Source organism: Columba livia, chromosome 4, assembly GCF_036013475.1.
Source record: "Columba livia isolate bColLiv1 breed racing homer chromosome 4, bColLiv1.pat.W.v2, whole genome shotgun sequence".
NCBI classification, from domain to species: Eukaryota; Metazoa; Chordata; class Aves; order Columbiformes; family Columbidae; genus Columba; species Columba livia.
In genome coordinates, this window is record NC_088605.1 from 61,150,014 (window position 1) to 61,294,192 (window position 144,179).

Consider the following 144,179-nt stretch of genomic DNA (forward strand, 5'->3'; position numbering starts at 1 on the left):
AGGCGTGTGGACAAGACTTTGCAATATCAGAACATATCAAATATTAAGTAATGACTCAGAAACAGTAACATTGAAATTAAAATGTTGAAGGAAGGAAATTAAATTGATACACATTTACTCACTAGAAAACTGACATGCAAAATCTTCCTTGGATTGTTTGTATTTTTTTGTTCTGATGATCTTCTGAATGGAAAAGACCAAAGGAAGCTGATAAAAATTTTTAGTGAAACTTAATTAGTATGTGGATTACAAGTTGTAGGTGAGATGAAAGCAGCAAATCCATTACCAAATTGGCATTAAAATAATGAAACAGAAAATGGTACGTTGGAAAACTGTATGAGTTATTCTAGTTTTCATAATTTCAAAAATTGGAGCTGACACTATGAAAAATTCAGAATTTCTAATTTAAAAAAATGTTACTCTGCTTCATCTTTACCAAACCCTAATTTCAGTAAAATTGCACTATAGCATGAAATCTTCATATCAGCTTCAACATTAATGCAGAAGAACTTTTCCAAAATGTATAATATATGGAAAACGTATGCATTGACCACATAATGGGATAGATACTGAGATAATTTTTAAGGTGTTTAGCAGTCATTAACTTTAATAAGCCTAGGAAAAGAAAGGATGGCCACATTAAAATGCAGTTTGAGTAAGTTTTCTCTCTGAATTAGGATGAAACACAATTAGTAGATTTTTAATTTTTTTAATATTCAGTCAATACCCAAGACATCATTGAACATGGTACAGGAGATCAGGAAAAGATGAAGATCAGTTTAGTGCTGTGTTCAAAGATTGCTCTAATGGACTAGAAGGATGCTGAAATTATTTTTCCAAAATCCATAAATTAATTTAAGATCAGAGGCTGTAAATATTTAAACATATACCTTCACACACACAGAAAAAATGGTGTTGAAATGACAGGGGAATCCATTATATGAGCTTTTTTCTTATGCTTATGATAGCATTAAGGTCAGAATATTAAAGAGAGAATGCTTAAACACACTGTCTTTTTGATTAAAATAGATCAAGAAGAATGGCAGACATAAGAATGGAATTACAAGAAAGAAATTGGTGTGTCCAAACCCATAGGCAAGCCTTTAGAAAAACGTAAACTGACTTTACCAAAAAAAGTGATTAGAAAAAAAGATGTGAAGGGGTTTATGCAGTGATGGCATATATTATGAAGAAATAAGCATTGTTTCTTTGGATATCAGTGTCAAAAATATGTCATGTGGACTCATATCCTAAGGATATCTCAAATGAATTATATTAAGAAAATAATGTGGTATAACTTCTGAATGAGGTTGAAGGAAACAATGTAAATGATGTTCTTATATACAAAATGCAAAGAAGAGCATCTATGAAGAGTGACATAAATAATTATCCCCTCAATTATGAAGCATGTAAGTTCAGCTCTGGCCTACTGTTACATGTGTGTTCTAAGACTTTCTGAGCTTAGTCATCGGATGACTCTGAGATATAAATTCTTGAAAGCTTTAACATCAGGAAAATGTGCTTCATTTAAAAAGTACACAGTAGATAAGAAGTGCTTGTCACATGGACAAAAGACAACAAAACAAAAATGAAATACATTGTTCTCAGAATTAGACAGGAGAAGTTTGAAAATGAAAAAAGAACTTAGAAACTCAAGAACTAATGATTTTTCCTGGTAAAAGCAGCTTTTGTTTGAAAAATTACTCTCTTACCAAAGGAAATTACTCTCTGTTTAGTACAAATTAGCAGGGATGGAGTAAGCTTTGTATTCTTCCACAATCTCACTTTTACAACACAACATTCTCACAATAGCATTGCTTTCAATTGGTGTTGGCTGATGTCTCACTGAGCCTATTGTATTTCTGTGTCCCAACGAGCTTGAGTACCCAGTGGGAGTGACAAAATATTTTTGACTAAGTGTGCTAGAAAACATTCAGTTTAAATCTCAGTTATACTTACATTTTAATGTATTGTTTGTTCTCTTTCTGTGCTGATAAACTTCAGTTTACAACAAAAAAAAAAAAAAAAAAAAAAAGAAAAGAAAACGAAAAAATATTAATTAGAATGGGAATACCAGTTTTTCTTCACTTGGATTCTCAGAGTACCTCAACCAGTTTCAGGACTTTATGTCTAATGAGGTGGATTTTCCAAAAGATTTATCTCAAGGAAAGCCTTATAGGTAGGTAGTTTCCTGTGATTCTAAATCAAACTCTTTGTTTTGTCTTTCCAAACCTATTTAAAGAATAACTGGAAATCACTGAAACCACATGATGCAAATAGGCTGTTTAATTTGAAATCCTAAACTAGATATTCTTCTAACAGTTGAAACAATATTGAAGTATTCCTTCTATAAATCTGCAAAACATTTTCAGTTGTGTGAAATATTACATTTACATTTTTTCCTGATTGTTTATCCATCTGTTTTGTGTGGTTTTACTGGATTTCAGTGAAAAGTGAATAAAACTCTGAAAGCCTGTAAAATATTATTTTTCCACAGTTGACGTTCGGAGAATTTCAAACAGTAATGTAATTATCCAATAATTTCCATGTTACTATTGTCATACATGATTTCTCAGCACCCTTTTCTGTTTGCAGACGTCTTATTCCTGCTACCTGTAGAGTTTTGCAGAAAGTAATCTTGTGGCAGAACATCCAACACCTCATTTGAATGTCTAACTTAAAATGGCAGACACCTGGGAAAATGGAATATATGAAACTTGATGGACACAGTATTTATGGCATACCTGAGTATTTATCAAGCTTAATTTTTGAGAAACACTGGTTTTAATGTTTTTGAAGGCAAATAATGAAAGTTCATGTGGGCAGCACAGTGAGAATATAAGTCAATGGTCTCTGAGCAGGTAATACAATTCAGCACTTACTGTACCAAATCTGCTCTCAAATTGAAAAAAACGGGAATTTTTTCATTTCAAAATGATGATCTTTCTTTCAAAGTACACTTGCTGTTTGTTGTTTGGTTTTGGTGGTGTTTGTTTTGGTGGTTGGTTTGGGTTGGTTTGCTTGTTTGGTTTTGGGTTTTTTCTGTGACACCGTCATTAATTGAAAATGAAGAAATTGCACACAAAAACTGAAAAGTATCCAACTGCTTAAGTCTCGAGAGTTTTACTTCTATAAATTATTATTTGTACTGGCATAGCTTTATCAAATTGATTATTTTTACTACAAAATTTTTCCTAGGATTAAAAAAAGAGAGAAGGCCTGGGTCCTTTATAGTAATTTTGTGCACTGTATAACACTGAAATTGAATTTTGTCTTGCAGCTTGAGAGATCTCCATCAAGAAATATTTGATGAGCCTGTTATTGCACTAATACAAACAAAATGTAGTGTCTACTATCCTACTGCACAAATTAAATCACATGAACCTGTTGAAAAAAATACCAATTTGAATACTAAACTTCTGTGCTTTGCGAAAGAGTTTGTCTGAAAAGCCGAGTAAGGTAAGCTGGTTTTATTATTTGTTTTGCTCACATTCCTAAACTTCTCTTAGCCCTGTATATTTTATCTAGTAAATTATGTTGGATCATTCTCTATTGCAGAAATTATAAGTTTGTACTGTGTTTAGTGTAATGTAGTCCTGCTCTTAATGGGGTCATGGTATTTGTTGTTGTCGGAAGGGAAAGGTAACAATGTCGTTTTATGTCTTCACAAATACAGTAAGAATTTGCATTGTCTCTCAATTAACAGCAACAAGTGCTAGAAATCGAAAGGATGTACCATAGACTAAGCTGGTTTATACTTTTACCTCTCACACTTCTCAGTGTCTGTTACTTAATAGTTGCTCTCAGAGCAGACTGTGCAAAATGAACCTTTGACTCAGCTGAGTACAGTGATCTTCAATGAGTTTTGTAACACCCTTTTGGGGTACTTTTGCACTATTTGTCTGTATTTGCTACAGCAGTGATTTAAGTTTAGCTACCAAGAAAAAAAAAAAAAAAAAAAAAGGAAAAATCCCAGCCTGTCCAAACACATTCTTAGAATCTTCTCTGTGAAATTAAAATGGGTTTAAATGAGGACTGAACTACAAAGAAAAATCTTAAGGCTGCAAAAGTGTAATTAAACTTAGGCTGTTGAGGGTAATATATTTTTCAGTGTAAGGAGCTCAGGCAAAGAAAAACAACCTATCTGGATATACCAAATAAGTGGTGCCAATCAGTGCAAATTGAATTTCAGTCCTTACTAATTTTAAATTATCTCTGTTAGCTACGTTCGTGGCTAATAAAAAGGAGAAGGAGGAGGGATGCCCTGTCTCAGCACCTTATGGAAATCTGTTACTTGGCCATTATATCTGAGTTAGTCAAGACCAATTAACTAATGTAGAATATACTGCATATTTCTTGATAAGATTATCTCAAATCTTTATGTTAAAATTTCACTATGTGCATTCGTGTTTCTACCACTTCTATTGATTATTTTATATTTACTTAATACTCTGTTTAAAATGAGGGTGAGCAGTGTGCCTCAGGAAGGAAAACCTGGCATATAAAATGCACAGTCAGTGAAGAGGTAGATAGAAATCTTGCTCTTTGTTATATATTTCCAAAAAAGGGGAAATTCTCTTGCCTCCACAGAAATGTGAAATATGGATGAGTGATACAATGGTTTGACCTTATCACTGGAGTGCTCTTAGATTTTATTATCTCAATTAAAGAATTATACAGATGTATTTCAGGAGCCACATTAAAAAGTCAGAGTTTATTTAATCAGAATATGTCTTTGTAAGTATCTTGGGGGTGGGAGAGAATATTTTTTGAGTGAAATTGAATTTTGAACCTTTTTAAATGGTGTCTGTAAATGGATGCATGCAACCCTGTCAAAAAATGGTGTTACCTGCCAGCTACTTAAGCATTTCTTCTACTCTTTGTCAATGTTGTTGTAAAAGAAATTCAGAAATTAATTTTTCAATAAAACACAGATTTAGCCACTGTGATTTTAGTTAAGTGACATAGACTACGAATACCAGATCTAGCTATCAGAAACCAGAAAGGCAATTTTAATTTCTGTCTTCTCTCACACCTAAGGATTTCTGTATGGTCATCATCCTTCAGATAACACATTTGAAACACCGCTTTGTTTAAAGTTTTTATTGAAAACATTGGTAAAAACTAATTGAGCACCAACATATTCATATAATGTTATATTGTCACGGGTACCAGTTTAAAAAAACTGCTTTGTTGACAGGTCACATATTATGTCATAGTTACAAAGTAAAGAAGTACCTCACTGCATTTTTTTTTCCTGGATTAAAATGTTTTATGTTCTGCCATCTGAACTCAAACAAGTTCTGAGAAATCTTTAAATGGCACGAGTGTGTCTTGAGTAGGTAGGGCAGCTTGGGGTAAGCAGTAAAGATTTAAGGAGTGTTCTTTTCACCATGTTTTTGTCATTTACTTCCAGATACAGGAAGGAGGATGAAATAATTGTGAGAGAATTTGTCTCTTCCTACTGAAGCTACTGTCATCTACCAGCTGTGAGTGTCAGAGGTTTTCTTTGTAACGCCATGCACTGTTTGAAGGCAATGTGCTGCACAGTATTAATGCACTAACAATCTTGATTACAGGCAAAAGAAAGCACATCTTAAACATAAATTTGTATATTTATGTATATAGAAGTTAAAAGTTAAAATTGCTACATACACACTCCTTAGTCCATGCTTCTTAGATCTTATCCCTTTTCTTGGGTGTTATGTTCACATTTCTGCTCTTCTCGGTCCTATTACAAAAAATACTAGTCAACAGAAATGTTACTGTCACAGCAAAACTTAGTAAGGCAATGCCACAGGCAGTTCAAGAAAAGTTGAGACAGGGCAGATCTGAGAAACCTGAGCCCTGAGGAGTTGCAAACTCACTACATAGCTTAGAGCTAGTTACTAGCAGTAACAGTACTGCATTACACAGCACCGTGGCTACAGCACAAATATAAGGGCTCTACATGGACTCTGCTTTCATTTCTTCAGTAATTCAGTGTAGGTGCAGCCAGTTCTTAATACTTTTTGGTAATGCTAATTCTTATACGCAACTCTGTTACATGTTGTGTGATGGTGGTTGCAGGTATCTCATAAAGAAAGGTGAACTTTGATAATTTTGGTGGAACAGCTGTATTGTTTACCAGAGATGTGAAGATACAGCATGGTGGCATTTACAATTCCAAAGCTTACAACTGTTTAGTGATGCAGGTTTAAATAAGTATTTTTCTGTGGCATAAGTCTATTTCATCTATTATACAGACACATTTTGAAAAGCAGGTTCCTGAACCTTACCATCAGGATTATGATTTTGGTCATTTTTTGAGATAAATCAGAAGTAGATAGCAAGTGAATGTTAGAAGAAATTCTACCCTTTTGTTTGTTGGCCACAGCAATGTATTTTTATCATCTCTTGATACGTACTTCTGAGGTTGAATATCTCATGGTATAAATGTAGAGGCTTTTGCTGCCTCTGTGCCTATGTCTTGATGTTGGTTTAAACACATACACTAGCTTTGCATTTATGCTCTGTATATGAAGGTCAGTGGAGCTTATGTGTGGATGCAAAGATAAAAGTTTTAGGTTCTATAGAAATGTCTATATGAAAAGACCACCAACCTGATGAATACAATAGATAGATCTTGAGTAGCAAATATTTGTTGACCACAGTGTATATATTTTTTTAAGATCTCATTACATTATCTGTATATTATGTAAATATGTACTCCCCCATAAATTTATATTATTTTTAAGTCAAAGTCTAGCATCCAGTTTCTTTTAAAAACCTAATTTAATGACCCAGTCATTCAAGAGCTTTATGTCTTACAAACAAACAAGCAAACAAAAGGAGCAAAAGTGAATATCAAGAAGGTTTGTGTGTGTTCTTTAATGAAGGCACGAGGAAACATAGTTATGAATTAGCAACTGATTGAAATAAAAGCACTGCAAATGAAATAGCACTTAAAACTTACAAGAGACAAGTTGAGTAACAATATATTTTTAAATCCATATTTTTAAGAGATATGAATCAGTACAGTCCTGTACTTTGATCCTGGTTATAAATGACGCCTTCTGGAAACAATAACACATATTTGCTCTAAGAAAGCAGACTCTGGCCTTAACTGTTAGTCAAGAAAGTAGGTAGGTCACTTTGACTAGAGGAACCAATCTGTCAATAAAATGGTTAGTAGTAGCTCTGAAGTTACCAGACATAATTCTGCAGCTTAGTATTCTGAAATTTAATTTGGCAACTTAAACAGTGTCCATGTATATTTTTTGTTAAAAACTGACTTTGAAAAAATGAGGCCAGTGGACATGTAGAATTTCTGGTTGATTCTAATTTTTGCTAGTGTGGTACATTTGTTAATACACCAATAATATAAAATCATTTCACAAATATATAGCCTAGAAAAAACTCTAGTTAATTCTTGATTTCCTTATTTATTAATTGTTTAAAACTTCTTAGAAACACATTCCATAGTCAAAACCTGTCTTCACAAATGATTTACATTGTCTTAATTTATAGAAAAAGTTTCCAAAGAACAGGCATATATTAGGTGTGCAAACACATCTAAGAACTTTCAATGAAAGTCAGTAGAGCAAAAAATGCAGAAAATTCTGGCTTCAGCAAAAAAACCCTGATGAGAAACCAAAGGAACAAGTTAAGTCATCATCATCACTTGCATAACTGCGCTTCTTTTAGAGTCAATAGTGATTTAACAACACTTTGAAAATTGGGTACATAGAAACTCAGAAAACTTAAAATTCAGCAAATGTTAGTGTAGAAGCTCTTTTGCAGTCTTAGCTCCCACAAAAAGCACCCTGTCCAGAAATTATTCTTATTCTTTTTTTTTTTTTCCTTTTTTTAGGACTTATAAATCTAAGAACTGTTAAAAACAAAACAAAACAAAAAAAAAACAACAACAAAAAGGCAGCACAAAATTAAAACAAAACTAAAAAACTATGTATAGGGGATGTAACAATACAAGGACTCCTGTAATTTATTTCTGCTAAGAATAGAAATAATAACTGTCTCCTACAACATCTGGTCTGGATAAGGTGTTCATCTGATGAGAATGTAATTTCAATATTGCTGAAAGAGCAGTCCCTTTATCCAGAAGTGTCCAGAGAACAACTCAGCTTTACTGCAATCTTTTTTCTGTTCTGTGTTGGAATGCAAACAACCTATTTCTCTATTCAATGTGGATTGAATTGTTTTGTAGTTCTTCCACCTTAATGGATCACCCTGTACTGGAGGGGACTTGCAGAGCGACACTGAAGTCTGCTCTCCTTTGTCTCTCTTGGTGCTAGGAGGTGGCTCTGGTCTCCTCTTCCACATGACGCTGTGAATTTCCCCACCGCATTGTGCTTCTGTTTCTGTGATTTCATTTCCTGTAGTTAGATCCTAGTCACTCACACAGAAAGTCAGTGGTCTGGTCCAGTGGCTTGTTGGTGGTGTTAGCTGTTTACTCTTAAAGTTGATCTGAGTCAGCCAGTATAATGATGGGTCATCTACTGCTTAAACCTGGGCCAAATGCCAGTCTGTAGTGTAACACATATCGGTTTATGAAATCTTCTTGGACTGTACCTAGAATTTCTCTTTTGCTGAGGTCTAATTTTGTTGAAAATATTATGACCCTCTATATCCTCAAAGTTATGTTATCCTCCTGTAGCAAAAGAAACTTTAAAGATGGTGTTTTAAGTAACCTGGATAGAATGTGTATGAAGTGGTTGAAGATAAAAGATTAATGAACTTTTAAGTTCTCTTGTATTTCTGTAACCAAGATAAAACAAAGTTTGAGGAATCAGAAGATGGAAAAATAAAAATTCAGAAGCCTCTCGAGACAAACTCATGCTCATAGCTTCTTTTATTACCTGCTCTTTGAAGAATTCCTTCTAGATAGAATTTCAATCAATTCAGTATTTAAACACTAATATTTAGACCTTTCAAATTACAAGAAAGTTGGATGGAATAATTTAATTTTTATGACATTATTTATAAATCCACAAAATTCCAATGCTGTAGATATAGAAAAAAGTGGATGTAACTATGTATGGTCATGGAAAGATAAATATTTATCAGCTTTTTACTGTATAATGTGGTTTTTATCTGTCTGATACTACTGGAACTAGTCCTGAGCGACAGTTCCATTGCTACTGCATATAATGTGCTTGACATTTAGGCAGAAATTCCACCCCTATTCTATGTGCAAATATAATGAAGAACCCCTGCTTCACAGAATCACAGAATGTTAGGGATTGGAGGGGACCTTGAAAGATCATCTAGTCCAATCCCTCTGCTGGAGCAGGAACACCTAGATGAGGTTACACAGGAAGGCATCCAGGCGGGTTTTGAATGTCTCCAGAGAAGGAGACTACACAACCTCCCTGGGCAGCCTGTTCCAGTGTTCTGTCACCCTCACTGAGAAGTTTCTTCTCATATTTAAGTGGAACCTTTTGTGTTCCAGTTTGAACCCATTACCCCTTGTCCTATCATTGGTTGTCACCGAGAAGAGCCTGGCTCCATCCTCATGACACTCACCCTTTATATATCTGTAAACATTAGTGAGGTCACCCCTCAGTCTCCAAGCTAAAGAGACCCAGCACCCTCAGCCTTTCCTCATAAGGGAGATGCTCCACTCCCTTAATCATCTTTGTTGCCCTGCGCTGGACTCTTTCCAGTAGTTCCCTGTCCTTCTTGAACTGAGAGGCCCAGAACTGAACACAATATTCCAGATGTGGTCTCACCAGGGCAGAGTAGAGGGGAAAGAGAACCTCTCTTGATCTACTAACCACCCCCCTTCTAATACACCCCATTGGCCTTCCTGGCCACAAGGGCACAGTGCTGGCTCATGGTCATCCTGCTGTCCACCAGGACCCCCAGGTCCCTTTCCCCTACTCTGCTCTCTAATAGGTCATTCCCCAGCTTATACTGGAACGTGGGGTTGTTCCTACCCAGATGCAAGACTCTTCACTTTCCCTTGTTATACTTCATTACATCTTTCCCCACCCAACTCTCCAGCCTGTCCAGGTCTCGCTGGCTGGTGGTCCAGCCTTCTGGCATGTCAGCCACTCCTCCCAGCTTGGTATCATCAGCAAACTTGCTGATTCCCTCAATTCCCTCACTCTATTCCCTCGTCCAAATCATTGATGAATATATTGAATAATACAGGCCCCAGTACTGACCCTTGAGGCACTCCACTATATACAGGCCTCCAACTAGACTCTGCCCCATTGACCATGACTCTCTGGCTTCTTCCCTTCAGCCAGTTTGCAGTCCAACTCACTACCCGATCATCCAGACCACACGCCCTCAGTTTAGCTGTGAGGATGCTTTAGGGACTGTGTCAAATGCCTTACTCAAGTCAAGGTAGACCACGTCCACTGGTCTGCCATCATCCATCCATCTTGTTATGTCCTCATAAAAGTCAATGAGGTTGGTCAAGCATGACTTCCCCTTGGTGAAGCCATGTTGACTGCCCCTAATGACCTTCTTATCCCTGATATGCCTTGAGATGGCACCAAGGATAAGTCATTCCACCAGTTTCCCAGGGATGGAGGTGAGGCTGACCAGTCTATCATTACCCGGGTCCTCCTTCTTTCCCTTTTTGAAGACTGGAGTGACATTTGCTTTCCTCCAGTCCTCAGGCACCTCTCCCATTTCCCAAGATTTGGTAAAGATGATGGAGATCAGTCCAGCAATGACCTCAGCCAGCTCCCTCAGCACCCACGGGTACATCCCATCCAGACCCATGGGTTTATGGATGTCCACATTGCCTAATTGCTCCCTAACCCAGTCCCCATCAACCGAGGCAAACTCCTCCATTGTTCTGCCTTCTTCTGGGGCCTCAGAGGTACGGGGCTCCTCCAGACAGTCTCCAGCAGAGCAGACAGAGACAAAGAAGGCATTCAGTAACTCTGTCTTCTCTGTATCTTCTGTCAGGAGGGCACCCACCCCATTCATCAGTGTGCCTAGATTGCCGCTGGTGTTAGTTTTATCTGCCACGTATTGGAAAAAGCTCTTCCTGTTGTCCTTGACCCCTCTCCCCTGGTTTAACTCTAAGGAGGCCTTGGCTTTCCTAGTTGCCTCCCTACACCCTCTGACACCGTCCTTATATTCTCCCCAAAGTGGCCAGCCCTTCCTTCCATGATCTATAAACTCTCCTCTTCCACTTGAGCATACCCAGCAGTTTCCTGTTTAACCACACAGGTCTCCTGGCTCCCTTCCTTGACTTCCTACGCGTCGGGATGCTCTGATCTTGTGCCCAGTAGAAACAGTACCTGAACACTAACCAACTATCTTGGGCCCCTTTACCTTCAAGCAGCCTTGCCCATGGGATTTCCCCTAGAAATTGCCTGAAAAGGCCAAAGTTTGCCATGCTGAAGTCCAGGGTTGCAGTTCTGCTTGCTATCCTGCTCCTGCCATCTGAAATCCTGAACTCCATCATCTCATGGCCTCTGCAACCAAGGCAGCCCTCAACCTTTACTGCTTCAACCAGACCCTCCTTGTTAGTGAGGATGAGGTCCAGCAGTGCACCTCTCGTAGTCAGCTCCTCCACTCTTTGCCTCAGAAAGTTATCATCAAGGCACTGGAGGAACCTTCTAGACTGTGGCTGGCCGGCCGAGTAGACCTTCCAACAAACATCAGGAAAGTTAAAATCCCCCACCACAACCAGGGCCTGTGATTGTGAGGCTGTTCTCAGCTGTCTGTAGAAGGCCTCATCAACTTCCTCACCCTGATCAGGTGGCCTATAATGGACACCTACAATAGTATCACCCTTGCCAGCCTGCCCATTAACTTTCACCCCTAGACTCTCAACCTGCTCCTCATCCGTGCCTGCACAATACTCAATACATTGTAGTTGCTCTCTCACATAAAGAGCAACTCCACCACCACGCCTAGCTGGCCTGTCTTTCCTGAAAAGGACATAGCCATTCATGACCACATTCCAGTCATGTGAGCTGTCCCACCATGTCTCCGTAAATGCCACTAGGTCATAATCTCCTGCCCTAACACAGGTTTCTAACTCCTCCTGCTTATTCCTCATGCTGCACACATTGGTGTACAGGCATTTCAGAGAGTGAGCTGAACACACTGATTTCACCCTAGGGGTATGAGAGGCCTCCCAGGCTTCATGAACTCTAGAGTGATGCCCTACTGACGCAAGCCCAGCTACAACCCCATCCCCCTTTGAGTCTAGTTTAAAGCTCTCCAAATGAGCCCTACTGATTCCTGTCCCAGCATCCTTTTGCCCCTGCAAGATAGACCTTTCCCACGTATCACTGTTTGGACTGGTGTCTTGTAAAACCAGCCGTTATCAAAGAATCCAAAGGCCTGCCTGTAGTACCAGTCCTGTAGCCAGTTGTTTACAGACTGAATTTTTCTATTCCATTCCATATCATCACCCAAAACTGGAAGGAGTGAAGAGAAAATCACTTGAACCCCAGACTCTTTTACCATGCATCCCAAGGCCTTGAAATCTTTCTTCATTCCTGTCACACTGTGGGATTCATCTTCCTCCCCATCTGTCTGGAAGATCAGCAGTGGGTAGTAGTCCATTGGGTGCACCAGGTTGGGGAGTGTCCTGGTGATGTCCCTGATCCGGGCTCCAGGTAGACTGCACACTTCCCTATGATAAGGGTCAGCTCTGCATATTGGGCCCTTCGTCCCTTTCAGAAGGGAATTGCCTACTACAATTACCCTTCTTTCTTTCTTATTTGAGGCAGTCGGGTGAGAGCTGCTTTGTATTCAGCTGGTGTGTAATTAGGCATATCTGTGCATGCATTATTTATGGAGAAACTTGTTTCCAATTTGCTTTTTTTTTTAATGGATATATGTATATATTCCATATATGTGCATAAAGGTGTATAAATTATGCATATATAAAGTCTATAAAATTCTGAATACGGAAGGGAAGGATGTCTGTAATACATTTACATAGAAGTGAGCAAAGAGGGAAGAAAGTGTTTATACGAGTAACTTGTTTGTATAACACATTCCTCACCATTGTTATAGGGGTGCCTCGGAGATCCTTCTTCTGGATCCCGAGATCTATAAGAGCTTTATTGCATTGTGGTGAAGGCATAGAAAAATAGTGACAGCTATTTCGTTTAGTAAGTTCGAATAACAGCCAATAAATAACAGATTTTACTCTGACTTCCATTAGCCAAATTAAAGTGGAGCAATTTATGTCTTGCTCCCTTGTTGAGTTCTTTCTGCTACACTTTGTCCATCTGAAATCAAACTTTACTCCTACAAAAACAGAGTGTAGTTTTATGTGACAAAAAATGGTACCCACATCAAGCTAATTGTATGTTAATCCTCGTTTAATTTCTTGTTTCATATTTATAAGAGGGTGAAAAAAAGCTCAGTAAATGTTTACTGTTTAGCAGAAGTTCTTTTTTCTCCCCTAAGAACTAAATATAATTCTGATGAACCCCATATCCTGAGGAACTTGACATTCTAAGGGTCTTGTGTTTGAAGATATGGAAGGTGGAGGATTGTTTAAAGGGAAAAAAAGCTGTATCAAACAGTAACACATTAATCAGGATGAACAGTTAGAGTGTGTTCTGAAGAGATACATTTGATTTTGCTGAAAGTGAGATCTTATTGTTTGCATCACTGTCCTTACAGAGTGAATTCAACTAGTTCTGTACTATGTCCTTTTTTCAGGGGAGAGGAGGGAAGGGAAGGGAAGGGAAGGGAAGGGAAGGGAAGGGAAGGGAAGGGAAGGGAAGGGAAGGGAAGGGAAGGGAAGGGAAGGGAAGGGAAGGGAAGGGAAGGGAAGGGAAGGGAAGGGAAGGGAAGGGAAGGGAAGGGAAGGGAAGGGAAGGGAAGGGAAGGGAAGGGAAGGGAAGGGAAAGAGTTTTACTCCCTCGTCAGCTGCTGAGTTTGGTGGGTTAATTAATACGTAAGAAGGCAGAACAGAAGAATAAATTACATTGCTACTTAGTTTCTGTTCTTACTCTTGTATTCCTCCTTTTTAGGCAAGTTATTAAATAAAGTAGTACCTTGAACGTTGAAGGGGTTTTGTGGGTTTTTTGTTGTTTGTTGTTGTTTTGTTGTTGTTGTTTTTTAAGGAAGCTATGATTTTCTATTGTTTTTTTACTAAGGAAAAGGTCTTTTTCTAAGACTCATCTTTTTTTTTTTTTTTTTTTTTCCCACTTTCTGAATAGTTCATTGGCGTTGTTTTGTCCTTTGTGGGAATCTCCTGCCATTATGCAATACTTAATGAATGGATGAAAATAATCCAAAAATGGAAGTTTCAAAAAACAGTGAAATGAGGAAAAGGGAAAGAAATAATTGTTCTCCCTAATTTCTAATTATCCAAAGTGTTTGAAACAAGGAAAATTATGTTTTATTTAATTCTTTTCTAGTCTTTACAATACATCCTTATTAAAAAATAAGGGTACATTTAGCTGCTATCAAGTAGTCTTTCAAGTCTGTTCCATCCAATAAGATACAAAGATAACTTTGAAGAAAAAGAACAGGCCTCCAAACCAAGCACAGAAGAAAATTCTTGTAATCTTGTGTTTGTGAGCCTCTTTCTCTGACAGCTGGTCTACTGTGAAACTCATTGGAAAAGCAAAATGTATGTGAAAGGACAGTGAATTGCCCAGAACAGCTGTCAAAAGAAAAGTCTAGCAAGATGTATGGAGCAGGATATATTCCAGAGATACTTCTTTTAGTACTAGGAAAACAAAGAAAAAAATCAAGCCACACATCTGCATATATATATATATATATATTTATTTACTCTTCGAAACATGACATGAACATGTGAGAACGTGGCTTTTTTTTTTCTTATTCCCCTTTTCCTCACATACATTTTTGAACTTTAACAATATTACAGATTTTAAGCTAATATATTTTTTAGATAGCTTTATGTCTTGCCTAAGGAAATATTTTGGAAGCTTGCATAGAAAGTACAACTATTGAGTCATGTTTGAAGGTCAGCTCTCAATTTACCATGCACACTTGCTTGCTGCTGTAATTATAGTTGCATAAACAGACAGATGTAATAAAAACCACACTTATAGGGAGGGAGACTTTCTCTTCTCTTGCATACTGATTTGGAAAATGTCTTAGCTGTCCTGATTACAGATATTGCTATTGCAATACTGTTTTGAGAATGTAAAGTCAACCTTGAAACTATAGAGAAGGAAATACTAAGTCAAATTAGGTGAATAGTCTATTCTGCCAAGATGGATAGACAAGTCTGTAAGACATTTGCTGGAACATAGTACCTGCAATACAGAAAGGAAGTTCACATCCATATAGGTTGCTACACACATAACTTGAAAAAAAAAATAGTAGCACCCCAGGGACTTATTAGAACTGGATAACATTTGTAGTACTGTGAGAAAACAGATTTAAGTGGGATCTTTGAACTAATGCTGAACCTTGGGACTTGGGGACACAAGCAAACGATGAAAGCAGGCAGAAGAGAGATTTGGAAAAGAAAAATTTAACAAAAAGATGATAATTTTCAGAAAACTGTCCAGCCTTTAGAATACATGACAGGAGTAGGAGAAATCAGCATGTTGTTTATTTGCTTGTTTTCCAAATAGGAAGCTGACAGTGGTTGTATTACCCACAAATTAATTTTTTGTTTTCTCATCTCCCTCCTTCCCTTTCCAACTCTTTAACATAAATATTTAGGCTATGGAAACAAAAAATGTATAAAGAAAACAAAGCAGCCAAATTATTTCCAACTCCTACAGTTATCTATTAAAAATAATTCTCAACCTGGTACTCATCAGTCTTCTCATATGAAGCTGTTCAGTCATTAAAGGGATTAAAATTATTTCCCAGTTTAAATATTGTTGAATAAATACAATTTTATTTCAATAAATATAAACATAGATTTTAAGAACAGTCTAAATAATTAATTTTTGTTATTATTTACTTCAAAGTGATTTCTGATATTATAGAAGTCAGTGCACACAGAAGACATCACACACTGTTCATGTGCTAAACCAAGATCTCACTAGATGGAAGTCAAAGAGAATAATTCTGTTCCGTAAAATTTCTACTGATTTTACTATTTCTTCTTTGATTCAGATGGACTGGGATAACATGAATAATTTTTAATGAGTTCTCTACATAAAAGAATAAAAATGTGACAGTCTTGTAGTGGATAAGGTGTTCCTTTTCAATGTCTTCTCCTGGATCCGTGGTAAGGTATATAGGCAAATTCTTAAAAGAAGACATATGTCCACAGGTGGCCAAATGTTTAGGAGCTTCCATAGATGAGTATTACGATTTGTAATGCATAGATAAACTCAGAAATCAATAGAACAAATACATAGTGTCCCTCTGGTCTGTACATTTGAATAGTGAAATACATTAGCATTTTAATGTATCTTTTTAAAAATAGTCTTCTGTTCACTTATGAATGCTGAGGAATATTAATATACACAACTTATTTTTTTTTTAACAATGACATCATATAATGACTGTGCCATCACATGCTGATAGTGATAGTTTCTACTTGAAAAGAGATGTTTCTTGAATTATAGATTACATCAATCTTTTACAATCAAGGGATTTCATGGATCAAGTGTTGTTTAGAGAAGTAGAAAAAAAAATTCCACTGTTTGTGGAAAATAGCGATCCTAAAATAAAAACCTTTTATCTTCTTTGTGTTAAAGGTCAAGGAAGGAATTTTGGCCAGAATAAAATCTCAATTTCTACTGAACCTTTTAGTCTTCTTATTTGTCACTGCTAACTCTTTCATCACAAATTAATTCCTTGCATCTATAATCTTAGGATTAGTTTTTGGTTTAATTTTCTCCCTTGTCCAAAATACCTAGGGGATTTCTGATCATTACTTTCCCCACACACATACACAAGAAATACTTGTTGCTTGGCTTCTGTCTCTTATGATTGTTTAAGATGATAGATTCAACACACTGGATTCAGTTGAGCAATTTGGTGAAACTTCTGAAAATATGAAACAGGTTCGTAATAACTTTCACAAGCTCTCAGGATGAAGGTGATGTCAGTACATTATACTACAGATTTATGTAATGTTTATTAGCTTGGAGACAAGAAATCTATGAACTCATTCAAGATGACATGATGAGAGTTCTCAAGCAACAAATTACAAGTGGGTTCTGCTCAGTGTGATGACTTCTGTAGCCTGATGCACTTCGTATGAACTTTGTAAATCTTGAAATAATGCTTTCCGGAATGTTGGTCTTGGACTTCTTATTCCTGTATATACCTGTTTCTTTATAAACATGAGAAAAGCTGGAAAAGGTGGAGGACATATCTTTAGAGATTATAGTGTATTTCAGACAGGAAAGGTATAGTCAAAGCAATGAGAATGCAGGATTGTGATGCTTCTTAGCTACTGGGTTTATTCTTTCTGTAGAACGCCCATATACCTTGTGTTTCAACAAAATAGATTAAATCACTACAGTTTGGGTTTTTCCCCACTAGAGAAAAGTCTAGAGTCATCATTCAACATTTAGCACTTGTAATGTTTCAAAATACTTTACAAAATAAGTACCATCCTGTCCATTCAACAAATGGAAAGATTGCAGTAATTAGCTGGAATACAGGGAAGAGAAGGAAATAACTGGGAAAATAACTACATGTACTAATCTCTAAATCTCCCAAAGATGACCAGTTCTTGCTCCTGGACACACATTATCATCATACTGCATATCATCAGCAATCTTACCTTTGGCAAGGTTAGCTACTCATGACCTTCTTTGCACATTTTGTAATGTGATGCACTGAATGGTTTAGCACTGAAAGAACTGAACTGTGTCTTGCAACATCTGGGAAACTGCCACTTGTTTTTAACATATCTACATAACGAAGCAGATTTCCTTTCTAAAATGTTTATTTTCTTTTAAAAAATTATGTGAGAAGCAATACTAAATTGGAAATTAAATTTTTGCTTTATACAGAGTTAATTTTTCATGCTAAAATTATTTATTTTTGTATTCATAAAGATAAATAATGTTAAGATCATTATATTCTAAAAATCAAGACTGATCTGGTAAAGAAAACTACTTGAGATTGGAATTTAGAATAAGGAAATTAGGCAATTCAATTTCTTTCCACTCACAAGCAAAATCTTTTCACGTACTAAGGAAATTGCATATCTTTGAAAGGATTGATTGAATGCTATGCCACATTCCTAGCTTTGAACAGAAAATTTTTGTAAAATCCTAGAGGTCTAGAGGGAAATACTTCCATGCTCTTTATACACATATTCTGTTGCAAGCAAGAAGAAAAGAAATGACAGGAGGCTGAGATCAGTCATAATAAAGCTACATCAGAGAAGTCTGGTGAGAAACGGAGTTAGCTATTTTGCTCTAGATATTGTGCTACCAATTGTGTAATGAAAGAGTTTGTGGAACTGTAGAAAATACTTCTGTTGTTTCACAGCAGAACTATTTGACAGAATTAAATGTCCAATGGTGAGTTAAAGAAGTCTGTTAGCGCTAAGGACTGATTTATTCTTTCGTTAAGCAAACTATGTTATAATTGTACTGAAACTATTTATTTTCTTCATGTTTTGGAAACATCCACCCCCTCTCAGGAGAAAATATAGATAGATAGATAGATAGATAGATAGATAGATAGATAGATAGATATAGCCAAATATATTCAAGAGATTATACAATAGGAAAATACTTAGAAAAAATAACATCTGAATCCTATCTCTGCTCAAGGATGATTGGAAGAGTAGTTATATGTAAAAAGATAACACAAAGATTAAAGATGCTGTATAGATACTATGCATAAAAGTTTCTGGGTGCAGTGAGGTACCCCAGTGTGTACAGCAAATGGATTGAAATATTTAATCCATTTTATCTTTTCACATCTGCTTTCCATCCACCAAAACAGAAATAAAGTCCATTGTACTTCAGGAGACACTGTGGTATAAACAAATGCTGGGATCAACCCGCAGCATAAACATAACATATCCAGGAGGATCCAGCACTAGTTTATCCTCTCAATAAAAGGAATTTTACTTCAATGTGAATGTGTTAATTTTGACAACGTAATCTTGGTGTAACTGGAAGGTGAGAGAGGCAGTAGGAGAATGGCAACCCTTTGGAATAACTACCTCTTAATTACAATTTCTTCACAAAAATATATTAAGTACAATATCAAGGTAATTCTACCTGAATTGAACAGGAATTAACATTGGCTCTATTTCATCTTTCAGAGGGATAGTTTTTTAATGGAATACTTTGGAGAACGGGACTCTAATTCCAGCTGAGGATTAGTCAGCCATATTTTAACTTCAAGAATTTTTAGGAGATAGAGCTTTGAGGTTATATTCTTATTTTTACAGTTGGGGAACAATGCTGATTCTTTAAAGATGAAAGGAGAGTGTGAGGACATTGGGTAAAAAAAACAAAACCACAAAAGCTTAGAAAATTATTTTTTCTCTTTAAGACTCATAAGTTAGAGGAGAGAGACATCAGGCACACCAGCACATGATTTATTTGTACATGTGTCTGTTTTGGTTTTGTTTGTTTGTTTGTTTGTCTGTTTTTAAGTAATTTCTTTTATCACTGCTTCTATATCTGTCCTTTCTGACTAAACCAGCTGATTAAAAAAATATTTTGGGAAGGGGATTCACGTTCAAATCTGGAACAGTAGCTAGGTTTATGTCATATATTAACTCTTCATTATTCTTCTGTTACTCTTCATTGCAAGTGTTCTGAACAAGAAAGAAATGACTGACATGTCAGAATTATTCTACTTGTTTGAGAAACTGGAGGATGATAACGCTGAGGAAGCCATGGTGATTATAGAAGAGCTCTTGCAGATACACCTGGAAGATAATAGATGCTGGAGGACTGTATGCCCTGTCTGCTGCATCACTGGGCATTTTGCAGGACTACTGGTGGTCCAGGTACAGTTATCTGCTGCTGTCAAGACAAGAAGATATTTTCATTTTAGAGTGAGTACCGTGATGTTTTGTTGGCTATTCTGGGATTTCTTTTGTTCACTCTAGGAATTTAACAAGGAATTTGACTGAGTTACAGAGGAAGCTTGTTTTGAAATCAACGTCTTCCAAAGAACTGCTTCAGAAATGAGTGGCATTTTTTGAATCAGAATGGAGAAATACTAGAAAACGTTTAGTCACAAAGTTCACCTTTAGTGAAAAGTTAATTTAAATAATCAGAGACACCTCGTTCTCTTTAAAAATCACATGTAGTAAGCAACTTCCATTTTTCATCTGGAGGTGTCTCTTCTGATTTTTCTCTAAGTAGCAGCAAAAAATGTTTAGTCGCCTCTCGACTAAGAGGAAAGTGTGAGGAGGAGGTCTTTCTCATTTAAAATTAAAATATGTTTGTGATTTATTCTTTAGCACTCAAATGCAAGATTTTTTCTTTCTAATATTTGTATCCATACACAGAGAGTACATTTATATATATATATATATATATATATATATAAAAAATACTGCTACGCTAGCGATAAACTATCTGTGTGAAAACAAATGCTGATTATGCATGTGTGTGAACTTAGAATTACAGTTACTTGGAATAAACTGATTGGGTCTTTATCCTAAGGTTTTAGAGAACCATCAAGTTCAATGAAAGTTTCTTAAAAAGGAAGACCATTGTGAAGTTCTCTCTTACTGTTCTGTTTAAAATGAGTTTGTTTCTTATATGGATTTGTTAGTTTACATATCACAAAGTTTTTTTGTGCTATGCTAATTTTCTTTAAGGGAAGCAATTGATGATTAGAACAGGGTTTTACTTAGCAAAATGCCAAATTATGTCAGCAGTATTAAGCAGAGTTCTTAAAATATTTAAAATACACTTCACTTAACTTTGAAGATCTATAAAAAGCCCATTTATACTCAAGAAGGAAAGATAAACAGATTCATTTCTATTCTCAGAAATGTAAATGTAAATCAATTTTGAAATTATGTCTGTCTCCTTGTGAATTTAGAAACCATAAAACTAAAGTCAAGCATTAAACTTTTATGAAGAGAACAAATTAGAAATCCCCTAGTAATAACAGAGCTATCACTACTGTTCTCAGTCATTTTGGTTGTCAAATAGACATCTTTCTTTGTCTGCCAAGGAACACATTTAAAATTCAGAACAACAAACTTTTTTGTTTTTCCTTTTCTATGGATATAAAGTGTGTATCAACGTATGTTTGACATCTGTAATATATGTACAATTGGCTAAAACAAAGTATTAGATGGGAGTTGTAGTCCAGAAATGGTTACTTTAAAAGAAATTTGCTCTGATTTATGGTGTTCTCATTAACATAATCTTGTATTAAGTACTAGTAAATCTGAGGGGTTTTTATACTGTTTCATCACAACAAGAAAAATGGAAGATCAAACCAAAAGCCTTTCTGATACTCGATATCGTTTCCTACTTTTTGGTATACTTTACTAGTTGACTGAGTGTTTCCATTAAAATTAGCACTCAAACTGTACAGACTGGAAGGACTCCTCCATGCCAGTCATTAGTACGTTCTAGAGAACTCAGAGCAGGAGAAAAGAAAATGCTTAAAGACAATAATATTTCTTTTAACTTCTCCAGTGTGGTTGACAGTGTTTTCTCTTTAAGGCTGTATCTGAGTGATGGTTCATAGCATGTGAAGGTTTGGGTCCTTTTCATTTAATGAATATTAAAGAGCTTATATATATGCTATTTTATTTATTTATTTTTTTAATTCTAAGATAGTGCAGCCTCACTTTTGCTTGTAAGAATGTATCCTGATTGTAACTTAGCAGCCATAGAATACTAGATTTTGTGGAGGGATATCTACTTCATGTGGTAGATATCAAACCATCTGTTGACCACAGTTTAAGATAAGTAACTTTGTCTAATTAGCATTAATGTGCATTCATAGCAATAACTGGAAACACTGTGGAGGGTTTTTTTTTATGAAATTGAATAGTAAGACTTTAATAAGGTCCCTGTCCGTTGATGACCAAAAACATTTCAGGTGAAATTGCTGGAAAAGTAGTTGAATGAGACAGGAAGTGACTCATTACACAAACTACTGGGAACTTTGCAGCTTTTAGAGCTTTCTGAAATGAATATATTTCAGACAAGGAAACAAAACTGTGCTATAATGGAAGTCATCACATGGGAATGCTAACTACTCCTACTGGCCTGTTAGTCACCCTTTAATCATCTATTTCTATTTCTTATTTACACCAATATAATTTGCTGTGTTGAATAATTCAAAGAAGTTTATCTTAAAGCCTTTTAAAAACTAATTCTAAGCTAAGTTCTTCCTGATTTTTAAGTAAAATATTCCTCAATATCAGTTGTAGGGACCACATAGCATGAAGGGTTCATTCTTCTTGGTATAATAAAAAATCCTAATATACAGAAAGATTATACAACAATCACCAAACAAACAAACAAACAAAAAAGCTTAAAAAGGCACTTATGTCTTAGTTTCAAAATATCTATCATGATCAGAAAATTGTTCACTTTCCATTGGGGAAGTGACTCTTCAAAGCCTATTGAAATCTGCAGCTCTCTGATACTTTAATACCTTGCACTAGAAAATTTATTACTTACTTACTGCCAAAATTTTCTGCTGAAATGATCCACCTTGTCTGCATTTTATGTTGAACCCGTTATTACAGATTCACTGGTGGTGTTCTTTCAAGTTTGTGGTGTTGTTGTTGGTTTTTATTAAGAAGCATCTAGAATCAGGATTGTTCATGTTCTGATAAAAATACGAGTGGAACTTGATGGTACTATCTCATTGTTTTTCAAAAGAGTAGGCCCTGTTTCTCTTCGTAGATTTTTATCATTGAAATTTCAATAGCTGTCATGGTTTCTCTTATCTCTTTCCCCATATGGTTTCTCGATCCCCATATGGGCCACCAATTAAATCTGTCAAGGTTTAATTGCAAGGCGACAATAAACCGTGGCAGATGCTCTCTGTTAATCCCCGTCACCCTTTATCCTCTCCGCATAGGAAAAAGTCCTCGTTAAGGGAAGGTGATACGAAGTAAGAAGGGAGAGAGACTTCAAGTTGAAAGGCTTTAAAATGCTTTACTAATGCTACTAATAAACAGAGAAAGTAATACAAAAAGAGAAAGTAATACAAAACCCAATCTTGAGTCTCCCAGGTAGCAGCATTTAACCTCTCCTATGGTGGGTGGAGCTGGTGTGGCTCCAGCGGCTGCAGAGCAGGCACCCGGAAATCCTGGGTGAGACTTCACAGCAAATCAGAACTGGATTCAGGGATTCAGGGTCTCAGGTCTTGGACTGCAGGCATGGCAAGCAGGGTCCTCTTCCGATGCTGACCATAGTCAAAGAGAGCGAGACCCTCGTGATCTCCCTCTTTTATAGGGTGTATGGCATGTACGGGATGGAATACTCAGTTGGTCAGTTTTAGTCAACTGTTCTGTCCACCCTTCCTTGAAAATACACCCCTCTCATGATGGAACATGTGGAATTTTATCAGAATTCTTGGTTGCTATAGCAATAAATCTAAACATGAGGCTTCTTCTGCATTCCATTGGTCGCCCTTATCAGCTTCAGAGCACAGTGTCTGAAAAACATGCAGCTAAATTCAGAAAAGTGAAGTTACTTAGAAGAACTTAGCTGAAAGGAAAAATCACTGAAAGAGAACTGGTCTTGTTTTCAACAAAACCAGGACACTAGTCCAGTGCTATTTTGGAAACTCGCAGAATCAAAAGGCTATTGAGTGTTTCTCTACCTTAAGGTCAAAGTTGTTGTTTTATTTTATTTCATTTTGGTTTAGAGTTTTTCTAGCTCAATACAAACTTCTTTCTAAAATGCAACAATCTAAATGCAAATTCATCTCTTGATGATGAAGGATGAACAAACACATTCTTAATTTTTTTTAATCATCCATATTAATAGTACTCATTTAACATGCAGATAATGGCATTTATCAGAGCATGTAAAAATACTTGACAGACCTTTTATTGAGCCTCTTACCATTTGGTAGGATTAAATCTGTCTTCCAGATAAACATAGTGCTACTCATAACACGAGAAATACTTTTAACTTCTTTCTAAGCTACAATCAGGATTCTGAACTCAGCCTGAAAAAATAAAATGCTTCCGGTGATCCTTGCTTAAAGTCATCTGAAGTGAAATGCAGTGATACAGTTAGTAGATGAGATCTGAATAGATGACACTTTTTGTATGACAAATGAAAATTAATTCACTGTGTGACCTATTTAGAGAGCTCGCTGTGTGGAAGGATCGAAGGGAAGGGAGAGGGGTTTGTAAACAGTAGGGAAGGGAATGGGAGTGAATCAGATTGCCAGCTCATACAGAGAATTCTTTTGTATTGAAAAATCGAATATTCCAACTGAATAGTTAAATATGTTGTGAAATAACTAAACTGAGGTGAAAGCTGAACTTGTTAATTATTAAAAAATTGTTTATGTTGGTGAGATTTAGAGAAATTTTATTGCCTTTTGGTTTGGGGTTCCTTGGCATCTAACCTTGCTCATTCCTAGGCCTTGTAGTCTACTTGTTGTTTTATTCCACAAAAATAAGCTTCTTGGAGGCTGGAACAGTTTAGTCCTTCTTCAATTAGTCACTGAGCTGGGGTGACTGGTGAATGGGTTTGAATCACTCTTCTGGATTATAATCTTTATGAATATACTGTGTAATAGTCTTTAAACCCATTCTTTAATGCTGGCTAGAAAACTAAAACAAGTTTCAGAGAAGTGAGATGGTCTGCTTACCTAAATATGAGGAAGAATAGAGTCAGGGTTAAGATAACAGAAGGAAAGGACCAGGGCTGCTTCACTGGCTTCAATTCACTGAATTAGAGTGGTGAATGAGGGTTTGGAGAAACTGCAGGAAGCATCCAAAGAACATGTCCTGTTCTAATGAAGGAGGGGCACCTTATTGCCTGGATATTTACTGGTAGACATGAAGAAATTCATTAAATTGTGGAGGCCAGTTTCTTATCTCAGTGGAGGTGACTTAGATGTAATATGCATTGCAAAGATAAGGGAGATCAGATGAAGCATGTGAAGGCTAAAAGGCAATTGAAGAGAAATAATTGTTGCAGAATGCTTTCTAAGAAATGTAATAAAATCGAGAATAGTAGGCTTGGGACAATTCACTCAAAAGTTGTTTGATATTTTCTTGAGAATTTAAACTGGGACAGCACGTTTTTACTTGGAACTACTGCACAAAAGTGTTCTCTTCCAAGTACCTATTAGTATAATATTCATTTGCTAAAACTGTGACCTCTGAGAGCACTTGGCATGGAAAATGCTAGAGAAATGGTGGTTACAGGAGAAGGCACAGCAGAAGAAAAGGGAAGCATTAAGGCCTCATTTAGAATCTGAAAATTAAATCAAAGGAATCATGTTAAAGTAGACACAAAGAAAATACAATTGAGCATAAAAATTAAGGCTAGCATAACTATGAGGATAACTAGAAAGTCTAAAAGAAAATACAAAAGAAAACTAGCAAAAGACATAAATTAAAAATGCTCACATGTATACATAAGAAATTAGAGGAGGGCAAAAGAAAATACAGTTCTGCTGCTTAATACCAACCAGTATAGCTAACAAGAGAAACAGAAGAAAAACTGAAAGAGTGAAAGGCAGGTGAGGGAACATTTATGTGAGTTGGATTAATTGATTGATTAATTGAATAAATTCAGTAAGGTCAGTTCCTTACTTGACCACAGACTATTTAAGGAAGTAGCCTGAGAAGTCTCTGAACATTAGCAATTGTCCTCTTGAACTAAGGGAAGGTGGGAGAAGTCCTAGGGGATTGGCAAAGTGCAAACATAGGGACTTTTAAAAAGAAAAGGATGTTACTTGTGAAATAAAGATGAATCAACCTGACTGGGATACAGAGAAAGTCACCTGAAGAAATCATGAATAAATTTATAAGCATCTGGGTGATAAAAAGACGCTAAAGACAGCCATCATGGATTTGTCAAGATCAAATCAAATTGAACCAATCTGATTTTCTTCTTGGACCAGAACACTGGCAGGGTGGATATGGTAGAAACAGTGGATATTACATATTCTGACTTCTGTAGGACTTTCTGCATAGTTTCGTGTCACATTTTGGTAGCTAACTAGGAAATTGTGGTACAACTAGCTGATTTTCACCAGTTGCAGGCAGTCAAAGCAGGAAGGATTTTCAAGTGAATTACTATAGGTATCTTTTCTCAACATGATTCTGTTCAGGGGTTTTGTCAGTTACTTGTATGTTGGCCTCCCTTCAATTACCTTCTTTTTAACAATTACAAGAAGGTGCAGATAAAGGTGCAAGCACTTCAAAGTGCAGATTTCAAATTGATGGTTATCTTTGTGTATCGGAGTAGTGTTTTAAAGGCTGAGGCAAAGTACTCTATTGAAAAGAGAAAAGTCAAATGTGCATGCAGAATGTGAAACAGCTGGACTAATCTAAAAAATCATACTGAAAAGTATGGTTCTAGTGTATCAAAAAGTTAATTTTATTATGAGATGCAGATCTCATAGTTATATTTAGCAAGAGTGTTAGATTAGTTCACTGGCAGTATTACCGCAAACTTTTTCATGCTTTTAACAACGTGGGTGAAATATTGTTTGTATCTTGGGCACTTTGCTTTTAAGAAAGAGATGGACAAATAAGATGAATGTACTGCTTATGTTTAGGTGTTCTTACTCTTCTTCTGAAAGTGTTTCACACTTTCCACATCACATTGCATCTGGGCATTGGTGAGACTTGTTAGCAGTATAAATATTTTCCTTTGGTACTCGAAGTGGACGTGATAGTGGTGTTGCAGGCAGCTGTTTAGCACACATCAAAACTGCCTGCAGGCTCAGAAAACTTGAGCTGCTCAGAACACTTTAAAAGAGAAAGAAGGGGCAGACAAGTCTTCTCATATGCAAATGTTTACTTCTGGCTCCACAAGGCTTAGGATAAGACAAAATTGGTTTGATGTGTAGGGAAGATGATTTACATTACAGTACCAGGGAAAACTTTTTTGCAAAAAAAGGATAATTAAGCAGGAGGAAATAACTTCCCTAGGGAAATTGTGAAACCTCTCCTTTAATAGAAGCTTTTAAAAGCAAACATCTGTCAGGGATAGTCTATCTAACCATGCTTCAGTGCAGAAGGATCAAGTGTGTCAGTCTCCAGATCAGTTCCAGCCTTACTTCTGTGATTCTGTGGCAGTGTGGGGGATTTTTCTCCCTGACTGCACAAAAACATCTGCCTGCCCTGAGCTTGTAATTAAAGCATCTGCTGAGCAAAGCAGAGTTGTGAATTTCTACTCATGAGACACACAATTAATGTCGTCAATGTGCCAATCGCCTTCCACTGCAAACTTTTCCAGAGTAGAGTTTCTTTTTACAACAGTTTCGATTTTAAGTCATTAATTTCTAATAATGCATTAATTGGTTTAATATTTGCCTACTAATTTAATAATCACATCTTGCCCTTTGGTAAATATTTCATATGAAAAACAGTTTTCCTCAAGTAGATTTTCTGTCGTTCTGACCCAGTTATTTTGATTCCTGTCTTTACTTAGTAGTTATACAAACAGGACTTTTCATACAAATATAATCAATTTCTATTGTAATGCAAAAACAATTTGTTTGACATTCAGTGTTAGTTGACTGGCTTTATGTCTAATGGTTATATGCCCTCCATACTCTGAAATTGTTGTTATTTGATTGCTATTGGTTTTCATTCTGCTCTGTCTACAAAAGTAGAATAGGTGATACTTCCTGAATTAGACACTGCAGGATTCATCTTGCCTCACAGACTGCTCATGTTTTCTTTGATCAAAAGAACAATTAAATGGTTTGTACTTTTATAAAACATACAGAAGCGACATTTTTAAATGGTACAGACTCAGTTACACAATTTACATGAGTTATTTTTCAATAAAATATTACTATGAAAGTAATAAGTAATGTGATCATATATCATTAATACTTGCTGTAGAGAGTGATGTTTCTGTGAAAACACAATTTTAGAAAATATGTTTCAGCCTTTGCATGTCTCAGGAAGATGTTCATTCCTAAGAGGAAAGCTACATGTTTTTCACTATGTTTGATCATTCAGATCCTTTACTTGGCAAAGTGTTCTGCCTTGACAGTGGAGTAGTTAAGCATGCTGAGAAAAAGTAGGAGAGAAAGAGGAAAAAAAGAAAATGAAGAAAACAGGAAGGAAGGGAAGCTTGTTCCTAATCCTGATGAAGTACTGGGCTGTTATACACAAGATTCTTATCTCAGCAGAGTCAAGATTCATGTCTTGAAGTCTTGCTACAGAATAATAATAACATATTAATTAATGGTAGGCTTTTGAATTATTGCTGTTGATTTAACAATGGTGAGGTTTATATGACTTCCATGGGATCAGAACCAAGACAACCATGAGCTCCTGTGTAAATATATTTCTAATTGAGAAAAATTAAGAGCAGTGTTACTGTACGTGTCTAGTACAATATTTGTAATATTTCTGATAGAGTATTTGATAGTATTTGGGAAAAAAAATCAAAACAATTGAAATGGATACTTCTTCTCAAATATTGAATAAGTTCTAGGGAAACACTCTATTTTTCTATTGCCAAGTTTAGCAAATGTCTTACTTTAATATTTGCCCTTGCCCATCCTCACTTAACGCATTGCACATTGTGGTAATTTTTTCCCCACAAAGGAGGTGGCTTTTAGAAACTTTTCATGGAAGATAGGTATAATGGGAGAGCTAATTCCTTGCAAATCTTGAATGCGGACTGTAGTAACTTAGTTACCACTCCTACAGTTGCTTTGTTAGCTGTTTCTCCAGAACACAGCACTTCTCTCCTGGTAAAATAAATCAAGTCAGGCCTTCTCCTGCAGCTCAGTGCATTTGTCTATCGGTTCTGATCCCTATGAATGACATGGTAAAGTATTCCAGAAATTGTTCTGTAGTCAAACATAGCTATGTTTTCTAATCCCATTATCTTAATTTAATGTCGTCAGTTATATCTTTCAGCTTCCTGCAAAGTAATGTCCACAACAACTGAGTATATGGAAATGGGAATCACGTTTTTCTGTTGGCACCAGCAGTGTTTCAATAAAAGTATTTTTTTATACCCGGGCAGCCTTTTGGCCAAATGTGTTCTTTTGCATTATGCAAGGCAGTGCAACTTTCAGCATTTGATGCTTACAAAATGTTTAATGAGCTGGTTAAAGACTTTTCACTCCTTTTTTTTTGGAGGAGAAGAAAGGCCTCAGTATCCTACAATTAGCGAAATACGAATGAGATGGTCTGCTTATGAAAATATTTGCATTATTTCCCTGAATAGTCTTTGTATCAAAGTATCTGAGAATGCACAGAGAATATACACTTTTGCAAGGAAGAAACTGTCTTGGAGATCGTCTTTTTCTGCTTTTAAATAGAAGGCTATGAAAATAATATAAATTGAAAAGTATTTTGTCTACAGTTAGAATTATTTACCAAAATCCCACTGTGTCTTTCATGTAGCATAATAGAACACAATTTGCTGCAAGATGAAGTGTATCTTATAAAAATATAGGATAGGGCTTTTTTTCTTACTATTATCTTGCAATGGTGATGGACACCTAACCTAGAACTCACCAAGCATATCACATATGGACTGTATGGAACAGTTGGAGAATGTCACAGATATTTTTAAACTAAACTGCTTTTGGTTGAGCTACTTTCAAAGGCTAAATAACGAGATTAATTCTACCAAAAGTATTTTGGTGCTACAAACTTCAGTGCCTGTCTTGACCTTAGTAAAGTTGTTCACTACATTTGCCTAAAGGGTGATATATTCAGTGATGAGCAGAGTCTTAACTACCACTTTTGACAAAACCACTACAATTTATTCTTATTTACATTATTAAAAGTGAGACATCCAGTTAAACAAAATGATAAAACCCATGAAAGGTTTTAGAAATGTAGTAAAAATAATCTGTTATCATTGTATGTATTTATAGCTTTTTTCCAAAAAGGAATTATGGGCAACAAATGAGAATGTTTAGTTGTGCAATTGTATCAGCATACTTTCCTCAAAATTAAATTATTTAACGTTAAACTTCATAACCTACTAACAGAAAATGGTATCTTAAATTAGTATGCTGAATCTTTGTCATAAGCAGATGAAGTGGTTAATTTTGTTTGCTTTACTAAAATTCCCGTTATCAATTTTATGTGTCAAGGCATAAAATACAGAAATAATAGTTATATTTTAAAAGTATATTCTGTTATACAATTATCCCAGAGAGCACAGACATCACTGTTTAGAAACATGTAAGTTTGGTATTTATTACACTTTCCTCCTTAAAAATGTCTTTGAATGTCATTTTCAGTTCAAAGAAAAGAATTTCTAAGCTTTTCCATCTGGAAACAGCTTGCTTCGTATGATCAAAAAGGCATATTTATATCCTTTATTAAATGGTCCTTTCAAAATAGCAACATGAGTGATCATTCAAGAACTGGAAGCAAGTTAAGTTTTGCATATGAAAATATTCTTCAGTAAGGAATTGAGGTTTAAAAAAACCAACCTTAATCATTTAGAAGACATATGGAAGTTTTTTAATTGCACTTTTATTTTCACTATTGTTCCTAAATAAAAGCTGTTAATTGTAGATCTTTTGATAAAACTGATAAGAATATAATTTTAGGGGATCCCAATAAACTATGAATGATTAATGTTAGAAAAAAAACGGCATCTTCAAAAGGAAATTAAAAAGTCTGTTTTCAAGAAAGTGAAGTAAATACGAGTAAAATCATATATTAAGAAGTTCTCAAAAGTAGTATAGGACAGATTTTGCCCTTGGAAGCATAAGGAGGTCTCCTGTTGAGCTCAGTGATGCATGTAAGGCCGAAATTTGACTTAATGCACCTGAAATGTGAAAAAGAAAGTTTAAGAAAGAACTTTGCTAACCTACAAGGCTGTCACACTGCTCACCTTTTTTACTAATGATGAGCAAGCTCCCAGAACAAAAAACTTTCCTGCTCCATCCTACTTATTTAATTGAGATTTTTCATCCTTATTTTGTTCAGGAATTGCATTATACTCGATTAAGTATATATTTGGGATTATTTATTTGGAGCTACCTCCTTAAGTAGCAGAAACTTGTTCATCCCTAGTTTTCTGAGTTTAGGCAGTGTTTTTATGAAAGATGTGTTAATTTTTGTTTAGATCTGATGAGTGTACAATAATAAGAAGTCTAAAAACTGAAAGAAAATATGATAATCTGTATTCTACATTGACAATTTTAATTATTGTGTGACTTGGAAAAAAGGTGTAGTTAATTGGAAAGGAGTAAATGTAGAGCAGATAAGACACCTATCTCATCCTTCTAGTGTTTTATCATTTTTTTCTCCTTTTTTCTTAGCAGAATATCTTTCAGAATTTCCATTTATTTAAGAAAACCACTGAAATCCTGGAAGCAGAAGAACAAGAATAAATGCCTGATCTTTGCTGTACAGTAGTAGTCAGAATACATCTGTGATGTGAGGCTTAATTCAATTTGAAATCTAGGGATTCTGCTTCTCCCAGTTCTGAAGGAGCCTATAGTCACAGGCATCTCAATGATGTGGCTGCATAGCCTGTTCAAGGGCGAGGAACATTCTTTTGTTGTTCTTTTAAAGGGAGTTTCACTTTTGTAGGAGAAATTATATATATTAGGCCAGAGAGACACTGAGAGATGGTGAGTAGGACTGTATCTGAGTACTTAGATAATTTAAAGTTAATGGATATTCTGCCATCACTTGGTTTCTGTTACCTTATTTATAAACACCTAGCACAAGGCATGTGTATATCTGCCTCTTGAATCCACAGCAATGTGGATGGGAGGAGAAAAGAAGGGAATAAGGCTTGAATAAAAATGCTAACATGGTATTTTAAAAAATAGAGAAATGTTGGAGACTTCCACATCAGTGCAACACTACATCTGAGATGTGGAACCAGTAAGAATCCATAGATGCTAAATTTGTCACCTTTTATGCATGTACAATATTATATGGAATTTAGTTATCTTCCTCCTTTTGTTATCTGAGTTACATGAACACCTCAGGAAAGTGGTGAGACCTCATCAGACAGGGGCATCTCTGAGTAGTTTGGAGATATCCAAATCTGCTGAAATCAGGAAAGCATTTCACACACCAGTGAGATCCATGTCTATTCATCTATATTTTTTTCAGTAGCACAGTTAAATTCAAAAGAATTGGAATGCAGGAAAAATAATCAGTTATTTGAATCTGAATCAGCATTTCAAAATCTACCATGCCTGTTATTTATGCATATACAACAAAAGAATGGCACAGAAGGGAAGGAGAAGGAGGCTGAATACATTGGTGGTCTCATTTATAGTCTTTGAAGAGCTTGGTAAAGGAGAAGGAGGAGATAGAAAAGGAGGAGGCAGAAAGATACATGAAGAGAATGACGACTTCAAATGCAAATCATAGATGAAATGCCTTATAGATACTTACAAGCAGAGTTGCCTGCAACCTGAATTTTACTTATTTGGGGGTTTTTTAAGCTTTCAGATAGTCAAGAGGTAGCAGAGAACTTGTATTTTAAAGATTATCTGTGAGAGGAGTACTATGGAAAGAGTACTCTAACTATTCTGAAGCCAATGTTCTCACTACTAACACACTGCTTTCCCAAACTTATTCTTGTTTTAAACTAATGTACAATGCTATAACACTAACTTGTAGAGAAAAAAAAAAAAAAAAAAAAAAAAGGTGAAACAACAAAAAAAGTTCACTCTTTGAAAATAAAAAAAAGAAGAACATGAGAAGAGAGGGAATTTTACCATGCATTTAATGAATTGCTAAATAGATTATTTACAAATGGATTTGTCATTACTTATCTTGTATCCCAAGTAACAACTCTTACATTATTACTCTAACAAAATACTGTCCCACTATGTGTGTTACTAAAGACATTTTTAATGGTCATAAAATATCCTATATTAGTTACTTAGTTGCTTTACTACTGTAGTAATGTTGTATTATACCTTATAATCATGGGATTTTATACTGAAGGCAAGTTAAACAAATTAACTTAATGTTGAGTTGGCTATAAATGTTACCTATGTAGACTGAGTGTTGTAGCTCATCATCAAGAATTTTTATAGAGTATTTAGTGTAGTGCTGCATGTTTAAGATGATGATATGTTATTACTTGGACATCTCCCTCACCTCCTGTCTGAAATCGATCTATTTTATGAAAAGGTAAATCATAACACACACTTACTTTCCTATTACAATATACTGATAATTGCTATTCTTAGAAGTATACCTTTGCTCCATATTAATTTTTAAGCTAACAAGGTTTTCACATAGTCCTTATATTTTTTCTCTCTCCTTGCTTAAATTCTGTATAAGTGACATGCAAGCAGATAAAGTTTGCAATTATATTAGCAGTGTGGATGATTGGTTGGGACTTATTGAAGTTGAATTTCATTTTTAAACACCTGAAATATGTATGACCATTTCAATGATTCAACAGAGCTTTAGGTCATAGATATAGATTTAATAAAGTAAAATGATGGCCATATATAAAGACATTCTATTTTATTGATGAAGCTGATGCAATAACTTGTGCTACACTGCACAAAACATAATTTTTATTTTTATTGATTTAATCTCTTCTTATTAAAGATGTGAAATGTATGTTACTACTTTATTTTTGTTTAAACCTGACAAACTTAAAGAAGGCTTTATTGTAGATACAGTAAATGCAAACATTAAAATTATAAAGAAATGAAAACATTTTAATTTAAAATAAATATTTTTTTAGGTTATAGTTACAAACCAGTAATAGTGTTTCTTATTCTCCTTTAAAAATCTCATAGTATCTTTCATTCTTTTGATTGACCACTTTTAAATAATAACAGCTGCTTGCACCATCATAATACACATTATAAATTTTGTGTTCTCATGACAAAATAATATGCTTCCAGTATAATCCACTCCAAAACCAAAAATGATGAAATATAAGTTTCCTAAAGTATAATTGAATGTGATTATGCAAATCCAAAATATCAATACTGGTACACTATAAAGGCAAACAGTGTTTCATAATAAATATTAAAGCCTATATATATAGTTGATAGTCTTATTGCTGGAAAACATCTAGGCATTATTTTTTCCATACATAGGGAAATGCATATTCCACTGTCTTAGATGATACATTTTCACTATTGAGGCAGCAAAGAATCTTTTCCCCGAAGGATAGTTTTAGAGTTTCAGTGAATGATAATGGACTAAAAGACAATTTCTTGGTTAAAAACACAAATTGACATGACTAAAACTCTCCACCACCTGTTAATTTTTCTTTATTAAACTGTTATAGTGGACTCAATTCTACTCCCAAAGCAAAAGCATTCATATAAGAAATATCATCATAACTGGCATTAATTGACATAGGTTTTGACAGTTCTAAGAAGTTAACCGGCATGAAGACTGAACTACCCCTGCCAACATGGAAAAGTTACCTTAAAAATGGAGTTTGGTAGTATTGGCAGAAAGTCCCCTGACCATCTATTGGTCTACTAACTCTACCATTGTCAAAAGAAAGAAGACAAGCCTTCTCTCTCCAGGCATCTGAATCTGAATCATTCAGTAGCACTATACATGCACATGAAGGGAAACAAATAATTTTCATTCTTTTCCATCTAAGCAGTAGCTGGTATCACCAGTTGAAGAATTCTTCAGACTCTCCTAAATCGTTCCATATACATCTGTGGTTATGTGATTGTAACTAATGTTTTTCCAAGGACCATGACTGGAGACTGGATGGATGAAATCATGTGTTTGAACTACACTATTTTATATAAATATAGTATCTTAGATATGATTTATGTTGCCTTTGTTATGAAATACCAGGGAGAACAGCAAAGTGCTCTCCATAAAAACAGCAAATAGACGCTTGTTTAAAATTGAATATATAGAGAGTAAACTGAAGCCATAAAAATACAATGTAAAAATAAGATAGTTTGGCAGCTACCATTCTGACACATAAATTAAAATAAATAAAAATGATGGGATCAACATCAAACTTTTAATAAGTATATGAGAAAAGTAAAATAACAAGCAACAGAGAAGTCTCGGGGTTGTTTTTCCTAATGGTTTCATTTCTTTTCTCATGATAATATTTATTCATTCTACTCAGAAGTAGAAGCATCTGTTCAGATGTAGGAGGTAATATGAAACTGTCAGCTTTTATAGATTTTCTTGTTGAGCAATAGTGGACAATGCAATTAAGGCACAATGTATAAATCAGAATGTCATAAATTATGAGACTGAAGCAGTCACAATCAAGAAATTAGAGTTGCCAAATATTGTGGACCATAGGATTCCTCCTTATGTTTGTGTTTCAAGCACATCTATTAGAAGAAAAATGTAAAGTTTTCATTATTAATTTAAAAAAATAAATCCAGCAACAGAAATCATAGCTTCACACTAGAAAACCTGTTTGAATGAGTGATTATTAGAGTTTTTATGATTAATTAAGTTTTGGATTGGTGATGAAAAAAAAAATATTAATCCAAAACAAAAATATTCAGTTCAGTCTCGGAACAAAACATGTGGTGTTCTCTAGCTGTATTAAAGCAATGGAGGCTGAAAGCTCACAGGTGTGTATAATCTGTATTTTAGTCCTTGGCTAAAGAACAACCCTGGGGGCTGATTTCAGCCTTTTTATTTCTGATCATCTAGCAGCCTTGTCATAGCAGCAGGTAAGAGGGGAAGATAAAGATTTTCTCTCTATCATTCCTTGCATTTTGTCTTGATTTTCCTTTCTGTCTTTAGGCTTGTTTCAACTTTTTTGTTTGTTTGTTTGTTTCTGATGATTGTGCATTGTTGGGATTCTCTCTTAAGTCTTGGTTACTTTCTTATGAGTACCATAACAACTCTCATGTGGCAGATGCACATCCTAACCAAAAGGAAGAAAATATCCCAGCCCAACATTCAGAAGGGACAGGGACCAATTCCACTATGGCATAGCATATTTTTTTCTTCAGGTACAAACTCCAAGGTATTCCAGCTGAACATCTCAGAAACATCTTGTCTTATCTGGTGTCATAGGTTTTAGTTCTCTGTAGTTTTGATTTTTCCAAATAGAATGTACCTATCTTCTAGAGATCCAAATGAAATTAACTAGCCTACAATAGGTGTGTACTCATAGAGTTGCTATCAGTTTCTTTTGCATTACTGATTTTTTAAACAATGCTAAATAGTCATTCTGATAAATTTCAAATGCATTCTAAGATAAAAAGAAAATTCGGTTTAAGGATTTTCTAGGAGACACTGCAGACAATTGAAATGAAGGGGGAAAGAAAGCCAAAATGTATTTCATGAGAATGACCAGATAAAATGCAGAAGGTAAATCAAATGTAGAGCCAAAATTCAAAGTCTGAAGGGATGATGAAACACAAAACAGCCCTACACTCGTGCTGCATCCTGGGATCAGGATTGCAGGGAGCACTGCAAAACATTCCAGCTTCAGCTATAGAACCTGACTGTTCTGGAAGTTTATGTAGTCCTGGGAGCCGTATGTCATGTCTAGCCCTGAACTAAATAAATCAAATTACTGTAAAGAGAGCTGATCTTTTGACTCTTTTTGCTCTTTATAGTTTCCCCTTTATTTTTTTTTCTTCTTTAATTTCAGAAGACCTGAGTTTGGAAATGCTGAATTAAACTAAGTTTCATTTAAACATCTTTTGGACACTACATGTTGCTGTATTAGGAAAATTTTCTTCTCAGATTAAAAAAAAAAAAAAAAAAGGTCTGTATTCTTACCAATTTATAAATATTTTTGTGCAAAAGTTTCCTATTGTAACAGTCTTTCTGGACTGGCTGGTTAAAGCATTTTGGAGGGGTTTTATATTTGAGAAAAAGGAAGCTGAGAGAGGATGTTGGGAAGATTTACAAAACCAAGAATGTGGTAAATGCCTGTTTTTCACCGAATTTCACAGAACTAAAACTAGAGGGCTATCACTAAAACTACTGGGAGACATGTTTAAATTAGTCAAAAGACAGTATTTTTTCTTAGTGGGCAAAAAGCTTCTGGAATTTGTGGACATAGCAGGTTGCAGAGTCAACACTCAGCATATTCAAAGCAGGATTAGACGTGGATAGCAGGTCAATAAACAGGTAATATCAGAAACAGACAATCATGTATCTGCTATGTCCCTTGTTGAATATGAATTCTAAGGAATACACACAGTGGCCATGTTGTGTGTCATCCCTACATGGCTTCTCTTTTCTCTCTTCAAAGCAGACTGATGTCATTAATATATTTTCAAAAAACTGTAGAAAATATAAACAGTTGATTTTCCTGTACTTCTCAACACACACAGACAAAACTCAAATGCAAAAATTTGGGGTTTTGTGGATTAAAACTGTAGCCAGAAACCAAAATAAAACAAAGCAAAAAATACTGAAAAGTTTTTTCTACATTTTTGCAGACATTACTGGAAATTACAGGAATGAGAAACAGGACTTGCAAATAACCGTCTTAAGCTTTCAACTAACATAATAAAATATGTAGCTAATTCAGTTTTCTTTTATTTTAGATTGCATGCAGTCTAGATTCTGCTATTTGCTTCTGTCATCATCCAAAAACTTGGAGGTAATTCATAACTCGATTTGCTTTGTTTTGTTAGTTATTTTAACACTGAAGTTAGCATTAAAGAAAGATCTGCTACAGACACATGAAATTCTCTGCTAACTGAGAAGAGAATTACAGGGTCAGTAGTGCTGTAAACTTTCCAAATCTCTGTCAGTGTCTACTTGTAGGAATAAAAAAATAATTCATTTGCTTTACCTTTTTTTGGCCTATTAGCAGTATATATCAAAAACTAGACAGGTCACATATCCTCTTGTTAAGTCAAGTTTTGAACATTATATTCCTCTTCAGTGATTTCCATGAAAAATAATCACAAAGCATAAAGCTAGTTGGTGCTACCTGGTTTTCTCAGACCAAGTCTCTCACAGTGCAAAGTTAACTTCCTGAGAATTTATTGAGAATGTAAAGAAAGGATATACCTCTAGCAGTATGTATAAATGGCTTCATTGTGTTTGTCACTAAAAATACTTTTACAAATTGCTTTAATGTGAAAGAACATGTTTAGACCATTTTAATTCTTCATATCTAGAAACAAATGTCGAATTTAGGTTTTTATGTTTTTTACAAGGGGGAAGTATTTGCAATCTGATTAATACTTTGCCCAGACTAGTGTCATATAATATAAAAAATGTGACTTGTATATTCTTTTTTAATATAACTTTGTTTATTGTACCACTATTAGTGTTATTTGGCAAAATATTTTTTCATAGACAAGGCTTAATCATTCTTATAGACAGAAGAACAAAAATACCACATGTGTAAACTTTATCTTGGATTGAATGTTTCTGTCTTATTAGGCAAGTTGTCCAGAAAGGGTTTCAGATTGTTGCTTCCTCACGTGTTTTATCTTCTGGCTATCTCATAGATTTATTGCTGTTTGTGTTACTTCAGCTGTAACCTGGACAATGTTGTCAGTTGTGACTCAATAAATCAGTACAGCAAACGGACCTGGAAAGAAGAGTTCAGATGTAAAAGAAAGTGGAACAAATGGGATGGAAAATAGTGATTTCATGTTTGACCACCATCAAAACGTCTTTACAGATTTAAATAGAGTGTATTACTGAGGGTGAGAATACAGGAATATTTCGAAGCTTATTCTTGAGATAATTCTTTTCCAGAAATGAAAATTTTCAGTTAGCGCCATCATAGCAGAAGCTGAGATACTGTGTTTTACCCAACATATTTTCAGAATTTTCTAAATCTGTATAAAGCCTTCTTGTTCATGTGCTTATTAAATTATTTGTTATTCCAACAAAGTCTCTGGCAGAGATTAAATTTCAGAAGATTGCTATAATCTCAAAAAGCTGGAAATAAACTCAGTATATTGTTGCTTAATTTGACATTATATCGTTGTGTTTACATTAGCACGAATAATAGTAAAGAGCATCTGAGACAAAGCATAAAGACCATGGTTCTTATAAGTGAAGTCTTGTTATACGGACAATGGCAATATGGCATGCATTTTGAAGGTATAAGTGTTGTAAGTTATGCTATCAAACTTTTCCAAGAAGGGAGAAGGAAGATTTTTGTGGATTCTTCACTGTTTCTTTTACAATATCAGGTTTTGGCATTTGCTGTATAAAAATCTCCGTGTTAGGTGATTTCTTCTCCTAAAGTGAGTTGGTTAGATTAAATATTTTACCTTTCAGTACCATACAAAACTCTAAGTTTGAATACAGTTTACCCAAGGGAATAGCAGGAAGATATGCTCGGGGAAGTTTAGGTTGGATATTAGGAAAAGGTTCTTCACCCAGAGGGTGGTGAAGCACTGGAACAGACTCTCCAGGAAGGTGTCACGGCCCCAAGCCTGACAGTGTTCAAGATGAGACTGGACAACACACTCAGACACATGGTGTGAACTGTGGGATTGTCAAATGCAGGGACAGGAGTTGGACTCGATGATCCTTGTGGGTCCCTTCCAACTCAGGACCTTGTATAATTCTATGATTCGTTCTACAGGGACAAAATTAGAACAAGATATTTTTGCAGAAGAGCAAATGCTGCTTCAAGGTCTGATGCAAGTTTGTGATCTACACTCAGTTACCTTGTAATTATTATTGATGGTACTTCATTTAGAATCTTTGATTATTTTTTCTGTTCATAATTAAGAACAAATATACCATTATTTCTCAGATTGCATACCAGTAAAACAATGTCAGGACATTATGAAAACGCTGCACTTTCCTGTGACACCTCTGGAAGCATACACAATTCTTTAAGATAACATCTTGAAACACAGACTTCCCAAGATGTACTTTCATATTTATGTTCCTAAACTATTGTGAAAAAAAATCTATTTTTAGTGATTTTAAAGGAAAACACAAAATAAATATAGCCTTGAGCCTGCATAATTGTTTCCAAAACTTTTTTATCTCTGATGTAAATCTAGCAGAGATAATGTTCAAACTGAATTAACATCTCTTTTGTTCATTGTGTTTTGTTTGTTTTTCTTGTTCTTAATTAACTAGTTCACATCAGCCCTATTAAGTAGAAAGTAAATTATTTTAGTAGTATTATAATTATGAGATTAGTAAAGTCCAGTTGATATTTTATCTCCTACCCTGGTTTACCATCACATTGGAACTCATAACATTAAATTTTATCTCCTTTGTAAATGCTAGAAATACTTTTCTGCTGTGAGATGGTGTTAAAAATTTAGCAGTTGTAAACCACACGGGACACCTTTCCTATGTCCTTACCCATCCTGGAAGTTTTCTCAGGAATGCCTGAAAAATGATTCTAAAATATTTAGATTAACTTTTTTTATTTGCCTTCTTTGTAGTAGAGGGTGCAGAAATGGAAATGCTTAGGCCTATATATGTCTCTTCTCCCAAGTAGTAAGTGATAGGATAAGAGGAAATGGCCTCAAGTTTCACCAGGGGAGATTTAGATTGGATGTTAGGAAAAATTTCTTCACAGAAAGGGTTGTTGGGCACTGAAACAGGCTGCCCAAGAAGCAGTTGAATTGCCATGCGTGGAGGTGTTTAAAAGACAAGCAAATGTGGTGCTTAAGGACATGGTTTAATGCCAGTGTTAGGTTAGGGGTCTTGTTAGGTTAAAGGATTTTGAGGGTCTCTTCCAACCCAAATTATTTTATGAATCTGTGTCATGTACCTCCAGATATAAATCGAGCATCTATCTGATGATGTGTCTCAAGAAACTTTCTCCTATTCATAGTAATCATTGGAACAGTCAATAGGAGTGTAAGTAGAAGAATAATTAGATCTAAGGTATGAAGTACTGTTAGACAAGGTGATTTAGTTCTGCTGTCTTTAACTAGACAGAATTTGAAAAGTTTTTTTAGTCTACTGACTACAATGAGAGTAGCATAATACTAAAATAATTAAAATGGTGAATTTAATACAAGAAAGAATAATATTGTAAAATTATAATGGAATGCAAAATATATTAAACACATCTTAAAGGTCTTTTTCCAACCAAATGATTCTATCATTCTATGATCTATATAAGGTAGCATTACAATCATCAAGCTGATTTGAAGATGATAGACTATTATCTGGTAATTTCTGCACAAATCTCATACTCTTTTTCAGCTGTAGCATCTCTCTTCAGACTGAATGAGGAACTATTGGAGAAGTTACTGTGAAGTCTAATTCATATAATTAAAAATGGAAATGCTTTATTTCTCCTGTGGTTTTCTTTATCTTCAAAGGTGAAACAGTGAATTTTGCTTTGTCTTTGCTGATCTCGCTTTGTCTGCTAGACAGAAGAAACCTGTCATACCTCTTTTAATGCAGACATGTGTAGACTACCGTAAAACTACCTCCTAAATTTGTCTTGAATAAGCAAACCAGATACATTTTCCAGGACTCAGCTTTTTATTAATCTGTTTCAAAACTTTTGTCTATCGTAAATGAAGAACACCATAACTACTCCTTTTCCTGACCCTTGTTCCATAAAAGAGTCAGTCTATTATGTAAAGAGGAAACAGCACTTTCCTGCTTGCTCTTCTCTTTATACATTAGAGAATTGTGTTTTCTCAGTTACATGTTTCTGCTAGAAACTCACATTCAGTCAACCATCTCCCATGAATCTTGAAAGCCTTAATCCTGCACTCCGTGCCCTGTGAAGTGACTTAGATTCCTTGTTCCCGACAAAGAACTTGTTTCTAGATGTGGAATGTAACCCTGGATCTTGCCATTGGAGGTACCTGCCCCAGTAACTGAGCTATGAATTCTTCACTGGTGGGTTTTCATTCCCTTTTGACATTATATCTTTGTTTAATTTCTTTTGAAGGCAAATAAACTTCAGTTTCAGTTATTAAGGGTTAGGGGGTGGTGGTTTGGTTTTTTACCATCAAAAACATTCATAAGCCAATCAGTCAGTGGTGATATATCTTAAAAACTTTACTATTTTCTGTCTGACTCAATGGTCATGGAAAAATGATTGCATGGTCTCATTGAACAACTCACATCACTGTATCTTGAGGTACATCGACAACAGGTGATCTGTAAAAGAATCCAAATGTTTGTTTTCTCACTTTTTTGCTGATTTAAGTGGGTTTTTTTTATTATCTGAAACTATTATTTCAGTGTTCATTGAGTGAGTGGCATTTATTGCTAGCGTTTATAGCCAGACTAATAATTCAGGTAATAAGCTGTTTGTAGACTAGCAACTACTAAAATTTTTTGTTTCTAGGTTGCTGACAAGTCTCTCTCCTAGGTGTAACAGCAAAATATTTAAAACTGAAGAGAAATGTAAGTCATAAGCTAGTTGCAGAAGAAAATACAAACACGGTGTCAAGCCCTTCAAAACCTGATCCAGTAATCAATTTGTTCTGAAGTAAATTCAAAAGCTATATGAATTTTTGGAGGTAGGAGGGAAACAGTAAGTTTTCTATTTCATTTAAAATTGTCAGAAGTAGAAAACAATTAAATATTTTATTTATGAGAGTGTGTAGATTATAGTAGAGTATTTCCAACAGACACACATTGTGTTATATGCACGCACAGTTAAATAAGTGTGCAGTGCCTTTCTGATAGGCAGAGAAAGCCAGTCTTGGAGGCTTTTAATTTTTTTTCTCTGTTTTTCTGTAAACTGTTGGTAGTAAAGGCCATGATTGAAACCCTTATTAACTCACCTACAAGAAACGTCTGATTTATTTTATCTGTTCTGACCAGAACTTTTACATGAACATTAACAGGTTGCTCCTTAAGTCTGTGACCAATAGATGGTTTAATACTGACCTCAAGTAACAGGAGTACCTGGTAGTCAATGTAGTCAACACAAGGGACTAACATCAGTTTGGATAGTAAGTGAGCAACACTAGAGAGTTTAGCTTTCAAACATTAAATGTAGTGAAGCCTTCCTACCTAGCAGTGGAACAATGAGAAACTAAAAGTTAGTTTAAAATGTTCCTCAGGGGAAGCAAATCAACCCAGACATCAGTCATATTTCTTAGGGACTAGACACCAACTTGTAAGATGGTTGTAATTTTGGGTGGGGGAGAAAACTGAAAGAAACCCTCAAAAGCCCCCAAAGCATAGTACCTGAGAACTTTCAGAGGCACGCAAGATTATAAAACAAGGCTTAAAAAAGGCAGCTGAAGCCTGAGTGTTAATGAAGAACACCTGAGTGATGAAAGGTGAAGCAGCTGCTCTTATTTCCTTGCAGTCAGTTTTAGGATGAGGGTACGGCCTGCTGGATGAATCTGTTTCTTGGTGGTTGTTGTTCATTGTCCATTTTGCCCCTTGTCTCTGGGACCTTGAAAGGATAATCTGCCAGATCTACGGTAAAGAAGTGAGCCGAGTATCAATGGAGCAGAGTAGTCGAAGATGTCTTAATTTTTTGCTGATGTTCAGGTACATAGCTGATGTTTTCTGAAGTGCTTGCTTCTTGCAAATTTGTATGATGTTGTTTGGGTTTGTTTCCACTCTTCTTCCCCGCTCCCTTTGTTGGGACTCAGGTGCTTAGTCTGCAGGAAAACGTTACTCCTTACACAGGCTTCTGAAAGAGTGAGTGAAAAGCATGAGGATTCAAGGCACTACTGTTTAAAAATGCAACAGTAACAAGTAGAGAATAATGATCTAACTCCTTGTGTCTTTCATCCTCCTGTTAATAATCCTCTTGCTCACACAGTGTGCAATGAATATATATTAATTTATGTTCTTCTGTTACTTTTTCTTCTTTCTCTGTGTATTGTTTTTGAGAAACAAGATGAGGGCAGATGAAGTTAAAGTAATAATTTCGACAAAAGGATATTGTTAAGATTATTTTGTGATTGTCGGGAAATCTGCAAAGTTCTTCCTTATCACTTATGTCTTATGATTCTTGGGGTTTTTGGGTTGGAGGTTGTTGGTTGGTTTATTAATGTTCCATGAAAGAGTATTAAGCAGCCAGTCCAGGTAGCAAATTTTTAAATTATTGAAGCTTGCCTTATATAGAATATACAGCTGTGGACGATAATCACCCTGAAATGCTACTGACTACTGCATGCTATTGTGGTTTTTAAATAGAATATATACAGCAGGATGAGAGAACATGTTTTAGAAAGGTGTTGCTTCTACAATTAATGCTTTCACTAGAACATTAAAGATAATGGAAAACAAATTTTTGGTTCTGTCAGGAATGTGTTTTTAACAAAAGACTTACTATTTTACTCCTTACTTCCTTCCTTGTCTTTACATTTCTCCCTTTCTGTTTGTCTGTTGGACTGCTGAAAACTACATTAGCTCAGAACAGTTCCATGTAAAGTGGTTTGATCAAGTTAATTGTTAGTTTTTTGTAATGAATATTAACTGACCAAAACCATAACTGAGGGATTAAGATAGAAAAGGCTTGTTCTTGTGTCTATAAGAGGTTAGTAATTTGTGTCTCTTGCAGTCAGGTGGCTTTCTTGAAATAGGGGGATACTGGAAAACGCACAATGCATTTTAATTCTCCCTATGCCATATCATATAATATTCTGTGTAAGCATTTACATATTTTTCCCAATTTTAATCTTTAATTTTATTTTAAAACATTTTACTGGATTTATAATTTTATTTGCTTTTTATCTAGATTTGGAGGGGGTTGGGGATACAGTATACACTAAATTGAGGGGACTTACGTGATAAAATTGTATTATCTCTTTAATGACCACTATAGATGTCCACTGACAATTAACTGAACTTCAGGTAAGGCAAAAATCTTCACTATTGTGAAATATGTTAAAAATATGTTATGAAGAATGCGGAGTCATTTTGTTTATGCGATTAATTAAATGTTTCAGTGAATGTACTTCAATCATGAGTTCCACAAGGAAAGACAAAAAACTTCCTTGTGAAATTCTATATTTCTTTCTGAAGATGTTCACACTGATTTATCTTGTGAATAAACTGCTATTTGATTTGTTCGCACATTTTGTTTGTTTGTGTAAATACACTGTATCTGCAGTTCTGATTTGAAGTATTCCATCATGCATGATTTTCTTATGCATAAGAACAACTACTACATGAAAACGAAATCCTACAACAAAGAAACAGTAATAAACATAGAAGTAATTTAATAATTATTGTTTTCTGAATAAATAAAATAATTTATTACATTTTTTTTTCTCACTCCAGAAGCAACTTGTTAACATTCTGAGGGTAGCTAGAATGTTTTCCCACCCCTTCCCCTCTTTTGAGTCTATCCCTTGGCTACTGTTAACTTACTCTGGCTGGTTGTGAGTCCCCCATTCATTTCTGAGAAGGAAAAATGTTTTATGTGGACCAGACTGTGCCTAAATCAAAAGTATTTAAAAAAAAAAAAAAAATAAACTAGAAAGGACATGTCTTTCTATCTCTGCAAAGTCAATTACTTAATCCTCTTCTTGAGATTATACAAATTCATGAGTGCCCAGTGGGCCCGGCTGTCATTGCCCTTAGCCTTACATAGCCACTTAGCTGGTACAAAATAAGTGAACAGAGATGTAAAATGCTATCAAATCAGAATGGTGTTGTTTCGAATCAGTTCTGGAATGGTATAAAAGACTACATAAGTTACAGCAGAAAGTGAGTTGTTTTGGGTTTTTTTTTCCCCATCACGACTTCTGAAGCAAAGTGTAGTCTCAGTATAAACTCAGCAGCTCTTTTCTGCTTTTTGTTTGTTTGTATGAAAGTCTGAGTTTTTCAGAAGAAACGCTAACTTGAAGTGTTAAAATCTTCAAAGTTCTGGCTGAGTCATGCTGACAGGTGAGAGTAAACAAGTATAAAAACGGAAGGTGTTTCTCTTCAGACAAGGGAGGGAGTTTGTAGCCAAGTATGGAAAAAAAGACTATATTCTGATGCTTTGTAACTTAAATGTGAGTCTGAGCCAGATTTATTTTTAGCTGGTGATTTTAGTACAGCCATGGTTAAACTTACTGATGATGTAAACAGGCACTTTTCACAGGGAAATTACTAGATGACCAAACTCTAAAATCGAAACTTCTAGTGAATTAAGTGGTCTTAAAAAGGATCCTTTTAACAAGCAATTGCTTATTGTTCTGTCATTACAACCTAAATAGAAAGTATTTTAAATACTTTTAGTAGTTTAATTCCATAATTATTTTCTATAAAACTAACAATTTCTCATGCAAGCTAACCATTTATGATTTTTTTTTCTTGTTAAGTAACCTAGGACAATTAATATCTTTCTCTGCAGCTAGAAGTAACAAAAGTCATAAGTGTGCTTATCTTTCTTACCAATTTCTCCCACTTCATCTTTTGTTGTTGTTGTGGGTTTTTTTTCAGTTGTAGTGTCCAAATCATAAATCCATTTTGCTTATTCTCTAATGCTACTTGTAATCTTGATATGCAGTAGAAGCAAAAAGTACCTTGCAAATCAGTTGTCAGCCAAAGTAAAGCAGGAAGGTAGATCCCCAAAATGCGCTCAGGTCCTTGACCTGCTTTGATTGACACAGATATGCATGACTGATGCAGTAGCAGGCTCAGCAAGCCATGAAGTAATTTTATTTAACCAGGGAATTGTCCATCTCTGAGAGTGTTACTTATATGGTGTGTCTCTCTGAATAAATATTTTCAAGTGCATATGTAAATGGTGCCTTTACAGCTGAACTGAATCTCTTGCCAAGATTGCAGCTTATGATGTGTGTGTGTTGAACAAGGAAATGCTGGGACTGTCTACTTGATGTATAAAGAGCTGATGCAATTAACCTCCTTTGACACTTAACCTGACTAAACTCAGTGTTTATAAAAATGGACAAAAAACCCTTTTTGAAGGACAGTGCTGTGCTTTATCACTTAGGTTTGCTAACAGATGAGGTAGCTCCTGCTCTCCATGTTAGAGTGTGGCTTTTTTTGTTTTGTTTTCTGGGTTTTTTTTGAGAGAGTTTCACAAGGCTCTGTCCATTACGCTGTAGAAAATTATTGAAGTACTGCCTGGACACAGTTGGATCAGCTCTTGCCTGTGTTAGGGAACAGTGGATTGCTCCCAGTAGTAGATACTGTAGCATTATCCTGGCTAATCCCAAAAATCCCTTTCCTCTTGTACACACTGTATGATGGTATTTTAGGCTTATCCTGTACTGTTAAGGTGATTAGGGCACCTGCTATTGAAAAGTGGTGTTCAGAGCCTGAAGTAAACCAAGAGGGAAGTGGCAGGAATATCACAGTGAAATGGAGGAGGGAAGAAAACCAAACCTTTAGTTAACACAGCATTTAAAGTATAACAGCTGTGTTACTGAAATATTTAACCATTTTAGATAGCTGCCACAACTCATCTATTAAATACTGGGTCGTTACTGAAGTGAGGTACCTGGGTGTGAACTCTCTAAGCTAATGTAGGGCTGGCAGGTTTTTAAAAATGATATTTTTACCTTTTCTAAGATATGCTAGGAGTGCTCACTGTTGATTATTATCTTCTGTCTTAGGGTAAGTCTTTTAGACAGGCACTTACAATGTAGCTGAGGGGTGATTTAACCGAGTACTTTCTGAGCTTAAACCTTTCTCTAATTCCTTGTATGTGTGTGTATGTGATACAGTTAGGCAGTCAATAGTTTAATACCTTGTATTTGCATACTTTTATGACGTTTCTAAGCATGACCATTTGAAATTTCTTGTTAATGTTTATTATATATGAGTGAAAAAAAAATACAGGTATGGACAAGCCCCTGACAGAGCTATCATTCCAGATCTTTTCCGAATGTTTTTTCCCTGGGATCTTGATAAATCTGTTTTTCTGCCAGCATCACAAAAATCAAACCTTTTTGAATGCTGGCTGATGGGTGCCCTCGTAGTGGATATTTCAGCTGTAGCTCCTAATTCTAAACTCTCACCAGCATCTGCAGTGTGTGGGTGTGTTGTTTGGAAACCTCTGCCTGCTTTACCCTTTGTCTTGTTTTGTGCATGTCCCCAGACTTATTTACTAACATTACCTGTCATCTCTTTAGCAGCTCTTCAAGTTCTCTCACCTTTTCTGAACACTTTCTGCAGTTTCCACAACCTGCTTGGATTTTTCCTGGGTTACCTTTTACCCAGCCGCTGCCTCCCAGACCTGCCTGTGCTCTGCTCACGTATCACTTTATTATCTCAGTATTGAGCATCATTTGGAAAGTGCAATGCTGTCTAAAGTCATAGTCTTCACCAGCCAATCCATCAGGCTGAGAGATAAAGATTGCTTGGCGAAACTATGACCTTTATAATGATAAATATGTTGTCCTATTCATCACAATAAAAATAAAGTACTGTCCTGACTTGCTGATAGGACAGTGCATGTACTATGAAAAGCAATGTATACAGGACTTTTATTTAAGAATTAAGTAGAAATAAACACAAATGCAGAGGTTGAATAAGGCTGACTCATGTAATTTAAGAGATGTAATTAAAACACCAAAGAGTAGGAAATTTATTACTATTAAAATAATTTTAGAAAGCATTTTTCTATACTAAACAACTAATTTGTATTTTTATGGCTTGATTAATATACTGTGATGAAATTCTAAAGCTGCAAAGCATTAATTGTTATAGGGCTAAGGCTAAAGTTTAATATTTTAATTTTAATGTTTTCAGAGCAGTTTCATGCTGTTTGGCTCTTCACATTTCTGTGCAGTTTAAGCAGCTAAAAGATTTTTTTGAAATTAGGAAAGACATAATTGTTTTAAATTTAAGCAGGTTCAATTAGTAGGGCGATGGACTGTGGCTTAGAACATCAGAGTTCAATTTTGGCACCTTTTTACTACTGTCTTAACACGATCTACATCAATTTCTAAACATATTTTTCTTTGACTCTTTTCTGTGGTTTCAATGTGCTCTGCAGTTGCTGTTATTTCAGTATGCATATAAGAGTTCAGCCATCTTGAGGTCCTGATCTTAACATCTTTTAGAAATATGGGAGAAAATAAGTATTACGTATTAAGGTGAAGAACTTTATATAAATATGACACTGATATTGTTTCACAATGTACTTGCGATGTTTCTCTCTTTCTTTATCCCCAAATTGTATTTCTTTAAAGTTTACGCTACTTGGAATGTCTTACAAACGTCATCATTTTTAAAGAAAGAGGAAAATATACCGCAGATTTAATTTTATTTTTGCCAACTTGATTCAAAACTTTCTCTAAAATTCACAATAAAAAAATTGCACTGAGCTTACACTTTATAGTTGGGCAAAACTGAATGTCTACCATGTCACTTTTCTGTTCATGACTAATAATTTTTTTGCCATGGAAAAGCGGTTATCCCCACCTTTCCAGTACTACATTGTACATTGAAAGAGATCAGATTTTAAACCTGCAATACATCCATATTTATGCATGCATTTTCTGGGATTTGTGCGCTGAAGACAGAGTTGTTTCATGTTAAGGAAAATGGAAGTCATAGATATGATGAAGGATATATGGGCTGAAATCTTATCATCAACATAACAATGGAGGTTAGAATAGATCATAATGTTGTTAGCTTCTGATTTTAAAAACTGAGTCACTGAGCTGATTATATCTCCCTTTGTGCTCAAAGAAGCATCAGTTTGTTATCCTTTGTTTTTAAAATAAAGTATTTAAAAGTTTCTAGTAGATGTTAAAATAGCAAATTCTAAAAGGAGGGATATATATTTTGTTTCTTCCAGTATACATGATATGCAAACTCATTAGCTTCCACATGGAATGATTTGAACTTATTCTCCCCTTTTGCATTTTCAACCCAATACAATTTCTCTAGTAGAATCTCTATGCTGCTATGAAATAGCATAATGATATTTTCTTTCTTCGTTCATAAGTTTTATCTCCCTTCCTCAACCACCATACTTGCAAAAAAAAAAAAAAAAATCAGTAATCATGGAATATATTGGAGGGGGGAGAATGTTTGGGGTTTTTTTTGTTTGATGAGGGCATGGGCTGGCATTTTTATTTTAAACAAAGGAAAAAATAACATTTTTAAAAGGCTATAGGTCTCTGACGTGTCCTTATTATTGGTTTAGTTTAGATTTGTAAACAAGAGACCATGGAAACCCCCATTTGTCTTTTTCTTTAAATAAATTGGGCTTTCAAAATTTGTACTGCTTTAAAATGTGAAAGTATTTAATGTTTATATTTGCTTCAGGCATCTTCTGTGAGTTTATCTGCTCATGTAAAAAACAACAGAGTATTTCAAATAAGCGTCTCTGTAGTGCTTGCTACAGAAAGGTTTCAGCTATATATCTATCTCTATATATTTTCATTTCCCCCTGGAGCTTCTTTTAGGTAAGGAATGTTTAGGATAAAGCTATGTGGAAGAATAATAAAAACTGAAAATATATGGATTATATTTTTCATTAAAAGACATTCTATTTTGTTCCTTAAAGGTTTAATTAGTTCTGGTTTCCTTTGAAATAAAAACCAAGATTTTCTTTGGTAGTACTTTCCCAACAGCCACCTAATGGCATGTGTTAAGTCTATTCTTTGGCATTGTTAAGGAATATTTTATAAGTAAGCACTTCCCCCTTGAAATTTTACCAGAAAAAGAGCATTCAGGTTAATGAATAATATTTCAGTTGGCTACCCATCTCTTCCTAGTGCAGATGAGTTCCAAATTATGGAAATGGTTTACTAAGAGGGTTTATCTGAAGATACTATCAGTCTGATGAATGTTGAACAGAATACAGCTGCAGGCATAAACACTCAATTACCTGAGCAGCCTTTGTCCACCATTATTTTCAGTTTGAGCCAGAAACCCTTTCCTTGATAACTCATAACCCATCTTTAGTTATACTGACCTGAGGGGAGAAATCAAATCTCTGTTGATATGTTAAAGAAAATACAAAAATATTCTTTCTGACTAGTTATGTAATTCAGGCAAGTCTTCTCACTCTCCTGGAGCTTCATTGCTATGAATCTTTAGACCAAATTTATCAGGCAGGTGGAAATTTGGTAAAGCTTTAGAGAGTGCCTTTAAAATCCCTGTCTATTGAAATTAAAATTGCTTTCTCTTCTTGCACAGTGAATACAAAGTTGGTAATAAAAGTGCCTTCTATTAAAGAAGATTGCTTATGTCAAAAATGCACACTTTAATCTGACTGCCTTTGAGGTCATTAGGTTTTATCAAACTTGAATATATTGGAAGCTAAAGAAAAAAAATGAATTTGGAAATTAAGCCTAATACTGAGATAGTGTGTAAAAATGGTAGGAAAGATGAGTCTATACAAAATTTATGTGCTCCATAATCAAATTTAAAAGAAAAAAAAAAAAAAAGGCTTGAGATTAGAAAATGGTTTGAAGAAAAATAAGTGTTAAAGAATGTCGGACTTAAAATTAACCTACCCAATTTGTCATGATTAATGTTTGCTACCCACATCATGCTTCATCATAGGTGTTATGACAGAACTCAAACAAAGGAAAGCAGAAATCTAATTAGGAATAATTTCTCGTTTTTGTTTGGTTTGCATGTTTTGGCTCACAGCACGTACTCAGTGCTAAAAAGCACAAAACTCAAAGACAGTGCATAGGATTGGATTCCAGGATATGTCCTCACAGTGAATGCAAATAAATAAAGACATCCATGATTTGGCTTGGTTGGTTCACTCTGGAGTGTCAGTAAGGAAATACTTCTGCCTCTTGGGTAGATTTCAGACGGAACAATGTTAGTATAAAGGATGATATAGCTGCATCTGTGGAGATGACAAGTGTTGCTGATAAGACTGGTGAGGAATTTCAAGGTTCTAAATATTGTAAATAAACCAGGTATGTTTTGGTTAGCCAGTTCTAGTCATACCAGGTAGAGTGTGTTTTTTGGTTTTTTTTTTTTCCCAAGTGAATGTGATTACAACACAGAAATCTTCCCTGCACAAGAACACACTTTTTCTAGGAAAACACAGATTTCTGTAGTACTTTAGATTTTACCAGTGCTAGAAGAAGAATTTTACAATTATTTTCATGAACTAGTACTTCTGACATTTTTCTTCTCTTTTCTCTCTGTTTCACTTATTGCCTCTATGCTCTGCTTCTTTCTGAAACAGAAACAACAGTACTAAAGTAATTGTCTCCAACATCATCTAGGTGAAAGCAATCTGTTTTACTGGCCTTTTGCATATTGCTGATAAAGAAACTGAAAATGTCTATTCTATGCAAATGGTTAAAGGTTTTAATTCTCCTGTTGCAAGTTCAGAAAGGTCAATAATTGGAAGGTATTATCAGAATGTTGTATGCCATTGTTTCTAAAAGGAAAATTTTACTGGGGCTTGGGGTGTTTCAGTGTTTTAGAAATGAGTAGGTAAGAACAGCTGAACCCACCCTGACTTCTTTCTCGGGGAGGAACAACGTCTCTTTATGCCATTGGGGTGGGTAACTTGGGGCTGTCTGGTGATTTGGCTAAGAGGGAAGGTTTTGTGCTGCTGCTGTCTGCAGCTGTGTGAGATGCTTCCTGTTTCTGAGACCTCAGAGAACAGGCATAATTGTGTTTTCCTTGCTGCTATAACACTTTGTCCTGGTTTTGTTAAAAACAAGTTTATCTTTGAATTTGCCTGTCAGCTAAAGCCTTCATATTAGCTGTGTTTTTTCTGAAAAGCCAGGTACATGTTTTGGTAGACATAGCAATGGAATATGAGATCGTTGATAAGGATGTATGGATGTATATCTCACAAGAGGGGCAACGAGAAACAGGTGACCAGAAATTGACCAATGGAGTATAACATCCCATTCACATGAATACTTCATATAAAAGTGGGAGATCACAAGGATCTCATCCCTTTTCCTTATGGCTGGTATTAGGAGAGGACCTTGCTAGTTGTCCCTGTGAACTGAGACCCAGTGACAGACTGAATCCAGTTCCGGTTGGCTGTAGACTCCAGTCCGGGACTTCGAGTGCCAGCTCAGCAGTTGCTGGGACTTTCAAGATTGGTTTTGTATATTTGGTATTATTTTCTCTATTTTTATTAGTAGCATTAGTAAAAAAAAAAAAAAATAATAATTTTTCCAACTCTCTTCTCTCTGTCCTCCCTTTCCACCCGATCGCCTGTCCTTAGTGGGAAGTGGAGAGAGGGGGGTACAGAAGGGGAAAGTTGGGGGAGAGGGGGTTAACAATACATCTGCCATGGTTTTATTGTCACCCCACAATCAAAACCCTCAACACACTTTTGTTGGAGGTGTTTTTGGTGACTTTAAAAAAAAAAAAAAAAAAAAAAATCCAAAAACCCCAAATATGCCTCACTATGCATCACTCTGCCTCCCTCTGTCTCCCCCAAAAAACATAAACAAACCAAACCCAAGCTGTTGAAGAGAAATGACCTTGTTTCAAGGGAATACTCAACTGTGTGCATACACAGCATTTTAAAACAAAAACCTCCTTAAATGCCAAAATCTCCTTAGGAAATAGAGATAAAAGGTATTCAGAAAGGCTGAGTATAAAAGGAATGAATTCAAACTTAGTGTAAGATTTATGTTCCATCATCAGCTGGATAATACTTCATGGTTTTGTATAGGTTAGGTAAATATATGCAAAATGAGAAATATGTCTTATTGTAGATCTTTGATTCCTCAAGCAAACAGAACATAAATGGGATCATGTTTCATTTTCTGGCAGAACTCACTCATGTTTTAAAATACTATGGTCTCTGAAAATCAATGCTTTGTGTCTTCTGTATTGTAGAAGGTAGGAAATTCCTGTTAATTCCAGAGTTATCACTTGCTGAATTTAGGTGTGAGTTGGAAGCCACTGTTCTTAGAATCTGTTTTTCATCTTACGTTCACACTCAGCTTGTGGGTAACTTCTTTTTCATCTGAGGTGGCTGAACAGCATTTCCTTAAATGAACAATCATTTAGATGTATTTGAAGGGACTCTGTGAAGCAGACATTTTCATTTAAAAAAATATAAGTCTGTGCTATAAGGGATCTAAAGTCCTATCCTGGTGTTGTTTAGTCACAGTATGGTATATATCATAATTGACCTGTGGGAACTGAAATGTAGCCATGGCATGCAATGGGAAATGACTGCAGGTTGGCAGAGTGGGAAGGAGGAGATCTGTGAGATAATGAGACCCTGCAAGTGACTTCTTTGACATACATAAGCATGTGTCAAATGTGACAATTAATGAGCCTATAGTTCACGTTCCAAAAAGGCTGGAAAATAATCTGTAATATGCAGTTTTTTCTTTTAGGAAACCACTTCATACTGTGTTTTCTTTATTCATGATGATGGTAATTAATATTTATACACAGCATGGGTAAAACAAAGGATCTTTTTTGAATACTCTGGAATGGAATTCATTTCCCCTTAAAATAGAACAGATTCAATATATAGAAAAATATTTCTGGCAGGGTTATTAAATCCTCAGAATGCTATATATGTACATGCCCTGGATAAAAATAGTAAGCGTATATATAGTTTTGATCACTTAAGTCCTTTCAGCATCTCCCAGAGATAAGAAACATTTGTCACATTTTGAAGGAGTTTTCATTGACAAAGGCTTCAATCATGCAGAAAGCTGTTTTCAGATTTCCATAAAACAAAGCAAGACACCATTTACATGATAAATTGCTCCTAGACAACAATCTTAGCTGACTACCCAAGTGCTTGATTCTGTTATCACTGATTTGTCCTTCAGTTTTCAGCAGAATGAAAATGAAAGACTTGCAACTAATTGTGCCAGGAAAACAGAGCTAATTTGCTCATACCGCTAAAAAAAAAAAAAAAGTATTTAGAGTTGAGCATAAATCATACCATATGCAATAACAAAGCATTATTAATGGTCATACTGTCCTACAAAGACCCTGTGGGTGATATTTTTGTAGTAAAATTACTTATTGAAAAGTCTGACATTTTCTTAAAAGCATGAAGACATATATTTCTAGATGTCACTGAAAACTATGTATTCCAACAGAAAGTATGAATATGCTATTTTTTATCAATATCAATCAAGAGGAGAAATGGATATAAATATTTTTTATATAAATATGTTTTGGAGTCCTGTTATAACCAAATTTTATTCCCATCAAGGTATCAAACTAATATGTTTTCCTTTTTAACCTATCAAAGTGTCAAGCAAGAGGCTAATTGATACTTCAACTAGAATCATACTGAACTACCAGTCTGCTTTAAGTACTCTGTTTTATTTGTCCCCAGACAGGCTTACAGTTCAGGATATCATAGCTGTTGAGTATGCCAAAGGAGAAAATCTGACCTCAACAGAGAGTTCAAGCACTCCCTTCTTAAAGATGTCACATTTTTTTCAGAACTGTTTCAGAATAAGATTAAAGGAGCTTTGACACTGATACAGACACTTCCAGCTATTTTGGTCACAGTGAAATATTTTCCCTGTAAGCAATATTATGCATAATATTAACTGTGCCTTCTGTGATTATCTGTTCTTATTCTTTAATCTTGCACTTTTTGTTTTTCCAGGGAGGGTTTGGTTTGGTTTTGTTTTTTTAATTTATGTTTTTAAAAGCCATTTCCTACATTTTTCACTATAATATTTTTTTCTGCTTTTTTTGCTGTTTCTGCTGTTATTGATACCATGTTTTTGATTAAGAAATAACATTAGGACAATAGGCTTTAATATGAAGTAACACTGTTTTGAACTTCAGGTTGATGAGTGTAATTTTGTTCTGTATAGCCTTGTTTTTAAATCAGACTTGGATTCTGTTGCTAACGTAAAGATTCAGAAACAGGATTATGTTGTGGTCTTGTTTGAAAACAAACAATGTAGAAAATAAATAAAAATGAATTGGGAGGGGAACAAAAATAAAATGAAACTATTTAATTTCATAACTTTGTGATCTAAAAAACTCAGTGGTTCCAAGTGATCTATTAATATTTCAGTCTATGTTACTGTGCACCTAATTAATCTTAACCATCGTGACTGAAAAAAATCCCCAAAGCGGAGCAGCATAAAGACAAATTTGTTTGTTTGTTTTGGGTTTTTTGTTTGTTTGTTTGTTTAATATTGGTGATTATTTTGTGCATGGTCATCTTTGCAATTTCCAAAATGTAAGGAAAAAATGGCCCCTGTTTGGACTTCCAAATAAAACAAATGCAAATCCAAAGAGAAAAGTAACAAGAGCTTCAGGCCTATTTATTTGTCTAGTGTTAGCAGTTCTGCAGAGATATGAATATGCCTTGTGTGGGTTTCTCCTCAGATACTATGCTGTAGCTGTTTAATCTTAAAGTGTTCAAAAACTATTCAGTCTGATGTAACTTGAAAAATAAAGAACTGAAGCCATAAAGTTGTGTTTTGGTTCTCTTGGTGTGGATTTTGCCTTTGCCGTTGGTGTGGGTATTTGTTTGTTGTTCCCTGATTTTCTTAAATACTTTACATATCTCTGCAAGCTCTCTGTATAAACAGGCACCATGTGCAGGTGCATGTGCAGGTGGAGCTGTCAGACTTTGGGCTGATATGATATTCAAATCAAAGGTATTTCCACATTCAGTGAAGACATGAGTAGAAGGAGAAGTCTTGGACAGAGAAAAGGTACCTGACTTACTGGTAATGCTCTTCCTCCTGTACCATCTCACAGCACATTTACAGAATGATATTCGAGCTTGTACCACACATATTTTAATTGAATTTTGTGAGTAGTCTAGTTTGAAACTGTGGTATTTAGTGTGTTAATAGTTACAATACTGATAATCAAATTAGTTCATCATAAATTACACGTATGACACCCAACCTACCTCTATTTAAAAATGTTCCTTATCCTTCTCTACTGCATCATTAAGATATTACAAGGCAATAGGTATAGCTGGGTAATCCTCCCTCGCTACTTTCTGAAGCTCTATGTAAAATTCTATTTTCTTGTGTGCAAAGGTCGGTCTCTTTCAAATAGCTTTGATTGCACAGTGTCTAAGAAAATAAATGTTCATAAGGACAAGAACAGCCAAGTGGATTTTCTATCCTGTAGTAACTTCAAAACATATTTCAGTCCAGTTATAAATTTGGGCAACAATAATAACATTTTTGAAAGACTCCAGACAATGTTCCTGAAATGACTCTTCAGGACAAACTTCAAAAAACAAGTGAAACTCTTTCTCACTAGAGAAACTGACTATATATTCACATATTGCAGAAATTACATTATATGTAATACATAATTTTAAATGTGGTCGCATTTGTGTGAAAAATTTTAAGATTTAAGAATCCAGAAAGCTAGAAATTGCTTAAATCAGAAGGTTTTGCAGCAGTCACACGTCTACATAGAGCTAATGAAATTAAATTCACCTGTGCAGAGGACAGCTTACAAATATTTTTTGAAAAATTGCACAGGGTATCAGAAGGATTTATAGTAGTTATTTAGAAGGATTCCACTTGAACTAAGGAGGATTCAATTGAACTAAGTATTTCAAGTAATTGTTGTTACAATATAAGTACTGGTGGTCATGCAGTATGTATCAATAAGAAACTGCATGGATGTGAAATTTGAACTTAGACCATTTTCTTCCACTCAGAATTACGACTCATCTAGGAACTATTTTTTTTTTTTTTTTTTTAATTGTAATCTCAAGCTTCAGATTTCCCAAAATGTCCTTAACAAATGATATGGAAGTAGGGTTTATTTTGTTATCATAAAGAGAATTTTGGAACCCCTGAAGCCATAAAATGTATTCAAGCAGGAGGGTGAGATGAAGAAAGGTGGGGGAAGAATGTTTCATGGATAGTCTGAATCTCACAGCACCTTTTGATTTGTTCAAACCCCATTTGATTCAGTGGTGCTTTGCATAAGGAACTGTCTTTTCCTTTGGATACAGCCTAAAACTGAGTAATCTAAATAGCAGATAATTATATTTATCTAGCATGTTTATAAAAAGTGCACAGTAGAGCCATGGGTTGGCATAACACACAGAATGAATAGAGCACTATAAGGATGAGGTTAAAATTGTATAAACAATTTTATATTTCCTATCTGAAAATGTCTGATTTTTAAATCTAGGATGCCATGTGTAAGTGTGTAGATTAGTTAGTTGTGTCAGCTGTGCTTAGTACATCTTAGTGGATATGTGGTTATTGAGCAGCTTGATTTCCTAAGCCTTCAGTATTTGAATCTTTCTCTGCCATTTCCTGGTAGAGATGGACCTGGGAACACAAACAAACAAAACCCCAACCAACCAAACAAAAAAACAACACACACACACGGGAAGAAAAAAAAAAAAAAAAAAAAACCCACCCTTGGATTGAAATTCTCTGGACTCAGAAGAAACTGCTAAAATCCTTCTTTCCTGATAGAAGAAGTAATCAAAAATTCTGTTGGAAAACATAGCATCTGACTTCATGTTGATCTCTAAGGCTGGAATTCAGGTGTTTTTTATGTCATGTAGTAAAATAATCTTGTTCTCTTGAATTTTGCTATCCCAAACATTAATTCTCCAAAGTATTGTCTACCACTTTTTTTTCTTCTTGACTGTTGTTCAAAACTGAGAACTTATCTGAGTGCCAGCTGTCTTCTGAATTTTCAGAAGACTCAAACATCATCTGATCTTAAAAGGACGAAGTTCAGTAACTTAAATTTATCAAATGTTTCCACCTGAGATGAGCCTTGTCAAGACACAAAGAAAATTTCTTCCACCAATCCCTCTAAACTGAGTCGTGCTGTAGCACAAGGGTTCAGCTGGGTGACAATACCCAGCCTGGAAGCATCTGGACAGTTTTAGCCTGCCCACATGAATAATTGGCATCACAAATCCCTGTGAGAAGGCTAACAAAGTTCAGCAGCAACCTGGGTTTGCTAGAGCCTGTGATTCCCATCCTGTGTGAAAGGGCAGAAAGCATAAGCTTTCATCAAATGAGTGAAGTGTCCCAACACCTGAATCAGGACCACTTGCAAGGACTAATTAGTCTCTCTTCTGATATTTTTGACCTTCCTTGAATTGTGTCTGATAGAAGCAAAACTGTCTCCTTCATTTGCTGAAATTATTCCATCACTATGTCATTAAATTCTAGGATTCAGAAAGGTGTGTGACTGATCAATGTTTTCTGGTTTGTTGGTGTGGGGTTTTGTTTTGGTTGGTTGGTCTTAGAGGAGAGCCAAGACCCCACTTATTCTCTGCCTTCCTCTTACCCGTATGAAGGTTTCATAGGAAAGGAAACTTTTTAGAGGCCGGGAGAAAGCCTCACTGCATGATGGATAGGCCTGTGATTTGGTTGTGTGCATAGGGTCTGTGGGGTACATAGTGGGAGGTGCACATTCCCTGAGTTCAGAATCACTTTTTTCTTGGTAGGAGTAAGGGGACTTGAAAACTTTCTACGCTGATGTTCACAAATCTATTGACATGGTTTTGATTAGGCTATTTTACTTCTTTTTTCCTTCTCATTTCACTTTGTTGTTATTATATTCCAAATGCTTCTTTATTATTTAAAAGGTCATTCTCTGTTTTCCTTCATCTATCCATAATTACACTGTTTTCCTCAGTACTAATATTCTGGTTAGATCTTCATCAAACTTAATCTATGTTAAAATCAAAGGATTAGAAAACTGTCAGCTCCTGATTTTAGTTCTGCCATGTATTAAAAAAAATCCAACCTGGTTTGTGTGTGTGAAAATACCTGGCACATCTCTTGCTTTTATATAGGCTCTACTTTGAAAGGGAGTAGTGATCCCTAGAACTGAAAGTAAGAATACACTGAAATATATATATATATATATATATATACAATTGAATATATATGTGTGTATATATATAAAAATAAGTGGTTTACGGCTAAAACCACAAATTTATAAAATGAAGATAAAGCCCTCTAAAGAAATAGAATTCCTAAAGTTCAGGGATTTGTCATTTGCCAGTAATCTAGGACAATGATTCTCTGTTCTCTGTAGAGCACTTTTATGTAGTCTGAGGAGTTACTTTTGTCAAAATTCTGCAGCAATGATGAAAAATTGAAATAAGAGGTCAACCCACTATCCTAGAAAATTTCACTTGGGTCTCGCTTCAAGGAGAATTGCCATTGTTCCCTTATATTCCTCTGTCTTATGGGGTTCCTGGACAAGAAATGAAGTTAGTTTTTCCTTTAATTTTCTGTACTGTAAGGACAGCTGAGTTCAGTGTACTGCTGGTACTGAAATTAGAAGGGAGAGACAAAAGAGAGCAAGCTAAATAGTGGAATCATCAGGAGACATATGATTTATAAGTCTCACATGTACTTCAAGCAGTCAGGTGAGAATAAATGCTAGAAAATGTAAAAATATTAGTAAGTGAAATAATATATTGTTTTAGTGGGGCATAGGAAACAGAATAAATACACAATTTTAAATTTACCTGCTCCTTAGAGCAAGGAGCAAAACAAGGTCTGTCCTCATGTTACAGTTATTATTCTCCTTAATATTGCGGTAACAGTGTTTTTCATGTAACTGTAGGATGCTGCTTTGCAAAAGATCTGCAAGGATCTCAAGCATATAAAATACTGAATAGCAGCTGACATGTAGGAAGGAGAGAAAAGAAGAGCCTTTGCTCATAAGAAGAGATTTCCCTCTGCTCCATGCAAATAAAACACCAACTGAAATGCATCATAAAAGTCAAATAGGATTATGATCTTAGTGCAATGACAGTTTCCTTTCAGATGAATTAAATCTGATGGTGAGTCATTCTGTTCTAGAAAAGAACAAATTGTGTTGTAGTCCTTTCCTAAGATAAAGAGGATACAGAAAGGGAAAACATTATGGCAATGGAAGATAAGAAACCTCCTTAAAGGCAATTTGGGAAGTATTTATTTTGTGGAAAAGTGGGAGAAACTGGATGACTAGAGGGGAAGTGATTAAATATTCACAGAATGAATGCAACAACCACAACTGTCAAATGTTTCAGTTAACCATTTTTTTTCCAGTGTGCTAAATCTCTTTCTACAAGTTAGGCTAGAAAGTTTTCTCAGCATGCTTTCTGATATTTTGGCCACCACAGATGCTTTGAATTGTGGCATTGTAATTACATGTTTCTCCATCATCCTTCTTGTTCCTACATTATTCTTCTGTAGCATAACTCATATTAGAAAAGAACATTTAACTATGTTATTTAGTATGGAGTCAGAGAAAATTTCCTGTCCTTTAATTTTCAGAGTATGCAGACAATTTCCATTGGTACTGAAAGATCAGTATAGAAAGAACACCTATTTCTGTAGTTTTGTAATATAGAATTGATGGATGGGAATGCTTAGATTAAAACAAACAAAAAATCAAAACTCCAAAACCTCATAAGGCTATTAATTTTGGTTACTGAAAATGTAGTGGTAGTTTCAGTAACGAAAACAGGATTTGCTCTAACCCAGGGCTGTCAAACTTATTTTCACTGGGGGCCACATCAGCCTTGTGGTTGTCTTCAAAGAGCCAAATGAAACTTTACAAGTGTATAAATGTAGGAGTAATTTGACAGCCTTGCTCTAACCATTTTTCAAACTTTCCCCACTTCTGCATCTCCACAGCCTCTTAGTAGTGTTTGTAGGAACTAATGTTGCAATCTTTAGTGAAGTAAAACCTACACCTAAGTCAATGTAAGTTTCTTCTCTTTGGAACAGCACATTTTTTCTTAGAGCATCTCCTTTGTCATTACTTTCCATTCATTAGCAGCTACTCACTTTGCAATTTGCATGACATGTCATCTATGTACATACATCAAATGCTTCCATCCTGAATTCAAATTACTTTATATGGAAACTGTTACTTTTTTTTTCACTGATGGCTTTTGTTTCCACTTTTGTTTTTGGAAAAAAAAATAAAATTGGGAAATTGAAGGTTCATCCATGAAAGTGTATGAACTTAAAATATTTTTTTTCTACATCCTTTGTTGCAATATTATACAGCTTTAAGTAAAGGAACTAAGCAAGCATGTTCATGCTTCTCCACTGCCAATAAAAAACAGATAATTTTCAAAAGTAAACCCAAAGAGAGGGAAGAAGGAAGACTTTTGTGTCACTAAATTAGACATTTTACTACTCAGTCATCATCTACTAATGACACATTTTATCCTAGGATATAACAAATATTTTTTCCTATGTGAAAATGAATGTAATTTTAGTAAACATTTCATAGTAAATTTTAAAATATATGTATTTGTCTACATATACAGAATTATAACACTTTCAATCCACTCTCACCAAAATCATCAAAAGCAGACTTGTTTTTTCTAAGGTTATGAAAATGCTATTCAAGAAATATTATTGTTGGTTAACTGATGGGCAGTGAAGCACCACACAGTTGCTCACTTACTTCACCCCCACACCTTTATATGTTTGGTTTTTTGTTTTTTGTTTTTTTTTTTCTGGTTTGGTTTTTGTGGGCAGTTTTGGTGTGGTTGGTTGATTGTTTTTTCAGGTGATAAAGACAGCTTTAGTAGCTACGTGCACCTCTAAATGTACACATGTATCTGTTACAAGCAGTGCCATAACTTAACAAATGCACAGAACTAGGAGATGTGATTTTGTAAAATCTGAAATTCTTATATAAAGTCCTGGATTTGCCCCCTTCTCTGGCAAAGCTCTGATTCTGTTTGTTTCCTTCATGAGTTAGGTAGAATAATTGTCAGTTTTCTCTTGCATATAAGCAGAATGCACTTATTATTCAAGTACAATTAGAAAAAAAATAATTACACAGTCTCATTAATCAGATCTCTTAAGCTTTTTCTGTGTTAGAAAAGTAGAAGCATAAAAAGACATTTAGAGTAAAGGATATGCTATAAAATGAGGGAAGGACAAATAACATAAGGCCTTGTCTGAGTTAAATGATGAGTTTCAGCTATTGTCTGGAGGTGGTTTTCTTCATTAATGACCGCTCTCACTAGCTACAGGGTTAGCCTCTGAAATCTTCATAAAGACAAGAATTCAAAGGTTAGGGAATAATGAAAGATGATGCCTACAGTCTAGTAACGTGATAGCTTTTTCCTGTTGAGGGAAATGCATACAATCAAAAATGCAGAAATTGCAAGATGTTAAAATAACTGCTTTAAGTAGCATTAAAGGGGAGAAAATTAGAGAAGCTCACATGAAGATTATGGAAAATTATGTCTATTAGTGTCACTTATGGCTACAGAGCTAAACAAACTGTTCTTTTTGACAGTTTGCTCTGACTGTGAAATCTAATGCAATGTTTCCCTTCATCTCCATCCTCTTTGCATCCCATCTCTCCACTGCAAACAGGAAATGCAGTTGGTCACCCTTCCAATATCCCTTTCTTCTACCTGGGTGATAGTGGTAGCCCTTTGAGATTCTTGGAAACGTGGCTGGTGAGCAAGATATTTTCCTGTTTACAGTGGCTAGCAATGCTTGCGAGCATACAGAAAGCTTAATTAGTTTTTCTTTATCTCTGTTTCTGTGTATCTCAAAGTCTCTCAGTGCTGAAATGTATGCTTTTGCACACACTTCGAGAAGAAGAGAGAAGCACATTGTGAATGAGCTTATTTTGAGCATCACCTTATGGTTTCAGCAGCTCTGCTGGCTCTGTGTTTGGAGCAGTGGGAAACGTTTGGCAGCTCAGTCGCGTGATTTTCTACGTGCTCATCAGTTTGATCCAAATGGGTGAACAGCTGGGATCTCACCATCTTGGAGACAATTGCTTACTGGAGTTCATTTCTCTGACAGACATTAAGCTGTAATCTTACTGAATGGTGCTTTGCTGTTTCCCTTTTTTTTCTTTTTGCCTAATGAAAAGAATATTGAAATTCAACCAGAGAGTCTTTATTATCTCTAGCCATTCATTTTACAGTAAAAAGAATGCTATTGTATTTCCAAACTTTGAGGAAGGCAAGATTTCTTGTAGATCTCATTTGACATTTTTTTCTCCTTCGAAAATGGAAATAAATGTGTTTTCTCATTTGAAAAATACCCGTACCATATCACAAAAGTTCTATAATTATATGCAGTAGACCCAGAAATGATCCCATTGAGAAAGCTTCCATTTGTCTGTAGAGAGAATGATAGAAATCTTAATTCTCTCAAAAGAAAACAAGGTATTCAGGCAAAGATACTCTTGAGGTGTTTCTGTTTGATTGTTTTTTGTGTTTGTTGTTGTTGTGGTTTGTTTGGGCTTTTTTGTGTGTGTGTGTGTTGTTGTTTTGGAGGGGGAGTTAAGTTATTACAAGTACTTTAATAGAATTGTAGGTTTTCCTCAAAAAACATGAACTGATACTGTATCTTTGATTGTAGGGCTTGCAGCTCTCTGTCACCAAGTAGCTCCAAGGTGTAAAAAAAACAAAAAAACAAAACAAAACAAAACAAAAAAAACCACACCACACCAAAACCAAAAAACAATGAATATACCAAAATCACTAAAACTACTTCCCAATTAAGGGGAACAGTCCTGCAGTCCTGTTCAGGTGTCCTGGTTTCCTGGTTCCTCATAGAGGACGTAAATTATCAGGTTTTTGTTTTTTGTTTGTTTGTTTGTTTTTTGAGGAGAATATGGGTAAAAACAGTTGATGTGAATCTTCCATGTTCACACACTTTGAAATTAGGAGAACCAAGTGTATTTTTCAAAGTAATAGACAGATGCTAATTTTCTGGGAGAGTGCTAGACATTTGTGGCCAGCTCACCTGGTTACCTTAATATTACACCTTATAAGTTCTTTGTGTAGTCATCTCTAGAGTAAAAGGAGCTATTTTCTATATCTGTTGATAAAGTAGAACAAGAAATACAATGAGTTCTTTGTATAACTTGCTTTGCTAAATGTAATACTTTATCTTTGGTGTGACAAAGTGCTATTGTTATTAGGTGTATATTTAATGTATCCTGAGTAAGACAATAAATGTAACTGCAATTTCTTTTGTATTTCCCTGGGTAAGGGAAGTCAAGAGCATGAATGCTTTCATGCCCTTCAACCTGCCCACAGATGTAGTGGAGTCCCCGCCGCTGGAGGTTTTCAGGACACCATTGCTCAGGGTGTTAGATAACCTCATTGAGGCTCTCTTTTCCATGAAAGTTTCGACCAGATGATTTTTCGAGATCCTTTCCTATTTGGGTTGTTCTATGTTTTCTATAATTTAAGACAACATTATGGCTAATGGGCCTGCAGTTAGCGAAGAGTAAGTTAGGAAGCTGAGGACCTTCCTCCTCTCTTCCTCCTAATTTTTATTTTTATTCTCTGACATTGAAATAGACCTGAAATCATTCCTTCTTAGTTAACTGGTGGAGCACTAGGACTGGAAGAGAGGCAGTGTGTTAAGGGTGACTAGGGCTGGACCAGCAAACTAGTGGTTGAGTTCTACCTTGACACTCTCAGTGATATAAAAGGAGGGGAATTCAACATGGGAAAGAGATGTCCCTGGAGAAATCCTTTAGTCCTTACAGATAAAGGATTACTTCACAGGCTGCTGCTGAAGTGGGATTAGTGCACACTGATGTCTTTGTGATTCTTTCTTTTTTATTTTTTGAGTTGTTCGGTTGTTTTTCCTTTGTTTTCAAACAAAAATTGGTAGTTCTGTGAGAAAAATTGTGCAGCATAGTGTATGCAAGAAACATATTAAAGTCTCTTTCACTCTTGCATTTAGAGTGGGGACTAACATTCATAAGATCAGTTCTAGGAGGAGTTACTGTACAGCTGAACCTGCTTGCTACAGGAAAAAACTGGCAGAGAGTTTGCATATGTACTCTCAGTCCAGCTAGGAATAACCTTTTCAATATATAATTTTCTCTTCACAGCCTGTTCTCCCTTCATCCAATCCAGAATGCAATTCTCTTGAAATGTTAGCTTTCCAAGAGAAACAAGCAATAAACCTCTATAGTATTGCTTGGACCAAATACTTTTTCCCAGACAGGAGATAAAATTATCTATATAGAGAGTTTCTATGTTCAGGTGCACATCCCCCCTGCTGTTATTTTCATCCTCTAATGTTATTTTTTACATAAAATGTAGCTACGTTTTGGGGACTGGGAAAAGAAAGTTTGTTTTTTTGTTTAAATAATTAAACAAATAATTAAACAAATTATTAAACAAATAATTAAACAAATAATTAAAAGCTTTAAATAAGAAGTTATTAAATGTATTCCATGTTGTTACAAAAGTTATTTTGGTCCAAATAACACCTAGTGGAAGTATGGAAGCCTTTATTTGTAGAAGTGTCTTCCAGACCTAAATATTACAATGATCAGGTGTTTAACTTTTTTGTTTAGGGTTTAGGCAGCAGTCCTCTCCAGGTGTAACTGTGTGGTAGAAAAGGTCCTACCTTTCTGTCAATTGAGAGGTTCATGTGCTAAATTAACCTTGCTAACTTTTCCTAAAGTAAATTAGGGAGAAATATAATGAATTGGTTTGTAACATCCCTATATATGTATCAGACTGAAAGGATGAAATGAAAAGATGAATTTTTTTTTTTTTGTAATGTTGGTATTTAATTGGACAAACCATATGTAGACGGATGCTTATTTGATGAATGAAAATCTAGTTGTAGCAAGGGGTTATAACTTTATTTTTGTCCAAGTTCAAAAGACTTTCAGAAATCTCTGTTCTAGGAGAAAGTGTGGAAGCGCAGTATTTCTTCAGGCATACCACAAGCATCAAAGAAACACATTTAACCTAATGTATATCTTAGAATTGATGGGAATTTTGCTGTAGTTGTTCTGCCTTATAGTCAAGACACTGAAAAACTGAAATGAGATGGAAAAAAATTGATTTCACATGTTTTACAAGGGAACTTTTCTATTCAACGTGAATCTTGGGTCTTCCACCATTACTGACAAGTTCCTCTGTGTCACGGAGTCACCCCGAGGTTAGTTTAAGGGACAACAGGGTCCAAAACAACTTTTATTAAACCGGTGAGAAACAGGGTTTTAGCACTCTGAAGTGACTTGAATACAGGTTCAGATATCAGTTGAGGAAATTATTAAGGGGCAGCAACTAATACAATAAGATGTCCACAGTGTGCATGCATGTGGCTTCACTAAAAACAATGCCAGAGCCATCCCTGAGTCTGGGAAGGGTACACGCTTGCCTGAACATGGTGTGGGATTATTTTAAAAGGATACACATACTTGTATTGAGTATGGAAAGTGTACACTCGCAATTCTGCGAGGATTAATTTATGATACAATCAGAATCCTGCTAGAAGAAATACACGTGCAAATATGCACGGAATATTACACGTGCTTATGTGGAAGCACAGGAGGAAAATACACTCACGATTATGCGAGGAAATAATTTACACACGTGCTCGTATTGAGCATGGAATGTACGCGTGCAAATGTGCGTGGAAAGTATAAATACACATGCAGATGTGCACGGAAAGTAGATAGACTCACAATCCTGCAAGGCTTGATTTTACTCACACACGTACATGGTGGCAAGGCAAGCAGAGTCTCCATCCCAGGGCGGGAGGGAAGTGGCTCCTGGCGGCAGCAGCTCAGCTCGTAACTCCAAGAGGATCGCACAAGGGGTGGGCCTCGACGAGAATCCTTGTTTTATAGCCTGATCATATCTGACTGTAGGCATTCCAGAAGCTTCTCTGCACCCCCACACTAGCTGTCAAACAAAAGAAGCTGTTAGCCTCAAGAAGCAGAGAGAGAGGGAGATGTGTCTACGCCTTCCATATCGAAGGAAGGGAGGGGGAGAGAGGGGGGTTTGCATTTTGCCACACTCTAAATGCAATAGCTGATATTGTTTGTCTTTACATGACTTACTTTTCGTTTGTTTTGGTAAGAACGATAATTTTGTCTTGATTTATGGTTGATTGGAATTATTCCTTTTTTATCAAAACAAAAATCCTAAAAAATGCTAGCACCAATATTAAATTCCAAGAAATAGCATTTGTAGCATAGATGAAAATGAAATAAAGGACAATCTTAAATCCTTTACTAGAAAAGGTCTGTACTGAAATACTGTTATAACGTAGGTGACAAAGTGCCTCAATGCTGTCCACGACCAGGTCAAACTATGCAGAGTTGCTTCTGGATTTTACAGGTTGTCCCATTTCTTGCAACCATGAAGTTCTCCTTTCAAGTATTTCTTGTTTTTTAATACTAAGTTTTACATATAAATAGAACATATATATATATGTAACTTTCAATTCTGTAGTTTATATGAAGCATGAGAATTAAAAGAAGTCTTTTGCAAATATTTTATGAGCTTTTTATTCTACTGCAGTTTAATGTTAGATTATGAGAGGAAGAGGCTTTTTTTTTTAAAGGAGTGACTTTGAAAATGTTTTTGATATCAGTAAATGTATCTTAAATGAAAACTAAACATATCATTTGAAGGTTATAGGCAGGAAAAACAAAATGGCAAAGAAAAAGCTAAACCAGCAACATTGTAATTTTTGAGGCATCTGCAATTGAAATTTGACTAAACAGTTTCCAGTCAAGAGAACTTGATGTTCTCTGCAGTGTCAAATAGATAAATAGTGTCTATGACATGGTTATTCTGTTGTATAATAGAATGCAAATTTTGGCAGCATTATGTAAGTGTTTGGCTGACTTCATACAAGTTCTGCCCTGAAAAAAAAAAACTGTAAGTATCTGAATGAAGTGCTTGAGTTGAGAGAGGACCTCAGAACAGATGGTGTGGTATATACTGGGTAGCAGCCTTGCCACAGAACAAAAACACTCAGTTCAAACCAAAATCAGGATCAAATCAGTTTATGAACTTATTAATAAGCTGTAATCAACTGGAAATCAGTGAACTATAAAGTCAGGATCAATAGTAGCAATAGAGCGAGTAAACTAAAACATTAGGCACATACGAAATGTTAATAAAACCTCAAATTTCTATCAGTTGATCTACAACTAAATCCTAGGAAGTTACTGTTCCCTGTGCACACTAGCACACATATACCTCCCAGCCCTGGGGGTTACTAGCACCCCCCACTCCTGGGGGAACTTTGGAAAAAGTGGGTAAGGATGTCCAGCGAAAAGTGGATCAGGTTCTCTTCCTTTTTTTAAAATCTAGATTTGTAGTAGGATGAATTTTTTTTTTCTGGTCCATTTAGGACCATGTCTAGCAAAAGGATGACACTGAGAATAGTCTTATGCCCTATATTTGCATGCATGTTTCCTGGTTTGGGTGAGTTATGAAAGAATGCAGCTGTGGTGTATGCAAATGCATCTGCACAAATCACAGAATCAGAGATTATTTCTAGCAAGGAGCTTGGGACATATTTTTGTCACAGATTTATTTGAACAACTCATTTGAAGTCGAGGTTTTCATCTGTCCAGCTTTCAGGAAAGCAAATAATAGCACTTCCATAATCAGATTAAATACATATAGGGAGAATGTTACTACCAATGCACAGTTTTCATTGATATCTTTATAAAAAATTGCTTTTCTTAATTTTTGTATGACTGACACTAAAGATGCGGTTGTTACTGAGAAGCTGATTTGTATCTGTATTCAGTTTCTTTCCCTTACTGTGCTTGGGATGTATTCATTCAAACAGTGTCATTATGGTTTAATGGGCTTAATTTAATCCCGTAGTGTTCCCCTCTCACTTTTCTTCCATATTCAGTGCTTTTACCAGCATCTGTAACAGTTTTAGTAAGATCAGTTTAGCTGAAACTGAATAACTTGGAGTCCCCAGAAAATGGAAGAACAACTTGTCTAGGTGCAGTGTTGAGCTGCTGTTATGTGCGGCACCTCAGCACTTCTGTGGGGTGCTTTGGGTGGCACTTGAAGCTTGTACAACATGAGTTGTTTTCCTTGCTTTTGACCAGTAACAACTCCTAAAACATCGTTAAAGTTTATTCCTCCTTTGAGTTTTTATTGATTGCTCATCTTCAAATAAGTGATAACTTTCAGTCAACCTTTGAGAGTCAAATGGTTCTAATTTCCTGTATTAAAGCAACCCTTAAGCCTCTTTAATTAAGTCACTCTTACAGAGAATCCTTGAACTTAATCCCTTCTTGAAGACTGTTTACCTTTACTTGTCCGAAGATCGTTGGAAGAAATTCTTGTCCAATAATATTCAAAGATTCCTTATCAAATTCTGAAAGGTAACTAATTAATCCCAGAAATAAGGCTCCATGCTTAAACAGTTCTCTAATTTAGTTACCTGTTTGAAGTGTGTCGATTGACCTTATGGTAACTGTCCATAAAATATCTTCACTTTCATAAAGCAGGAGTATTGGGTTCATGTCTGCTTAAAAGACATTATATCTTTCTAAAGCTTTGAAGGGAATATATAATAATCTTTATATAGAAAAGTGAATGTGGAGAACCAGTAAATTTCTACAAATATAAGTAGAGATTTATGTGTGTGTATATGTGTATATATATATTTATGTTTATATACACATGAACATATAGATTACATTTGTACTTGGGAAGTTTTACTTAAGACTTGGAAAAACTTTGGCTTAGCTTTAAGTAATTTTTATAAAGAAATGTGAGAAGCATTCTAGTCGTGTGACTTTGCAGTTCTGATAACAGATCATGAGCACCACTGGGAAGATGGATTAAATTGGAACATAGATTAAGTGGCTGGCTGCAATTTTATTTCAACTGCTTTTAAGTCAAAAAGGTCAAATAGAAGCCCAAATAAGCTTTTGCTATGATCTAAGGAGTTGAGTGTCACATAACATATGCCTTTGGGCTTGGAAAATGTCTTTCTTCATCGAGTCTAAGGAAACGATTTGGCATTCTGCTTAAGTTTTCTATCTAGAAAGCATGTTTTCTGTCTTTTATTTGATTATATCTTTAAAAAAATATATTTTGACCTGTCTTAGAGGAAGCTAAAGGCTTTCCTGTAATATAGGCAAAATTGAATTTTTGCCAGTCAAAGTATGTGTCTTTTATTCCAATGAAAAGAGGAGATGGAAACCTGAAGGTTTGAACGTTCTGTGCTTGATGCTGTCTTCTTGCTTCACACCCATCCAGCAACAGTTTCTGGAAGGGGTTCAAGCCTATTATAAATTTGGAATATGAAGGCATAGAAAATACACAGAGATTATCCTGAAATGCAATACTCTTTTTTTGCATGATAGGAAAGAAAAATAATTTTAAAAGCCTTATTCATTCTAATACTAAAGAATTCAACAGTCAGATTGGTAGAATAAATCTGCAAATTTATTGCAAGGACTGTTCTGTTAATTCTGGTTAAAATACGATAAAGTAATTGTGGAAGAAAGAAGTAAGCGATTAATTAATTAATCTGAAAGCAAGCAAACAAAAAATATGCTGATGCTCCTTAGACTAACACATTTGAAAATATACAGATGTGTTGTCAGGCTTGAAACTGTACTGCAATTGTAGCTGTCATAGGTCCACTCAAATGAAACCTGTACAGGTCAATTCATTTAACATTTTCCTAGTATATGAGAAAAGCAGCACATCAATGCTTCCTGAAAATGGAGAATTACAAGCCTAGGTTTTGCATGAGTGACCAAGGGTTTCTAGCTATGACACATAAGGCAGACTAAACAAAACAAAGTTTGCAAATAATATCTTTAGGAATTTCAAACTGCTATCAAATATACACATTCTATTATTATACAATATTACCCTTTAAATGGGATTTAGTCATATATGTTTAATATCTTTTTTTATCCAATGTATCATGCTATTTTGCCATATTTATTAGTTTGAAACCATATTTTGCTGTAATTAAGAAGGTAGATTCTATCCTAAAACTTATAATAATGAAAAATGGCAAGGAGTAGGTCTGTGAACGGCCTCCAGCAATCATCCAGTCCATCTATCTGCCTCAGAATCAGCTATAACTAATAGCTGCTTGATATAATTAAGTTCTTCATAACATCTGCTGGTGATGGAGTCTTCAAACACCTTCTAGATCACTTTTTAGCTTTTTGCTTTCTTTTTTTTCTGATATCTTACTTGTATTTTCCATCCTGCTATTTAAATACACATGTTCTTCACCTGTGGTCAGTAAGCATGGACATCCATTTATTTCTTTCCTCCTATTCATTATGTAAAAAGAGATGAAGGTTAGGAGGAAAATGGAGGAATGTAGTGCTTTATCAAAAAAATACAGACATCCACGAACACTAACTAGATGTGTAAAATGACTATATTATGAAACAGAGCAGCAAGCTTAAATAATTAAAAGCTTTATGATCTTATTCGAAAGATTGCACAGGTCTATATGGGCCTATACTAATATACATCTGCTATTTTTACTCTGTTATAACGCAGAAATTAGATGTTGTTATTGCAGTTACGTACTTGTTATAGTTGATGTTTTTAAAATGTTGTAAAATGACCCTGAATTAATTGGGGAGAGTAGTTGTCTTTTTGGTTTTGTCCTTTTTTTCCCAGTCACATATGATAGCATTGGTGTTTTCAAAAAATCTTTAGCATGTTTTGAGTATTGGAAGCATAAGAAAATAAAGCTTAGATTTTTAACATGTGACTGGTGAGTACTAAGGAAAGGTTTAAGTCTTTATCTACAGTTGTGTCATATTGGAAGCAAATATCAATCTATAATTCCTATTTTTAGAATTGGACAGTGGATTAAATAGGTATTTTATCTGTATATGAATTACATTTGACTTTACGAATATAGTTCCTGTTGTAGCATATTATTAGCTCAATTGTGCCATTAAGCATGCAGCATTTTTCAACATCAATTTAAAGAGAGCTAAGTGTGTCCTCTTGAACATAGTAATTGCATCCTAGCATCCTTTTTATTTAAAATAATTCATTTTACCGACAATAATATGGTTTATCTTCCAATATAAATTCCTTGGGGCACAGATAATGCATTATTCTCTATTTAGAAGACAGGCACATCATGGGAACTACTAGAAATGAAGGATAGTAATTACATTCCTTAAGGGGAGTGACAGAAGCTTAGTTTAAATTTCAGGAGAGATATAAATGAGAACTCTGCACAGAATGAATTTCAATCCAAATGAGCAAAACTTTGGTCTATATATTTAAAATTACATATTTTGAATGAGAGTTCCAGGCTGTTTTAAATAAGCAGCTGGAAAATATCCTGAATGTTGGTTTTGAGTATGTTTACTATCAGATAAAATTAAGTGCCAACAGTATTGTTATGGAATTGAAGATAATTGATCTCTGGTCTTAAAAGAAAAGTCTAGTTGTTAAAATAACATTTTGTTCATTGACTTGGGGCGGAGGGGGGGTGTCAAAAAGAACTCCCAAAACCTCAACATTTGACAAGCCACTTTTCTGGTTTTTTTAAGATGACTTTCTTATGTGGAAAAACAATAATTAAGCATGCCTGTCTGTCTGGTAAAGCTGACTTTACACTGTATTGCACTGTGATTGTCCTATGCCACTGATCTGTCCATGTTAATACATGTATGATCAACATGTCAGACTTTGAAAATTGGAAAAAATGTAGCTCTTCAACAAAAAAATCAGAAAAATGAGAGAGAGACCTAATGCATGTTTTGTTTCTAAGCTCTGCATGTTGAAACTGAATGCAGATGGCACCATTTTGAATGAATTAAGGTTAAAATGGCAGATGTTGTCTCAACTTCTCATTCTACTTTACTGATACAAAACCATGAAGTGAAGGATGAGCCCTCTACTTGAGTTGTCATTATTCTGGTATTCTAGAAACTCTTAACATTCTTATAGTAGCAGTCAGTTGTTTTCTAAGAATTCACATTTGTGACTTTTTCTCCTGAAAGTAATCAAGTTGCATTCATGGTGGTTGATCCCATAAGGCATTAAGTTTGACATAAAGGTTTTGTTTTGGTGATTTTTTTTTTTTTAATCCAGATTATTTTATTAGCAGTTGTGCTGTACAATTTAAATAAATTTAGAAAGAAGGTTGTGGTTTGCATAGTCCTAAAACCGCCTCATTCTTAAATGACTTTTAGACATTTTGAGGGACGTTATAAATAACATGCCACCATTAGCCACCATCAGCAGCCTTTTGCAGCCTGAGGGTAGGAGGTGCTCTGCCTGTCCCATTTCCCAGTGGATACATTACTGTGGCCCCTAAATGTGTGCAAAAGGTAGGCTGCTGTGAAATGAGCTTGCCTGCGTTGATTAAGGAAACAAGATCGTAAATACCTAAAGCGTGCACATTCCTCTGTAGAAGTGTATACAGGGATGTACAATTGCCCATTAAGACCGTGCTCTACAAGCCAACTGCAACCAAGGTCGTAAAAGCAAAGACAGATAAAAAGGATCCACTTACAATTTCAAGTGGAAGTCCATGTTCATGGACTAGATCAAAGATGGGAAAAGTACCACCTGGGGTCCAGCTCTGTGTATGCTACAAGGAATAATTTGTTCCACTTATGTTGAATTATTTGTAGGAGTGAGGCATTTATTAATGCAGACATTTGCAAGATCAGCTCCACTTCTTTGTTTTTTTTGTTGCTTTTTTTGTTGTTGTTGTTGTGGTTTTTTTTTTCAATCCTACTATTTTTTGGTATTACAATGAATGTTAAATACATCCACTTTAATTTTTAGTTGGATTTTTTAAAACACTCTGGTAATGTAAAAAAGTTAATTTTTTTTTTTTCAAAAATAGAACTTTTTATAGCAGTATGAGAATTTGTTTTTTTTTTTGTGGAGTGTGGGTTTGTTTTTGTTGTTGTTTGTTTGTTTTTCTATTTGTTTGGGTAGAACAAACGTTTATTTAATTAATACCTACAATGAGAACAGAAAATTCTTCAGCTGGTCTGAGGCTGGGAAAAGTTGAGTCTGCATTGATAAAATCAATCCCAATGTAAATATTGGTTCTTAACCCTGAAATGGAAGGAAATAGTTAAGATAAAATATAGATGCTTGCTCACAATGTGAGTATTTTAAAGACCTTTTTGAAGTTTAACAGAAGAGCTATTTTTTGATACATTTAAATGTAATCACTTAAGGTTGCATTTTATGACAAGCTTGACAATCAGTCACTGTAAAGGTAAATTTTCAAACCGTAAGGCCCTGAATACATTAGAAAAACAAAGGTAGTTTTGTTATCAGAGAAACTGATAATGCTGAAAGGAAGCCAAGGTATGTGACAAAAAAAAAAGAAAAAAAAAGAAAAAAAAAAAAAAAGTCCTTTCAACATTTCAACCTTTAGAGATCAGTTAATCTGAAAGAGTCTGCCCTGGTTATGTTTTAAAGGATGCACAGAGATCCATAGACACACACAGGAATTCAGTGGTGCCCTCAGGGTGCCTCTGTTTGTATTACAGGGCGGCTCATTCACAGTTCACCTGGGATAGAGCAGCTCGGCTTCCCTTTGTGCTCTCAAAGCCACCTATAATGATACAAATAGAAGTACCCTCAGGGCACTGCATACAAAGCATTTAGAAGAGCCAGAGATCCTTTACGGTATGAAGGAAATACAGAAAGTAGAAAAAAAATTATTTTTCTCCATGGTAAATAAAAACTAAGTATTTGGCAATTTATATTTCAGAAGTTAAGCTTGTCATTTTCTAAAAAGTACAGACTTTGTAATATCTTTTAATTTCAATAGCCAAATGATTGGTCACACCCTGGGATAGGTATGTTGTTCCCTGGGAGATTTACCTTTTCCTATATAGACATAGAGAACATTTTCAGAGCAATTTGCATTTCCCTTAATAAGAAACCAGAAGCTTCAAAATAAAAGGCTGAGCAATAACAAGTAAGATTTGTTCCTTGAATTCCGCATCACAGATACTCCCTTTACAAAATAAGATTGAATCATTACTAATGCACTTGTTTTTTTCACAGAAAATAATATACTGCTTCAAATACAAGCTATTTCAAAGCTTCTGTTTTTCTGAGCTACTCCTTATCTTGGCTACCATACTAAAAAACCAAAACAAACAAAACCCAAAACAAATGAACAAACAAAAACAAAGAAATCAACAACAAAACAACAGCAAAAAAAAACACGTAGGGAGCTTCTAGTAGCTTTATCTAATTACACTACCTCTTTTTAACTTGAGATAAATTAACACTGATACCTTTGATATAATGTGATAAAGTTGTTATGATAATGCAACAGAGTTTTATTACCAACAGTTTTAGCTTTTTTTTTTTTTTTTTTTTTTTGAAAATGTGTAGGATGTGCTTTTCTACACTTATTTCTGGAATACTGAATAGTTTTTACCTTTGCTTCCAAAATGCAGGGGGCATATTTCACGCTTGTTTAGACTACAAGAGATTTTAGGTTACAATTTGAATACAGTGCCCTTTTGTGGACTCCTACTTTGTGTTTGACATTTTTACTGCTATTTTAAAAGGCTGATTATGAGAAAGGTTATCCATGAGTTTGATTGCTATTTTCAGTGATCTTATTTTTTCCAGGATTCCCCATCTGCTGTAAAGGGTTTCATTTCCAGTGAAACTGAGGGTGCTCTCAGGCTTGCTACAGTTTCACGCGTTTGTTACTGAATATTGATAGAGCTGTCTATCTTTCATGCTGTATTTTGCTTTTATGTTTTCACGTTGCTACTTCACCTACATCATCTATCTGATTTTGCAGTTTCCGTTATGCATAAATTCTAACAAATCTGTTTACTATGGATTTTTTCCCATTTTATTCCCAAATACATATTGTCTTGACTTACAAATGCCTTATTTCTGCTTCAGTTGTAACTCTGAAAAGCATCTTTATAGCTTCAGTTTCCTAGCAGGTCAAATGCTTTGTCCCTGAAGTCTGGTTCTTTTTGGTATACAGCTCTTCTGGTGGAGGCAAACATCTCCCTTGTTTCCTAAGGTTACTGAAGCCTGTGGAGTGTGTAGTAAGAACAGGAGACCAACCTGGGAATTGGTGACTCCTCCTCTTAAGGGTTTTATTTGAGTAAGGCATTTCAATGCAGAACTCCCCAGCATTGTGACTCAGTGCCCAGCCACACACAACAACTAGCAGGGCTGATGCTTGAGCTGTGGTGTTCCTGAAGTGTTACCCCAAGGTGATGTGGCCATCAGAAGTGTCACCTCCACCTCCTCAGCTCTCGTGCTGAACAGTGGGGTCAGGGCAATTGATTGCTACATACTGCTATATGGTGGGTCACTACTGGAGGCTGTAGTGTCAGCTCTTTCTGTGGAAGTCATTAATGTAGTTTACCATAGACAATACTATCTTTCAGCTAACCACAAGCCTGAAGGAAACTGGAACTGTAAGGAAAGAAAACCAATTCAAGCTAATTCTGGAGAAGATTGGAAAGCTGTCAGCAAGAGGAAAACAATATGAAGAAAGACAAGTACTTGCTGTCAAGAATAGTTATCCTTTAAGAGGGCTGCTTTCAGATTCTTGCAGTTTCTTGGTAACTAAATAAAACCAGAAAGGCAAAATACATATTTGACAACTTAGGGATTTTTTTTTTTTTTTTTTTTTTTCTGGATATCACCTCTGGACTCAAGCAGCAGCATGATGTATGTTTCCTTGCTTCCAACCACTAACATACTTGAGATTGGTTACAAAACCCCAGGAAACTCATTTTTCTTTAACCTAAGCCTACTTTCCAAAGTATAAAATTAAAAAGTATTGGTTTCTATCTGCTTCCATTTTTGCTTTGGGCTGAGAAAAAAGGGAAATAGTGTTTCCTGAAAATGTGAAGTTGTTATGCAGAAGAGTTGGAGCGCTTCTTGATTTAAATGGTGCTATAGTAATTCTCTAAATCATTATTACTCTGACTGAATGTTGTCATTATCCCTTTAAACTTTGAAAAACAAAATGTAACCTGTGAGCACAAAGTCAAACATGGACATAGTTTTTCAATATTTGGGTATTTCCCTATGCTCCACAGAAAAACTAATAAAATGCATTTTTAAAACAGGTATTACCAGTTACCATTTATTGAAGAGAATTTTATTTCTGCTGTACCTGAATTTTTCCTTTCCATGATATATCAAGATTTGGGCATGCACGCTTTTTCTTTTTTATTTTTCTCTTCTATTCCTTCTTCTGTTGCGAGCTCTTAATTTTCATTTTTTTTCCTCCTAGGTGTACTCCATGTATCATTTGTTTTGATGACAAAAATGGACAACGAAGAACAAAAGGTAAAGCCTTGCTGACCTAGTCTGAATTTAATATCTGTGTGTGGTGATCATTGTTTTACAGATGAGCTTGACAAGTCATGAGGGATTAAGGAAGAACAAACTTTCCCTCATAAAATACAAGTTGGTAACATCGTAGGTCACGTGATGTCTAAAGTAAATCAATCCATCATTGTAGGTCAAACATATATCCTGTGTCTGAAGGAGAAAGGATGAATTATGGTATGTAGTTAAACACACCACAGTCAGAAAATTAAAAAAAAATAATTTCAAGAAATCCTGCAAGTATTTTCTTAATATGGTGAGATATGTTTAATGAGAGGGATTATCCCTCTCATTTTGATATTTTTCAGGAGATTTTGAATTGACAGAACATGTAGAATTTGGAGTATTAAAGCATGATTCATAAACTTTGCTGTTAATTATGGAATAAAAGTTATATTAACCAGAACACAAAAATGTAATCTGTCCTTGTTTCTTAAAAATGTTTACAGGCAATTTCTGTAGGTGTCACTACACTCATCCAAACCACTCCTAGTTTGGGTTTTGATCCTTGGAAAAATGCTTATATGCACAGAAGATTTGTTATTTACTTCATTTCATGGCAGTAAACGGAAAATAAATATATAATAACTTCACACGAGATTGTTTGTTTGTTTGTTCTTCATGTACATAAACACAGTGCATTCGCCCACTAAAATAATTGTTTCCCTTCAGGGAGAAGTCTTAAACCCCGTCCATGAAAAAGTTGCCATGGTTCTGATCCTGTAATTTGTCAGTAAGTAGAGCATTGGTTGCTTTTGAATTTCCCCTGTATTTATTTTTCCTGTCTGGGATTTTATCTCAAATAAGAAGTTAGGACTGAAGGAGTGGATGGGGGAAAGGTTTCTGTATAAAGACCAGTAGATTTAACTACTGACAGTGAAGAGATCTGAGATGCTTGTGCTTGGTATTAATTTTCTACAGAGAAAAGCAGGAAGTACATGCATAGAAACTTTGATTTACAAAAAGCTTTTTATTTAGGTTAAATTCCATTCCACAGATGGTGGGAAATTAATATTCATTTTAGTTGCTAAGTTTTTTGTGCGTTGTAATTCACTTGACAGGCAATTTCTAGCTCAGAAAGGCAACGTATACCTCACATTTCCAAAAGTGCTTTTTCTGTATGGGTAATCCTCTGTGGGTCCTTGAATCAGACAATAACTGCAAGTTGCTATCCTCTTGGATATTCAACATTGATTTATTAACGCATGGTTGGGCTGGCTAATTAGGCTCTTTGTCTTTGACATTTACCACAACACTGAGCTGTGGCCAGAGTCAGTTATCTGTTTTGGTTTTATTTGGGTTTTTTTTGGTTGATTTCTTTGTTCCTCTTATCTTCTAAAATTCACAGATATATATGGTTCTGCTTTTTGGAGGCAGAATATTGAACTACATTAAGAGAAGGAGAGAAAACTTACTGTATGTCAGTGATGATTTCACTGGAGACAACACTGATGTGAATCTTGAACATAGGTACGTTCTACAACAATTACATTCTATATGTGTATAAACTGATTATTTGTTCCAATTCAAAACAAAGATTCTGTCAGAAAGCAAAACATCTTGTTCTGTGTTAAATCATTTTAGACTACCATCATTGATGAATAATAATAATAAAAAAGTGTGCTAGCAACGCTTCAGAAGTTCTTACCAAGAAATGAAAAAAGTTTTCCAAGACTTTAAATTTCATTTCCTGTCTCTGCATTCTAGAACAATTTTACTCCCTTTTCTTCCTGCTCATTCCTCACTTCAGTTAAACCTGCTTTACCTACAGTGTCTGTAATTTAGCAACATCAGAGGGGTAAAACAAAAGTGGGCTGAAAATCCAGGCAAAAGATCTCTGGCTTAAAGGAGCTTGAAGATGTTTTGCAGGGTTTATATTTTTGCTAGATTTCACTAGTACAGAATATTTCTCCTGGAAATGCTCTATTTTGTATACCTTGTCTTTTTTTTTTTTTTTTTTTTTCCTGAGGTGATAGGTTACAATAATTTTCAGTCTAAATCTGTGAAAGGAAAAAACTATATGGCTTAAAATTTTTAGACTGATTTCTGCATGAACCTAGTGGAACACCATTTGTTTTGCTGTAAAGGCCAACACTTGTGCCAGATATTGAGATATTATTTTCTATATGTTTGTTCATATTGTCTCTTCTAGGTCTTCAAGCAATTAATTTGTATTTGCATGCATCACTTCACCGCTTTGGTCCCAGGATACAGTATTTGCTTTCTGGCTGTCCTATAAATTTTTCCCCTCAACTTTCTATTTCAGCTTTTTACTCATTTTCTGTAGCCTTCTGTTCAAATTCTGTATCCTCAAGGCTTCTCTTTTTTGGCTGTAGTGTGCATTTTTGTGGGGTTTTTTGTTGTTTGTGTTTGTTTTGGGGTTTTGTTTGTTTGCTTTTTTTGTTGGTGTTTGGTTTGGTTGTTCCTCCTTTCTTAGTTTTAGTTAGTGACAAGTTGTACTGCTTATTAGTGTAATGGACCAATGACACCGGTCACTTACGTTGCTTTCCTTTAATGAACATTGCCTTTTTTGTTATTCTTTATTCATGTTACTGGTTTGGGTTTGGTTCTCCATTCTCAAAAAATGCATATGTATAAGGGAAGAAGTGATTACTACACAAGCAAATTCCAAAAGAAACTATTGACTTAAAATGGACTGTTACATATTCAGTTGTTTCATAGGTGGATTGATTTTTAATTTGGTCAGGACTCGTCTTGGTATTTGTTTGTTATTAGAGATTAATCTCTTCACAAGGTGATCTGACTGGGTAATCACTTTATATTCAGAAGCAAACCTCAGGAAAACAGAATTAGAAAAAGATAAGATATATTACTTTTAACTAATGATGCTTTCGTGAAAATGTTGTAATAACAGTTGAATATGTATCTTGTAATTTTTGTTTATATTTAACTTTGAGCAAGTATTTATAAGTTTAACAAAATTGATGTACTTAAATGTGTTATATTTGAGAACAAGTATTATAGAAATTATAACATGGACATCAACTGTGATTTCACCTTACCCCTTTACCACCCCACGCCCCCCCCGCCCCAAGTAGTTATTCCCTTTAGCTATTCATGAATATAAATAATTGAGATGAAAAAATAAAAATGTTTGGCTTGCATTTTGTTACTGAAGGACTTTGCAGTAGAAAATTTTGTCCTCAGATGAACAGTGCTTTGCTGGTGTCTGTGGAGCTACTCTTTACTGCATGTGTACATTAATGTTTGGAGAATTAGAAATTGATTCTTTATTTGTAAACTTTTAAATTCATTCATATCTCAAGTAAACTTAAACTTTCAGTGTTGTACTACAGTAATAAATGACAACAATTTAGCGTGACTTCTTTTTTCTTTTTCTCCATGTATATTGTCTTCTTTAGGCATTCAGTTATTTAATTTCCAGGTTTATTCAACTTCAAAAGGTTCATGTCCTTTGACCTATTCAGTTCTCTCAACAACAGCTGGAACTAAGAAATGTTTTTGTAGGACAAATAGACATGAAAAGACCAAAGAACTGGATGCAAGGTGAGAACAGGACATTCTGGTGCTATACTTGGGCTGTAGGATATCTTTTGAAAGTAAAAACCTAATGTTCAAATACAATGAAACTTTTCAAGGTGAACAATGTTTCCTGATGCCTGAGCTCTTTTTTTTGTCACTGGGAAACCTAACTGAACTTATGACACTAAGTGCCACTTAAAGTATTTGTGGATGGGGAAGAAGGCCTTACATTATTTAGAATGTACTTTTTCTGATTATTGTTTGAGGTTTATAGAATGAGTTATTCGGACTTAAAATTCACCTTCATACAGAACTTATGAAATAAGAGCACTGGAGTTAATTAAGTACAGAAATAGCTATAAGAACTTACAAACCTATTAAAATAACTGGATTCACCAGTGTGATTTATAGATTTGCCAGGATAATTAATTCAGTTTGTACTTCAATGGTTACATTCAGAAGTAGAATTAGATTACATTGAATTGCTAGATGCACCCATATACCCTAAAAAAGGAAATACTGAAGATTTGTCAAGGTTACAGATTTCTCTTTGTCCCAGATCACTTTTATTTTTTCTTTTTTCCTCATTTAATTCCTACATTTTTCTTTGTCAAAAAATTGCTTGAAAACTGACAACAGTTAAAAATTAAATTCAGCCTATTAACACATTAATGTATATTATGGAAAGGCCTTTTCATTAATGCGCTGATAACAGATGTGTTTTTATAGAGTAGTTTCCTGAGTTGAAGTACTGTAGCAGCTTTTGTGTTTGGCAGTTCAGGAACCACAGGAATTACTAATGATATGTAGATGTTCATTTGCATATGCTTAATGCATCAGTTTAAATAGAGTTACTGTCACTTTAAAGTATTTGTAAAATGGCATCTTTTATTCTGATATCTTCATTTTTATTTTTTTTTATTACTACAGAATAGAGAATAATAAATATAGTGCTAGCATTCCTCTACAATTATTTCAGGTCCCCATTGTGCATTTTTTTTTTTTTTGTGAGAAACTTGAACATACAAAGCAGAAAGGTCTTTAGGTAACTGTGCAAGATTAAACATGCTAGTAGGTTCTTCCTTTTACAAGAGACTGTTCCACAGTTTTACCTTTCTTAATTTCTGCCCATTCCTCATAAAGGAATCAAAAATGATTGTTTCATCAGAAAACTTGTTGACTTTTATTGCCTTTTTATATTTTTTCTTCTTTTTTTTTTTTTTTTAAAAAAAAAAAAAAAAAGGTAGAATTAGATGCCACTTTCTTGCAAAGATTTTTCTACCAGAAAAAAAAAAAAAGGATTAGGCAAGGAAAGAATAATCTCTCTGTGTGTGTTTGGGGTTTTCTTGCAGGGTCACTGTTTACAGAAACTTTGTGAAACAGGGAAATAGAATGGTTTGTTTAAATAAAATATGTCACACAACTTGCAGAAAAAGGGAAAAGTACAAAGACTTGAAATGTTATACGTCCTCTGGGAATTTTACCTCATTCGGTTCTCTTTTGACTGGCATGTTTGTGCCTTTCCACTCCTATTAATACAAAGTATACAGATGCTTCTATAAACAACAGTTTATATGAAATATGTGTTCCTGGTTTGCTAATTAAATATAATAAATATATTTTTACAGTTGAGTGCATAACATAAAAGGTCAGGAAGTGCATATATTGCCCAATTCCCTTGACTTTGGAGAAATTAGAATTAGCTTTTGTATAATACGATTTAAAAAATATGGGTCACCATTATTCTGCAACTCTTTGAAGAAGAAAAAGTGGATATATTATTTACAGTATATTATATTCTATCATAAATGATTTTTTTATTTGAAACAGTAGGTAAAGGACAGTTATCAATTGGGATTACTAAATACAGTATCACAAATTATTTTAATCTGGCATCCCAAACATTTAAGATCAGTGAAGCGGGAAAACAACATGCTTCTCAGGCAACACGTTTCAGTTCTGATGTTCATCAACAGTAATCTAATTGGACAATTAATGAAAGACTGTTTCAGGTTTACTGGCTCATCACCTGATGGTCATTCCTGCAGATGTTTTGGTCCTTAACATAGAACTTTCCCTGGCAGCATCTTCTATCTCTATTTTGAGTTAGTATTTTATAATCTTTTACCAGAAGCTCAATGAACAAAGATTGTGGTTGTATTACCTCTAATCCTTTTCCTCCTCTCTTCCCACCTGCCCCTGAGTTAATTTGTTTGATGTTACAGTAGCACTGTAGAACAACCTTCAAAAATCTCCTAGTAATCCATGACTGACATTTTTTTTCCTGAATCCATCGGAAAAAGTATTGGAAGAAAGAGACATCTTTTTATAAATATTGATTTGATCTTTCTGAGTATTTGTAGAAAGTTTTCTAAATTGCAATGAAAAGTGTGAAGCAGGTTTCTGTTTTTGTTGGTTTTGGGGTTTTGGGGGGGTTTGGTTGGTGTTTTTTTTCTGTGTGTGTGTTTTGGTTTGTGTTTGGGGTTTTTTGGGTGTTGTTTGTTGTTTTTTGGTTTGTTTTTTTTTTTAGAAATATTCTACAAGTTAATAAATCAAACAAACCTCTCCCCCCTTAAATTAGGTAATGGTACTAGAACTAGTAATTATTTTATTTTTAATCAAGAAAATAAAAGGAAGTGGTCAAATATTTTGAGAGTCAGTCAAGTTTTCATGGCTATTTAGTAGGTGTTTTTCCTGTCCAGAAAGAGAAGAATATTGGATATAGAATTTTTTGAGACAGCAAAATGGATGGCCTGTATAGAGTATATTATATATATATGTGATATATCATTAACATGGTTTGACACATAATCAAAAAAAGAGGCTATTGAGATATCTAGATAGAAAGTTCTCAAGCCAATGCAGATATCCTAGTACAGGGCAAAATCATAAGTTAAACACCAGAAAACATGTAAGCTTTGGCTCTTACAGACCAGTGAACATTTACTATTGTTGTTTGGCCATTAATTCATAATATGATTTAAACAGGCACATCAAAGCTGCTCTTTAACTACTTCTTTGACTAAATTGTGATGAAAATAAATGATCCAAATAAAATTAGAAGATTCGAGGACTACTGGATCATACTGTATAATGGGTTTTAAATAATTCAGTCCTTAATGGGTATCTAATATGCTTAAATTGTATTTCTAATTTTTTCTTTAAATAGTTTGCATTGCTAATTTGCTTCTAAGAGATTTCTGCCAATCAAGTCAAATACTTTGTGCAAACTGCTTACATTCCTGTCAAAGTATACTTGTTATACTAAGCACCCACATTTTGTTCTATTTCCATTTTAGTTACCTTTTTTTTTTTTAATCTTTCCTCCCACAGACCGCTAGGGCTTTCATATTGATGGGCATCTAGGAAACTGAATAGGATATTTATTCTTAAAATATATTAATTTAATCAGTTCATATCTAGACTCTCTTCCTTCCAGAGCTGCTGTTCTGCCCCAGCACTTCTGCCATGCTTGCAAGGGGGCACAGTGCACACCAAAGCCAACAGCACTGCTCAGTTCTTCTTGAACCCCCCTTAGGTAATATTCCCTTCTGATATTTCCCTTCCCAGATATTAAAAAGTGTCAAGTAAACAGTGGCATTTTAATAGCTTGTAAGCTCACAAGAGAATAAATGGTCACTGGACGGTGTACTTGTGTTTGAAATGTAGCGTAGGGAAGATTTTTTTTTTTTAGTAGACGATACATTCATATTAGTTTGTGTATTATTTTACTGCATGGTAATAGTCATTATCCTGTATAAACATTATATTGGGATAATAAGAATGTTGCTAATGTTTTAAAAACACTCTTTATGTCTCATTCAGGGAAACACTAAGAGATTTCAGCTTTAACAAGCAGCATTTTCCCCTTGGGAGCTCCACTATAGAAAACAAGCCAGCTCAGCTAGTTTTTCGACTATGATAATTTAAGGCCAACATAATATATTAATGCAAAATAGCAGCATTAAGAGAATTTATAATTTTCAGGCAGGTTTTCAATCTGTTCAGAATGCAGAATGTGCAAATGAAGGAAGGAAGGATGTGTTTGGTTTTTTTTTTGGCAGTGAAGTACCTAATAAAAAGTGAAGGTGTTGACCCACTATTCATTTCTTATTTAAATTCTCCTTAGCTAAGCAAAATTCTCTTTTGAAATTCATCACTTGGCTTCCATTGAAGTTTTGATAAAAGAACTTCTGTATTTGTTCCCAATGGTGAATTCTTTCCTTTTCTTTCCTCACACTTTTTAAAAGGAGCTTTGTGTGTATTGTACCATGATATTACATATGTGCCATCACTCATGTTTGCTGCAATTCTTCAACAGCAGCTTCCACCATGTAATTTCCCATTCATTCTTTCAGTTGCTGAGGAAGCTTTCATGGACTTGTAAATGTGTATTTTGTGGCAATTCTAGACAATTTCAGCTGCCAACTAGTACTGAGAGACTCTTCCTCACTAAGTTTCCCTGACTCTGCATTTTTTTTTTTTTTTTTTTTAAAGATCAATGATGGAAGTAGTCTGTAATGCAAATAAGGAGGTAGTTTGTTCTCTGTCTCTCACACTTAACTCCAAGTGATTTGGAGGAGGAGCTATATCTCAGTAAATGGAAAGAGAATTGTGCCACAGAGGCCCAAATGCCCTTTCTGTCTGTTTTTGGATCATGTATAACCATGATGTTCCTCTTATGTTCTGGTGAGATTTTGATTCTGGTGAGATTAGACTGGTTGTTTAATTTGGGGTTGTTTTAACTGTGGCTCATATTCTTTGTCTTTCATAGAGCTTCTTTAATTCACACTGGATAGAAACCTCCCCTTTTAGTTTTAACATTATTTGTTTTAAAATAAAACTCAGATACTCTCTTATGTGAGATTAAAGTATTTCAATGTCTTTCTCACTAAGCTTTGCTGGGTGATTTGTCAAAGGTCCACCTCATTCAGTGTTTGAGTTTTCATTCATTATGTTGCATTTCCTGCTACAACTGATTCCAACCAGTTCTCACATGATGAATTAAAGTACAGATCTACTTTATTTATATCAAGTTAATAGCTCAGTAGAAGTCATTTTAGCGTGCACTGGTGTTAAATAACTTTTACTTGCCCTACAGAATTCAGAAATTATTATATTCTTCAGTGTTGCCTATACATACAACATGTATACCTAGATGGCTATATAGGTCCATGCTTTAATGGCAACCAATACAGAAAACAAATTAATAAACAGAAGTATGTCAGGATTATGTCCTGTGTTGTGTATACCAGAAAGACATGAGGTAGTATAAAGGCTTCTGCTGAGCATATATTTGGAAAGTCTAATGGAAAAGCTTCTGGAATCTCAGGGCCAAAATGTTTCCTCATGTCCCCAGGACTCCATATCAGCCTTCTGGGTGGTTTTTTTTTGGTTGGTTGTTGGGGTTTTTTTGGAGGGGGGTGGTGGTATTTTGGTTTTGTTGGTTTTTAATGGGGGTATGTAGTTATTTAAGTCGCATTTGTCATTTACTACTCTTTAAAAATAGTCTTTTTAGTTGATGGTTGGGGTTTTTTGATTACTGAATTCATTTAGTGGTTTGGTTTTTGTGTTTGTTGTGGGTTTTTTTTGGTTTAAAGTTTGTATTAGATCATCATTTGAAGAGCTCTTGTTCTGGAGATCAGCTAACAATCCTAAACACCTTCAGCTCATTATACTCGGGACATAATAGAGAATTGCTTCAAAAAATGAAATTCAGATGGTTCTCAAGCAAGTATTCCTTACTAAGATTATTTTGTCTTTTAAACTGTGGTCCCAGCCCGTATTTGCCACCTATGTTGCCTCCTGTCTCTCCTGTTTGGAGAATACCACACCCTGGGACAAAAAATAAATAAGTCTGGTCCCACACAAGGACACATTACCAGGTTTTCAAAAGCAATAACTGCTTTTATTCCACTCTCTTCATCTGCCTTTTTGGTCATTGTGTCTAACAGTTTTGCATGAGATACAACAATTTAAATAACATTTTGATCCACCGTAGTAGTTATTTCCATTATCTACTGTCTTCCTCCCTGCCAATCTTGCTGCATAAGATTCTAGACAAAATTAAGTCTTGATCTCTAAAATTTGTATCAGAAGTTTTGGTAGGTTAGAGATAATCGCAAAATGTACTTTCATTTTTCTGTTTTTTGCTTTCAAAGATATTGAAGTTCAGATATTTTGGAATTAAAAGCAAAAGCATTGTTACTATGAATTTAAAATGTGTTGGGATATGTATAATTTTATGGTTTGGATTTATATTGTTGTTCAGTTGAATCTACTTTAGTCAGTTGGGGTCCATTGAGTTCATGCTTTGCCTCAAACTCGTAATTCTCATGTCTCCTGTGATTCTTTTAGTTACATTGTATGACTTCAGAGTGACAGATTTAAGTCTCTTCATAGTTCTTGAAGTTTACATTTATCTTGATTCTAGTCTTTCATGTTTTAGTAGAATCTACAATAGAAATCAAATTGTACGCCTAGGAGAATTCCCTGATTTTTTTTTTTTCTTTTTCTTCCCCCCCCGCCCAGTATATTGAGTATAGCGTTTAATAAACTTTTTTAAATCATCTGCTGGAGACAGATCTGGAGAGTGACTACAACTTCCTATAGTTAATGTTTCTTTTCTTGTTAACACAGGCATTTTAGTTTAAGTCATTTGAGTTTCTGACTGCAGTTGTATCAGTGGCTTGCAAATATTGAAAATAATTGAAGCATTTGATCATTGATTACTGTTGATGTATATGTTTTTGGTGTCCACTTTCAGTGCTGGACAATTTTTCAATGGAGAGTTTAAAGGAGTACAATATGCATTTTACTTAACAAATTATGGAAAGGAGCGTGAATTCTTAATGGGTTTTTTTTGGTGTTTCTTCTCATCTTCATATAAATAGTAAAATTCTTGTGCTGACCTAAAATAGGTCTTGTAATTACTGGGGGTTGTAGTAGCTTTTATTAGTAATATTACAGGTTTTACAATTTATAAGGCAACTTTAATTTGCTGAGTTATCTCTTGAGGAAAATTGGGCTATTTATTTCTCCTACATGCTTCATTTGAATGAATACACACTTTCTTTTGAAAGTCACTAAAAGGATAATGAATAAGAGTTGTAGATAATAATGAAACAAGAACAAAATAAATTAGTGTTATAAATATTTTTATGAAAACACAAGAGTTTTTTTTAAAGATCATTGCATTTTTTTCAGTTTTGACTTTAAAATACCTGACATCAAAGAGTGTGAAAAAAACCCACACAACTCAACCTCATTAAATAGTTTCAATAAAGAACTCCACATTGTATTCTCAGAAGAGGGATATTAGAACTTTAACAGAAGTAATATGGCAACTGACTTTTTCAGTTTAGAAACTGTTTTTGGAGTCCCAGCCACAACTGTTTGGCAAAATTTCCTAGCAAAACCATAAGTAATTTCTTGTTGTGTTCCTTTAGGTATAGCAGAGCCATTATTCAGTTTGTTTAACAGAATAAACTGAAAGTGATAATTCTACCTGTACAGCAAGCTACACTACAAAGAAATGTTGAGGATATATGAAAAAAATATAGTAATAGACAAGCTTAGCAAAATGTTTCAAACTTTTTTACTAATGCATTTTATATAAATCTCTGACTCTTTCAAGGTGCTTAGCAGATTTTAGAGTTTCTAAAGTGACAAACAGGGATACTGTCTTGAACAGCAATCATTCCAGTTTGTGTCTAAAGACTGCAACCAGAAACTTTATGCACACTTTTAATTGATAATTATTATTTTATAAATCCCGATACAAAGAAATTATTAATTTAGCTTATTTGCTCAAGGGATGCATTTCTTCTTGAATAAGATAGAAGATATTAGCAAGTTAATATCTTCCCACTGTGGTGGAAAGGGAGTGAAAATTAATGAAGATAATAGGCTTTACTGAGATCATTTCATAGTAGTTGTAGCTTTACCTGCCCTGTTTTATAACTGCCTTATTGTCTGCAGTGGAATTATTATCTTAGCTCTTCCTGAATTACTTTAATTTGATCCCTTTTAGCTGTTTTATACATAGATTAAGTATTTTTACATCTTGTTGCTTTCATTAATTGCTTATGTGTATTGTGGGGTTTTTCGTGTGGTTTCCCTGATGTCTGTAAAAGTGCAGGGGAGGTCCTTTTGGTTTTGAATTGCATGCTGGGCAGATACATTCAAGTAGCAGTTTTCTACTTGTGGACTCTGCTGATTCCTCGTTTTTCAATAGACTACATGACTGTAGAGTAAACTTAATTTCCCAAAACAGAAATTGAAACTTTTTCCTTTCTTAGATGATTCACTCCTCTGAAGGATGATAAGCTTCATCTGTCTCCACCAGGAGACAGCAACAAAGAGGGTATGTAAGTTGACATTCTCCCTAAATCATTGTTCACAGTAACACTCAGGGACTTTACTAAAGATGCTGCTAGATGGTGACTGGTTCAAATTATGACCTTAAGAGCATGAGGAGTTCATATTTTTCCTTTTAAATTTTGCTGAAGTATTTAAATTTCAAGTTAATTCTGCACTAACTAAATGTAAGCATCACCCAAGTAGTCCAACCTGAACTGAAAAATACCTGAATTGGTCCAAATGAATTGGTTTATTTCCAAAATCGAAAAGAAAATTGAGGCATTTAGACAAAAATTAACAATGCCTAAGGGAAATGTTGTTTTTGTTGGAAATTGAAAGGGAAAGTTCTCTACTAACTCTCTGGCAGTAGGTTATTAACCTTTTTTGGTTTTGCTCTTGTATTAGTTCAATAAAATACAGTAATATCAACACATCTACCACATTTTTTTGTGTGACATAAAATGCTCCCTTAACACTCAATTCAAGTAGCATCACTACTTGCTGGTAGTAGCCAAAGCATAGCTGGTGTTGCCAGCCAGCACATGTTTTTGTATTTAGTTTGCTAGGCATATTTGCTTTCCCTTCAGCTCTCCTTCTCTTTATGGCATGCCAGCATTTCTTATTTCCATCATACCCTTATGCTTGCTTTCAGTTTTCATTTTTTCTTGTGCCAAATTTTTTGCCAAATGTTTCTTGTACGGATGTGTTTGCAACAGGCTCTCTCCAAGTGTCTGTGTTTCATATTTAAACAGCTCATCAGTGGGCACATCAACTTCTTTTGCTGGGAATTTGTTTTCCTCCTCAAAGAGATCTTTGCAGCTTGATGTCGACAGCTTTTGTCTTCCCCTGAGGCAGTTTTCTTTGGGGTCTCTGGGTAGTCTGTCAGCTGCTTTTGTAGAAATAAAAAGGCAAACAACCATGCTGATTACTTCAAATATGGCTTGCGTGTAAAAATCGCTACAAGTGGTGAGGACATTGTTTTGACCCTTTTTTTCTGGACATAATCATTAAGACTGTGTGTGCATTGTTATACCTTGCAATTATCTAGGGATTTTTCCAAAAAGTTACTTAAAATTGTAATATTTCTTAGGCTTCTGATTTCTTTATATAGCTCACAGCATCTGTTGCTTTGAAATACTCCTTTAACCAGGCTGAAAATGGAAATGTTTCTACTCATCTTCCTTTTCCTTCTTCTTCACCTCTTAGCAGATAAATGACAAAAGCAGGCATAGGAGGGAGCAAGGATGTTTAGCACACTGACAGCACCAGATCACTTTGCATTCATGGATGGACAGAAAAAGCTCCGTGACACAAGGGGGATAGGACTGAGGGAAGCGCGAACAGAATTTGACTTCCTGGTGACATTGGAGGAGGTGTTATGTGGCAGGTGGCAATGTAGCAGTCTTGTGGAGACCAGTCAGGAGTAATGGGCTGGAAAATCCAAGGTCACCAGTGCAGTATCTTTCTGTTACTTACCACTGTTGTTGTTGTATAAAGCAGTGGCTCAAATTATTTAAAGCACAATTGGAAGGGGAGAGTGCAGGAAAAGGAGCTGGGGCAGATGTGTGTGATGCGAAATGTTGCTTTCTGCAGAGACGCAGAGACTCTGTTCTTTGGGTAAGGCTTGTTTCATTTTTGTTTTTAAAGGCAGATGCTCATTTTGTCTCCCTTTTGACAGCTGAATGCTGTTATATATAATGCAACTGTCAATGTTTCCTGAAGTCATAGAGGTTTTGTTGCCAGGTAATGGGGAATCTAGCTCAGAGTCAGTTTTGACCACTGTTGATTTTTTTTTCTTTTTCCCCTACTAAATTTCAGAAATATTTGCCTTTTCTGAACTGAGATTGACAAGAATAACCAATTTACAAGGGCAAGATGTACTTACTAGTGAAAGGTTGTGGGCAATAGGTGGCCCTGATGAGCAGGAGATTTGGACCAGATGACCTTCAGAGGTCCTGTGTAACCTCAACTATCCTGTGAAGTTCAAAATCCCAAAGATGTTTTGTTTGGTTTTTTTCTGACCAAACTTTCCTCTTCCATTTGAGCACAGCAAGCTTCTTACTCCTAGCTTGATCCCACACTTATGCGTAGGCTGGAATATCACTCTGTAGTCTGATGTGTTACTGTGTTTCTGGAGACTGATGAAAGATGTCAGACTAAAAAGACGGGAGAGTGATCTCTGCTGCAGAACAGCATTTTTGCTTTTTCTATTTGAAGAACTAATTATAAAACGTTTTCCGTATTTGTGCTTAACTGTAATGGCAGGTATTTGCAAGTTCTAGCAGTAGATTATACAAACTTTTACCCTATACATTCAGGTAGTTTAGAATATGTTTTTGTTTGGTTTCCTGTCTTTTTACAGCTTCATCAGTTTTATAGTCTTATAGAAAGACTTACACAGAAAAACAAGGATGAATTTTGGAGTAGCTGCCTAAAATGCAGTTTCTGGTTTACATGTGTGGATTTTGAGGGGCAAGGAGAAGTGGTTTCAGGCTAAATCTGAGAAATCACACATCTGAATTCTCTGACAAATAAGAACTTTTTGTCCCTTTAGATTTTTACTTGAAAATGCTATCCTTGTCAGCATCCCAGATGATATCAGTAATGAAACTGCCAACTTTGTCAACTCTGTTGGGCTAGCTGTCTGTTTCCCTCGAGGTCTCAAGATCCAGGACAGCCTTGCTAGCAGACTCCCTGGGGCTATTGCTCTGCAGCTTCAAGAGTCCCTGGCTCTGGGCAGACTAATAAATTATGTCTGACTTAAGCCAAAAGGTGCAGTTGTCTCTGGCCCCCAAACAGATATATCAGGAATCCAGGTAAAAGACTGAGCAAAAGTGATGACGCCCAGCATACTTAAAATATGTTTATGGATCAATTCTTCTTGGAAGAAATTTGTTTTCTTATGAATATCCCTAACTAGTTTTGCCTTTCAAACCAGCTCAGACTTGGTGCCATCTCAAGGCATATCAAGGATAAGAGGGTCATTAGGGGCAGTCAACATGGCTTCACTAAGGGGAAGTTGTGCTTGACCAACCTCATAGCCTTTTACGATGACATAGCGAGGTGGGTAGATGATGGCAGAGCAATGGATGTGGTCTACCTTTACTTCAGTAAGGTATTTGACACAGTCTCCCACAGCATCCTCACAGCTAAACTGAGGAACTGTGGTCTGGATGATCGGGTAGTGAGTTGGACTGCAAACTGGCTGAAGGGAAGAAGCCAGAGAGTCATGGTCAATGGGGCAGAGTCTAGTTGGAGGCCTGTATATAGTGGAGTGCCTCAAGGGTCAGTACTGGGACCAGTACTATTCAATATATTCATCAATTACTTGGATGAGGGAATAAAGTGCATTGTCAGCAAGTTTGCTGATGATACCAAGCTGGGAGGAGTGGCTGACATGCCAGAAGGCTGTGCTGCCATCCAGCAAGACCTGGACAGGCTGGAAAGTTGGGTGGGGAAAAATTTAATGAAGTATAACAAGGGCAAGCGTAGAGTCTTGCATCTGGGTAGGAACAACCCCAGGTTCCAGTATAAGTTGGGGAATGACCTATTAGAGAGCAGTGTAGGGGAAAGGGACCTTGGGGGTCCTGGTGGACAGCAGGATGACCATGAGCCAGCACTGTGCCCTTGTGACCAAGAAGGCCAATGGCATCCTGAGGTGTATTAGAAGGGGTGGGGTTAGTAGGTTGAGAGAGGTTCTGCTCCTCTACTCTGCCCTGGTGAGACCAAATCTGGAATACTGTGTCCAGTTCTGGGTCCCTCAGTTCAAGAAGGACAGGGAACTGCTGGAGAGAGTCCAGTGCAGGGCAACAAAGGTGATGGAGTGGAGCATCTCCCTTATGAGGAAAGGCTGAGGGAGCTGGGGCTCTTTAGCTTGGAGGAGTCTGAGGTGTGACCTCATTAATGTTTATAAATATGTAAAGGGTGAGTGTCAGGAGGATGGAGCCAGGCTCTTCTGGGTGACAACCAGTGGTAGGACAAAGGGTAATTGGTTCAAACTGGAACACAAGAGGTTTCACTTAAATTTGAGAAGAAACTTCTTCTCAGGGAGAGTAACAGAACACTGGAACAGGTTACCCAGGGAGGTTGTGTAGTCTCCTTCTCTGGAGACATTCAAAACCCACCTGCATGCATTCCTGTGTAGCCTCATCTAGGTGTTCCTGCTCCGGCAGGGGGATTGGACTGGATGATCTTTTGAGATCCCTTCCAATCCCTAACATTCTGTGATTCTGTGATCTGGTATGGTTGCAAGCAACGGACTGTGTAGCAGAAGCTGTGTGAAAGCTGTGTAGTTATAGAAGAGATAAAATACTCAATCCTATTGAACAGATATATTTTTACCTTTCAAATCTGATCAATTCAGCTCTTTAGATATTTGAAGCAGAGAGACCCTGCCTACATTTTGAAGCTTACACAACTGAAAAATATTTTTCTATATTCCAGATGTCTCTTTGGCTTGACTTTTGATCATCTTCAGTTATGACTCAGGAAGGGCAACATGAGCTCACTACGTCTCTCAGTCTTTTACATCTGCCTCTGTGGCTTTCCTTGTTCTCACCTGAATCTATGTACTCAGAAGATGAGACAAAGTTGTCCTGCAAACCATCTCTCTGAATCAAAAGACTCACTTCTTTTTTTCGCTTCATCCTCCCCCTTTATTATACAGCCTACCAGCCTCTCCACTTTCTCTTTCTGACTAGTCCATTCATGTCTTTTACCTGTACATTCATTCTGTAGCCTTCATCATCCCTATTATCCCACCTTTTCTGATTTCACTTGCTTATAACCTGTGAGTTTCCAGAAACAACCTCTTAACAGCTACGTTTTCCTGTTCTCCCCTCTCCAATACCTGAAAGCAGATGCTCTTAAAAGGCATTCTTTAGAGAAACTGAGAATAATAACTCTTCTGGAAGTTAGTACAATTTTCTTGAGGAGGTTTAGAGTACTTCTGCTATTGAATCCTGAGGCACCACGTGCAGTACACCTGTGTTATGTCTGTGTTGTCTTGGCTGAATATGCCATTCAGCATAATCATGTAAATTTAAAATTAAAAAGTAAGAGTTTAATTTCTTTAGCAGAAAATCAGAGGAGCTAAGACAGCTCATTTGGCATGGCAGCATTCCACTGAGCCGAAAGCTAATTTTCAGGGACTGCATCTTTGGTAAGTGTTCCTGCAGCAGTGGGGTAGTGATTTTAATGTGCAGTGCTGCATTTTAATAGCCAATTGAGATGGCTATTAAGATATAGCATTGTACATTCACATCACTGTCGCACAGAGACCGGCTGGTGACTGCTCCTCAGATGACAGCGCTTTCTGCATTCTGCTTCATAGCAGTGGTTCTCTTAGTAGCTTCTCTGATCTCCTGCAAGGGAAATAAAAATCATTATCTAGTTAATATTTCACACTGTGTTGGGTATCCAAATCTCAGGGAGAGAGAGCAGGACAGTAGTGATATGATACTGGGTGGGGGCAGGGAGGCAGAGGAGGAAAGAGTGTGAGAGAGAGAATCTGCTTGCTGAAAAGATAATTTCTTGGTTTTCATGTAGTAGTCTCACCTTGGCTCAATATAAATGTGTTTCACTAACCCTGAGACTTGGGATATAGAACTTATGGAGAGGACTGTGTAGCAGAAGGAGCTAAGTGTAACTAAAGAAGCAATAAGATGCTGAAAATGAATAAGACAGTCAGAAAGATGAGAAACTGCAAGAAAAAAAGGTACAGCTGAAAAAACCTATATACTTGAAAACTTATTGGAAGTGTTAAAGAAAATTGTTCCACTTACACTCTTTGCACTTAGAAGAAGCCAATAGACAATAAGGGCCTAAACAGTTATCTGTCACATTATTAGGCATTTCCTTGCCTATAGTTTTCTGCTCTGTGAATGTGAAAGCACTTTTCTTACTGACAGTTTATGCAGTACACAAGGCATCTCACAACACTTGCCTTGCTGAGATTTTGGAACTTTTTTCCTGTGAAAAGAACCCTGATTGCACCTGAACAACCTTTCTTGCAAAAATGCAGAAATCGGGAGAATAGGGTCTGTGACACTGCAGTATTCTATCTTTCTGGCAATACTTGTGAAATGACTCTTAGAACAAGGGAGAAGATTAGTCCCTGTGACATCCTCCTCCCCCTAACTTTGTGTCCTCGGAACACGTAGACTAAATCTGCAGATAGCCTAGGATAGAGAAGTATGCTGTTGCAAACAGTTGGCATAAGAGCTCCCTTGAATGGCCTTACTCTGTCCTTTGTCTGTACGTTTTCTTTAGGAAAAAGTTACAGCAATTATCTCTCTTATGACTTATTTTCTGAAAACTCGTTTGAAGCAGAGCTAGAGAGGACACTGAGAACAGTAGCTCTGCTTTTCAAATTCTTGTAAATTCATGTTCTGTGGAATAGAAATGTTTAAGAGTTTCTTTGTTAGCTAACATATTTTTTTAGAACTTGATATAGTAACTTACCAGGAAATTGTGGATTCCTTTGGTTGAAAAGCACATAAATACTTTTGCTTAAAAACAAATCGGTATCTGATTTGTAATACTAATTCAAAGACTACACGAAACTCTTCAGGCTGAAATTACTGCCTAGAACTTCAGCCTATAAGTGTTAATGTTTTTGCTAAGCATTTTGAAATACAAAGTTAAGGTTTTTGCCATGTAGAAATAAAAATATCAAAACAGATTTAAGAGGAGATGCACAATGAGATAGCTGTTTAATATTTAACCTGCTAAATAATGTATTAGTGTTTAATTGCCCTTCCATCTGCACTTTCTAGTATCATAGTAAATCCTGTCAGCTGTGAGAGCCCTCTTACAGTTCTCTGGGATATGAGATGCCATTTCTAAGAATAAGGTAAAATTAGCACAGTAAAATTTTATTTTGGTGTTTTCATTTTTAGGAATTCATTTATCAAAACTGTCTTTTGTTTTAAAATATTTAACAAGTATAATGACAAAAGTCTTTTTAACATGAAGGACTAATTCAGGCTAAAGAGTATCTACTCTGTAAGTACCTTCTCTATGGAAAATCATAAATGGATTTTTATCTCATTCATTATCCAGAGTATCCACAATGAATTAGTAGCTGATAGTATCAGCAGGCTAAAGCTTAACAGTGTAGACTGATTAAAAGCATAGGAGAGAGAAAACAATGTGAAATGGTAAAGATTTGGAATATTTTTTTTCAAATTAGTCTAGTGGAATAATGTTGGCACAAGGAACTTTTTGTTTGTTACTGAGCAAAAAGTGATGAAACCTTCACTTTCTTTGTTGTTTGCCATATTCTGATTTTCTTCTAATTTAGAAGATCCAATGCAATGTATGTTTGTTTTTCTTATATGCTTTTGTTAAAACTATGAGGAAATAGAGCAGTAGTTCAGGGTTTTCATGCTGATATGCACCACTAGAGGCCATCATATACCACCTTAAATATTAGATAGATATGCAAATTATTCTAGAGATGATGTGAATACCCGATGAATGTAAAAGTCTATATAAAAGGGCATTGCAAAACTTTTTGAGAGAAGACTTTATCACAGCTGATTAGTGTGAACACCACGTCTTCTCAGGCAAATTCTCATTGATTCAGACCACCTGTATTTTCTCATACATTCCTGTATAACCTTTCAGTAGATCATGGAGTATGTGTGATTAGTGAATTCTGGAGATGGTAACTGTTCTGTGCAACCTGTAGGTACAGTAAAGCTTAGAAAATAAAATGGGAATATTTTAGACTAATTTCAATATGCTTGGATCAGTAGTTATTTTTTTTTTTCCCTCAATCTTCCCATGTGGAAAATGTGATGTCATTCTTGATTACACACAGACTTTTTATCAGGATTCATTAATGGACTAACATGTAGCTACTCCTTTAAGTAACTGATATGTAAGTCAGTCTTTATGTTACACAATTATATGTTTTTGAGTAGTGGAAACAAATCACTTTATAGATGAGGAATGGCAGGTATCATTATTCTAATTAGAAAAAATTAACATTCATTTTATACTATCAAGAGGTGATACCAGAAGAAGGGTGGTAACTAGAAAGAACTAGTGTTACAATGGGCTTGGATGACTTTATGAAAAGGCTATGTTATGGCATGGGTCTTATCAAGGTAATCTCTTTTAGTCCTTTGGTTTTCAGTTTCACTTCTTCAGGCAGACTAACTCAAAGAAATGTTAGCTTATTTTACAAATGTTGAATGGAGCTAAAAGATCAAGATAAATAAACAACAAATGTACAATAACAAAAGTTAAATAACAAAGGTACTACTGTAGTACAATGTATTGAAGTATTTTTAAAATACAAAAAGGATAATATATCATACGTAGTCAAAAATTAAAAACATCAAGTGTAACAAAAATGCTTTCATCACAATGGTCCAGGCTAATTTCTGGATTGGAATCTGGAGCCGGGGAGGAAATCTATTTCATAAGTCTTTGTGTTTTTATGAAATGAATTTGTACTTTAATATTATAATGGAAGACTACTCAAAATGATTACAAAAGATTACTAGGTATCCCAAGGTTATGAGAAAAAAGAAGTAATGCACAAGATCTCACTATGATAATATTTATTTGTCATTAGATTGGGGGGAAAAAAGAATTTCACATCTCAGGATCATTGATAAATATCTTGATAAAAGAAATAAAATTTAATATGCTATTAATCAGCTGAAATAAAAAAGCAATAGAGAAAAGAGACTAACATGACAACATAACTCAGTATCCAGTGACCTCTTAACTGATGAATAACACTGAATATTATTCATTCAATACATTCAGCATATGCAACTTCCCTTCAGAAAGGCAAGTGAAATCTCTCATTTCTGCTATAATAATTTTGAAACAAGTTTATTCTGGAAACATTTTTCCTTCGAGGAATTAAAATTATATGCAGTTTTCTTGCTCTTTAGTTTACTGTATCACTTTTCAAATATGTACAATATTCTTCATTTTAAACAGGTTTCCCAAACTAATAATAGCAAGCTGATGCACAACGTACTATTCGGCTTCACTTTCACATCTTTTCTGCTGTGAAAACATGGGGATTTTTTGCCCATGCTTTGGAGACCAGCTCAACAGAATTGCTGAGAAGACAAATCTGTATACAAGGTCCACTTCTCACCTTGGGGATGAAGAGCACAATAAAAGAATGGAAGGTGAATTCTTTAAGAAATCTGTTGGATCAAGTCTTGAATAATTTCTGTTTTTGCAAGACATAGTTTTCATGGTTACCTGTGCAGTGTGTCATAAGTCGCCCAGACTGAATGGAAATGAAAGCGTGGTGCAGACTTCTGACCTGGATGTACTGTAAGTGGACTTAATATAATTCTTCCTTTCTTGGTAAAAACAGTGCATTTCCAGTCTGCAGGGCTTCTGGACCCAAACTTGGCACATCAGCATTTGTTTCCACTCTGTCAATTTATCAGCTTAAATGTTTGTAAACTCCAAGAGGACTGAACCATGCTTCACTGTATGTTGTAGACATGTGATTTTGATCATGTTGCTTTCATCTTTGTGACTCAATTTCCCACCTGGGAGATGGTGATAACAATGCTAATGTGTCTCATTATTGTCTTGCCTCTTTAAACTGTAAGCTCTTCAGGGCAAGCACTGTCTCATACCATATGTCTTCACAGAGACTGGCAGAATGAGTCACTGATTGCATTTGGGGTCTCTTGGTGCCACTATAATTAAAAGAGAGACAATAATATTAAAAAATAAGAAAAGGGGGAAGGTAGGTCTAGTATCAAGAGGCTTGCAGATTTCCTGGTAGCAACCCAAAAGCAAGAGAAAAGTTTATCTCCAAGGAGAATGCTTGCTTTTTTCAACTTTCTCAACTCCAAATGTCATATTTTTTTTCAAAGAAGTAGAGTAGGGATGCTTTGCAAGCTGGGTAATCTAGAAGTTAGTGAGTGGTATTTTGCCATTACAGATCCTAACTGTAAGAGAAAGGTTAGTAATCTGAGATACTACAAGGATGTGGGTTGGAAAACAGATCAATTTTTTATAGAATTGCACCTATAAAATTAGAGTGTTGCCTCCTTCCTCATTAGAGGATGAGCAGATGTTTCTAAGAGTGAATGAGGAGTTTGTGATCAGGAGTGGAGAAAAGCAAGCTGATGTGAGAGAGGCAGAGGTTGATTTGCATTCTGCTGGAGCACATCAGTTACTGACAGAGCTGTATTCTGTCACAGTTCATGGGAAGAAGTCTTTCACCAGTTGTTTTATGCCATAGGATAAGATGACTAATGAAAGGTGTTCTTGTACTTCCTAGAGGCAACTGTTAAATATAACCATATGTCCTAATATCTCCTGCTTTAGCATTTCTAAATCCATGTCTTATTTGAAAATGTTCCTAATATTTAGGTCCAATACCCATTTTGCACATCAACTGAGGGCTGCTCTGCAGAACAAATATTTTCCCTCCATTCAGGACATGATCATATATACCACATATAGTAAATCCCTGTTTATGCTTTGTCCTTCTTGTTGAGGTCTTCATATTGCTTCAGCATAGTCCATTCTATCATTGGCTGATTGTAAAATCAAGAAGCACCTTCTGTGTCAAAAGGCCAATTTTTTCTCAGTTTTTCACCTGGCAATTATTTGGCTAGATTTGTTTCTATACTTTGTAGAAATGCTTCCCATTAACTTTGAGAAGTGGGCAGCAAATTGGGGTTTGCTCTGTGAAGGCTTTTATGAATTCCTGTCCACACCTAAGGTTTGTGCCCTGGCACACAGAGAGAGCAAAAATACATCATTATTACTTACCAAATCCACATTTTAGGCTCCTGTTTAATAAACAGATGTCACATCAATGGCTGACAGTGTTTGCAGAAAGTATTAGGACCGTGGTTGTAAGGATATTCTGTGCTAAAATGACAGATTACAAGAGCCAAGGTTTCATGTCAGTGTGTGCCTTTTGCTGCTCATAACAAACCACAAGCTTACATCAGAGTTTTTACAAGCTTTCAGTATCAAATGTAAAACAGACTATTAGCTGTGCATTAGATTTTCCAAATTGGGGTTACTGGGTTAGTAGAATAATTAATAATTTCTAACTTTTTGCAATCTGATAGTTCAAATGCTATTTGCACAGAACTGTAAAACTCTAAAATTTGTCTTCTGTTGTAATGCACTCCTCCAGACCTGCACAAGATGACCTCTTAACAAAGTAAATACTTTATGCATCTGACATGCAAATGGAAATATAGGGAGGGGGGAACTTGCCTGAAAGAAAACTTACTTAGTTTACATTAATATCAAGTGCTTAAACAAGCTTTGACCATGCACTCATGCACTTTGGTTTTATATCCTCTTCTTTTGCTTAGTGTATTAAGCCTTATAAATGGAAAGCAATGCTTGTTCTCTGTCAGAAACTATTTAAATGATATTGGTATAAGTCGCTTGATGCTTTAACATCTTGATCTTGTGTCCTTATCTCACTGAAGTGAGAACTGTTATTACAGGCTATTAGAAATATTTAGAGTAAAGTTAAATTACTGAATGTAACTTTTTCTTCTTACTTGGATGGAAAATTATTGTTTACAGAGAAACAAATAGTAAAGAAGTTATCTTTAACAGAGAGAGCTCTGGAACTGGCTCAGTTTGCTCCTGAAGGCATGAATTCTTGAAGAAGGAAGGATTAGTGATGTCTCTAACTTTTCCTTCCCACTCCCAGCAGTGCTTGGCCAGGTATTTCTGTATCCTGTAATCCACTGCAGCAACACTTTCAGGCTGAGGAAGGTGGTATGTAGCTGGTTTAACACCCCCCTCTGCTCAACAGAGTTTATCTGCTTTCTGGAGACTCCCCTTGTACCTGGTCACAGCAGTGCCCCACGATTTATGTTGTTTGACAAATAGCTCCACATCTTTGGGAATTTCTAAGATTCTGTAATTGTCTCTATGACATATTTTGATTTTTAGTGGGATGACTTAAACTGAAAGCAGAGTCTTGCACTGGTGAGACCTAGCAATAGGCAGAATTACAAATTATAAGCAAGTCTGGGTTCTCCATAAAAGGTTATATTATAGTTCAGTTTGTTACTTAATCAAGAATTTTTTTTTTCCCTCTGTTATTTCTAAATGAAATTAGTTTCTATTTTTTAACCATCCTCTGACAACTAAAACATTTTTATGATTAGCAGTAGAAGCTCTAATCAAATCTTCTTCTTCCTGTCATTTCCTACTTATTCTAAAGAAAGTATTTTCTTCTTAGAGAACATACCTCCCTCAGTTGAAAGATGTAACCAAAAAATAAAAGCAAATTATATGTTGATTGGGACGGTGAGAGATACAATATATGTGAGAGTTTTGCCCTTTTTTGTGTCCACTTTTATAAAAGCAGAAAAGATTTGACCAGATGAGAAGTCTTTGTGAGTGCATGTAGACTGGGAAACAAACCTTTCGTCATATACTTAATTCTGTTTATCTATAGGTTTTGCTTTGAGTATCTCATCGGTATTGCTTGGGAATCTTATTGATTCTTTTGTAGTCAATATTCAAATTTTTATTCATGGCCATAAAAGGAGAATTCTTTAGGCCAAGTTATGTGTGACTATAAACAAAGGCTACAGAGATTTGGCAAAGTACAATAACAGTAGCCCCAACTCCACTAGTTGTGACTAAGATCTTACTCTATTGTCTAAGGATGTTGTCCCTATTGTCTGAGGTTAATAACTGGTTTAGATTTGATTCATTAACTTACAGCTGCAGAAAGTAACAGCAGTTATTTTCAGGCTCCTCTCTTTTTGTAATTTATCTCCTTCTCTAAATCATTATGGCTTGTTATTTTCAAGATAGGTTTCAAACAAAAAGCAAGGTCCAAATTATTCACAGGATCTAAACACGTGCTAAGGTTAATATTTTACTTTTATGGGAATTTCTATTGATTTCAATAGAACCACTTATTATGCTCAAGTGATTATTTTCTGGGTCAGAGGCTAGTATCACATAATTCTTAAGAAAATAACCACATTTATTAGGTTCTCTCTAGTTAATAGGGCTTAGTTAAAATCTATCTTTGAAGTTCAGATAAGCAGGCAGATTCAAATTTCCCCAGTATTTCCCCAGTTTTATTGGAGATCATCTGTGGAATATATTTCAGTTTTTAAAAAGCATCTATTATCGTGCACATTTATTTATCTAAAAAGATCCTCTTTTAAACCCATAAGAGCTTAATACCATAATTGCTTTTAATGTCTTGGCCAAATGTGAATTAGCAAAACCCATTGGAAAATGTGATTATCCGCGTCCTTAATTATAGGGCGACCCTTCTCTTTGTGAATTCCAAATCACATCATTATACTCAAGTCCTACATAGGTAGTACCACTGGGAAAGGTATTATGGATCTCCTATAATATTAATAAAAATTAATAATAGTTACTAAATAAGATAGAATGTTTAGCTTGATATGTAGCCAAGGCACTTCTGTTGGATTAAGAGGTTTGTTGGGTTTTTTTTCCATTTTTATCACACTACTTCTACTGTACTTAATTCCTATATTATATTTTACCACAAGTAAATAGGTAGGTAGACTCTGAAAGCACATGCATTTTATATGAAAAAGGTTCCAGCTAAAACCCTGCAGTGAAAAAGCAGGGCATGAAGGGCACAGGAAAGCTACAGCTTCTGGACTTTTTTATCCAATTTGATCAAATTTCTCTTTATAATGAAACCCTGATTATGCTAATATGCTTCCCCTGATTGACTGGGAAGCCAGGATATGAGCTTGCATGGGTCAAGAAGATCAAGAATTTATGAAGCTTAGTGCTTGGAAACAGTCTTATGTTTTGTTCTGCTCTTATCTAAATATCTAATCAAAAAAAAGTATTTGTAGATTTTCAGAATCATTATTGGACAACATGTCTGCTGGTAGGGTCATTAAATGTTTAGCATCCTGATACCCTGTTCAGACTGGACCTGAAGCACAGCACAATTGTCCTTCATCCTTCTAGCATCCATGAGCTTGCTTCTCTTGAAAGCTGATGTTTAGCAGATAACCAAAAGGAGATCTGATAATTCTCCTTTTTCTAAAACTGGAATTCATTCATGATGTAGGCAAGATACATGCCTACAACTGTGTGTTCATGTTCGTTCAGTTGTATACAGCCCCTGATGACCTTCAGGGAAAACTACTGTTTTTTCAGTGTGTTTTATTAAGCAGGCAAGTGCCACAATAGTTAATTTTAAAAACAATTGTAGAGAAGAACGGCAACTGTTAGGGCAGGGAAATGCAATAAGCAAGGGTAACATTAACATGTTTTACTATGAAAATTACTGAAGCAATTTACCCAGAAACTGTAGCCATTATCAGGATTCTTAACACCCAGATTTCTCATTCTCTTTTGTAAGCATTAATCATATTTTATTTTTAACCAGAAACCTCAAAGCAGAATTAAATTAAGTGAAACTTTAGTAATGAAATTGCATACAGTATTATTCAGAAGTTATGCAGAGAAGCTTTAATATACTCCATTAGGCAGAGAAAAATGTTGAAGGGATATGGTTAATGTTCATCTGCAGTCAGTTTCTTTTGATTACTAGAATTTTGCTATTGACTTCAATGGGAGGAAAACCAGACTCTGCTGAGGTGGTGTAATAGTGTGGGTTAGTCTCCTGAATCACTAGAAACACATTATAGAATAAAATCAAACTGAATACTGATGCTGTTAACACAGAGGAGAGAGGATCTTTATTAAAAAGAACAGAAGGGTGGTTGTAGAGCTGAACTGGGGCCAGCGTTTGGGTGATGGGCCTCAGTTGGTATGTTGTGGTGGTGCCTGCAGAGCACAAGGGAATGTACCTGCGGGGCCAGGCACTGAAAATCTTTGTTAGCTCTGTCAGCCTCAACTGGGACAAAGCAAGGGCACTGCTTCCCCCAACTGCCCGGTGAAAACAGGAGTAATGTGGAGGCTGTGTTTAGCCTCCCTTCTCAAGCGTTCTGTATAGGGTTGAATGGGAAAGGAAAGAAGAGGAAAGCGTAAAATTTAAAGAAACATAGAATGACTTTTCTTCCTTTTTGAGGAGTAAAGCTGTGGGCTTTGTGAAGTATTGAAATCGCTGGAAGCACCATGATCATTGAGGAAAGCTAGAAGTTCCAAGGAGAGCCCTATGTCTGACTGCATGTCTACCATACACTTCAGCAGCGTGCAAAGTACATGCTCTTTTTTAACAATCGGGTTTGTGGCCGCACCCAGACCCTCAGTCAGCTGCCTTAGAAGGTTTCTGGCAACAATGTAAATATTAGATTTTAAAGACTTTTCTCTGTAAATGAGGAGGAGAAACGATAATATTTTTTGTTAATTTCCATTTTTCTGCAGAACTTAATTTATCCCTCATTCTCAACATTCACATCAAGTATAGAGTAGGATGTTTGTAGGGCCTGAGTTTAGCAGTGTCCTGGTTTTAGCTGGGATGGAGTTAATTTTCTTTCTAGTAGCTGTGCTTCACGTTTAGTATAAGAATGTTGATAATATATTGATGTTTTGATTGTTGCTGTGTAGTCAAGGACTTTTTTGGTATCTCTTGCTCCACCAGGTGCACAAGAAACTGGGAGGGAACAAAGCCAGGACAGCTGATCCAAGATGGCCAGTATATATGTATTATAAATTATACGTAGTGTGTATATATATAGTATGTTGTACTATATATAGTATATATAAACTGGAGGTTGCTGGGGCAAATACCACTGCTCAGGAATGAACGGGTGTTTAGTGCTGCAAGGAATGAGCAGTTGCATTGTACATCACTTGTTTTGTATATTCTATTATTATTATCTTCATTACTTTTTCTTCCTTTGCTGTTCTATTAAAGTGTTCTTATCTCATTAGGGGTTTTTTTGTTTGTTTGGTGGTGGGTCTTTGGGTGGTTTTGTGTGTGTGTTTGGTGAGGTTTTTTTGTGGGTTGGTTTTTGGGTTTGGTGTGTGTGTGTTTGTGGGATTTTGGGGGGTTTGGGTGCTTTGTGGTCTTTTTTTGGTTTTGTTTGGTTGGTATTTGTGGTGTGTGCTGTGTGTGGTTTTTTTTCCCCCCTTCCAATTCTTTCCCCTGTCCCACTTGGAGGATGATGAACAAGTGGCTACATGGTCCTAGTTGTCAGTTGAGTTTAAACCACGACAACCAAACATGTTTGTTCATGTGTTTATTTTGTTGTTATTGCTGTATCTTACAGAGAAACAGAAAGAAACCACAAGGAAATGCCGTGCATGGCCAAAGCACCTCCATCCAGTCAGATGACCCTGGAAGTGCAACTTTGGGGCTGAGACCTTGCTAGAGCGGCTCTTCAAGCTGAATAAAGATGGTCTCTCCTATCCTTTGACATCATGTTGCTAAGCAGAAATTAGACAGAACACAGACCAGTTTTTAAGAGGATGAAAAGAAATGAACAACTTGTATTTAAAAAAGGACTCAGATGTGCACATAGTAGCAGTAGAAGGTAACAGTTAAGTGTTTAAAGCCACAGAAGAAGACTGGAAGAACTGGGAGAGTATGCTGCCCAGTGTTACTGTTGCACATCAAGACGTGAATGCCTTAGCGAGAGACCAAAGATGAGACTTTGGCAACGAGTTTTTAATGTCAGAATTCCTCACTCTCCATCTCCTTTCTAATAGCAGTAGAGTTCAGTTGATACCTATAAAGCTATAGAAGTTAATGGGAAAAAAAATCTGGGCACGGGAAACGTACAGTTGCACTGGCAAGAGAGTATACCCTTGGAATAACTGAGTATATGCGCAAGGCATTGTGGAAATTTCAGACATTTGATGAAATATGTTTAAAAATACGGTTTTTTTCACTCTTCTTTCCCTGCCCCAGTAATAATCCTTAAAAACAGTAGCAATTTTACCATGTAGTTCTCTTCCGACTGTATCAAGAAATTGGGCCCTTGGTACTCGGGTGTCCAGAATGGCATGACTCTGACCGCTTCATTTTCCTGTTAGATTTTGGCTGCTGTTTTTCCTTCCTTTCACGCATTGCATACTACTAAGAAAATAAATAAATGAAATGTTCAATGATGGCTAAAGAACAAACTAAAACAAAGGTTATAAGAGGTGGAATTCACATGCTAGCTTGACATGAACAGGGAAACATGAGTTTCCTGATAACAAAGAAGTGTTTTGTTTTGTTTTTTCTTTGCAGTTAGTTGAAATCAGTGTGAAGGAAAAGCAACTGGCTTGGAACAAGTAGTCGACAGCACTTTATTTTCATATAAAATATTACTACTGTCAATGGCTCAAGCAGTGATCAAGACAGGATGTTGAAACTGGGAAGAAGACCAAAAAGAACTAGTAACACTTTTTATGTGGGAACTGTGAGAAATGAATGATAGGTAGTAGGTTATAACACAGTGATAGAAGGGAAAAAAATGGCTGGTGTTCCTGCTAAATAAATCCATAATGTCACTATAGTAGTTACAGCACTGTTCTTATATTGATATTACACCTACTAATAACTCCCTGCAACACATTGCCCTAAGTTCTGTCTTTAAATGGTACCTTAGGCAGCGTGTGTATAAATTCTGTACCCCATGATAACTGTTTCTTTTATTAAGTTAAAATGACACATCGCATTCTTGTAGCAAAACCAGGAAATGAAAGCACTTCATTTTGTTCCAATGAGAAAAATTGCTTAAATAGCACTCTTGAACTGTTAGACTGCAAAGGTTTACTTTGAAGCCATATACAGTGGAAGAAAAAGCACCGTCTTGTCTCAAAGTTTCAAATATTCATTTTCACATATAAAGACTTTGAGATTTCATTGGCATTAGGACAGTAACCTTGTCATATTTCAAATACACAACCTATATAGAAGTTCTTTTTTCCAAATGATTTATGGCTTTGACTTTCCAGATACAGCTGTGAGTTAACAGATCAGCTGTTACACAGAAGTCTCATGAAAGGTAAGTGGCATCAGTGAGGTTGAAGGTTAAATGTCTTTGAAGCTCCAAACACCAGGAACAGCGGTCAAATAATACATGCCCTCTGAGACCTGATTCTTCTTTCTATATATCTTGATAGAAAGTTGGACTAACTACACAAGTAGTGCTGCAATACAAAAGTATCAGGAAATCATCTTGTAAAACATTTTACCCTTTCTATTCTGCACGCCTTAAGCTTATGAGAGGCTACAGCTGATATTCCTCAAATGTGGTGTTAGCAGATAAGATTGACAGCTACTTTATCTGTTACTGGCATTTGGAGGTACCTACCTCTTTGCTTTAAGAGTACAAATAAAATAAACCTATAATGTAAATGAAGTTGATTAGTATGTAATCCATGGGGGATGGGAGGAGCCTGCCTAAAGTAAATTAACTTCTTTAGTTGAATAAGCCTGGAGAGAATTATTTGGCCTGAAATTTGAAATAAAAGTATTTCTAGCATTGGCAGAAATTCAGTTCCTAAGATAGAATCGTTAATGTGCTGATTTTGCTGAAATTTTTTCCTTAGTGGAAGGAACTTTTCATTGCATTGAGCAGGAATTTTTACTTTGGGTTTTCTGGTGTTTTTTGCTTGTGGTGGTAGTTGTTGTTTTCCTGAAAACTAATGAGGAAAGAATAATAAAAAAACAAGTTTTTCTTTTGCCAAGTAGCAAAGTATGAGGACAGATAGGCATCTGGTAAAGCTGTCGTTGCTCCAGAGAATTCTTTGGAGCTGTGATGGTGTCTGGGTTTGTCACATTGCTTCTTTCCACCAGTAGTTAGGGGTTTTCTGTGATGATCAATTAATCTACATGCAGTATGTGTGGTTTGGCATGTGCCCAATATGAAATTGTGCCTGTGTTTTTCTGTAGATGCTATCAGGTTGCCCTGGGGTTGTCTTCTGAACTCTCTGGAGCTTCTTTGGCAGTCAGAATTGTAGATTTCTTCTGCTACAAATAAATGTTCTAAACAAAAGTTATAAACACCATCACACTACTTTTTTTTTTTTTTTTTTCTCTTTTTTGAGGGGGGTGGAGGGATGGAGAGAGGCGATAAACAATAAAGAAATATGACACATCAGACTGTTTTTAAAACAGGAGGAGAGAGTTCTTCCAGCTGTCCATCTGGAAAACACTGATTTGCATCCCTGAGAATATAATTGTTCTACCAACACACTCAATTTTCTGTGTGATGAAACAACAAAGGTAGCTGTAAATGCTTTTCAATAAGATGAAAGTCTTGAAAGACATGAGAGTGGAAATTCCCCCCGCCACATGTGTAAAATTCAGAAGCATGTTCATACAGGTAGACACGGAGACTGCAGATATAAGGCTATCTGTATGGGTGTTTAGAGGGGTTTAATTACACCAGTTTCATTACACGTGGCTTTCTCTTCTTTAATAGAGTTTAAAGGTAGGACTCTATTACTGGAATGAATTTTTAAAATTCACATTCTTCTTTGAAATGGTACTTTTGTTTTCAAGATCAAATGTGATGTCTTTAGTTTTGATGATTTTTAACATGAATAATGCAAAATATATGAAAATAATTTTAAAACCATACCTTCATAAATAAAGACGTACTTGAATGCATGTGCATAAATACTTAAAGGTTTAAATCTGTCTTTGATAATAAATTGGAATATTACAGAAGGTCTAAATTTTGGGAATAAACTGAAGTTACACTTTAATTATAATCCTGTAAGGTCACTGTATTGCTAATTATCAAGTCATAGAAACAACGTGCATGTGATATTCTTTTCAAGGAAGAACTAAACTGGCCCAAAGTACGTGGGGGTTAAGAGTAAACTGGTAAACAAGCATGAATTGTACAAGTACAGACTATCATGCTCTAGTTTTGAAGTGAAATTTCCCAAGTTCAGAATAAATCAAGTTCATGTCGTACTTTATTGGCAATATAGGAAAGAATTAGTGCCTTTCCCTGACATAATGACTTGTTTCCTTTAACTTGTTGACATATAGGTGTCTTTTGCAAATTTTGTATTATCTCACATTAACAATCTAAGTATTATTTCAGGCCATGTCCTTTGAACTACTGCGCTTCTTTTCCGTGCCCATAGGAAACTTTCTATTAATAGTCCATTAAAAAGTGCCATTGCTGTGCCAGGTTTACTAGTGTAAGGACCACACTCCCAGCTGTTTGAAGAAGTTGCCATGCCCTGATATTTGTCATGTTTGTGCCATGATACACCTGCTGCTGCTTCCTACTGTGCGTTACCTTAAAAATACTCTCCAGAATGAAATATGTCCCTTTCTTTATATTTATATGGGTAGAAAATTAAGATAGGGCAATAACATTTTTCCATCATTCATCACATGAATAGCAGCAGAGCCTTTTGTCTGGCCAGCAAATTGGCCCAGAACTGCATTTGCATTATGTGTTTTTTGTTTTTGTTTTTTTAATTTGGGATCATGCGATTTTTATTTGTCTCTTTACATTTTTAACTTTTGATGTAATTTATAATTTCATATATCTCAATATGAATGAATCTGTAGTTGGAACAGGCTTCTTAACTACTGTTTGTTGAACAGTGGGAAGCTTTAGAGCTTCAGAACTCCATAGCATTTCTTTGAGTATCTTTCAGAGTCACAGCAGGATAAGTTGGTCTCCTCTATGGATTTTCCATCAGCAAACTCTCACCCACAAACAGATGCTGCTTTGGCATAAGAAGACTGTGAGCACAGTTGCCATCTGCTCTCTTGCTGTCCAAGCAACTCCAGCTCTGGTGCCTCTATTCTCAGAGGTCTGTGCACGCTCAGACAGAAAACACTCAGAAACTCTCTCCTTTATCCAGAAGATCTCTGACTACTGCTTATCCAGCTGGAGAAGGTGATGAGCTACTCCTTTGTGGCAAAGGAGGGGAAAAAAGTACCCTAATACTGTGCAGAGCTTGTAACACATCATGCAGTGGTAGACTATAATGCTTGTTAGAAGGATAAAGAGGGTTTGGGGAAAATATTAAAAACTTGCTTTGAGGCTCCACAGGCCACTAATTGCAATACTTGGTCCCCACACTGATTGTGGAAATGTGCTAAAAAGCATTAGGCATAAAATAGCTGAAGGGAACGCTGAGGTTATCTTCAGTACCAGAGTCCTATAGTGAGGACAACTATCTCCACAAGAGTAACCAAGTACTTGTAGCACCTATTGGTGTAAGGTTGTGTAGACATGACTCCTTATGGAGGCAATAAAATGAGTCTTTGAGTATGTCAGTACAGTTTGAAAGCATTATTCCTGTACTCCTGCATTTACTCTCTGTTTTAGAGCCCTGTGTAAAAACATGTTTTTTGATGCAGTGCCTTCTGTAAGTTGAGAGGAATTTTTCGAAGTGATCTGAAGTTCTCTGGTCATTGGAGTGGGAAGAGAGGGCTCACCACAGGGAGCAATTCACAGCCCTGCTGGAAGTCATTGCCTACATCAGTGACAAACAGAGATGCTGCAAAGCAGAGCAAACTGCTCAACAGGAGACCGTCTGACCTCAATCACCGTAAGGAAGAAGTTTGAGATTAGAAGGATGGGAGAAAGAGTGCTTTCAATTACTTGATGTGTTATTTCCATGTGTTTGATATGCAGCTTTAGCTTTTTGCTTCCTAATTTTTTTAATCACTGGCAAGCAACTGCAAAATCTTGCATAATAAGTATACCAAGACATTATGCATTATTTTTTCCTCTTTATTTTTTGGCATGTTAAAAAAAAAAATAAGCTTGCATCAACATTGACTGTGCTATATGTATGAAATATGGTATACATACAAAAAATACCTCAAGGAAACAATCCTCAGAATAGTGTATTGTCAGATTGGTGCCTAGAAAAAAATTAAATCAATCCTAAAATCCAGCTATCCAAGAAGGCCATAAATTACTTCTATATTTTAAAATGGAACAGTATAATACTTAACTGTTACATGTGCTACATTTGGTTTTAGGTAGGCAGGAATTTGCACAGAACCTGCTAAAGGTGTGAAAATATAAATGGTTTTGTGAGTAGGTTTAGAAAAAAAGCAGAACTTAAAAGTGGAAATGTTCTGTCAGAAAGAAAAACAGAGGGGAAAAAAACCTAACAAACAAACAAACAAACAAAACCCAAACAAAAAACACCAGACAAAAAAAAAAAAGACAAGAAAGTATTCAGTTCCTCTAACTCATGAAAAGAGGCTAAGCTGTAGTTAATCAGACCCTATTTGCCTCACAAACATGCATTAATATTTCTTGAGATTTTAATTTCTTTGTTTACAGTAACAAATAGTTCTTCATCGACAGCCATCAGAGACTAATTAGTTATTTTTTTTAATTCTTTTGTGTTATTGATCTAATATGCAGCTTAGATGATTTTTGAGGTCACTCTTAATCTACTTTGTTGTGATTTTTTATGTATTGTAGAAATAATTCAAGGAATATATATAGAGATGTAGCAATGACCACTTTAATAACAAAACTGTGAAGAAGCACTTGAAAAAAAAAGAACAGATGAAAAAAGGTAAAAAGAGAGAAATCAATTGGAAATAAATTGGAATTCAATGTAGCCTGATTATATGGGGAAGATCTGGGAAATACCTGAGGAAATGCAACATTCCTGAGTGGCGGAGTTAAAAACCTCTACAGTTTTACTTATCTGTAGGGTCAGTCTGAAGAGAACTGACTTTCATCTGGGGAACAATGGATATTTTCCCCTCTGATTAGCTCACAGCATCACCATTTTCCTCTTACGCTATGATGGGCTTTGTCCAGCTATTGTGGCTATCCAGATTTTGTCTCCAACGTAGATCATTGAAATTTCCTTTTTTTTTTTTCTTTTCCTCAATAAGTCTCTGGAGCTTTCTACTCTTGTTTTGATTTTTCTTTCATGAAGCTACATTTCTTATATCCAGCAATGGCTGAAACAAGCATTCTGAAGGTGACTTGTGTGTATAAATGATGACTAGTCATCAGATCCCTGTATCTTTTAGGTCTGGAAGCTGTTGTGCGTACTTAAGAAACCACTTCTAAACCAACAGTTTAAAAGGAAAACAAAGTCACAAACCTTACTTTAGTGATGTTCTCTGTATGACCATATACATATGATAGTTCTTCAAGAAGAACTATGACAGTTCTCAAAGAACTCTCATTAAAAAAAATACTTTTTATATTATTTTAATATTTCAGTATTTACAGTTCTAGGCCAGAGAGAAGGGGGGAAAAAGCAAACAAACAAACCCATAATGCGTGTCAACTGTTTTGTTGAATAAAACCCATCAAACTAGTGGAGGTCTTCTCAAGGTTAAATTCAGTCACAGATTTATGTGCTCTCAAGTTTACTCGTACCTGCTTGAATAAAGGGTGCATAACTCGACTTGTAAGTTTAAAACAGAAAAGCTTGATGACCTTGCATAGATAATGAAAGATTTCAGTTGAAATTTGAGTAAAAATTATAACTGATTTTTTTTTTAATTTTATCAGGTTCAATCTACTTTAAGAAGATGAGGAGCTATTTACAGATCCTGTTTTTCCATTTTTCATAATGCAAGCACTGAAAATATCGTGAGGATTACTAAGGCAGTGCCCAAATTATATTTTATTTTCCAAGCGGCTAAAGTACCCAGAGCTTTGTCTCTTCATTTTCCTGTATGTCATGCAGAAGTTAATCATACTTTTACAAGATTATTTGTATTTTCTTTTAAGTGTCCCATATTTGAATGTGGACTCGGATACAGAGCAGCAATATTCCAAAATTAACATCAAAGCGATAGTTAATTATCTGCTCTGCTTCCAATACCTTGCAAGAAATAAAGTTTTTCTTTTTACAGGGTATCATAGTTTTAGAAAGCAGGAAAAAGCTGGAAAACAGCCATACACATGACACAATTCCTTCAAAGACTGGAGGGTGTCCAGATAGGAACATCAAGAGGCTTTTAGTGCTGTTCAACTAGAATCTGTTTCTCTTGTGGGAGGGGGCTTCTTTGCAGACATAAAACAAAAACAAGCTGTGACAGAGATTATACCTACTAGGTCTGGTATAGTTGCTTACTGAATTTCTCCATTTCCAGCCCTTCCTAAAATACCACTACAATGAATAAAAACAAATCTTTCATTAAACAAATGTACTGCAATGCATTTTTTTCCAATAGTTAACTTAAGCAGTATAATAAAAATGACAATAATTATATTAAGTTTCTTGCAAATATATTCAGTTAATTATTTCATGTGAATTCAGAAATGCATCTTTTCAGGACTGAGGAGAAGGATGGTTCAAAAAGACTTTAAGTGAAATGAGAATACAATATGTCTTTTCACTGCAGCGTGTGAAGGATAAAAGGTTTCCAAGGTGCTGGCAAATTAGTCATGAGAATTTCAGTTATTGTGCCTGCTAGCTAAAACCTGAGTAGAGTGTCAAAGTTAAGATACTGGTGTGAACATCTAGATCTAGAGGTCCTCAGTGTCTGAAGTTTAGTAAACAGGCTGTCGTATAGTGAACTGCTAATGGTGCATATTAAACCATAAAATAGCTATGAATGGAATAAACCAGATAATTGCAATGTTCATCAAAAGGTTTCCAGGTCCTTGCATTCTATATTAAATTATTTTTTCTTCTCTTCACAAACACCTAAGCATCTTTCAAAAGTGCAAGAGTAAAAGATGAAAAATAGATCTCCAATTACACTGATTTTCCCTGCTTTTATTCCAGTAAATTATTTAATTTGGGATGAGGGCTTATAAATTAATAAAGTTTTGTACAGATTTGTAGGGTTTCAGTTAACATTCTGTCACCTTAATTCCTTGTTTTCATTAATTTAGGTTGCAAAACCAGATGTTCCCTCTTCTCTAACATGTGAACAGGTATTGTCCCAAAATGCAGTCTAACTGTGGTGCCTTATGTCACTTTCTTCAACATAACTAGTAAAGATTTGGGATATTAAATGATATCCATGTGTACACTTCTTTAAAAATATTGCCTTGAAATTATGCTTTTAACTACTCATGCAAATCTAAATGCCTTCAGCATGTTTTTATGGGTAAAAATGGAGATTTAAATGAGAGATGAGAAGACTTTTTCTTTTTTTTTTAAGTGTACCTGTGGATGCAGGGAGATAGAGCATCCGGTATTTGGCAGTTGTGTATGATTAATAAAAAGGATACACATAGCATCTAGGACACTATAAAATATACTTCTGTGTTACTACAACCTCGATTTCTTGTATTATGTAGATTTAGGAGTTGAGTAGCTTACTACTGATCAGCAAAAGAAAGAATTGAATGTTTTGAAGCTAAAAAAGACATAGCATAACTGTTTACCCCATGGCCAGTTGCTTTCGGTTACAGGAATGGACAGTTTTATGCCAGGACTTGTACTTATGGAAATAACCTCTAGGCCCACTCAGCATTTGGTAGACATCCTTAGATACCAGGATATGCAAGCACACCATACAAGTGTGTTGGGTCACACAGTGAAACAACTCAAGAAATGTCTGTCAGCCACATTTCAGAGGCAGTCATGGATTTGCATGTGCCTGTCCTCTTGTATGGCCAACTTCATGGCCTAGTCATGTGGTGAAGCACAAGGTCAGCCTGTGTGAGCTATCAAGGAGGCCAGTGCACTCAGTTTTGACCTCTTACAAGTTCAGTCTCAATACCACCTGTAGGATAGCTTTATATTTTGTTTGTGAAATATTGCAGGAGCATGTTTAAAGAGTTGCTTAAAGAGGGGCGGGGTGAAAAGAGGCAAAAAAATAGAAAGCAAATGTCAATTAGTTAATCAATACCCTTGTTCAAATCAGCTGCTCATAAAGATTTAAATTTGACTTTCTCATTTTACAAACAGTCAGATTGCCATCTGTAAAAGAATGCCAATCACCCCAGTCTCTAAATAAAATTATTGTGCTGACATAAAAACAGAGTTTTGTTTAAAAATCAGAAATCCATCACACATTGTCCCTGAGGTGTTACAAAACCAAGTTCTGTAATTACAGAACAGAAAATTACATGTTCAAAGGTTCTTTTTTTCAGTCAAAAATCAGAGGGATGAGAAGATGACCCCTGACAGCCTTCAAACAGGGCTTTTAAATAGAAGGCTTGAGCTTTTGTAAACAGGATCTGTCCTTCAAAATCACTTCTCAAAACCAGGTAGATATTGAAATGAGCAGGTTGACAATATGCAGTCTATAGAGTAGTTTCTGATATTTTTATCTAGAGGAAATAGCTGGGAAATCTCTCTCTATTACAGAACCCATCCTCAGGAAAGCCAACATTATCTGAGACAGGATACATAATGTTTAATGCTAGAAATGAACTCAATTCAGTTGGAAAATGCCTATTAGCACTGTATTTTGTTGCATACCGTAATTACAAAGTTAATTTTGCAAATCTCATAAGCTGAGTGCTTTGAAGATTCATTTGAATTCTTTAAATGCTGGGCCTAATAATTTTACAAATATTTTTAACAACTTTATTAAATGAAAAAAATATTTTGAAGACTTGAAATAATTTTTAAAAATATAATACTTTAAAAATAGTTCTATTTTTATTATTAAAAGGAATAAATCTATACATGATAATAAGAAAAATTTTGAAGGAAACCAATTGTATTTAAAAAATGATGTTACATTATCTGATCTTATAATTTATTTTATCTGCCTCCTGTTGTATGCAATACAAAATAATTTAGAAATGTATGTGGTTTTGATTCTAAACCCTCAACAGAACTGAGGAATTTTGCTGAAAGGTCTTGGAAGCAAGAAAGATTGTTTATCTTCAGTCTTCAGAAAGGAAAGAATGCAAAAAGACAAGTAACATGGCCAGAGAAGTCTAGGAAACATGTCAGGTTTAGCATCGACCAGCTGTGTTCTGATGCTGAAGCTACTGAGAAGGAAGTTGCAATAACTGAAAATGGGTGACAAGAATTTGGGCAAAACCAGTACCCACGCACAGAAAGATGAACGGTTGTTTACTTTAGCTCTTCTTCAGAAAGTGTCTTCAAGGTGACATATATGAGGACAGAGAGGTGTCTAGGTTAAGAAATAAATAAGCCTGAACATACTCTTTAAGTCTATGCTAAAAAAAAAAATATTGACAGAGATTGTTAAATACTGATTGAAAAGTGATGTTGATGTTGGTATCAACCCTATTGCAATCAGCAGAATGAACTTTTAAAAAACATTATTCCAAGGGACTTGAAATTATTATTATATTGGAATAACTACTTGGATATTGTAGGTCTGCATGCAGTTTCATTGGAATTCCACTGCTAAAAGCTGTAACTTTTTTATTGCATCTTGTCTTTATGCATGCAATATACTTATACATATAAGATGGAAATTTGGATGTCTCGAGGAGCTTAGTATCTCAAGTGTATTTATATCAGAAGCAGAATTTATGAGGATACTTGTCCTATAAAGGATGCTACAGAAGAGCTTTGAAGGCTTACTTCAGTCTTTCCGATGCAAGAGTGACCCAAAAATCTAGCTATTGAAGTGCTTCTAAGCTGCACAGGAATCAAAGCTGCAGACTTCATCTTCAGATGGAAACATCTAGAACTGATCAGAGATATTCCAGGAAAACATACTGGGGAAAGCGTTCATTTCTTTCATACTGACTTTCACTAATCATCAGGAGACTTTACTAGAAGGGTATGGGCAAGAAGGGAGAGCTATTGAAGTTGCAAGCTCAAATTGTTGAGATTGCAAAGAGATTGGATTGCAAATCCAGGAGCAAGAGCCTGCTTTCAGACCAGGCAGAGCAGGTAATTGTTTTTTGCATAGCTTGCACAGATACAGAAATCTGGAGGCTGTATGTCCACTTTTTCTGTTTCAGCGGCTCTTTATGCAGACAGCGGCTGAGTAGTTGGTGGTATCTGTGTAGGCTGTGGGAACAGTATTAAGTAGAAGAACTAAGTAGGATTAAGTAGAAGAAACATTTTTTGGTGCAAATGTTATGACCTCCAGGCAACTAGGAGTCTTTTCCAGAGAAAGTTTTAAGAGGATCATTTATTTTTTTCCTCTAATGAACTGTGAACTCAAATTTCAAAGAGTTTTCTGTTGCTTTTTGAGAAGCGTGATTTTTTTTTTCTTCTTTTTTAATGTATTTCAAGCAGGTTCTAACCTTTCAGCACATTATTACAGCAGTCCAACCTTCACCATGGGGTATCCATTGCATCTCAAAATTCCTCTGTTACTCCCCTTCCTGCTTGAAGACTCACATCTTCTGGTATTTTCATGCTGTGTAGAAATTAAGAATGAAAGGAGGATAAATGCTTTCAGACTGTATGATGGTACATGTGGTTATAAATCAAGGAGGTCTACTCATTCTTAAAGGTTTCCGAGGTAGTAATCTGTTCCATGAATTTATATATATACATGGTACATAAAATTTAATGTCCTTGGTAAAGCACCCTGGTTTGTCCAAACCTCACTCAGTGTCAAGAGAGCAGGTAGAAATTGTCTTATTCCATCTGTGGTCACACAGAGAAATATTGTGTGATATGAGCAAAATAGCACAACCAGTTCTAACTAAGGTCAAGAGAGGCTCTAAACCTACTGTTCTGCACAGTTAGAGTAGCAGAACTAAATAAAACAAAGCTATTTGAGAATTTTTTCCTAAACTGAGAAGGTGGGGATTCTGTCATGATGTTAGGGAAAGGCCACTGCTAATTTTTCTAACTGTATGTGCTGTAGACAGCTATAGAACAACCATAAAGAAGCATGGTTTTATTGAACAGGTATTTAAACGAATACTGGAAACTGATACTACGTATGCTTACAGAATAGCTTTTTACTGCTTCCTCTCTGTTCTTTCACCCTTTTTCCCCTCAAAAAAAAAAAAATCTTCTCTTATTCCCTCTGTTTCCTGAACGGTATTACAGTGTGTGTGAATTTTGAAGTATGTGTTCTTGTCTGGATTTTAAATTTGATTCACAAAGGGATGCAAATCTCCTCTTTAAAAAAAAAAAAAAAAAAAAAAAAATTAAAAAAAAATCTGCTGCTCTACTTTGCTTGATCAATTTTAATTTAAAGGTAACAAAAGGTGTTGCACTTCAGATTTCAAAGGAGGTTACTTTTTAAATACTTTCAGCTCTGCATTACTCTCTTTAAGAATTTAATTACAGATATTGTCAGGCTGAAACACTCTTCCATGACAAAATTTTGCTTTAGTGTAAACCTAATTTTCATTCTCCCAGTGAAGGGAGACAGCATTGCATGTTGTCCCAAATGGAGATGAACATGTGACAAGCTGGGAAAAAAGGTGGAAATGAAATCAATTTTTCCCTATTAGTGTCAAGTTAAAAGCAAAATAAGCTGTAGAAGTTGCAGCAGCAGAAGTGACAATTGAAACAAGTGTTCCAAACAAACAAACAAAACCAATAGAGATGAAGTTTACATTTGTTAGGTGAAAGGACCTTTGGTGTTGCTGACCTTACAATGCACAAGAGAGTATCTGTTCAAATTGCAAAGCAGCAGCCAAAGACTATATATCAACAGGCAGGAACTTAGATATAAAAATGGTGAAAATTAATGGGAAATAGTTTTCATAAAAACTATTTGAATTGTTAATGCATCCCACTATAAATGTTCATTAAGGTTTACAGTATATGGTATCATTTAAAAAATTGCTGATTTTCACCTTGATTTGAACCCTCTTATCTTTCCATGAATTTAAAGAAATCTTTACATGAAAAATAAATAGCATAGAAATCGCTCTTCTTCTTCATTCCTCACCCCATCTTACCCTCCCCCCCCTTACCTGAGCTGCTTTGTGTAATTCTCTCAGTTGTCTCCATGTGCTTCAATGGTATCAAACTCTTTTTTTTTTTTCCCCCTCCTTCCCCTTTTCCTTATGTCTTCCCCTGTATGAGCTGCCTGACACTCTCCCTAAATTTATTTCTCTTAGGTGGCTGCTTTTCGCTGTGGCTTGAGCTTTTGGTTGATGCCTCTAGTCGTTTACAGCAGCTCTCGCTTCAGCCTTCTCTTCAAGCCCTTTGTGGCAGCTCTCTCTCAGCTCTTCCCAGCTTCCATCAATGTGTGCCAGCCTAAAAAGCCAGGTGTCACCATGGATAGGAGCCAGAAATATATGGTAGACCTGATCTCCCCAGATGGTCTGTAAGTACTACGACAGACATTCAGCTAGGAACTCAGGGAGTGGACTGTGGCTGGGTGGGGGTTTGTTTGGTTTGCCAATCTGATGATGAGAAGCTGATTCTTGTGGCAAGATGTGATGTATGTTAGGGCCACATCACATTCTCTGGATATTCTACCAGACAAAATAGGCATAAAATATTATTTTCTTACAGAAGAACAAGAGTAAAATATTAAATCTGTTTCTAGATTGCTTTCTTTCTGGTTGGGATAGGTAAATAGCTGAACCATTCTAGTTCAAAAGCTCTAGAAATCTGATCCAGTCTCCGTGAATAAACATCAGCCTTCCAAAACAATGCCAGTCACTCCCTATTTTGCCTTCATTGTCTTGCACAGGCATTTTTCTCACTTGGGGCATAATGAAATACCTGTGATCTGAGTAGTCCAAGAATGCCAGTGCTATTAATGTCCAGATCTCTGGACCATTAATTACCCTAATCACCAATCCTTGGTCCATGAATGAAAGCAACAGCACATGAACAATGAAGAAACTGAATTTCTATGGTTTACTGAAAGTTTACCACATTTAATATAAGCTATTTCCATAATGGTAGTTTTACAAAACTATAGAATTTTCTTTAAATTTTATTAAGAGATTTGAATAGGTGGACATCATCAAAATTATGTTAGGAGTGCTCATTATTTTTACCAATGTCATATGATTGGACCAGTGATTCTACACCGTCAAACTTCTTTCCCTGCTCTGTTTCAGCTAGAAAAGAAAAAACAGATAACATGTTAAATGCAAAATGTTCAAAATTAGGGAAAATTTTGAAGAGCCGTTGAGGACTTGAAAGAATTTTTCAGCTATAAATTTAGATGTTGCATAATTAACATAAAATGACATAACCAGCGTTTTGTAATTAGATTCTTTATTAATAAATTCTAATTGTAAAAACACATGGATTTAATTGACATTTAACATGTTAGCTATTGCAAGCTTGATATCAATTAACACACTTATTAAATGTCAATTACTAGTTTTTCAGTTTTAATTGCTGTGAAATTGACTTGCCATGGGCTACCTTTTTAAATGTTAATGTATTAACACTGCTCGTACATTTGATGTAATAAATACGACATCTAATGTGCATTTATTGCTCATGCAATTTGACTACATTATATTAAAAGTTAAATGTATTTCATTCATACTTATTAAACAACAGTAAGAGGCCTTTTACTCATTAATTTACCATACAGTTAAATTTGATGCCAGTTTGAAATAACTATCCCACAGCCTTCAGAATAGTTAGTCAAATAGACAGGTCATCATTTTAAACCAGCATTAGCAGACATTATTAGAACTTTTTCTGAACACTGTATTGTGCTGTCAACTTGCTTTTTAATAGAAAATTTCCCATGCACCCACTGTATTTTCCTGTCTTACCTATACAAAATAACACTAGTTTATATCCTGTGTTCATTTGGAGGGGGTGCAACACACCACAGCCATGGAAGTCCAGCTACTGATAATGATCCTGTCAAGTGAGCTGAACAAATGTGTTCCTTCCATTATTGATGGCCCTACCGATGACACTGGGCCATGATGCTGACACAAGATTTTTGCTGCCAGGAACAGTTTTGGTTTGACAGCTTTGTCACTGGCATTATCTTGAAGGATGGAATTTCTACTGTGTGTAGAATAAGTTCATACATAGCATTTTATTTTCACTAGTAAAACTAATAAATTTTATGAATCTGGGCACTAGCCCCATTTTAATGGAGAAGAAAGTGAGATGCAGCAAGGACAAGTGATCTGCCTGAAGTCCTGAAGCTTGTCCATAGCAGAAGTAGGGAAAATAAGATCTGGTTCAAGTTACATATTTAGTGTGGCAAGAGGGTCAGGCTTTCCCAAAGGCAGGGTATAGTGGTAATGGATGAAAAGAGTGTTAATCACAGGCCTCCTGGAAAGGAGGGCTGCTTATTTAGCAGAATAGAATGAATATTTAAAGAGACCTTTCAGAGTATTGTAGAATAACTGCATATATCTGTAAGTTATTATGGCTCAAGGGCTAGCTATTAAGTGAAAGAAAGAATCAATGCATCAAATAGTAAATGCAGAATTTTTAGAAGCAGAGATACATGAATCATGATCTCCCACTCTACTAACGAGACACACGAAATCAGGGATCAAACTTTGTGTCTGACCAAACTGTTGGATTGGAGCTGTGTGGGTATTTTCTCTGTTTGTTGTTTTCTTTCCCTCCAAAGTAAGACTGATCTGCACTGCTGACAAAGGTATGTTTTATCAGTAATGAGGGTGAACTCCCTTCTCAGCCTTTGGGCTCAAGACCAACCTCACTGGGAGCAGCCAGCCCTCACTGCACCCTGAGAGCCATGAATAAAAGGAGTTGTTTTTCAGGGATCAGGCAGAGCACTTAGACCAGCACTTGGCCAAAGGAGCTCAGTTATTAGTGAGGTGAATCAAACCCACGTTTGGCATCATCTCCAGGAGTAACATCTAATTGAGCTGTTAGTCAGCTGTGCAGTCACTCCTTACAGTCTTCATCTGTGTTTTCTGCTCCTCCATGCTGTGCTGTAAGACCTCGCCAGTGAAGGTTTTTAGCATTGGCTACTGAATTTGCTAGTCCCTTTGACAGGTGGCACTTCAGAGCTGTTTGCTGAGTACATATTTGCATTCTGTTTCCTTGGAAGATTATAGCTCTATTTTTATCAAATTAGATAAAAACTTCATTTTAAGCACCATCTATAAATTGGTGGCCTTGCTGGGTCCAATAAATATTCCATCCCTGTAAGAGTCAGAAAGTCATCCTGTTCAAAATTTTTTAATAACCAAAATCTAATCACATGCTAAAATGCACAAATCTTAAGCTTGTCATTGCTTCATACATGTATATTTTTCCTTGAGGACCAGTTTGTTCTCTTTCAGAGAGTCAATCCCTTTTTTTTGTGTTAAGATGGAGTCTACTCAGCTGAAGTCACTTGAGTGAGTCTCTGATAGCTTGTTATGCCTCTTCCAGGCTCTTGCCCCTGCTAACAGGAGAATCCCATCACTACGTTGCATATTAAAAACAATTCTCGTCTGCTAAAGTACTGATAGATCATTTCTCTTGCAGTTTTCTCCAGTAAAAGTTAATCCCCACTCCCACAAAAGTAAAGCATCTAGAGGTTTTATAAGGGTTCAAATACAAAATGGGGGGACTAAAAGAGAAACCAGAAGTGACATGTTATGATGTTTTCCTAAAGATCAACAACTCTTCCCTCTACTGATTAATAACTTCCTATATGATCCCAACTGCTTACTCACCTGAAATTTTCACATGTTCTGTATCATGATCACATGTGAGAATTTTCAAAAGAACAATGTAATGAATTGATGAGTGATTTCCAAACTAATCTATTGCCTCCTTCCAGTTTCAGAGGTCTCCAGGTGCCAATAGAGTTTCATTATATCTATTAGTTTACTATAGCAGTTTGATTACTATTACTTTATCACATATATTTCGGGGGAAAAAAGTATACCCCGATGATGTCAAGTCAAAAAATAATATTAAACCATCAGCTCTACAATGCTCTTGTGTCTCTTATTATTAAGAATCATGTTTCATCTGAAATTTTTTTAGTGGAATTTTTGGAGGTGAAAATGTTGAGTTGCCATCAACAACGAGTGCATATAATTAGAACGCCTCTCTTTCTCTGTTTCTTCCAAAAAATGTCTCAAAAACAATAGTAACATTTAACATTTTATTTAAAGATAATGTAATAGAAAAAGTTAAAGGCTACTAGAGCAGACTTACTGGCTGGAAGAGCGTGTGTCAGGCAAGAATTCATGACAAATGTGCAAAGTGTAAAATATTTGGCATTTGCACAGTTTATAAGGCAATTTTGTCTTTATTAAATATTTTGATTGGAAAGAACAAAACAACAATATAGTTAACTGGAATATTTCATAATATTGAGTATTGATACTGCATGCATGTGAGATGTGAGTGGATGAAAGGAAGCATGCCTGTATACGAGTCGGTGTATATATATATATTTACATATAGATAGATAAATAATGCAGGATTGTATGAAATAATTGTAACTGGCAAACAACAGACTGGGAAGCTTTGTGATAGACTCTCAGAGCTATAGGGTAAACCACTTATATAGTGAATTTTTGATTGACTCCCTGGCATTCTATCCTCTAATCCATCTCTCCTGAGACTTAATTTCATGCTCCAAACTCTGAACAGCTTCAGACAGCTGCCATTTAGAAATAAACTAACATAAATAAACCATCAGTAACAAAGCCCTTTGACTCTCCAGACTACCCCACAGAAGCTTAACCTGATCAGAAATAGGACTGCTTTTTCTTTTGTAGGCAGAAATTTTCCCAAATGTAGGCAAAATCCGGGTATATAACGTCTTATGTTCCTCTCATATTTGTGGTCTGTTACTTTGAAATGGTACGTAACACTGTATGTTGAATCCTAGAAGTATGTAGGGTGCAAACTAGCAAGGCGATCTCTCCTAGAAAAGAAAGGCACTGACGAAGGGACATATTGGGAGCCCTAGTGATCTCTGTTATTTTCAGATTACTGGAAAGGCTGGAAGGTTATAATTCACTGTTCGATAGACAAGTATTCTGATCTTCACCTAAAACAAGGGGAGTAATTTAGTCATTTTTTTTACTCTTCTCAGTTTCCTCTTTTCTTGCTATAGCACATAATGTTTACAGATTTTGAACCATAAAATGTTATGCTACAAAAGAGACTCGAAGGCTTCAGGTAAGACAAACAGTACTTGTCTGTGAAGTTGTCTGAGGTACCTTTCCATATGACATGCTTGTAAATCTAATTTACATTCCTTGGAAGGTTGGCTAAGTTGCACTGTGAAGACAGATGCTGAGTTGAGTATAGCCATGCAAATCATAGCCACAATGACCTTTTGGGATTTTAGGCAGAATATTTGACTTAGATGGCACAAGTGTCACTACCAGTTTCACTGAATTCTCAATAAAACCTGAAATAAGTGACAGTTAACAAAATGTTACTTTGATAGCATGTCACATGAGAGGACCAAGTATGCAGTGATCTCAGGATTGACTTTGAGAAATGTGTTGTGATAGGAATGTTTCTATTAGTACGAACTAAAGACAATAAATCTTTGATTTTTCTGCCTGGACTAAAATTGATAAAAATGAATAGATGTCATAAAACACCATTGTCGCTCCTATACAGAGTTTACTTATAAACATTAGTTATGTAGGCACACAGAAGCCTGTTTGGGTATACATGCATGAAATGTTGCACATCCTGGAAATTTGCATGACCAAGTGAACACAGGAACAAGACAGCTGATTTTTTTACTTCTGCTGAAAAATATGTTAAAGAAATGTACATATACATTTCATGCATAGTATATGAAATCTACATATATTTGGGAAACATTACGTTATAATTTTGAGCTTCTTTTATTAATTGGAAATCTTTTATTGGCTCTTTTCCCAGTTAAATTTGGTGCAGTTTTAAAGGACACTTGGAAACTCAACCATCCAGCTTTTCTCTCCTATCTTACACAATTATGTTATAGACAGGCTAAAACAAACTGTCCATTCATGCTCATCAAAGAATCAGATATTTCTTTCCCTATTCTCAGTATATGCAGTTAGGGTGGGCCACAGCAGTAAGAGATATGATCCTTAAATTCCCGACCTTAGCAGTAAACCAGATGAAGTAGTTTTATCCATTCTTTTTATGCATTTTTATAGACCAAATAAAAAAAGTACATAAATTTTGTTTTACTGTAGATATAATCATAGCTATAAAAATTTATCACTAGATTCAGTAACATAGCCCAAAGTGCTGGGACTAGAGACAGCAATAATATACAACAAGCAACCATTCCTTACTTTTAACTGTTTATTAGTGCTGTTACTTAAGTACTCATGGTAATTTTATTGGAAATAGACCTTTAAAAATGTCATGCAAGATGTTAAAATGAAAGAAAGCAGGAGTTTATATCTTAATTGCAAGTATTATCTTGGACATGTTGTGGCATCAGGTTATGAAAGTAATAACCATACATCTCAAAGATTTTTTGACTGAATTCTTAATTGTACACCTAAGAAAAAAAAATCTTCAGAAACTTTCATGCTAGATACAATGTTTTTCATTTGACTTATTAAAAGATGATTAACTGCTCAAGTGTTGAACAAGGAATAAATTAATTAGAGCTGAGCTACAAATGAGAGATGTCGTAAGTTAGGTTAATGGTTGGACTCGGTGATCTTAAAGGTCTTTTCCAACCAGAATGATTCTATGATTAGAAGTTATGAGAATGTGAAAGTTGTAGAGATTGTTTGATAATGGTTTTAATTATTTTTCTAAGGGACTAACCATTTCTATTAATGATCAATTTTTGAACACTATTTTCTTGGTTAATTACTGTGATTTATATTAGTGCTATCACATGTGAGACAAACACCAGAAACTAAAGAATCCTTTGTTGTATGACCTGACTTATAAAAATATTAGAAAGCTTTAGAAGTTTCATGCCTTTGTGCACTACAATAAGCTGAGTTTTGAGAGTTGCCTGGAAGAAGCATGTTATTTTCACGGACATACCTGTAGCTACTAAGTTCACTAGAGCAAGAAAACTCTCTGACAGTGGAAATGAAAGAGTGTTTTCATTCACTTCATGATAGTGATGAAAGTAAGAGCGAGAAAGTTAATTTATTATTAGGTGCTAGGTGTTGTACATATGCAAACTAACAGAGGCTTTGCTACGGGTCTTGGAATGTTTTGTTTCAATGCTAGCAACTCTGTGTGTGCATGTATTTTACAAATAAAGCATGTGCTATAATGTTTATGTGATAATAGAACAGCGCTTTTGGTATCTGTTTAAGTACTAAGAATTAGTTTGAATCTTTGAAATACATGAGTTAAAAAAAATAAATACATTAGCATTTTGATTCTAAACTGTGTTATTATTTTAACTTATTTCACGTCTATATTTAGATAACTTTACAAGATTTTGTTGTTATTGTTCAAGCTTTTAATCATTGGAATAACTTTTCCCCCCTTCTTCCATCCTTCTTGTATAATTGCAAGCAAATAATGCACAAGAGGATGGATGAAGTAGGAACATGAAGGGAAATATAAAAATAAGATAAGATATATTTAAAGTAAAAATTCCTTATTCTAAATAAGGATATTCTAAATTATGGAAATCCTTGCATTTCTTCTGTATGTCTTTATTTTCACAAGTTCTCACTTATTCTCATCTAGTGGTCAAAAATACAGTGTGATGGACATGGAGACGGAACACCGTCCATTACCTTGTCTCACTTGAAAGGTATTGAATTATAGGGCAGTAGTTTCAAGCTGAGAGGTGACAAAATTTGAGCTATTTGAAGAGGAATAAAAGCATTATTCTGACCAAGTTTATCAGGTGGACTAATACCTGATGGTATTTGACCTGTTCAATGTCTTACTGCAGTATTTTGCAGGTATTTTGGTGGGAGAGATGACAGAAACTTTAACTAGATAAAATGCAAGATCATTTTGAGTATAATGCTGTTAAATGTAACTATGTAGTTTCATATATGTGATTGTGATTCATTCTTCCTTTAAAAGAGCTAGTCTGTAATAGAGTATATAATTTGAATAGTCCCAAGTAGATTTATGTATTTTCTCTGCCTGAATCAGATAGGGATTCAGTGGAAAAAAAAATAGAGGGACGCCCAGACATATGTTCATAACTACACATCCTTACATAGTCAAGAGCAAAATTAGTAGTGCTTACTTCAGTAGTGCTTATCAAATATAATCCCATTAAAATTTCCTTCAAATCAAGTCTCTTTCATGAAATTTTCTAGTTTCATTGAAACTATGCATTTTCCAACAATAAAATTCATCACATATGACAACATCTTTTTAGACCAAAATCCAGACTGAGAATCAGTATTTTAAAACAAGGATGAGGACAATATCTTCAGATTAAAATATCCCACAGTTTGAAAGAGGGTAGATGATGTTTCACTTCATAAGTAATTATTTTTCCTAAGAAAATCTGAAACACTGAGATTTTTGTTGTAAAATTTTAATATGTACATATAGACATATATACATGTATGAAGGAAAGAGGAAGACAGCGAATTCTTAAGTACTTATGTTTCATTTTATAATGAGAGAACTATTTGGTAAGCTTTCTTTTGATTCTCAAAGTAGTAACTTCAATTTGTAACAGTATTTTCTCTTCTTGACCACTGTACTGGAAAACAGAACTCATCTTTTTGACCTTACGTTATTGCTAGAAATGCTTGTTGATTACTAGAATCAAGTTTAGCACTATCCACCAACATCTAGATATTTATCTTTTTGGTTGATTGAGGATTTCTTTTATCTGTTTTGTTTATTTTACTTTTTACTTCTGTTTTCAGGATTTCACAGTCTCCGGAGAGAAACAATGTCTGCTGTCACAATTGTGAGTACACTATCTAGTCTGGGGAAGAGAAGAAAGGAAAAAAGAGGGAGAGGGGAAAAGAATAGGCAAGCAAATATATATAAGACAAAGCAAACATTTCCCTGTTGCCATTAACAAGAAAGTAGCTGTGTATTGCGCTATAGAAAGAATTATTTTACCTGATATATTGAGGTTGTAGTACAGTGAAATCTAAGAGGGAAAAATGTCAGGACCTGACCACCAGTATGAATCAGTATGGGTGAACCTCCTGCAATCTATGGGATTTGTGAGTAAGTCCCCAGAGTTCTTCAACTGGATGAAAACAAGCCTCACTCCTGATGGAAATCTGAAGATTAGTTTTGGAAAAGTCATTCAGGTTCTAATTCTCTTCTAAGGATCTAAAAGTTGGAGATATACCTGAATAAAATTTTAACTTGTGTAACAACAGATTGATGGTCCTCTATGACTTATCAAATAGATCTGATGGCTCAGTTAGACCTTATTGTTGTTTTTATACTGCCTAATTATTTTCAGCTTTATGAATTACCAGCAAAACTTAATGGTGTATAAAGAGAGAGAATCCTACAAAAATGTCTCCAGGCAAAAGTGGGATGTTTTAATGATGATCATTATAGCAACACACATTATGGGCATCACTGTGACCTTTTTTAGTATATTAAAATTGCTATTGCACTTGTCATCTTGGCTCAGAATCCAAATGCTTTCACCTTTCCTGTGTGCAGGTAGGTTTTAATGAACTACTAGAACTGTGCAATTTATATGAACACCTTTATTAAACTTTTTTTTTTTTTTTTTTAGATGCTTTAAAGAGCACATTACAAAAAAATTAGAATTAACATTGATCAGTGTAAAGGAGAACAGAAAATAAAAGATATTTGGTGCTTCAAAGGAAACTTGTTCATTTTACTGTTGTGTAGTAGTATGAAGCTGTATCTTGATGGATAAAGAGGAGACAGACGTAACAGCCTAAACGCTGCTGCTATATATTCTGGAGTCAACCTCTCAGGCTACATTTGTGCTAACAAGTCCAGGGTCCCCTCCCAGGTATTGAAGCTAATGTGGCATGGAGCTCCCTGTGTCACTGCCAAACCCAAATGACTATGGGCAAACTGACAGCGGGTATGGAGCCTGTATTATTCAGGTTCCTGAAACAGGGCCAGGAACTGTTTGGGAGAATCCTGGTTGAAAGGAGCCAATTTTATGCTAGCAAATATTCTCACAGTTTCACTGTTTTTTATTTGCTAGTGCACAGCAATAGTCCATGTCCTAGGAATGGTCACTGGCTAGTATGGACATAATCTTCATGCGGTATCTGGGATAGATCAGCTCAAGGTGGTATCCTGATACCTGTCTCTCTATAAAGTGCTGTGATTTTGCCAGTTATCAGCCTCATGCATCACTCTGTCATCTATTTAATCTTTATTTAACAGTCTTTTATTTGCACCAGACACTTAGCATCCACTATCTTTTATATTTGTTCTTATTAGATGTACTCTATTTCTTCACCTCATTTTTAGGATCGTATCCTGAAATATGTTATGGTACCAATAAATAAAATCTGAAAGACCATGAATATAAATGAAAAGGATCCCACTCAGAGTTAAATTTAGCAGACCACTGCCTGGTCCTATTATTTTGTTCCGTTTAAGTTCATTGTTCCATCATTCCATAAATATTCCATTTCCTTTTCCAGTTCTTTTCTCCCCTTTTCTCCCTGATATACTCTGATCATCATACATTGCAAATTTGTCTTACAAATTTCTAATACTTTGGCTTCTAATTTTCTATAGACATAATGATTCCATTTCAGTTCTTGTTCTCTTTCTTAATACTGTCTTTGAGTTAATGTTGTTAATTTAGATTTGAATTGTCCATTTCTTCGAGAAGAAAATGAATAATTTTCCTACAAAACTGATGTCTTTCTTCAAAAGATTGTTTTTTGAGGTTGTATTTATTGATGTTTCTAAATGTATATTTTTTTAATCAGTTGAACATTCATTTTATTACTATTTTTTTCATTAAGCAAAAGTTTGAGATATTCATATGATTTTTGCATAAATAGATCTGAACTCATACCACTGTATTATTTCAATGTATTAGTCTAAAATGTCTTCAGTTTGCTTATGTTAACAGACGACTTTTTTACAATTAACAAATATACTAGAAAAAATCTTTTGCACAGCAACTCCCAAGCTTCTCATATTATGAACCGCACTCAGCAAGCATCATGCTGATAGCAATGTCATTCTTTGTTCTCTCTGTAAGCCTCAGTCTTGAGGTTTTATTGTGCTTTTGTTTGTTTGTTTGTTTGTTTGTTTTTAGAGTTCAGTAGCTGGGAGCCACACCAAAAGGATCTGATAACACATTGCCTCCAAGTCAGGGTTTAGGGGAGCACTGCCTCAGAGTGTCTTTGCCTTTCATATTGCTGTTTCATGAAATGAGAGAATTATTAATATAAGCTTGTCTTGTTGCATAAGCTTGTCTAAACCTTTCAATAGCAAACAAAATCCCCTCTAGAAGTCTTCTTGAACACATAATGAACAACTGTGCTTACCTGTCTTTATTAGGCTGCTTCACCTCCTCCTGCTGTGATGACAACAGGGAAAAATCTGCAAAATCAGTACTGTGTATCTCAAAGGAAATTAAAACTTTGATTTTGTAAATGATTCATACTACTGAAAAATAACACAGTGCAGTTTTCTTCATACAGTATTCTGTACTCAATGCTCTTACTCTGAAAATCTTGATAGGCAAGATGCTGTTTAATATTTTCCAGAAAACTTTATGTAGCAATTTGAAGTATATCTATACTATCTGGCAGAAAAGGTTAGTACTTTAAACATGTATCGATATTTTTTTTTTCTGTTGTTAGAAATGGAAAAGACAATCTGTGTTCCTTTTTAACTCTGAAGGAAGCACAGATGCCTCACTGATAGCTATCAAAAGTAGAACAGGTTGTATTTAACTAGGGATGGGACCAGAAAGAGTAGCAGAATAAGAGATACATAAGGTTGTAAATGAATATAGGTTTTTCTGGAGAAATTAAATGGGGCCTGCAATAACAGTGTAATTATCTTTCCTGGCATTTGTATCAAATTACAGTGAAATAAGGAAATATTTTTTTGAATCCAACAAGCCAGTCCAGAAACTGCCTTTTATTTTGCTTTCAACTTCCATTTTGCTAGTAGGAATAAAAAAACATCTCTGCCACAAGAAACATCAAGGTCCTAAAGCCTTGCTTACAGAAAAGTATATTGAAACTATTTAAAAATGTTATGTAAAACTCAAATAAAGCATACAGCTGCCCACACTTCTGCTTTCCTTCAATGTGTTATGTTTATTTATGTTTTATTTTCTCTCTTTTGTATTGATTGTCATTTTCTTTTTTAGGTTCCATCATAGTTGAACACATTTTTCAAATCAAGGTTATTGATATATACAGAGAAGATCAATCCTAATAATACTGAATACTGTAGTACATCTCTCAAATTAAACTGTTTCCCTTCAGGACCAGTTTCTGCAAGTAAAACCTTTACTTCATACACCAAGGTAGTGACCCTGTTCAAAATTCTACACATCAGTGGAACAAAAGTAAATGTATGACCTTGTTTTCTTTATTTTCTTACAATTGGGGTTTTGAAAAATATTTTCTCTCTTATAAAAGAAATAGGATCCTTTTTGTGATCAGAGAAACTTATTCTTAGTGGTAGTTGTTCACTTTTGTAGCAGTAAATACCATGTACTGTTCTGGACTACAGAGAAAGCAAGGAATAAAAGAACCAACTTTTAGTGACCTCCTGCCATTTAAGAAGTGTTACATTTCCTGTTTCCCTCTGGAAGCACATTAACTCCTGTAGAGAACTTCTACAGTACATATAAAGGATACTAGCTCTGAAAAAATTTGTCATTACGACTGAAGGCACTGGTGATATGTAAAACAACCTGGCTGTGTGCATGCTCAAATATATAGTATTTATGAGCAGGGACCAGTAATGTATTTCATCACAGTCATAACCATTCCTCATACTCACAAAATTAATTGTTTGCAAGGATGCTGGCAGGCCTCTGAGCTCACCACAATTCTCTCTCTGACTTCTGCTTCCCACTCTTAAAATTGTGATGGATCCTTGTTAATTGCTGAGTCCTCATAGTCAAGACAAAGACTAGATGTGAGGCTTTGCCTCAAGAGCCATGAAATGAATGAGCTGAATGGAAATGGAAATTAGTTGGGCCCCTACCAGAAGAAACTCCTTTCAGTGGGACAGGATCTATACTGGCAGGGAGTCAAAGGACACGAACCACAGAAGAAGCCTCCCCTTGAATGGACTTGCATGTTAATAGTTCTCCTGGGAACGAGCGTGCTTAAGGAGGGAAAGCTTTCTCTTTGCCAACAGCTAAACCAAAGACTACTCTCTGAGGTAACCTTAGAACATTTTTCCATATGACTGTTTCTGTTTCATTTTCTCACAAATGAGCACAGGGTGAATCAAGTGAACAGGCAAGTGCCCATTCAATGACCAGACTCTTAAGTGGATGTGTTAACAAAAGGCACGTTGGGAGGTGAATCAGCATCTTCCCTGACACCTGAATGAATAGTCAGTACTTATTTCCATGATAGCTGTGCTATTAATTTACAAATGCAACTTTCTTTATGCAAAATATGTACTACTTACTTAGATATAACAAGCTTATCATTTTAAAAAAGGAGCACACTCAGTAGGAAAGAAAAATAGTAGTAATGGGGAGGTGTTCATGTAAGCATGCAAGCACACTTTTTACACAGAAGGTAGCTGTTTCTTTTAAACAGTTTGGTGAACACTGCTCTAAAGAAGTTTTAGACGTGAATTTTAAATGTGTGTATATATATATACATATATATACATATATATATATACATATACATATATATATATTTATATACACACACATACACAAAAGAGTGCCAAGGAAGCTATTACAAACCACAGGAGAAATTATTTCTGTCCAAATATTTGGGAGTTCAACTGTCATCCAGTTAAAATGTCTACTTCTAAGCAATACACAGAAAACTCTGACTTCCCCTAATGATCCAGTTCTTTACAAACTCTTTGGATTGATTGCAAAGGAACATTTTTCTTCAAGGGGACTTCACAACACATTGAAAGTTTATTAAGCATACAGTAGTAGCAGCTCACTGCATCTCTGACAGAGGTGCATTCAAACAAGAGAACAAGCTAATCAGTTAAGATGAAACACACTAGAGTGAAAATCATCAGCACTTTCTTATCATGGAAATTCCTTCCACTCCCTTCTGATTTCCTGATAGGTTTAAGTCCCTTACCTAATGTTAATTTTAATCACATTTTCCTAGAGCACATAAAAAAAATACGCTGTTCATCAGCTTTATAGAGGACATTGGGAATAGAAAACGTTCACTGTTCTGTGCATGCAAGAACATATAAAATGAAGATCAGCTACAGGTTTCAAAGGTTTCTCTCCACTGTCCCAGTTCAAGTTCTACCCCTGATGTGGTTAGTACAGTTTCCTCTTTACGTTTCCTTATTTTGCTTTACTTTTTGTTAGAGACTCTTCTCCAGAATATTGCCAATGTTTGGCTTATAAAGTTTTTGCAACATCTCTGTTTCTCATGAACAAAAGAAATTCTTCCCCTTTGGTGTCCTGTAAGCACTACTTGAAGTAGTCATTTGATGGTCAGCTTGATTCCTATTTATTGAGACAGTCTAACTCTTTTACATAGCACAAAACTAATTTTCAGCCTATATTTTTTTTGTCATTTCCAGATACTCAAAAATATATATATGTTATGTCTTGCACATTTATAGCAACTCAGATTTCAGTTTCAACTTAATTAATTCATCCTTATAATGAGTAGAATTGTACTGAGTTCTTCCCATCCTGCTGCATCCTTCTGAGTACAGAGAAACTAAAGGGGACCAGACAAATTGGTTCTATCAAACTGAAGAAAGTCTGTAGGCACTGCAAGAAAGGCAATTGTCAGTATCTATCCTTATTGCTTCCAGTGTCTGGAAATACCACAGAAAGGGCTTCAGCATTCCCAGTGAAATACACACTATCTACTCATCTTTGTGAAAGAAGTAAATCTTGCAAGGAAGATGTGTTATGCGTTTTCAAAATTGTGATTGTAAAGGTTTCTTTAAAGGTAACAGTTTCTTTCAAATGCTAAGTAAATTCTTTGGATATATTTTTGAGCAAGTCAGGATTAGATAACAGGGTGATGCATTTCATATTCTTACTGAGAAGTTTAGTAGAAAATGCCAGTGAAGATTTAGACTGATTTCTGAAATCATTCCCCACTGACAACTAGCAGGGAGCTGTCTTTGACAACTCTTTTCATAGGCAAATGCATCTGAATGAAAATCAAATGCCAAGAAATTCAATGTGTTTTCTGTGTGTCATACCCTTTATTTAGATTTTTTTTTTTTTTTAATGTGAAGATGAAGAAGAGGTGAAGTTACTTCTTTTTGTTGGACTCTTTCTATGAAATGTGAGAATGTTGTAGTTGAGAATTAGGATGGTGGAAAAATAACATACAAACAGCATAATTGGGCCATTTTTTCATGAACATAGAGATCTAGAAGTTAATAAATTTAAGAAGTAATTGATTTTCTGGTTTTCTCAATAGTAGAAAATAAGTCAGACAAATCCCAAGCTGCTTCTTTGTTTTGTTTTGTTTTGTTTTTTACAGAAAAGGAGAATTTCCCTCACATTTTTTATATCAAGAGGTTGTTGGTAGAGATCATGCTCCTGGAAGGAGCAGGCAATACTGCTTATTACCTTTCAGCTCCATACCTCATATGTCAGCTCTCAGGAAACCAGAAAATTGAGAAAAAAGTATTCCTCTCATTTTTCTGTCTTTTAGAGAAAATAAATTTAATTATAGCAGTAATTGTCTTTCATTTTTCACTATACTTTTCTAAAGTGGTTTACAACAGAAGGATACATAAAGCTTTTTAGTAGCTGAGACTCCTAGAATCCCAGAGCAGGGCAGTGCCAAGGCAAGAGTTACAGTCCAGACCCTTATGGATGTGTTTGGTGCTTTGCACATGAGCCTACGTGATGGCAGGCTGAGTTAGAGGGTCTCCTTCACGAGTTGCAGTTCTGTATTTTGTTCCCTAGAATTCATAGAGCAGATTTCTTATGCACTTTACTAAGCTTCTTTGTCTAGTTGCTTGTTTGCTTTAATAGAGCTTCAGCTTTCAAATGGCACTTTTTGTGCTTTTTCAGGTGTTAATGATGAGCCAGGTGCTTTACCCTGTCTTTACATGTAATACATGAGAGGTAAAAGGAAAAATAAAGTGGTACTAAGAAGGCTTAGTAGTTTCCAGCTTATTGCAGTTATTTGTAATTTATCAGGAGGTGAGGAAGGTTTATAAAAACCTTGTTTATTAATGTCAGTATAAACAGGATGTTAAAGGAAACAGGAATGAATTTGCTTGTTATACTCTATATCCAAATGAGCAAATCCCACAAAACCACCATGAGAAATTGAGCAAGGAGTGCTGATAAGTATTTACACTAAATCTCTCAGGAATGAGCCTTAATCTTGGCACTCTGAGGGAAGTAAACAGAAAAGTAGCCAGGATTTGCATACCAGTTTGGAAAGAGCTCCAGGTCTTGGGAGTTTTTTGTTCATGTGAAAGTTTCTCAAACAGCTGCTGCCATTTCCTTTCTCACAGGTAATGACTCACCTGCTTACAAGGCTGTTATTCAGGCCTGAGTTTTGGGTTCCCCTCACAGCCTGTGTTGTTTTTCTAAAAACTTATGCAATCGCTTAAAATCATCTCCATCTAGAGGAGCCTACTATTCTATATAAATGCATTTCAGTCATGCCTTATTCCTTCCATTTTGCGATGCAAATCAATTTTGCCTCAGTTTTTTTCAACAGGTATCTAATTAGGGCTGAAATATTGACCCTCTTTTTCTCTGGCCTTCCAGGGATTCAAGAGTAAAATATGAACATTTCATTTTAATAGAATAAAAGTGTTTCTGTGTGCCTGTATGTTAATTGCATACACAGAAGTTTTATTCCCAAAACCAAATATTCACATTATATTTTTTTTTGTTTCCTTTCTTTAATAATTCTATAAAGCAGATGATGCAGCTCTTTCAAACAGTAAAAGCAGATAATGGGTTGGTTAAATATAGAAAGATGCATTAATGCATGTCTTAATAGATAAATGTGTATCTAGAGACAAAATTATGTTTTTAGTATTCCTTTATTTTTTTGAACATTTTCATACAGTAAGAAGGGGGTCTGCTCTGTGATTAAACTCTTGGCATCAAACAGATTTAAATACAGATTATTTTTTTTCCTATCCTGTTTTAATGAACCATACTTCATCTTCCCCAAAGGGTCTGCAAAATGCTTTACAGCCAGTTTTGATTAGCTGCTTATTAAAATATATGTATCTTTTTGAATATTTTTTTTTAATTTATGTATGGTTTAGGACTATTGTTTGTGATGCATCTCACCGACCTAAAAGTACAAAACGCAACTCTCAAATATCACTCAATCACCACAAAACTTATGGATGATCTAATGTTCAATATAAAGTGTCTTTAATTTGTAGTTAAAAGAAGTAGGTCTGCATTTTTTCTTTTTACTGCTGTAATACAGCATTTGACTACTTAGTATGCTATCTGTTCAGCCTGGATGAAATTAAAAATGATTCAAATTACTTCTTTGGGGAAGTCAAGAAGTCAAGTTATTTTTTAATATTATTTTTTCTTCGCTGTATTTTGTACTCCTATTTTTGTGAGCTAAGTAGATAGACTCTAGTAATGCCTGTAAATATGAAAAACGCAGAATAAAAAGTATCTTAAAATGTGTGATTTGGAGAGCAGCTCTACATGTTGTGTTTAACAGGTGCCTTCCACTGTGAGCAGATGGCCCCAGCCAGGGCTGATGTACAGACAGAGGAGGAAACAAACCTTTATTGTGGTCTGAAAGTGTGTGATACCAGAGGACGCCCCTGGATCCCTAACTTGCTATATGAAACACTGAGTGGTGTGACCTGGGTACCTGGACCCCCTGCCCCGAGCCCACGGAGCGGAGCTCTTCCCCTACCAGGGCATGTGCTGCCAGGAGGGAACCTCAACATAACAAAAAGGGAAAGAATCTGATTTGAACTATGTTTCTATGAAAATGAAAAGTCAATTACAGTTTTCTGATACAAATGCTGCTTTTGCTTTATGCTTAACAAAGAAGAGACATTGTGCTTCCCAAGTCTTACCTTAAATGATGTGCACACATCTATATATATCTAAGTGTATTATATATATATTTCTAAGTAGATTATATATAGACATATGTATAAGATGAAGACACGATTGCAGTTTTATAACTTACGGTTTTAATGGCTCCCCTAGGGAATATATTTAATTTTTTTTTTTTTTTTTTTTTTGGGGGGGAGGAATTTAAATAAGCATTTTTCATGTCTGCTTAAAATAAAATCAAGCATGCTATATGTCTTGAAATATTGCAAAGACAGACAATATCCAGAACTCTTCCTTGTATAACTCTCATTGGTTCCTAGAGTTTTTGGTCATATGTTTAACTGGCAATGGCATCTAGTATTATAGATATATACTATATAGTTTCTACATATTTTTAGAACTTTTGAGATGATTGACATACTTTATCAATAAATGAGGTATTTTCATGAATTCAGTTTGTGTTGGAGTATATTTGGTTACTGTTTAAGGCTTATGTAAAAGAAATTTGGGTTTTACTCCACATATTTCCTTGTAACCTGGGCACAAATTTTCCATTATGGTTGCTACACATACCCCTTTTCGAGATGCATAAGCATATGCCAGTTAGAGACTCTTTATCAAGAACATCCTGTTAATCTTCTTCATTTAATGGAATTTTTTTCATCCTTTTCTTGGTAATCTGGCATGAAGAGGGAACAGATTTATCAGAGCAGCTCCCTGGCAAATTAAGCTCTTAGACATTTAACAATTTGTGAACTGACAGAACTTCTTGACAAACTTTGTCCCTTCTAAGTCATATTTCACTTACAAAGTATATGCAAAACTGTTTCCTGGATCCTGTCCCCTCTCAGTGTTTGAATATTTGCCTTGTTCCAGGTTACTAGCTTTCATCTAATGAATTTGAAAAACAATAGCTGATGCAACTCCTTCAAATCCAAACTACTAATAAGGTGAAGCAATTGTTTCACCCAATTTCAGCTGCAAATAATGATGGCACCACACCTTCAGTGAGATCCATACGAATGGGGCCTCTGAGCTAAAAGAAACACCCATAAAATCAGGAGTGTTACATGCAGAGTTCTGCTTCATGTACTGCATTTGAATATTAGCCCTATTTTTGATTTTGCTATATGTAAAAACACCCAGTATATTTCTGAGTCAAATACAAACACAACCAAGTCTTTATATACTGAAACACTGCATACCACACTTCAACCTACAGCAAACTAATTGCTCAGAAATACAATTTTAAAAAATAGGCCTTCTTTGGAAATTTAAACATATCCTTCCTTGACTATTAAGGCACAAGCAAGATGGTAGGCAATATTAATGATTTTCCTGAAAGCAGTAGGATGGGGCAGGGGAACAGACTCAAAAGCTTCTCTAAATGAGTTATGTGGGAACTGATTTCAAAATAAAACTTAGTGGAACTATACAAGCTGTTACTCCATTGGGAATCTACAGAGCATTTCATTAGAAATGAAAGGTTATAAGCATTCCAGCGTTCTCACAATTGACCTTTTACTAGATGACTTTCTAAAGTCTTGTTGAATGCCTCTAAGGATGCAAATGTATTTTCTTCAAAAGGCAGCAACTCTGAACCTTGCATGAAAGCAGTCTAATTGAGAGCATTACAGAATTGTTGAGCTCAATCTACTGTATTGAAAAACTCTATATGTGTTTCTTTGTAAAAAGTAGTTTACCTTTTCTAATTCTGACACAGCTTTTTCATCCTTAGCTTTGCCCTTTACATCAATCCTGTTCCTCTTCCTTTCTTTAACTTCTCAGCATGGGTTAAAGGGACTGAAGCTAAGAAAGCAAGAGAAGTTTTCATAAAACATCTGCTTCTGGTATCGATTGCTGGTTGGTGTTATAGATGATGCATGGGTGAACGACTCCAGCTGATCTCTTGTTGTTGAGGCAAGACAAATTAAGAATAAAGGGTTTCTGCAAAGTTGTTATCTGTCCATATATTGGCACCCCAGGATTTGTTAATGCTTTCCGAGAACGGCACCTTATTTTTTAGGTAAGCATTGGAAGTGTTTAATGAGCAACAGTGTCATTTCTTCTTCAAGGGCTGAGAGAAGCTAGAAAAGATTTTATGTTTTTTCCATTGATACTGACATTTTAGAGGTACTGGGATGGAAAACGAGAAAGAAAAAAAAAAAAGATAAAAGTTCTAATCTCTGTCTCTTGGCTGAAACTGTTCCACTTAAAGAAAACAAAGGTTAAATATTTATTGTGTGATAAAAAGAATAACTTTGTAGCTTTACAGCGCTGAGGAAGCAAATCTTCACAGCTCCAAGCTAAGGGTTTTCATTACTGAATTGCTAATACTACATAGATGGACCTCCCATGATCTCAGAGTTTTGAGTATATTCATAAAGGGCAGGAGCTTCGGTGTGAAACAGAGCATCAACATGATTCTTACTTCAGGCTTGAGAGAATCTTAAAAATGAGATCAAATCAAATAAAAAAAAAAAAAAAAAAAAAAGTCCAGTAATAAAAATCTTCATTTATTCATTTAGCTCTATGTACTCTTGTAAAGAGTTTTTGCAAGTTTTTTAAACATAGGCTTACTTTATGAATAAACTCATTTTGTCATCAAAATGGATACACGCATCTATTAGATCTTGGCACTGGTGCATTCCTGGTTTCACAACAAGGGTACTAACTCAACATTTGGAAACATCTTTTCTATGGAGATATTACAAAAAAGCAAATAGGTAAATCAATATCTATTCTTTATTTTATAATTGAAGAATATTGAATTTATCATAAAATTTCTATACTCATTTAGATTTGTTTTCAACAATGCTTATTATGAAATGTTCTACAGTATTAATTACAATAAAACATCACGAACTTACTAGGCAGAAAACAATCTAATTGGAAGAACTCTGATTACTTTAACGATGGCTAACACTACATTACTTAGTCTTAGATAAATATTTTTTTTAATAATTAGTACTTGGCTTTTAATAATTGTATTAGGAACCAATTCAAGTTTGTGTCACATTGCACTTGCAATCTGGGCTCAAGCATGTCACTTATTTCTTAAAAATGTCTCTAAAATAAGAATTTCTTTCTCATCTTGAACTTAGGTCTTTGCTGCTTTTTCTTATGATTTTATTATAAGAACTGGTGTGGGGATAAACAGCCAAAGTGTGATATTTGCTGTAGATTTTCTCAGGGAATATTTTTTTAAATGAATGTCATGAATCTCTTATATACTATTAGTTTTATAATTTTGGAACACATTGGATATCTAGGAATGATAACAGTTTTTATTCAAGTGTGATACCTAAATTAGTCAGTAGTCCATGGCTGTTAAAAAATTAATTTTCCAAGATTCTAGAAAATTTTTTCCATGTAACAATAACAGTTTGCCAAGACCTAACTGGGAATGCATTACAAGTTATTTCAAAACACCTAAATCTTGTGTTTGTTTATGATCTGATATGCTGGGTTCAATGACTACTGTGTTGATATTTTTTTTTTTTTAATTTAGTAAATTACATAGTCATTCAACATGATTTAGTTAATATCGACATGCTTTTTGGATGGTATGTTTCATTCAATGCATGATGTATTTGATGCAGCAGGCACTGTGATTTTGATTCAATATATTAAGTATCTGATTAGATAGGTTATGTATCTGTTTCAGAATATGACTGATTTAATAGACTATGCTTTTATTTCTGTGTAAGCTGCAGTAAATTCTCCATTTATTTAATTCAGTATATGATACATTGGCAGTATATGTAGTTGTAGTTAATACATTTATGGGAGTATGTAATTTATCTGCAATATTCCTGAATTTTGAATAAGCTGTATTTCACATATACCCTCGGAGGCTAGAAGGCAACTTTAAACTCATGATACCAAGAGTACTGAGCAAGCTCATTTGTGGCAAATGTTACTGAATACAGATCACGGTTTATAAATGTTTCTGTTTGTGAAGCATCTTGAATTCCAAAAGGCCTTCACAGAACCTCAGATTACATGTTCCAAAATTATTGTCTATATAAAAATAATCCAATAGAGACACTTGACAGCAATACTGTAACCTTATTGGAGACATACATGCAGCGCTTCTTTTATAAACGTGCGAAAATATAGTACAGACAATAAGTCAAGTAAAAACTCAGAAGATCCAGTCATTCTGCTGTCTGAATTCTGAAATAGTATGACACAAGTCAGTATCTTCATACTGTTTGTAAGTGTTCTGGATCAGATGTTTAACAGAAGAGACAACTAGAAATAGCTAAGACAATTTTATTAAGAATTCAACCCTTAAATTATGGAATGAGAAAGGAAAAAGATCTTATGAAACTTGATGAGAGAGTAAGACAAAAATACAACATTTGGTGCTGAATTTGCATCTTCTCATAGATTCCATCCTGTATATTTGTCAGGACAGTTTCTAGAATCCTTTTCTTAATTGCTTGATCACTTACATGAGTCTCTATAAGTATTTATAATGTGGTGTTTAAAGCGCCAGATAAATTGAGAAAAATCATAATAGATCTTTCCCAAAAAGAAGAAATTGTAATAACTTTAATAATAATATTCAATCAGTTGCAAAGGTGGAAAACTACATAGATCAGTGTTATATTTGCTCAATGAAATTAAAAAAAAAATCCTAAAGACAATGGAAAAAATTGTTGCAATTGCTCAAAACCAGAATTCCATATTTCTTTTTCATTTCCTCAAGTACTGAATTATTTACACTTGTCAAAAAATATTTTGTAGTTTACTGTCTTTTGCTGTGTAGAAGCAACAAAGTGCTTTCAATCTCTCAGGTTGTTTGGAACTTAGGAAGAAATATTTCATCTGTTAAAGATTTGAACTGCTTCCTCTCCTGAAAAAATTAAGTTCCCTTCTGTTACTTGCTGTGCATTGCACTATATGTTTTTTTAAAGTAACTTCTGAAAGTAGAAAATGCAATTCTGCCTTTCAAAATGTAAAAAATACCTATGCCTCAATTTGGTTGGTAGAGTCCTGAAGCAGATTTAGTGTGTCAAGTACATAAATTTATCTCCATCTGCATTTCATGCCAAGCTAGGACAAAAAAAAAAAAAAGAAAAAAAAATAAAAACAACAACAACAACAACAACAACAACAAAACCACAAAGAGATAGCTAACTGGTGGTGCTTTCAAGTACAGCATAAAATTAACCCTGCTTCACACCTAGTTGATGCATTCTAAACAGAAGAGCGACAGATGAACACTACTTTCCATTACTTTGTAGTTATACAATAGAGTGTGATAAAATACTTAGATGCTTGTAATGAAGAAAAGTGTAAAATGGTTTAGATATTGGGCAGCTGGTAGTGAAGAGATTTAATAATAACTGGTGCTTTAAAAAAAAAAAAAAAAGTGGATGTAGAAGGAAACAGGAAAAAATAGAATTCCTGGAAATTAATCATAAAGAGTCCAGAATCTCCATTCACTTCATCTAGAGTAATTCGACTGTTCCAAGAAAATGTTTCATTGTATCTTTCTCATATAAAAGTAACAAAATTTCACTTTAAAGAGTCTTCTTGCTTGGCCCATATTTGTGTGTATGTGCACACCACTTATCTGTGGGACAGGTGGACAGAGGTATTGATTCGTTACCTGCCTGAACCTTACCATGCTGCCTCTCACATTATGTACAATGTTTTAACACCATCTTAATTCACAGTGCACTTCTCCCACACATGCCTGTATGTAGCTGAAGAAGGGCTGCCAGGGATTTTCACTTATAATGAAATGTTTATATCATCCTACTCTGTTCCATATATTTCTGTAGAGTATAATGTGGAAAATGCAGGAAATGTACCTTTAGCCAAGACTTTAGGTAACATCAATTTAGTGAATCAGCCTCGAGGGAGCCATGACTGCTGATGCAATTTAACCAAACATTAATACTAAAGTTAGGTCTACTGTAAAAACTTGCCAGTATGGATCTGTCTGTCAGGGATCTCATGAGTTCTCTCCAGCCAATGCAGGGCTGCTGGCAAGTTAAATTCAGAGGTTGCTAAAGAAGAAAACTAAAGAACACTTTCTCTGGTAAAACTGTATATCCTTTAGGAGAGCTAGAATACCTGTTCATAAAATAATAATTCTGCTGATAGATGCTAGCTCCACAGGAAAAGTACCAGTTTTCTCACTTAGTGGTTGACATCCAAAAACTGCCGTCAAATATTAAGAAATGTGCCCAAGATCATCTTAGAGTCAACAAGCAGAAATGGGCACCATCAGGTAATAATTTTAGATATGTTTCAGTGATATTTGGGATGATTAGCTCACTATTAATCCTTTAGCCTTACATGAGAAGAAATTCATCTTAGTAACATTTTGCTAATATTGTGTTTCAGAATTGTAGTATTGATTATTAGTTGCAGCTGTAGATATGACCTAATTTGAATCAAAAGCACAATTGCATTTTTATTGTCATACATCATCCCAATATAATCAATTACCTACTTTGATGATTTTATTATGAAGACAGAAACAAGCCTTGTTTAGCATTTTAGTTCAGTAACTTCCATTACGGGTACAGTGCTTTAAATTCCTTGAGGTCCTAAGAATTCTTGCAAACACCTCAGCAGTAAGTCAGTCTATTGCAGTATAGGTTTGCACAGGATTCTGTTTTGGCAAGTAAAACTGATTTGTGTTTCATTCTGAGTTGCACTGTAGAAGTACTCTGACTCCATTGTTCATTGCTAGAGATTTGCATAAGATAATATCTTATGACTAGGCAGATTCTGTTGGACACTGAATGCAAAACCAATAACTTCTT